Source organism: Talpa europaea, assembly GCF_964194135.1.
Source record: "Talpa europaea genome assembly, chromosome: 10".
Classification (NCBI taxonomy): domain Eukaryota; kingdom Metazoa; phylum Chordata; class Mammalia; order Eulipotyphla; family Talpidae; genus Talpa; species Talpa europaea.
The window spans coordinates 102798406-102942584 of record NC_140077.1 but is presented as its reverse complement, the minus strand read 5'-3'; the positions used below and the strand labels follow the sequence as shown (position 1 = coordinate 102942584).

The 144179-nt window shown below is 38.8% G+C and overlaps 2 protein-coding genes across 5 annotated transcripts; both read left to right on the top strand.

The window, feature by feature from the left end:
• Positions 1-68358: 68358 nt before the first annotated feature.
• On the top strand, positions 68359-90758 carry GUCY1A1 (guanylate cyclase 1 soluble subunit alpha 1; the record flags this gene model as incomplete). Of its 3 annotated transcripts, none has more annotated exons than XM_084245153.1 (8): positions 68359-68613; positions 69341-69402; positions 73400-73458; positions 75255-75457; positions 77096-77581; positions 81412-81555; positions 86672-86826; positions 90448-90758. In XM_084245153.1, the coding sequence occupies 8 exons, from the start codon at positions 68359-68361 to the stop codon at positions 90647-90649; spliced, it is 1566 nt and encodes a 521-aa protein (XP_084101279.1). In that variant the 3' UTR covers positions 90650-90758. The 3 variants fall into 3 exon arrangements, with proteins under 3 accessions (XP_084101279.1, XP_084101277.1, XP_084101278.1); XM_084245151.1 differs by having other exon boundaries at positions 74748-75457; XM_084245152.1 differs by lacking the exon at positions 86672-86826 and having other exon boundaries at positions 74748-75457; positions 90448-90712.
• A 16224-nt stretch (positions 90759-106982) lies between these two features.
• GUCY1B1 (guanylate cyclase 1 soluble subunit beta 1) lies at positions 106983-140099 on the top strand (the record flags this gene model as incomplete). 2 transcript variants are annotated; one of them, XM_084245059.1, is made up of 13 exons in its annotated part: positions 106983-107050; positions 116169-116269; positions 117775-117893; positions 127915-128112; positions 131279-131509; positions 132985-133101; positions 133969-134102; positions 134657-134854; positions 136062-136200; positions 137552-137692; positions 138207-138361; positions 138692-138818; positions 140076-140099. In XM_084245059.1, 11 exons carry the CDS (start codon positions 117801-117803, stop codon positions 140097-140099), a joined length of 1557 nt encoding a protein of 518 aa, XP_084101185.1. The 2 variants fall into 2 exon arrangements, with proteins under 2 accessions (XP_084101185.1, XP_084101184.1); XM_084245058.1 differs by lacking the exons at positions 106983-107050; positions 116169-116269 and having other exon boundaries at positions 117801-117893; positions 135963-136200.
• Positions 140100-144179: the final 4080 nt, after the last annotated feature.

The window sequence follows — 144179 nt, the reverse complement described above, 5'->3', positions numbered from 1 at the left end:
ACCTACACTAACCTTTGGTTTCCTTTGGGATTAAAAAAAAGAGTGACTAATGCTCCTGTTGGGGAGCCATCCTGCAAACTGATGTCACTTTCAGCTCAAGAGCACCGTGGAATGCTTAGCACTGTCCTTTTTCCTGCAGGAGAAAGAGGGAACAGCCTGTGTGAAGTCCAAGGCAGGGGGTGCAGTTGTGCCTATGGAGCAGAGTGGGCAAGGGGAGGGACTATGGTGAAGAGTCAGGTTAAATGTCACTGAAAGTACATCAGTGTTTTTCTAGAAGGAAATGCAATGTTTGATTACAGTAGTGGTGTGATATAAATTGCTTTTTTTTTTCTTTTAATGCATGTTATGTGTGGAAATGATCACAGGACCATCTTGCCTGCCTGTTGAGAAGGCATCAGGAAGACCAAAGGTAAGTCAGAGGCTGGTTAAGAGGCGCTTATCCAGGTGAGAGATGCTGGTGGCCCCAAGGGGCATTTAACTCATTCAACATGGGGGTGATCAGAGTGGTTGGATTTGGGATGTTTTCTGTAGGAAGACTCATCCAGGATTTCTGGCAGATTTATATAGGATATGAGAGGAGACAAATACTTCAGTTTCATGGGAAAGTAGTCTGAGGGGAAACAAAAGGTTTTACATTGAAAATCTTATATAGTTTTGTTGGTGCAAAGTATATTCTTTCAAGCAAACTGAACATAAAGAAATGACATGAGAAATAAATGAAAGTGTTGCCACACTGGGGCCGGGAGTATTAGGAAGGCAAGTCTCCACAGGAAGCCGGTATTACCAGGAGCTGCGTTCCCCTAGCCCTGAACTTGGCAGGATACCCCATTGTGGGCGCTGTCAGTTCAGCTCATTCCCACCAACCAATGTTGAAGTGGCATTTATGATTTCTTTAATTGAGATCTGCTGGCTTTTGACCTTGGGATTTCCAAATTTGTGACTTATTCTTCCTCGCAATCTTCGCCAGCCTATCCTAAAGAAGAATTTCATATTGCTGTCAAGAGAAAATTACTGCCAGTTCTTTCATCTGTCAAAATCCTGTCATTTCTGCCGTGTGACCCATTGTGACTCAGGAGATGGAGAGAGGCTTTGATTTTATTGTCACTTTCTTTTCTTTTAACTCTCTGGAGCAACCTCCTCTCTGCTTCTCTGCATGTCACACGGGTATTGTTACATAATTGCTTGAGTGCCGAATGTGAGCTGTTTTATCCTCTTCAGGTCCCATTTGTCAAAAAGGGAATTCTGCAACAAAACTTTCTGAATCCCTGAAGGTTTTGTTTGGCATGCTGATAAATGATGGGCTATTCTAAATGCTTATTTAAAGTACACAGTACATACTTACAAATATACATAAACACAAGCAAATAAATAAATGTTGATTGAGTGATGAATGGCAAACTGTATTCTCTGGGACAGTAACAAAACTGCTTGACCAAGGCAAGGGGATGGAATATAAATCCCCAGACTTTGGTGAATATACTCTTTTGCAGTATCTTTGTATTTGACACTTTTTGATTTTTTTTATAAAGTCAATGTCTTGTGCCTCCTTTGAGAACCAAGAAGCTCATTCTCAAATCTATCAAGAAAGGATCATTGGCTTATTTTCACCCGTGTTAGTTATCTCATTCACTTCACATGTGTTAAAATATTGTAATTATCAGGGTTTAACATCATCCCAATAGTATCAGGAAAAGAAAGGCTAATTTCCTTTACCCCAGGCAAAGTCATTTATCTTTACACCTGAGTATGACACTATTGCCCTGCACACAAAATGCTATTTCATTAGTGTGTAAATCCTGCTTCACCTGTCATTTGGTGTTTGCCTTTCTCCATCCCACTTCAGAGAGCTTTTTCTTACATAAATTAATAGAACACATTCTAATTTGTGACCAAATATGCTTATAACAATGCATAAGCTGCTGTTCCTTAATATTCTTCCTTTCTTTTTTATATGTATATTAATTCAATATTTATCCAGTAAATAAAGAAAAAAGAATGTCCAGTTATTATAAAGTACACTGGTTCCAGAGCCAGGGCAGCTGAGTCTGAGTCCTGGCTGTCTCCTTATTTGCTGTAAAGCATTCTATTAGATATAATCTCCTTGCATCAGTTTTCTCCTCTGAAAATGTGGATGAAGTGATATAGCTTAGTGATTTTTATATGATGATGAAATCAACACATATCCAATGCTTGGAACAATGCTTCACATATAGTATTAGTTCTTTATAATTCAGCAGCATATCATCTATATGACGAATAATGTTAAATTGCTCAGAAGCTCTATTGAAGAGTTATCTTGTGCTCTTGAAATTTTATTTGCAAATTTATGCTTTGTAAGTCAGAGCAAAAAGATCTAGCCTCCTAATTTGCTGTTAATTTGACAGAAAATGCTTTGTAGTGAAGAGTTTAAATTAGATTGAATACTAGTTCTTTGGTGCAAATTTAATGAGCATCCATTTCCTACTTTATAAAATGAGATTTTATATCTGACTCAAAGAATTGACGATGGGACTCCCCAGCCTTCTTAGTCAGGACAAATGTAGAAAATAACAATGTTAAGCAACTCCCTTGGGTCTGAAGGCCAGGTCACCTCAACCGTAGCCCTGTAAGTTTCTCCACTTGCCACATTGGGGCTCCCTCCTCAGCACCCCAGGGAGCAATTCCTTCCTTGGAACACACACATGGAGTCCATGTTTGCCAGAGCGCCTGGCACAAGGAAAACACCATGTTAGTTGCGCTTGGCTCGCTCACATTAACGAGACTTGGCTATGTCTGGGTGAAACGACTCTTCCAAAGTCTGAAGGGTGTTTGCTGTGTGTAACTTTGGTCATTCTTGTGTGGCTTTATCACACCCTCATCCATTTTTCATTTTCTGCGGGCTAGGAAACTCAGTACAATGTAAACACAAATGATATTGAATACAAATAATCTTTCAAGTGTTTGAAATGATGTTCACAATGCTGATAAAGCGAACTGTGGAGCTCTTCCCTCAGGAAAATATAGGAAACCAGTGACAATAAGAAGCAGCAATCACAAGGAACAAAGGAAACCTTCTTGCTATTTCCCCCTTGTTGTTTGAGAATGTCATCTGGGTCTGGTTCTTCTCTCTCATGCTGGAGACCAGCTTCATACTTTCTCTGGACACTGTCTTCATGAAAAGAACTTCAGTCACTTTATTCTCCAGAACAGGCTCCATTTAAGCCATGAAAACCGCTAGCTGGTGCAGCGATGGCCAGCTGAGTGGATTTAGTCGATGGTTTCCTCTCACAGCCTGGCCCCGGCAGGAAGCCTGCAGTGGGAAGGGGCTACTGTTGCTTTGTCTCTTGACTCATCCTGGGACTGGCATTTTCTCTCTTGGAACTCTTCGAGATGTCCCTACCTCCCACGACTAAGAGCTGGTCACTTACAACTTCTTACACAGCTCCCAGATGGATAGATTTTAGCATCTTGGGTATCTTTTCAAGAGGTCGTTCTGACTCTCCAGGTGATCCTTGGACACCCAGCGTCAGACAACTCCTCCCATCCTGCTCAGCAGGGCTCCTAGTTGCACTGAAAACACAATGGTAAAGTTGTTATCAGTGCCAGCGCTGGTTTCCAGCAAAACATAACCCCAACTCTGCTGTAAGAAGGCATTACAGGCAGCTTGTGACCATTGAGATTCCTGGGGTATAAGCCCTCAGTTCACTCTGTCTTTCAAATGCAGGGAACCTATATCAAGTTCCTTGGGGATCAGTTGAACCTTCTCACTAGCAGATACCTTTCAGACTCCTCATTGATTCTTTACTGGGTTTGTGTGTTGTGGAGGCGGGGGTTACATAGCACAGCTCTCCCCAGAGAGCTTCGCCAGCCTTCGACTTTCCTAACACTTCAATTTCAAGCCTTTTATATTTTCTGTGAGTGCCTTAATGTTATGAAAACATTCTGGAACCCTCTTTGCATGTTCTGATGGCTGACTAGTACTGACGACACTAAGACTGGCTAATCTTAAGTCCACTCCTAAAACTAATCAGAATTACTGGCTATATTTAGAAAATTTAATTATCTAGATATGTGACTTCATGCAGGTGAGACATAATTTAATATCAAGAAAACGTCCTTTTTAAAAATCATGGTTCATATAGAAATGCCTAGGGCTGATACTATAATTTAGATGAATTCATCAATTGAATTAAATCATTAGCCAATAGAGTTTCAAATTATGCTGGAGAAGATAATTACACTTTGGATGATGTGAGTTGGAAATGATGTTTACAATTTTAGCAGACAAGACTGGAATTCAAGGCAACTCTGATAGGATATTAGAGCACAGATAAATGATTATTCCTGTTTCCTTAATTCTGGGAGGTTTGCCAGATTCCTACTGATTATGCTGCAACCAGGACATCCTGGTGCCTTGGTTGCCCAGCAACCATTCTCCTCCCATTTTTTTTCTCTCACAGAGGTGCAGAACACAGTGTCGTATGGGATTGAAGTCAGCAGATAAGACATTCAGTCTCATTTTATCAGCCAGGGCTTGCTTGGTATGGACACAGACACAAATTTAATGTCAGACAAATTCAAATTCAAATATGACCTTGGAAAACATAATTAACCTCTCTAAGTTTGCTTTAAAGCTGAATGTTGTATATTAGTCACATATCTAAGTCTTCTAAATGGAATTGCCCCATTCACTGTTCACTGCTTAGGAGGGCAGCTCTTAAGACATTCTTTAAATGGAGATAGCTGCTCATCACACAGAGGTCAGCTGGCATGTTCCCTAGGAGAGAGCAACCAAAGTTTTGCCAACAATCCAGAGAGGTGTTCTGGAAAGCCCTCTGCCAAAGGAAGGCGATGGCAGTTAGCCAGTTAGTTGGTTCATTTTTCATTCAAAAATTAGTTAAGACTTCAATAGTAAAGGTAAACATGATCACAGCAGTCATATAGCTTAGAGTCAAATGGGTGTGTTGTAAATAGGAAATAGACAAGATGTTTACAGGCTGTGATTATTGCTAGGATAGAAGCAGAAAGGGACAAAGGTGATTGATTAAAAAATAATAATAACAAGAGGAGACCTAACATAGGTTGAAGGAATCCTCTTGAAAATGGGGCAGTTGCAAGATGAGACTCCAAGAGGTCAGCAAAGAAGAAATCTTAGGCTGGGAAAGAAAGTGGAATGGATCAAAGGCATTAAAGCATGAGGTAGGGATGGGGTTTCCTTTAGGGACTCAAATTGAGCAGAGCATGGGAGGGAAATTTGAGGCATAGAGGTGTTAGCTGGGTGAAGGGTCCCCAAATCCCTTTTTAGGGTGGTGCTCAGGCATCTCAGATTTATAAAGGCCTGATCTGAGATCTTCCAGTGACAGTACTATGCAAATCAGGGGAAATTCTCTACTATTCTTTTTCTTTCCAAGGCAATTCACATTAAATGTGCTAAGAAGCAAGGATGTCAGCTTGAAATGCAAAGCACATGAACACAAAAAGGAATCCTCAATTTCTAAGAGCAGAGACCGTTCATGGTTAAGTCTCAGCACAGCATGGGGCATGTACAGCAAGTGCCCCATAAATATATGTACAGATCATAGGACATGGATTAAGGAATGGTCCGGTCACAAAAGAAAGGTAGAACAATGAGCCCTTCATTAAATCCACTCCCAAAGCATAATTAATTATTGTTTAAAATATTCCCCAAAAGCCAGGACAAAAGGTACTGTGAAAATCATAACTACGTTGTTATAAAGTCTACAGACTCCTTCCATAAATACGTATCTGGTCGCTTCATTTTCATGTCTTCATTCGCGTCGTTAAAATATTTATTTTTTCATTGTTATTGTCAAACTTATTTATAATAAGCAAAATATGAGAGTTTATCATTGTTTGTAAAAGGGAAGAAGAACTGCCTGTGAACCAGGACTCTATCATTAATGCTGTGACCTCTAAAACACAGAGGATTTTCTCATGACAAATTAGAATGCGTATCATTTGGAGAAGGCAAATAAAATTGTGCTGTTACAGATTACAGTATAAAGAGTCCATTAGCTTCTAGAGAAGGATGGATTTTTTTCCCCAGTAGTTGCAGGTAGAGAATATTTTCCAAGCTTTTTTCTTTTGACCTAGAGCCCCACCACACATCCCTACCACCAGTTCTAATTGAGTTCACAACCATAATTAATGTACTGAGTGTGTAGATTGTTTTGAAATTCTCCTGACAACAACATATGTTAACACTCATATTTTAAATTTAAAATCATGGCCAATTTTAATTTTTTCCAAAGCAAAAGATCATAATCACTGAATAAAAGAAAAGAAAAACATTTATCACCCCACTTACCAAGTGATAAGTACAGTATCATTTTTGTGTGTTTCAGATCTTCTATTTATTACTATGAATACATATTTCATATTTTTACATAAAGCCAAACAATCAGAAATGAAATGACTATATCATCACTAATTTTACTAGGCTCCCTTGATTGGAATCGGATGTGATTCCATTAGGTAAGTGCAGAACATTCTGTGGAAAGATTTGTTAGGACAGGATTGTAAAGTCCATTGACTCTGGGATAAGATATTCCACTTTAACTTATAAAAGGGAGTCATTTGAAGGTTTCTGTGTGAGGAAATAAAATGAAAATCATGACATCTGCTATGCACATATACATGGTCTATATTTATTAAAAATCTAAGAACTACAATTAGAAAAGAGAATTAGATTCTTTTGTAAAATCCTCCTACACATAAAACCTATGGTGTGAACAGAATTGTTCACTGAGACACCAATTTTACTTGGTTCTTGCTGCTGTAGACAAATCAGAGGGTGAGTTCCTATTGGAAAGTTCCTTTTCTCTTGTCATATGCCCCATATTTAGGGACTCATGTGATAGAAATGTATTTGACTTCTTCTATTTCAGAACTCACCATGCCAAAGTCATTCTGTGTGTGAGATTGGAGTCCCTTCTAAGCTCTGTCTTTTGGAAACAGTGTCACATCCTCTCCTCTCTCGAGCTGTGACCTTTCTGAGTGGGCTCTGCCCCTGCTGAGGAGACCTGAAGTTGTCCAGCTGTTTCAGTGAGTAAGTTTGTCTAATTCTCAAGAGGTAAAGTATTTATAAGACCACTTGGCCTTGCATCTAAAACCACATTCTCCAGTCAACTGTGTCAGTCACGAAGCTGACCTTTCACTCTCTGTGCTGATAATTTCCGCCTACCTCTCAAATGGTCTTGAAATAATGAGGCGAAAATAAGAGTGATTTGCCTCTTCCCACAATAGAGCGTAAAGGTGATATGAGACAAAAAGTAAACAATACCTAGATTTTTAAAAATTAATTAATTTTTTTTATACAAGCACTGGGTACAGTCGGAAGTGCGGGAGGGTGAAAGAATTCACCAGAGCCAGAGCAGGGAGCAGAACAGGACGACTGATGAAATACACTGCTGAGGGGAGCAGCGGGCACAGCAGAAGACGTCTGCAAGCCTTGTGGGACCCTTGCCAGGGGCTGGGGATCGAACCAGCACTGCAGAGGCTGCTGGCAGCTTCGCAGCCCCGCGCTCAACCGCTGCACCACCAGGGAGGCCCTAGATGGTTTTTTTTTCTAATTTTTGTTTCAAAAAGTCTGACCTCTGGAGGACATTGCACAAGTACAGGGGAGGGAATCCCACCACTTTGAAGAAGGTACGTGAAGTTCCCTAAGTCTGAGGTAGAATCGCCGTCTGTCAGGCTTTTGGTGTCCTAGTCTGTGCCCGGCTCTCTTGCCACATCTGGTATTGGTAGTTTAATTAGCGAGACCTGGAGGAAGGAGTGTAGGTGCATCTCATAAAGCAAACATGCGGTTGAGTCCTAGCTCCGCAGAATCCAATGCCCAGAGCTGGTGGGAAAGATGCTGAGGGCCTGGATTTAGTGTGGAAGGACAAGTCATGTCAGTTTTCCTGGTATGGTCCTGGTTTACTTGATGTTAATCTGTAATACTTTTTAAGTGCACTCCCTTTCATAACCAAGGGTAATATTTTGGAAACTTAATTATATAGTCACTCTTAAAACCTTTAAGACACCAGTCAGGGTTGTGTAGTAGGATTCTAGTAGTGAACAGCCTGGGCAATGGTGAATGGGTTAGAATCTGTCAACTGCATCACTGAAGTGCGAATCTTCATCTTTCCAGCCTGGCAGGTAGGTCATATTTTAAATTCTTCCACAATATCATGGAGAGATTTCCCATGAGCACCCACAAGTTCAATAAAACCCAGGAATGCCTAGTGTTTAGGACTAAATGTTTGTGTCCCTCCAAATTCATGTGTTGAAATTCTTTTTTTAAAAAAAGATTTATTTATTTATGCATACAAGAACTGGGGTGTCAGCCAGAGGTGGTGAGGAGTGAGAGGATTTGCCAGAGAGAGCAGAACAGGCAGATCTATGGGAATATACTGCTGCGGGGAGCAGCAGGAGGAGACAGGAGAGGTCTGCTGTGCCTTGTGGGTCAGTTCCCTGGCTGACCTGGGATTGAGCTCATGCTGCAGTGCCTGGGGATAGCCTGATAGCACTCTGTCTTTAACCCCTGCACCACCAGGGAGGCCCTCATGTGTTGAAATTCTAACAACAATTATTGATGCTAAGAGATGGGGTCTTTTGTGGAGTGCTTAAATCATAAAGTTGGCTCCCTCATGAGTGAGATTAATTCCCTTAACAGAAGAGACACAGAGCTGGCTACCTCTCTCCTCTCTTCATTATGAGGAAATAAGAACATGGCGGCTGTAAAGCAGGACAAAGATTCTCATCAGAATCAGCCTTGTGCACTGATTTGGACTCCCAGGCTCCAGAACTGTGAGAAATGCTTGTTAGTTAAACCATCCAGTCTGCTGTATTTTGTTACAGTGACCAGAACTGATCAAGGTACCTAGGCATTTTATATGGAAGAAATCACGTTCAACTCCTTAATCATCGCTGGTTCCTTAAGTGCTACTCTCCCTGTTCCTTGCTCTTTCGCCACACTGCTCTCCTTGATGTTCCTTGTTCCTTGAACTTGTCAGTCAGGCCCCTATGTTGGACTTCCCTGTTGATGTTTTCTCTTCTTGGCATGGTCTTTCCTTACACATTTGCCTCATTGCTTTCTCACCTAAGACACTTTTCCGCTCAGATATCACCTTGATACTGAGTTTCCCAGAGTAACTCCAGGAAGAAGCATCCCACCGCCCCTTCCCTTGTCTTTGTATGACCTTGTCCCTTACTGTGTTTTATTTTTCTCTGCATCATTTTTAATAATTATTGGTATACACTATCTTTGCTTGTCTAGCTGATTTTTCACTATTTTCTCTCCCTATAAGGTAAGCTCCAAGAGGTTAGGGACTTGTTTTCCTGGATATAGCCCCAGCTTCTTCAACAACATTTGGCACATAGTTGGCACTTGATAAATATATGATCGGTTAAAGAAAAAAAAATAGCCAAGAATGGAAATTATTGGCTAAACATGGAAACTTGATTGTTAAATAGAATGGGAAATGGGGCGTTGATTTTCATATTTAATTGCCCAGAACATATATATACATATATATATATTTAATCTAAATTCATAGAGTTCCAAATGAAGCAGGCAATTGTCTAGTTGGATGTTTCTTTGAAAAATGTAGTTGGATTATTTAAATCTTACATGAAAATTTTAAGATCGTGATTGCCCGATTTGGCTATTTCCATACATTCTGTTAATAAAAAATTTTCCAAAGTTCTTCCATAATTTCTGATGTCGAATGGTGAGAAGAGAAAGAATTAACAGCAAATGAACAATTGTATTTATTGCATACTTCCTATAGGCTATTATACAGGCAGAACACTCTGTTCTAACTATATATCTGTCTAATCATCTATCTACCTATCTATTCGATCACACACCATATACCACGCATGTAAAAATTCATCTAAAAATTTAGAGAACTGAGAAAAGATATTCTTACATGAATTATTCAGTTTTGCCTCAGGTTGACTATACTTTCTGGTAAGATAAGATTTTTGAATTCAATTAAGAGTGGTTTAAAATAGCACCTAAATGCAGTCCCTTAAAAGTACTAATATCATATGTTTTGCTAAGCATAATGCTAAATCTGTCATCTTAATCTGCCTTTCTCTATCATTAATTATAATGCAGCTATTAGGTTAACAATGATGTTGCTAAATAAGGTACACTAATTTTACATTAGGATTAAATGTTAAGGAAAATTACATCTTCCTTGAAGAAAATTATTGAAGTATAAATATAGTATAATAGTGTCTGACAATACTTTTCAGAGAACATCAGGGAACTCTTTTTTAAATAGAAAGAGGGGACTGAGGACATATGTACTGAATAATCCAGTACATTATAATATGTAAATAAAATAAAAAATAGCATTATGGAATATAGAGAACTTGGAGTAATAAAATAGTTACCATGGGACCTCGAGAGGTCACACAGTTAAGAATTCTGGCATATTAAAATTTCCATTTAAGTCCATAAATCACTGGAGAATTCAAACACTTAAGATATGTCAGACAGAGACAGCAGAGTGTAAAAGCAATGACACTTTAAGCAGTCTCTCTCGTTTAGATCCCCTCTACTGCCTTAACATAGAAGTGAAAATATTTATTTGGATAACTGCTGGAATTTGGAAATGAATTTGTTTGCAAAATGTCAGTAACTTTGATCTAAATCAAGGGTCAGCAAACTAAGGGGCCAGATAAATTTAGGCTCCTTTTGACAGATGGTTTCTGTCACAACTTCTCATCTCTCCTATTACAGAGAAAAAGCAGTCTCACACACTGTGTAATCAAATGGGTGCTGCTGTGTTCCAATAAACTCTGATTATAAAAAAAATGGTGGCTGGCCACATCTGGCCCACACCATAGTTTGCTGAACACAGAGTTGGGTAAAAGGAGGCAGTTGTATGGTGGACTTTTTGTGCTAAATCTAATGTGGTCTGTACAGATGTTGATTTATAATGATGCACATCTAAATCTTATATAATGTTGTAATGCAACATTACCTCAATGAAAAGGTATTGTAAAGAAAGAGTGACTAGTGCCTTTAAAGACTTGCAGTTAATTCTTAGGTGATACTCTTTCTTGGTAGTGTTCATGTGAGCTATTCTTGTTTTTGATTCTTGAAATGAATTTTGAATAAGTTGAATAAGGTAATCTCTTCCTTAATTCATATGTTCTTGTTTTGATGTGCAGCCTGTGAAATTAGACAGATATTTATCTGTTACTTACTGCAGGTCAGCCACTGCTCTAAGTGCTGTAACACCCCCTCATGATAAAAGAATCAGTGACAATTAGTCTTTTGGTGGGGATCATAACATAGCATATGCAGATGTGGAATTATGATGCTATATATACACTTGAGACTTACATAATGATATAAACCAACACATTTCAATATTTTTAAGGAAAAGAATTGATTAAATAGAAAAAAATCTTAGTTTTCTAAAGGTGATTTTTCAATCAAAAAATAAATCATGTAATTAAAAACAAAATCAAAGATTTCTGATTCATGCTACTTATATCCCAGTGGGGAAGGGAGGTGAAGAGAAGGATAATAAAAATAAGCATAATAAACAAATTGCATATAACTTTAGTAGGTGATACTTTGGAAACATAAATTTGGGACAAGGTAAAGATGATAAAATGGACTAGAACATGAGTGGTATTTTATTATATTACCTGGAGAGAACAAGATAGCTGTCTTTGTGGGTAAATTTTAGCAGAAGATCAAGGTGATGGCCAGGTAGCTATCTGGAAAGAGCATCCTGGTTCAGGAAAGGCTAGAGCAAAGGCCTGTGACTACCTGAACTGGGAAGACACGGGGACTAATGTGGCTGGACAGGGTGATCAGTGAGAGAGGACAGTGGAGGACGTGAATGAGGAATTAGATCCTGGAGTAAAAGCAGGAGGAGGGTGTAGAAAGACATTGTAAGGCCTCTCCTTTGGCTTTGAAAGGAATGAGGCCCTCTGCAGAATTCTAAGTGATGATTGACATCACTACTTTATATCATTAAAGGGGTTTTTATGGTATAAGATCTTAAACTGGAAGAAAATATGATAGAGGGTAAAGGTTGAGAATGATGAGCAGTGTCACTGAACTGAAGTATCACAACATATTTATTTTCTACTCTTTGGGTTGAAGAAGTTCACACTAGCTTTTCCCCAGAAATAGGACTCTCCATTTCTCAGAAACTACCGGGAAAGAACTCCCCACCTTTTCATGGGAATAGACTTTACTGCAAAAAAAATCAAATGTTCTCCTTATCTTGTCATAGCAGATCTGAGTGTGACCAAAAGCTTGTCTGATGATTTACCACCTCTCAGCCTCAGTCATCACAGGCGCACATTTTTAGACCATACAAAACACTATCTTTGTGAAATGTATTCAGTAGCAGGTTCCAGGATCCACATTCCTCATTTATGTATATCATTTTATTTAATTTGTGCTTCCTGGTAATATTAAGTAATCAGAGTTCATAGTCGTGAGAAAATTCTCCCTTGAAGGCCAATTCATTTGTAATGAAAACCACATTTTGAGCAGTGAAAGAGTACAGCTGGTTAGATTGGTAAGGCATTTCCATCTTCTTGAGTGCATTTCAGCCTTCTCAATATTGCATATTCATATTCATTTCATCTAAAAATATTACATATTCATATGAGACAATGCTTTCTGAATTCATGCTTAATGAAACATGAAGTCAATGATATGCAAATATCCACTTACTCCTTTGCTTCTATCTGGGAAGTTGTTAGCAAGAAAACTCTTCTGTTCATTAGAGAGTTGATCAGATGCACTGGTTAGTTATTAACATTTCTCTGATCAGATGAAGCTCTTCAGATGAAAGAATTGCAAAACTAACATATTGGAAGAACTAAGTCTAGAAATTCCAGAAAAAGAACACTGTAAAATACAGGAAAAAACTAATTTTAAGCAGATCCAAATTACCTGATCATTGTTAGTTTTCATATCACCAGTACATACTGGAGACCTGCCTGTAGGCTTGTTTGATGGTGGCATTTAGGAATCTTTACTTTGTGTAACTTCCTTAATCAACATGGTATTCATGTGTTTTTATAGAAAATCTACACTTCTCTTACTTTGATGTACTCTCTCAATAAATGTACTCTGGGACAGAACTAACTTAATTCTATATAGAATTATCAAAAGGCATTTTGTTAGGGCTTTCTTTTTGCTAGAAGTTTCAGCAAAATCATGTTTAGTAAGAAAGCCATAGGCAATCTGTAACTTCATAACTAATTAAAACTTAGCTCTTTTTCCCAGGATCCTATTTTCCCCCCATATTTACTCATAGTTTTACTTTTATCTGGTGATTCTTTATTACTATATTGAAAAATATAAATGATAAGGCATTTAAACTAAGATTTATTTTATTATTATTATTATTATTATTATTTTTAAAGATTTATTTATGAATACGAGAACTGGAGTACAGGCCAGAGGTGCGGGCCAGGGGCAGGGGGAGCTGTGTGTGTGAAAGGATTCACCAGAGACAGAGTGGGGAGCAGAACAGACATGCTGACTGAAATACACTGCTGAGGGGAACAGCGGGTGAGACAGGAAAGGTCTGCTGCACCATGTGGGTCAGCTCCCTGGCCAGGAATCGAACTCATGCTGCAGTGGTTGGCAATACCTTGATAGCACTGAGACTGTAACCCCTGTGCCATCAGGGAGGCCCCCTATTGCTCTCTTCTTGGTCATGTATCTAATCAAATGCTTCTATCCTCACTCTGCAATTGTATTAGCTGGGCTCAGCAGGAATTAGCTAGCACATGCAAGCAGGGGAAGATTTAATAAAGATAATTTTAAAAGCTGTGATCAGGGATGAGGAAAAGCACTAGGGAAGATGTCCACTCCAGAGCTGGTCACAGTAAGAGTCATTATTAGTGACTCTTGAAGGGGCAAATAGAGGGAGCCATTACTGGGGAAGGGTGGTCTGTACTTCCTACTCTGTAGGAAAAGTGGTCTCTCAATGGGAGCTATGTCCTTTGGTTTACAGAGTCAACCCACTCTAGAGAGCCCTCCCACTAGAGGGAACCAAGGAAGTAAATGCCAGGACTTCATGACTCTTGAGCTCTTTCCAGAGTCATTACTTGTTGAATTCCTCCAGAAACTAGGAAACATGAGAGACTGTTGACTTATTCTTTTCAGTTCTACCTCCTAGGACACAGAAGAAAGTGGAGAGCAGTGAATGGGTCTCAAGAGGGTAGAGGGCATGTTCAACATAGTCCCCAAAATGGAGTCCAATGTCTAATTGGACAAGGACAGAAGCATTCAAGAAAGCTTGATGGTTCACTGAAGGTGGCTTGAAGGTATTTCTATTGAGGAATACTATGGAATTCTATGAGGAATACTATGGGGAAAAGGCCATTCTTTATATCTTTTCTTTTTTTTTTTTTTTTTTTGGTAAGAGAAAGCATATTTTTTCTCTTACTGAAGTTACTTTGCATTAGAACATTCTATGTCTCAGGTGTGCAGCATACAAATCAATAATCTGTATATCCTATATTAAGTTCACCACTCAAAGTCTAATTTCATCCTTCACCATACAGTGGACTCCTATTGTTTGCTTTAACCCTCCCAAGTTACTCTAGTGACTTGTATAAATTAATTTGCTGCAATGATGGGAGTCATATGTCTTGCGTCATCATCCAGTGATTCATGCCATTTCTTAGAAAACCATTCTCACCCATCCCTTACCTTCTGGGAACCATTAATTGGTCTTGTAGTCTAAAAATTAGTTTTATTTAGTTCATCCATTTATTTGCTTTCTCCATGTACCACCTGTGAGTGAAATTATATGGTGTTTGTCTTTATCTATCTGACTTATTTCAGATGGAAACCCTCTAGGTCCATCCATGTTGTTTCAAATGTGAGATTTCATTATTTTATAGCTGAGGAGTGTTGTACTATATATCTAGACCATATTTCTTTGTCTAATCGGTGGCCAATGGGCACTTAGGTAGGAAAAACACTTTCCTATGTTTTCTTATTTTCTACCTTTTTTCTACACTTGTTTTCTACTCCTGCTATTCTCATTCCTTGGTAAATCTGATTACAGTACTTTGTTAAGGAGTTTAAGATTAAGCTTCAGCAAATAATGTGGTTCTAAATAATGTGAATGCATTTGTTTCTCTGATTCAGTAAAGTCAAAAGTCATTTCATAATCTTGCTGGGCCCTCTGAGCAACATTAAAAACACACATTGTAGAAACTGTTGGGAGGAGTTTTGTGAGTTTTGTGTTATGTGATTTTTTCCCATAATAAGAAAAAAAAATACATGTTGGATTCATGTATATCAGATAGAGTGTCCTGTTCAACAGATTGCTTTTAATAGAAAACTGTGTATATGGTTGATCTCACTTGTTTTCAGGCTGTTCTGAAGCATTCACACTCAACATGTTGATTGGCACCAGACACAATTGTTTAAAAACTCTGGTAACTTGTATAAATTAATTTGCAGCAATGATGGGAATCGTGTATCTTGCTTCATCATCCAATGATTCATGCCATTTCTTATAAAACCGCTCATTACTTTTCTGCTAACTTGGGCCAAGCTCCTTCAAGGAAAAGCCAATTTCTCTACCAAAGAAATAAACTCTTTAACAGAGTATTGTAATCCGATTTGCCCAAGAGATGAAGAGAAAAGGAAGTAGTTGCTAATAGGATTTCCCAACAATTTCAGAGAAAGGCAAGAAAAACCTCCTGTGATGGGCCATCTAAGTGAGACCGATGCTCAGAATAGTGGACATGTAAAGCCAGAGGTTGGGGGGAAAGTTCTCTTTTATGAGAAATTTGTCTTCTTCTAGGTTCTCAAGTGGTGGCCTGGGAATAGCGTGCACTCGTGGCCATAAATTTCAACCAGCTTGTTGCTATTTTGCCTGGTTACTAACAATTTAGACAAGTGCAGGAATCACTGATAGCAATTCAGTACTTTTCCTGTTTGGATTTTCTTTTGTTCTTTGATAACCTGACTCATTCCTACATTTTAGCACTTACATAAGATCATTTTCCACTCTGATCCTTTTAATAATTCCATGTTAATATGTGATATGGAAGTAAGTAGGTGATTAGTGCCTATTGAACTTTGCCCCTGCTTATCTTTAAGAGTGTATTTTCTAGTATAATACTAAAAAAGAAGAGCATAATAGTCTGTGAAGCCTGTTTTGCTCCCATTAAGGAAGTAGTCATGGACAATAGCATCTGTGGTAGCTGAGCAGAGTACAGTCTGTGTAATGCAAAATGAGTTCCCAAATTTGGGGTCACATGATTCAAGCATCTGTACCTTTGGCTTTCCTTCCTCTAATCAGTCTACTAAATATGAGCAAGCTGCATATATTTTCCTTAAGGTAAGGTACTTGTTTTGAAATATGCAAAAGAACAAGGAAGACAAATTCAGGGTATGCTCTTGCTTTCAGTCTGGCACACAGATGATAAGATTTCGCTGTTTTCATGAATGTAAAGCATCAGTCCTTTTCTTGATTATGGGAATAGATAGGCATGTAATTCTTATTTCTACAAAACTATTCTGTAATAATACCTACCATAAATCACTATAATAAATAGCTCATCAAACTCAAATGAAAGTAACCACATTGTTGGAATATATCATTCCTGCTATGCCTTAGATAAAGGGCGACTTATGGTTGGGATGGAGGTGCTGGTAGGTAGCAAAGACATACGAGAGATATAGAATACCCAACTCTTCTATTGTGAGCGTTCAAAGACATTGAAGATTTCAAGGGTTACAGAGATCTTGCAGTATCAGGGTGGAAAGATGGAAGAATGAAGGGGTTGGGATCAAGAGAGGTAAGAATGTTTCTGTTTTTTTTTTTTTTCAGTGATCTATCAAATATTATTTTTGGTGAATTGATTAGGTCATGGAAGGAAATGTATTACACAAATGCATTACACTTACAGATGTATACTATATAGCATAATTAGAGCTATCATTTTAGTGTTTCATGCAAATAAGAAAATGAAACTCAGAAATTATGAATTTACATCCTATCATTCAATATTTGTCTGGCTAATTAGGCTAAATTAGAATAGTTGATCTTTTCAATTGCTCTTTGGCTGTCATCAATTAGTGTTTATGCTTAGAGTGAACAGAGAGATGATTTAAGGGGCTCTAGGTGATTACAAAGAATGGCCAAAGCAGAGGGATGGCAGAGATGTCCAGATCCCAGGTCGAAGCAGAGCAGAAGGGACCAGACTGGAGAAGGGAACACATGTTGAAGCCCCCCTGTTCTCACTCAAGGTTGTGCGGGGCAGAGTGGCTGGAAAGGTCATGAACTTACTCTCTCAAGTTCTTGTTATGGGCTCTTATATTAGATCCTTTATAACTCTATCTCATCCATCCACCTAATAGCTGAGAAGTGAAAAACCCAAGCTCAAAATGTTTAAGTAATAGGCATGAAATCCTGCAGCTTGAACATCATGAGAGTGGTACTGACATTTTGTTGGGTCTGGCCCTGATGCTTCCTTCTACTTAATAATGTCTGTTCAAGACAAAACAAAGAATGGATGTTAGGTTTTTACGTCCTCAATGTCAGTTCCAACAGGGTCAATAGCAGTTTGCTAGAGGAGGGAAAGAAGAAGTGGGGAAAGAGACAGCGGGGCAGGGAGAAGGACATGTGATAGAGAGAATTCAGAAGAGAGGAAGAAATGCTTGCGGTACCCATAACCAACGGTGGGGCCATCAGTGTCCACTCAGGTTAGACCTGCTTTCTCAAGATGGATTTTCTCCTTGGGCCTTAGCGTGGCAGTTTCTTGTTATTGCCTGTGTCATACATTTCATTAGAAATGGCAAAGTGGTTATTTTCTACTTATCACTTTCCCCTTACAATCATTAGTTGCAATACTTAAAAAACCTTCTATCATCAATAAGAACATACTATAAAATACTTAAATACATACTATAAAGTACAACTTACTATAAAATCCTTTTGGAAGGGAGAAACAGAATTATTATGCCTTGAAGGGAACTGGACTCAGAAAACCTTGTTCTTCCCAGATCTTTTAACTAGCTGACCACCCTGACCCCCTGCACTTCAAGTCAGTGTCCATGGCCTCCTGACAAGCCTACGTGGGGCTGATGTCTCCAATTTTGTACTCTTAGAACATGAACCACAGAGTCCTGCACATTTCCATAAATAGGTCAAGTTTGGAAGCATTGCCAGATACACTAAATTATTGTATGAAATTTATATTGAGCATGTAATTATGAACTTGGCAAAGGCTTACAGAGGAGAAAAGTAAACAGAGTATTTAATTCCTGATAGCGAGTCTCCTTACATTCCGTGATATATTTATACAAAGGAATCCCCCACTTCAGTGATCACTTCCCACCACGTAGCACCCAACATTTTCCCCTTTGCAGTCTAACCTTGAAAGCCACAAATAAGAGTTGGTAATCAAATGTGATTTCTCAACTCTGTTGGAGTCTCCTAAGTTCCAGAAATAGGAATCGCAATATACAGAAAATAGGGGAGACCCATTGAAGCGTCTTTTCTGATTTTCTATCAAGCAATGTGCTTGTTCACTCAACTTGTCAGATTGTTTTCCTTAATCAGTGTTTCTATTTGTGGCAAAAGCAAATCAGTGTCAGCACATTGTCAATGGAGCTGTGTTTTTGAATAATTTACTAAGAGCTGCTTGATGAAAGCGGAATCAGTGTCCTCTTTGAAATATATGTGCTAGAAATCCATTTTGTCATGTAAATTTTTTTCTAGTTTTACATATAGCTGATAGTTTTTCTATTAGACACAACTATAATATTTTTGATACCATGTATTTTTTGATATATTGACAAGGTGGGATGGATATTGTTCAACCATTGCTAATGACAATAATAATATTTAAGTACTGAGCCTCCCTGATGGTACAGGAGTTAAAGTCTCAGTGCTATCAAGCTATTGCCAGTCACTGAAACAGGGTTTGATCCCCAGGCAGGGAGCTGACCTCCAGGATACAGCAGATCTCTCCTGTCTCACCCGCTGCTCCCCTCAGCAGTGTATTTCAGTGGATCTGCCTGTTCTGCTCCCCACTCAGTCTCTGGTGAAACCTCTCACCCTCCATACCTCTGGCTTGTACCCCAGCTCTTGTATGTATATATAAATAAAATAAATCTTAAGTATTATAAGAATAACAAAATAGACAATAATTTTCTCTCTCGACTTCTATAATTTGCTAACTAATTGTGTGGAAGGGTTCAGTGTGGTGACCATCTTTCTTCATCCCTCTGGCTTTCATCAGATGCCTTGGCCTTTGCACTTCTCTGTCCATGTGTCATTTCTCCCCTTATCATTTGTTTCCTGGCCTTCCTCTAGCAGTTACCAAGTTTTCACCCCCTATCATGTCAAAGGAAATTTCTCAGTTTCCAAAGCTATGTAATCCAATATACTAGCCCTTTACCTCTATGGATATTTCAAACTCAATCAATTTAATGAAAAGGTCAGTCCCTCAATCACATAAACCACATTTCAGATGTTCCACAGACCCAGATCACTAGCAGGTGTCATCATGGACAGGGCTGCTCTGGCCTTACAGGGGATTATCACTACCCCTTTCCTCTCCAACTTGCACTAGCTAGTTGCAGAAAGTGAATTTTCTTGGAGTCACAGATTTCCTTCATTTTTATATTGTTTTTCTTTAGTCTTCCCAAGCATCTAGAAATAGATCTTCCACTGTAAAAGATAATCTCTTGCCAATGGTCCATATGGGATTTACAGATGAAATTTTCATTCTCTTGCAAGCAAAATTTCTGGCATTTGTTGTGTTGAAACATCATATGTCTCCCCCTCAGCTTGGAAGCACAGAGCACTAGTCACTTAAACCTTGGAGAAACCAGCCCAATCCTGTTAAGGAGACAGCCCCCATGTTTCTGACTTGGGCAACTGGAAGGTTTTAGTGCCTTGGCTCCTGAAGCACCCTGGCATATTAAAGTTAAGAAATCCAGATGGCCACTGTGGCGAGAGTAGTGGTATTATTTTAGGATGCATCAAGTTATTCTTAGGAATGGAGACTAAGTGGGAGGACACTTAGTAAGTGGGAGAACACCTGCCTTTTGTGGGCTTTGTAGAACAGAACTGACATGATGGGTTCGATTGTATACCTAGTCCATGTTTTAAAAGTGGTCATAGAGGGCCTCCCTGGTGGTGCAGCGGTTGAGCACTGGGTTGCGAAGCTGCCCGCAGCCTCTGCAGTGCCGGTTCGATACCTGGCTGCTCCCCGGCCACCGGAGGAGGGTCCCACATGGCGCGCAGACCTCTCCTGCCACCCGCTGCTCCCCTCAGCGGTGTACCTCGGTCCCTCTGCCTGCTCTGCTCCCCGCTCTGACTGGTGAATTCTCTCACCCTCCCGCGCGTCTGACTGTGCCCAGTGCTTGTATAAATAAATAAAAATAAATCTTAAAAAAAAAGAATTAAAGCAGTGACATAGAATTAAAAAAAAAAAGTGGTCATAGAAAGTTAATCCCCAATTTGGTAAAGAATTGCGTTCAATTCAACAGCTAATGACAAAGAGAAATGCTGGTTCTAACATTTTCTGTTTAGGAATTTCCACTTCAGCATTATCACTTGCCCCCTGATAACACCTACTTTGTGTTACTCTAAAGGTTTTTGATTAATGCTAAGTGTTTATTAACTTTCTCATGGTAAGGATTTAATGAGGAAATGATGCTAACTCAGGTGGCAAAGAGAAGTTTTTACATTTACTTCTAAATGAAATATATTTTTCACAAGAAGGAAGTAAAAATTCAAACTATGTAACTCATTTTATTTTCTTTTGCTGTCATCCAAAATACATTTTGTCTTTTGGGGTTTACATCCCTATAATGACTAAGATTATTTTCTATTTTAAAATTGACATTATTAGAAGTCAATTGTCTTTTATCTGCAACATATATGAAGTATATGTAAATGAATTATACAAAATCAACATGGAAAAAATTATCAAATTCTTTTGTGAGTTTGTAACCTCTAGAAGAGGCAAATGTCTATTGTAAAAATAGAAATAGTTTCAAATTCTCTGATAACATAAAAAACTGAGTCTATTTGATAACAGGAAAATCGAGTCTAGTCATTTAACTATAGAATTCACTACTTATGAATTCTGTCCAGCTAACTAAACTTTTAATTTTCTTCTATTTCTCCTAGCTATTACTAATGTCATTTAATAAACGTCTTTATAGCAGATGCAATATGCCAATCCTGATGGCATCATTTCAGTGAAGTTAAAACATGTTATAAAAGAGCAGATCCCTTCATACCTTTTGAGAGCTATGATGTATGGAGACTAAATAAAAAATATTGAAGAAGGAATTTTTAGTTAGAAAATATGTATGGTCTGTTCAGTCTCATTAAATTGTTGACTTTGAATCTGATCTTAAAAAGACATTCACTGGTGTTTCTGTTTGCTTACTGTCAGAGGACAAATAGCAGCAATCCTTGCTTAGAAGGGAAAGAAAACATTGGATATGTTCAGAAACATTCTGAACTTTCTAAAGTAAGGTGAATGGACTCTAGGGAAAAATTATTAACTCTTGGTCAACGGAACAATTAATTCAATACATTTAAAATCAAGGCAGCCATGAGGAGTTGGGTTAGGAAGAGAAAAAATGTTTTGTGTTTTAAGAGAGTTTAGGAGATTTCTTTCGAGCCTAAAAATTACAACCAAGAGAACATAAAGCTTAACTAAAAATAATGGCACTATGATTCTTGGAAAGAACCAATTTTTTTAAAATAAAATAATCAGCACATATGAGGGTTCTACTATACCAACAAAGCTACAATGTTTAGATTGGTGTTGCAAAACAAAGATGGTATATATTGGACCACAGTCCTGCTAAAAACAAGGCAAGCCAGCACAGAACTGACCACAGAAAAACTATTTTGCAGTGCAAACTTTCACTGATAACAATATAGATACATATCATCAAACTAACACTTGACCTAGGATGAAGAAATTTTTCCCACAGTTTGGTTTCAATACTTTACATGATTAAGTGATGCCATTTTAAGTCAATCTCCTAATACACAAGAATGGCAAGTTAATGTAGTTTCATATTTCAAGTAAAAAATGCTACATAATTTTATGTGACATGATCTAGCTCATTAAGATTCTTCTGTAATGATTCAATGAAATGATGATATTGTGCATGCATTAAAATGCATTGGGATAAAAGTGTTATGAACAGTGAACATATTATATCGTGTCTGAAAAATATGATGTCTGTAAAACCATAAAAACCTCTATGCAGAAATATATTAGCTTCTTGTTTAGTTTGCTATTATAAAAACCCAAACCACTTTTTTGGGTTTGATAAAAATCTATATCAAAATTTCCAAATTAATGGAATAAAATAGGAAAAAAAAAGTACTTGAAACCTTAAGTTATATTTAGGTATTTGTCAAGAAGCCAGATTCCATGGTTTTGAATATCTGACCCTTTGGCATATTCCCACATAATCAACCCTTTAACCCAGACTTGGAGTAAAGGGAATAACAGTATTTTTTCCTTTCTCTGTTTAACTTGGCTTAACTTCCTGTAGAAACTCCTCTTTCCCACAGCCTAATTCCAAACAAATTGTAATGTTAACAATAGCCTTGCTGTGCTTAATTCAGTCATTTTGCCAATTAACCTGATGAAAGGCCAACTTTCAATATTATTTCCCTTTTAGGTGAGAAGGTAATTAGGAAATTCATCCTGAATTAACTTTCATTCCTATTAGTGAGTTTTCTTTTTCCACTCTCACTGCTCTTCTGTAAAAATTCCGTGTCATGGAGAGAGTCTAACAAAAGCCATGAGAGAGGTAACATCACATGATTTAGAAAAATACAACTTTTCTCTTCAGTGGTAACTAATAATCGGTAGAATGCTGGACCACACACAAACGCTTGAAACTAATTTTCAGGGTAAATTTGAAAGAGTCAAATGTCTTGTTGCTATTTTTGAAGGCCTTTAAGAAAAACATGAGAATTTAAGAAATAATTAGGTGGAAATAGAGAAAGAAAAGAGTGAGAAACTTATCCAAGATGTTCTGGAAATTAGAGACTAGCTTGCGACTGGAAAAGCAGGACAGTCTAATCCTGCATTGGGGAATTGAAGGTGACACTATCAGGGGAGAGATAACTTCAGCCTTGTTCTGCAATTGCTTCCTGGGACAGAATAACAGACAATTAACAGTTAATGGGATAAGGGGAGTTCTGGGGTGTCAGAATGACTATACATAAAACTGAGCAAGCTGTTAGCCAGTCTCTGAGACAGCATTTTACATGGTGTCCACAGTGGTGAGTGGAACTGGGTTACAGAGGCAGTTAAGTGATTTAGAAATGTTATTAGTTTATTAATGGCTTGCATATACTGTGCCAAACAAATGCATTAAGTATGTTTAGTAAATTGTTCCCCAAATTTACTTTAGCAAAGAACCTTTTTAGCAAAGAACACACACACACACACACACACACACTCACATTATCCTTAATAATCCAGAACACATAGGCATCCTGTGAAAATATATTTTATAGAAAATATATTTTATAAATGATAATTGATGATCATCATTGCCAGTTATCTAAACCAAGGATTGGGAGTATTGGTAAAGATGGAGCAAAGTGCTAAGGACTCTGGAAATTCCAAGATATATTCAGTGTTCTAACATAATTGATGAAGGCTAAGAAAAGGCTCAAACGTTAGTTCCCATTTTTAGGGACCTGTGAGTCATACAGGTGAGTGAATCACACAGATGTAAGCATTTACAGTACTCTAACCTGAGTGGTATAAAAATACAAAAAAGTCATCTTTTTTTTTTTTTAATCCAAAGCAGGTATCTGACAAGTGTACTCAATATTGAGTCATCAAAGGACACTGACTTTTCTTTCTTTCTTCGTTTAATTGACTTCATGATCTTCTCTAGGCCCTTGGGTATTTTCTGTAACTGTAATTCCTCTTCTTTCCCATAGGAAATTGATTTTTCCAAGTTAGATAGGATCACTAGAGCAAAGTCTGAGCTTTATTTCAGTCATGAAAATGCTTAAATGCAATTGAGGGAGGGGCAATTCTGTTGAAGACAGCCCATAAACATGAAAACCAAATCCTGGAAAGATTTATGTGATAAACCTTGCCTCTTCCTACACACTGCAGGAGGGAATAAATGTCTGGAGAGGGCAGAGTTGGATTTTGAAGATACTACGCCATAGGACAGAGTGTAACCCCTGAAATCTTTTGAAGGATGCCTCTGAGCCAGTCCTGAAGTACTTTATCACGCTCCCCCGTGGCTTCCAAAAGAGTCATAAAATAGTCTAATTTGAAGCCACTGTTTCGGGTCATTTTATTTCCTATATTTTCCCTCTGCTCTGAAGAGTCATGTTGTGGTTGGGAAAAGGGTAATCTGGATAGGAGTAACCGAAAATATCCTGACTTTATTGCTGCTGGAGGAGGCCACAAGACCGTATTTAAATAATGTCTTTCTATCTTTAACATCATGACCTGAACATCTCAGGCATTTAATGATGCTGTTAAAATGTTATTCATGTCAGAGTATGTCACCATACTCTGGCAACTATGTCACCATGGTCCTTACTGCCTTCCTCCTTGCAGTGGCATTCCTGGCAGGCAGTGGCAGCAGATCTTGTCTTGCCTGGCGGAGCGTGTGCTGATGTCACCTGGAGGCAGAGGCAGGGACCCTTCCTGCCTGGGCACGCAGCACCCACGGCCAAGCAGGTGTGCGGCCACAACAGGTCCGCAGAGCAGGGGCCTTCGAGGTCATCAGCGTGGCCAGCACTGGAACTTTCCTAGTTCTCTTCCCACCTCATGTTTGTTGGGGACCAGTTTAACCATCCCAATGTCACTGAGAAGTGGTTCTAACCCCCAGCCACACCCCAAACCCCTTCAATTTCATAGATCTCAGGGCTGGCTTCTTTACCTGATCTGAAACTGAAAAACTAACCTTTAGAAAAATATGAGCCTCTGGACTAGAGTCTTACTAAACAAACAGCTATGTGAGCAGAACATCTCCAGAGAAAGTATCTGGGGCTCCAAACTCCAGCACTCTAACACCTGTCATGTTGTGGGTTTTTTTCCCCTTTTCCTAGGAGAGAGATATGAGGGAGATACTGGGTCATGGAAGATCTATTTTTTGGGTGAAATATATATTTTGGCTGCAATTAAACTACACACTGTAGGTTGGAAACTATATACATGTATTCTTGTCAAATTTAGGAGAGTTCTCACCCTATTACTGGCAGATACTACTAGCTACATGGTAAAAGGAGGAAAATAAGTTACATGTAAGAGCATTCATTTATTAGAAGGTGTCTAATTTGTTTCTTCATTAGCTTGATGTATCCCTATATGTGTAGTGTCCTAAGTCATTAAATGATAATCGTCATGCACAAAAACAATTTTCTATGATAAAAATTAGATTATTTGTAAGCTACAAAATATGGCTAGTTTTGGGCCTCCCCAGTGGCACAGCTGTTGAGCTCTGGGTTGCGAAGCTGCCTACAGCCTCTGCAACACCAGTTCATCCCCGGCTGCTCCCCGGCCACCAGAGGAGGGTCCTGCATGGCGCCCAGACCTCTCCTGCTGCCCGCTGCTCCCCTCAGCAGTGTAGTTCGGTCCTTCTGCCTGTTCTGCTCCCCACTCTGGCTCTGGTAAATTCTCTCACCCTCCCACGCTTCTGACTGTACCCAGTGCTTGTATAAGTAAATAAAAAAATCTTTTTTTAAAAAAAAACAAAAAACAAAATATGGCTAGTTTTATTAACTTATTACATCCAGAGCCTGTATAAGATCCTTGAACAAGTTTCTTTAGCTTCAAATACATTTTAAAATGTGTGTGATTGCACATTATCTATATATTAAAGCTAATACATGTATGCATGTTTATGTATACATATACATAATACATTAAAATTAATCTAATGCCCAAAATACCCTATATCACATCTCCTGTGCCAAATCTCCTTGCTTCCTCTAGATATAGTCCCAACTATTGCAAAGACTCTCTTTATTCTAGATTCCAGGAAACTATTTTACTATTTTTCAGAAAAGACAACACCTCTGGCTACATCTTTCTTGCCCCCTTACTAGAAATGCTAATTGTGGCAAAGCTTCCTATCTCTTCTGTATCTCTAAATTTTCACTTCAGAACCAACAGCTCTATCCAACAGCTACACTGATAGGCTTTATTTAAAATATCAGTAATAGTCCAATGGGGTTCAGAAACTGAGGTGATGTGGAAAAGTATAAGTAGGACCAAGAGGAGGGTGTAGAATGAAAGGAAATATTTTTGAAAACCTATTGTATTTATGAGTAGATTCTAGGGAGTCAGCGACATATAACACAAAAATGAAGCCAAAACTATACTGTGATTTAATCTAAAACTAGAATTTTCATAATTCTAGATTAAAATTTTACTAGCTGATGTCTTATATCAAAACACATAATAAAGAAGAGAACAGTACATCAGTCAATTTAAGGAAGATACCGATTCACCAAATCTCCTTCTAAAACTTTCATAGATCTGCCTGAAATTGGATGATTGCCTTACTATTTCAATTTGTGATTCAGTGACAAATTGTCCTTCATGGTAGTGGTGTCATTATGGAGCATGACTACTACAATGAAACTGAACACATTCAAGGGACTCATATGACAAAAATGTAGTTTTGGCTACAATTTATAACTCAAATTTTTCAAATAATTCTGTAGTGTGCAAATATATGATAAAAGAAGGAGATTGCTGCATGTTAAAGGTAGTGAAAACAAGTCTTCCTTTTATTACTCCATCAGTCATCAATGCAAAAAGAATTTCCTAGTATGGTTGTTACTTATGCAACTCCGAGTTTGAAAACATTCTGCCATATTTGGTGATAGAAGAACAGATTTGATTGATTTTTCTTCATTTTTTATTCATTCATACAACATAGCTGTTGCATAGTGTTTATAGGCTGGATATGAAGAGATAGAAAAAAAATGATGACAAAAAAAAAAAAAAAGAAATGAGCCTTGTCCCTGTAGAATTGACCATCTTGTTGGGGACACAGACAATACACAAATAATTGCAATGCAATGCAATGAGTGCTATTATGATGGGAAGTACAGAGTGCTATGGAAACATAAGAATTACACACAGACAAGGAATTAGAAATAAGTTATAAAGAGAAAGAAGTTTCAGTGGATACAATGGATGAGAGTTAGCTGAGCAGAGAGGAATAATAATTCCAGGCAGATGTGTCCATGAAAGTAAGTTAAGATAATAAAAATAAATCTCCAAGACTCAGTGGTTCATACCTACAAATGCTCATTTTGTCTTTACTGTATGTGTTATCATAGATTGACTAGAGTTATGTACCATGTCTTCTTTCCTCCAGAACACAGGTTGATGAGTCATCCTCCACCTTGGACATGGCCTGGCTCTTGGCAGAAGACAGATATCATGTTGAAGCACACTTTTGGCAATCATCCAAAAGTGACACTGGTTACTTCTGCTTACATTTCAGTTGGCAAAGAAAATTATGGCCCAGTCGTCAGAGAAAATATTTGTAATCTCCCAGTGCGGGACGGGGAGGGGAGTGTGTGTGTGGGAGAGAGAGAGAGAGAGATCACATTAAGAACTGGACTTTATACCAGAAGAGTGATACCATCTACCAATGGCAAAAACAAAGGGATAGACCCAGCATTGAGCTTCTATAGCCTGACATCCAAATTGCTTTTAAAATAGCTGAAACTTAGATGTTGGAGCAGAAAGAAATAAGGCAGAAAGTTGATCTGTAAACATGAACCAGATTAGGTAGACTCTATAAGCCATATTATAGGGTGAGAACTTTATCATAAATATTTTGGGTTGCTTTTCATGACTGACTGTGTCATAGATTGGAGAGGGGTCAGATTACAGGAAGCAGGCCAGTTGGAAAGTGAGAACCTTAGTCTAGATGAAAAAATTCACAAGAGGTTGACCTGAATAAAGGTAGTAGGAACATAGAAAGAATAGTATTTAAGAAGGATTTGCAAAATCGAATACGAAGGATTAGACAAGAAAGAATAAATATGCAGCCTAACTCATGTTTGGTATGGAAGAGAATGGTGTCAATCTCAACATAGAAAACACAAAGGATAAGTTTTGGAAACAAGATGGCTTATTTTATCTGGGGCATTTTGTGTCTGGCTTTTTTGGAAGGTATTCCAGTAGGTAGCCAGTATGTAATATACATTTTGATCTAATGCTATAGAAGAAGGGAAATCTGAAGTAGGACTAGAAATATGGAAGTCATCAGAATATAATTTGTAAAGTAAGGAGCGAGATGTATGAAAGGAGAAAGAGATAATATAGCACAATATAAGAATTTTTTTTGCTGTGAATGGGGACATTTTCTGTGGCTTTTATTAAAAGCATATGTTCCTAAACCATTATTGCTCTGTCAGTAGTGGAAGGACATTCATTCCTCAGGAAGACATAGGTTGTTCCTCCTTGGGCTTTCCCACAGTACTCAACATCGTGGTCAGAACTATGAAGTAGTGAATCAGACGTTTTAGGTTTCAGCTCCCAGCTCTGCTCATAGAAACCATGTGTCCTTGGAAAACCCTTTAATCAGCCAAGTTTTAATTTTCCCATTTGCAAAACAACAGGGGTGTTCACACCTCTACTCTGTACTGCTGAGGTTGTCAGGACTAGCAAAGCAGGCGTAATGTGGGTGAAAGTTCTTTGGAAAATGAAAACTCATTTACATACAAGTTGATATTAAGATGTTCACTCTAGGAGGGGGAATTCCTAAATCTATTTTGAGGTTACATAAAATATGGAGAAAATAGAAAGTCCTTTGCCAAGTCTCGTAAAAGCAAAATTGACAATATTTCTGGCATGACTCATTCTTCCTTTGAAAACCAATTTTCAACTAAGGTCAGCTCCTTTTAAATAGAAACTTTAGAAAAATAAAATGTTTAAAAAGTCTTTTCAAAGTAAGACTGTCTTTTAAAAATCTTTTAAAAAGACTTTTCAAAGTCTTTTCTTTTTGATATTGCTCATGTCTGAGGCATCTAGTAGCTTCCTCATGAGCTAGCCTGTGACCCAAGCCCAAACCCTAATCTTTGTATTTTTCCTTTAAGCAGATACATTTGAATGGTGGCAAACTAGTTTTCTATTATTGTCACCAAATCTTCAGTGATCTTTGTTGTAGAGTTCTCAGTGTCAACCAAAAACTTTGAGTATCTTTTATACTTATAAAACACTAGTTCCAGAAGTCTTGTGTTGAGACGAGGGAGCAGGAGTTGGGTCATTCACCCTGTCAATGGCCCAGGAATGTGTTTTCTATAATTTACATTTTTAAACAGTAATTATGATCTCCTTTTCAACAATTTTTATTTATTTAGGTTAGAGTCAGCCTTCATTCCCATTGTTTATATGTTTTGTTCCTGTAAATTCCAATTTAAAAACAATTTAGTACCCACTATCCAAGCAGTTTATAGAAATTTTGAGCTCTTGGTTGTATGTCAAGTGGTATTTTAAATACTCTGTCAAGGGTGGGATTTCTGCTTTCAGTTTACTAGAATTCTCACTTTATTTTTACAACCAAAGCCCAAATATTGAAACATTATGAGGGGCATGATATGCCACAGAAAGTACTGTAATTTAGAGAGAAAAACAAAGTATAATCTTTACTACAACTTAATGAAAATTTTAAAAGATATTTTAGGGTAAAATGTTAAATATATAGAGGTCTATATACATAATATAATTGTTTTATCTTTGCAGTTAATTTCTAAGCTATATTAATTCCTATATTAACTCTAGGGATAATAGATACTAGTTATACAGGCCATCACTCATCACCCCCAGCCCAAATATCTCACCTATCTATATATACTTTCTCAACTGGTCCTCAGAATCCTTCTCAACATAATGCCTCAGGTAACCACTTCCAATCTCTTAGAGGTTACAAAGATGAAATCAGTTTACCACCCTGAATCCAAGAATGTAGATAGGTGATAAATAACTATGACCAATTACATTTCATCTTAATTTATCTGTAGTAAATACATCTTGTATGTAAATTTTATTTTTTAATACATAATAATCTTTCTTGTAACTTTTTTTAAGGTTTATTTATTTATGCATACAAGAACTGGGGTACAGGCCAGAGGGCTGGGGGTGAGAAGATTCATCAGAGACAGAGCAGGCAACAGAACAGACAGATTAACTGAAATACACTACTGAGGGGAGCAGTGGGCGAGACAGGAGAGGTCTGCAGCACCATGGGGGTTGCTGCCTGGCCGGTCAGGGTTCAAACTTGTGCTGTGCTGCAGTAGCTTCGAATAGCTTCACAGTGCTGCAACTTAATCCCTTGCACCACCAGGGAGGTCCCCTTTCTTGTAACTTAATGATACCAACAGTAAACACATAAACAACTTTTTAATGCAGATATTAACATTACTTACTTTAATTCAGATATAGCACTAATAATTGATGGAATAATAAATTATTACTGACCCATCAGTACTCTGTCATCCTCCACTACAATCCCAAAATAATGAAATATTTGATAAGCGTTAATCACTAAATACCCATTTAATAGTTATCACCACATTCATTCTAAATGAGTTTTTAATTTAGGAGGGGAAGAGTATGTTGATTTTAAATCTAATGCAAACTTTGTTTTATCACTTCCATGACTGCAGACTATTTTGTAATATTGCAGCTAATCTTCTCATTACTGTTTTAAAGCAATAACAAAATGGACATTTATTATGCACTAATGTGGAAAGTTATCATTATTCTTCTAGAGTACATCCTTTTGCCTCTTATTAAAAGGCATTTTCCTCTTTTTTTCCACATTCTTATGTACTCTTCCAAATGAAACTCTACTAATTGCATGGAAAAGTCACACCATGTAGCTTTTGAGATCATGCAGATGTATGTTGACAAAATAGCTATTTCAAACTTAGTACATGGCCTTGAAAAAGTGTTTTAATGACTGGGAAAGGAGACTGGTTAAAGAAAACAAGTTGACTATCCACAGCTGTTTCTGTTTTAAATACTCCATCTGTTGGACCACATTTTATATCTGTTCCCTTTTCAAGTCAGATCTTCAACAGTTTCATTTTGTCATTATTCATTCAATACTAAATGTCTAGTGGGGTAAGTTTCGCTATTTGTAATAAGCTGGTTGGTGAGAATTATGCTGTGCCCCCTGGCTGGGGAACTTTGGCAACTTTATTGGAGTGTGCAGTGCATGAAATAGTTTTCCAACTGCTTTGGAAAAAGCAACGCTATCTCATCCACTTTAGCCTCACACTGTGATATCTTAAAATTGCTGCTTCTGTAAAATCACATTTGAAAATATCGGCTTCAGACCCATAATTTGTATCTTCATAGAGAGTCCCATTTAAAACTCACTTGAAACAACTAAGTTCTTACTCTGAAAATCTTCTATGGTTACTCATAAAGAGATCATTATGTTAGCAATAATAATTGACATAAATTGTTAATTGTTGATTCTTTAATCATACAGATGGTATGACTATGATAGTATAGTCATTAGAATATATTTAGGCTATTTACACAAATCACTACTTAAACATCTTACATACATGAACTGATACATTAATTCATTCAATATTAAGAGATTTCTATTAGCAATCATTCTTGATAATATTCATGCTTGTTTTCACAAATACTTAGCACTTCAGACTACTTCATCTACCAGATTCAGAGATTCAAAATGAATAATGCTACCCCTGCTTTCAAGGAGTTTATAGCATGGTGGAGTGTAAAGTTAAAAAAAAAATGTCTTTCAAAAGAACGTATTTTGAACATGATTTTCCTCATCCACTTTTGTTGACAAAATAAATTGAACAAATCAACCTGTTGCAGAGCAACTGAGCAGAGAAAACCTTACGGATTCTGGCATAAAAAATATTCTGCCAACACAAACAGGCTCACAATTCAGGACTCAATAACAGCACTTTTAGTCTCTCTTGACCAAACACATTTTTAAGCGAGAATTAAAAATGATTATTTTTTAAAGATTTATTTTATTTATGCAAGAGCCAGGGTACAAGCCAGATGCCCGGGAAGGTTAGAGGATTCACCAGAGACAGAGCGGGGAACAGAACAGGCAGACTGACGAAATACACTGCGAGGGGAGCAGCGGACAAGACAGGAGAGGTCTGCTCACCATATGGGTTGCTCCGAGGCTGGTGAGGGTCGAACTGGCAAGGCAGAGGCTGCAGACAGCTTCACAGTGCTGCGCTCAAATGCCTGCGCCACCAGGGAGGCCCTAAAAATTATTTATTCTATATTTGTGTGACAGTGATGAGGACCAGAGAGCTTTAGGAAACCTAATTTCCAAGGTTTGTGCATATTGCTCAGGGAAAACATAGGTCAAATAGTTTAATATGTTCACAGATATATAGGTCTTGACCATAGTCAATAACTTTATTTCTTCTCAAATGGTATTCTCATCAAGAAATCATAGAAAACTGGGCCTCCCTTGTGGCGCAGGTTGTTGAACACCGCGCTATGAAGCTTTCTGCAGCTTCTGCAGCGCGGGTTCGATCCCGGCCAGCCGGCTGGCAAGAATCCCACATGGCGAGGCAGACTTCTCCTGTCTCACCTGCTGCTCCCCTCAGCAATGTATTTCATCAGTCTTCCTGTTCTGTTCCCCACTCTGTCTCTGGTGAATCCTCTCACCCTCCTGTGCATCTAGCCTGTACCCCAGTTCTTGTATAAATAAATAAATTAAAAAAAAAATCTTGGAAAACGAATCTAATGAATATACTTAGTACTGTCTGGAACACAATACTGGTAAATCAATGATGAGAAATTTGGTATCAACATATCACATAATACCCACAGAAATTCTATGTAGAATTATGAATTAAGCTTCACAACAATTAAGTAATGCATGTGCCTGTTACTCCTGGAGCTGAGCAGTGTGCAACAATACTTGGCAGCCCCAAGAGTCTATAATAGCTTGCTATTAATGTGTTGATCATAATTTTAAAGATAGAAATGGAATAATCTAACATGATAAAACTTTTATGTCAAGATTGGCCCTAATATTCATAGGCCCCATTCAAAGTAACTAAATGAGATAAAAGTTTTAAATAGTGATTTGTCAAGATCAATTGTGACATATATTCATTTTAGCAAAAGACTCAAGTATGTGCAAGATTTTCTGGATAATAAGCTGGAATAAATTCAAGATTATCCCTACAATAACGTCACTTTCATTTGCATTTCAGTGTTTTGTAGAGTAGGAGGGAAGGGATACCAGAGTGAGCACCCTTAGTTCTACTTAGCTTCTGCCCTCTCTTGTCTTATCCCAGTCCTTAAGAGAGGTGGATCCATGAAAATGCATTGCACAGTACACATATTTTCTGTGTTGAGGCAGATTAACAAAAAATGACAGTAATCTGAAGAATGGATTGAACTCTTCAATATAGACTAGCCAAGTTAATAGTCTGAGATGGGAGAGTGAAAAAAAAAAAAAAAAAAACAGACAACTTAGATAGCCAGGGTCTATAATTGCACTGGCTGCTGTTCCTAGTCTGACTCATGCTGCCTACAGTCACCTTTTCATGACTATTGCTAGACAGCCTGATACTTGGGCTACTCACTTCAGTAACAACCTAAATACAATTAATTCAATACCAAAGTTCTATTTCTTGAGTAATTACATAGCTTTGTTTAATGCATCCGTTCAATATATATTTATTCCTAATGAATAAGGCTTATAACCCTTATCCTCAGATAGCTCATGGCCAAGCACTACAGACAGAATAGCAAAATATTTCAATATAGAATCTGTTTTATGTGTGTGTGTATGTGTATATATATATATATATGCAAAATAAACAATAAGTTTTGCTCAACTTTTGTTCAAGATTTGAGCATTGAAAGGGAAAACCTCACTGGTGAGAGGCAGCTAGAGCAGGCAAGGATAATGAGAACCCAGATAAATCCCTATTGTAGGGATAACAGTAAGAACCTGGATATCATTCTTGACCTTAGAGAAGTCAATCTCTAAAGTATACGAAGAAGAAATTTCCACAGATTGGTCTTCAAAGAGGTGGGGTTGAGGCTTCCTCACAACAGAGTCAACTTTATCTGCACCCTAGAGATGCCTTTGGGAAGAGGTACAGATATATAAAATAGTAGAGTATGACAGAGGTCCAAGTGGATTTGGAAATAACAAAATAGGACTTCTGAATGCCCTCCAAACCATGGGCTCCAAAGCCACCATTTCTCTGCAATCTCCACACCAACTTCACTCATCTTTTTTCAGTGCTTCCAGCATGTCTTTCCTGTGCTCAGTGCTCTCACACACACTACTCCTTTCCTCAAAAGCCTTCCGTTCTACCTTCTCCAACATTCCCTTCTAATACCATGGACACATCACATCTCAGCTTTGATATCGCTTTATCTGGGAGGTTCCCTGACCACAACTTAACCTCCCACCAGCAGAGAAAAGGACCCCTTTATAAGGTCTCATACCTCGCTTTCTTAGCACTTTGACTATTTTCAATTTTATACATGGCTGTTGCATCTGCTTTCACTAACTATGGAAGAAATATTAAACTGTCTTGCTCACCAATGTAATTTGTTACTGTATATTTAGTCTCGATTTTATATAATGAAGAAACATATGGTTAAATCAATTTGCAAAGTTATTTTTGACATAATCCCTTAGTGTATCTTCTATGCAATATCCTCTATTTCTGAATCTCAACGTGGATTACTCAAACCAGATGTTTTCATTTTTTTTCCATTGCATTTTCTATTCTATAAACTCAAATACCCAAAGGAAATTGATCTTTGCTTTTTCAAGAGCAAAACGGGAAAACCCTTTGTGTACACTTTTTCATCTTTGCTCTTCTTTTGATATATTTAATTTGGAAGTTAAAAAAATTTCTTCTGAGAAAGAGAAGACCTCTGAGCCACAAGTCCTTCTACTGTATGACATTGGAAATTTCTGTTATAAACAGAGGAAGTAGGATGTTTCCTTTTCCATAACTTCTAAGAAAATTATTGCTAACATCTATTTCCACCTAGGAATAAAAGAAATTTCATACAAATCAAAAAAAAATTCCTCATCACAGAAATTGATTTGCTACATCTTAAAAAACATGTTAAACAACATTCTCATCAAATTGATGGGAAAACTTGCTGTTTGAAGATAATATACATAAGTGTACTTTAGTTACTGATGATTCTATACATTTGCTGCTAATGCAAGAATGTGATTTTATGCTTGTTAAATATTTGGATCTTGTAATAGTAACTAGATAGTGAATCTTCATAGATGGAGTAGAAGGCATTAAATTCAAAGACTTGTACTCAAGTAGGTACTTGGGTCTTCCCATATCATTTATAGCCCAAACCACGTACTTCTGATTGTACAAGATACTAAAAGTAATCTAAGTTTGCAAGGACAGATGAGTGGATCAAGAAGAAATACTATAGATACACATTATACCCAATTTTAAAATGTTGAAAGTGATGGAAGTGGAGGGGATGACTATCACTTAAATTCTTTTTTTTTTTAATATATAGTTACTTTTTTTTAAAGACTTATTTTTATTTATATAAGAGCCGGGGTACAGGCCAGATGCACAGGTGGGTGAGAGGATTCACCAGAGACAGAGCGGGGAACAGAACAGGCCAACTGACTGAAATACACTGCTGAGGGGAGCAGCGGGTGAGACAGGAGAGGTCTGCTGCGCCATGTGGGATTCTTGCTGGCTGGCCGGGATCGAACCCACACTTCAGAGACTGCGAACAGCTTCACAGCGCGGCACTCAACCACCTGCGCCACCAGGGAGGTCCCTATCACTTAAATTCTTGAAAATGTTATCTGTTATCACCTTTAATTTTATCTTTCCACCAAATCGTTTCTCTCTTTTGGTAGTATGCTACATACGTATTAACCTAACCTTTATATTTTCAATCCAACTTTTTGCTAAATTCTGGTTATTTCTTTAGGGCTATTTTCTAATTCATTAAATTTATCTTTGGTTTTATCTATACTGCTCTTTAACTCTGCCATGAGATTTTATTTTAAATGATGACATTTTTCATTTCTGAAAGTTCTCTCTGGTTCCAGGTTCAAAGAGGTCAAGGTTTATAATCTAGTTCCCTTTTAAAGTATGAATATTTTATTTAAAATATATTAAGCATATTTATTTGATACGCTGTTGTGAATATATTTTACTTTTGTAACCCTTATAGGTCTGACTTTTCATTTACTAAGCTCTTCATTCTATCATTTACAGTACAATTTTTCTTCATGTATTTGATTTCTTTATTCCTGGCTCATGTTTCCCAACCTTAATCTGTGGAAATTATTTAAAACCTTCTTTAAAGTAGATTCCCTCAGTGGGGACTAGTGTTTGTTTCTGCCCATCCCCTACAGTATTCCCAAAACATAAGTGCTTTAAAATATATGTTGTGTTTGAGATTTTAAAGCCACTGAATTTGTATGATTCCCAGTCCAAAAATGTGGAAGAGCAAGGTTGGTGGGATCAGGAATTCCCAGGATAGACTTGTTTATTCCCTGCTCCAATCTAAGTTCAAAGGGGAAATGAAAACATGCTTAGAAATCTTGGGGGGGGGGTGTATTTTCATACAAGGTGCTTTTTTTTTTTTCCTTTTTCATTTGATTTTGTTTCATTTCTCTCTCCTCTGCATATGTTGCTCAGACCCCCGCCTCTTGCTCACCAGTTATAAGCAAATAACAACGCAATTATTAGCTTCAGTGCTTGTTCGCCTGTGAAGTCTTTTCTCATATCCTGGTCACACCTATCACCTGTTTTTGACAACCAGTCTGCTAAACCTTAGAGTAGGTCTTACATTTTATCCAGCATTGTGAGATGTTCTGCACTGGGAAAGACTTGTCCAAATATCTGCCATCTGTTCAAAAGGAAATCTCCTTTTATTTCTTCCATTACTTTTATCATCAGACCAGAAATAGCAAACTCCAAAAAAGTAAGAAGTGATTTGGTAAAACATTATTTCCCTTAGGTAATATTGTCGACTGTTTAAACAAAGTATTTTATAAATATAAGAGCAGCAGCCATAACTGTCATTTTCATAAAATGAGACTTCAACAAGTCTGCCTCTGCATAATTTGCCTTTTCTTTATGTCAAAACAAGAGTTCTCTCTACTTTGAAACTTAAATGAGCTTCTTTTTTTAAACCATGGCTCAGGATGTGCCTTTTGGCCCCATCTGGCAAGATGATCATTTAAGGGCGCCTCGGATGCCTTGGCTGCACTGCCAGCTTTGAGACCTGCGTGCTTTGCTTTTCTAGGAGAAACATGACTGAGACACAGTTAGGAGTGAAGCTCCGAGACAGCATCTTAACTTCTGCAGTAAAGTAAAAAAACAAAAGCAAAATTGGGTCCATTCCTTAGATGTTTCTGGCACATACTCACTCATGGAGCAACACATCATGGTTGGTGAGTGTCCTGTGTTAAACCATGAAAATCACCAGGCCTTTCTCCAGGGAACTTCTTAGTGAGACGTTGTTATTTCCTATCATATTTTAGAGATTTCAGATATAAAAAGCATGACATAAGGAGCAGATAAAGTTTTCACTGTGATAATATGCACATGGAGCGAGGGCATTTTGCTGACTAAAGCACACTTTACATTGTTATACTGTTAACTGAAACGTTAAGAGCATTTTTCTCACACACATGGCTCTCCTCTTATAGGTCAGAAAGCCATATTGCCTGGCAATGTTTCTCTTAAAATCTAAAGGCCCTGTAGATCTCCCTATACATATGTTCACATAAACATGTGCATGTAAAGTAGCAGATTAAATGTTTTCTTCTAAAAGTGAGATTGTAGTAAAATTGAGTTCTAGATACTGTTTCAACTCAGCTTTGCAGGAGTCCCCTGAAGCAATAGGCTGTCATTCCGCTGAGCAAGAGGCTTGAGAGTTTCATCTACAGTAGCTCTGGCTTGTTCATATGCCTATTTCTACAGTAGCTCTGGCTTGTTCATATGCCTTTTTCTAGAAGTGGAAGGTGCTGAAGATTTTTTAGCCTTCTGTAAAAGGCATTCATTTGATCAGTGGTTATTTTTTTAATACCCCTTGCCATGAAAGGAAGCAGGAACAAGTACACCTTATGGCATTTGAACAATAGGGAGAAAATGATCTGAGTGGAGCCTTTTTCTGAATATTTTCTTCTATAGAAGTAACATTATTGAATGTACTTCCAATACTGTAGTATCTGCTTCAGTAATCTCCTCACCTCCTCCTTCCCCTCTCTTTCCCCACATACATAGTTAAAGGGAAACACACTGCACTTGGTTAATCATTCCATTAGGAAATAAAGCTGTTGAATTTCAAGTTCTCCCCTGTTCACTTGGCAGCTTAAACTAATATCCAGCAAGAAAATAAGTGAATCATAAACAATCTGAAGTGCAAGTGTTGAGAACTCGAGCCCATGGCGGTGTCGCCCACGTGCACCTATCCCAGAGCTTCTTCAATGAGACAATTTTGCTCCCTTGAAATATTTTGTGATTCCGAGTGTGATCCTCAACCACCAGAATGATCTACGGATGCTTGTTAAAATGCAGGTTTCTAGGGCTTCTCAGCACTCAAAGGATCTGGTTTAATAAGTATCTTTATTTTGTATAATTAATATGCCCTAGTCAGAATGACCAGAGTGATTCAGATGAGCCAGATGGCCTGAGACTGAGTCCTGCTTTTGTCACTTGCTAGCTGTGAATTTTCTCATATGTGAAGCAGATTTAATAATAGCTCAATTTTCGCAGTGTTAGAATAGTCTTCTTATATGTTAAAGCAGATATAGTAGTGTTTACCTGGATGGCTCGCTAGGGAACCAATGACCTGGTGCATATAGTGTTGAGAACTGTGTCTGACTCATAGTTTATATCCTACATTGTTAACTGTTATGATTTGCTCTGGACAATTAAAATGTTAGAACGCCAGAAATGAATTCACTCATCTTTCTTTTAATAACTTTGTTTTGCTTTGAGCTCTTATTTTATTAAAATTTATTATTTTATTAAAAACTATTAAAATAAATGCACCCATTTTAGTTTGATGACATTTGATGAATGTGTGATAAATGTACTCTCTTAACCACCACCACAATCATGAGATAAAACATTTCCATTAACCAACCAAAAAAATCCTCCGTGCTCCTATGCTGGCAATTCCCTGCCCTGGCTCAGTGCAGACCATCATTAATCTGACCTCTGTCATTATGATTAGTTTTGCCTTTTCAAGAATTTCATGTAAATGGAATCATGCATAGCATCATCTACGAGTCACCGTGCTGTTGGGTGTATTATTGGTTCTTCTTTTCAGTCGCTGAGTAGTATTCTGTTACATGGATGCACAAAAATTTGTTCCTCCACTCATCTGTGACTGAACATTTGAGTTGCTTCCAATTTGAGGCCATTATAAATAGCCTAAATAATTTCTGGGTTGGCAGCTGGCATTAGTTTTTCTATTGGAAAAAAAATAGTAAAGTCAAAGATACAGAAAACAGAATCCACCTTTATATGGGCAATTACTTTGGGAAAAGTTAGAAATCTTACAAAAGTAAGGTAGAGTATGAGAGCATGCTGGAAAAGAAAATGCAAAATTGAAAATACGTGTGTTTTGAGCTAAGTTATATTGAGAGCTGAACTATAGCTCTGGAATTTTATTTTTATATGCAGCCTATCTTTGGGTGGTTGAACTATTTTTTTAAAACTTTTTAATTTTTACTCATGTGAAATATCTTTAGATAGAATTACCATAGTTACACTCAGTAATAACATTGAACAGTTTCTCAAATCTGTTCTTCAGTATTTATTCTTTCATCTATTCATTTTAGGGACCAACACTTGTTTCTGGTAGGTGTCGTTCTCACAGGCATAGAGATGGTATCTCATTGTAGTTTCAATTTGCATTTCCCTAACAAAGGGGATGATGAGCATTTTTTTTTTTCATTTTGTGCCTATTGGCCATCTGTACGCCTTCTTTAGTGGTGTCTAGCTCTTTTGCCCACTTTTGATTGTCATCATTGGGTTATTTGATTTTGTTTTTGTTATTGTTGACTTGCATGAGATTTACATAGACCTTGGATATTAACCCCTTGTCAGATGTATTATGTGCAAGTATTTTCTCCATTCAGTAGGGTGTCTTTTCATTTTAATGATAGTTTCTTTTGTTGTGCAGATGATTTTTTAATTTGATGCTGGTCCATTCTTTATTTTTGCTTTTGTTTCCATTGTCTTTGGCGTTGAATTTGCAAAGACATCACTGAAGCCAGTTGTGGTCAGAGAATCTTTTGTCTATGTTTCCTTCTATATATTTTATAGTTTCAGGTATTATATCCATGTTTTAATCCACTAATCTTTGAATTAGTTTTTGTATGTGGTGTGGGATAGCAGTCTAGTTCATTCTTTTCCACGTGGCTGTCCAGTTTTCCCAGTCTCCCCTTGTTGAAGAGATTTTTTTTCCTCTCCACTGTATACATTTGGCCCCTTTGTTGTAAATTAATTGTCCCAGTAAGTGTAGGTTTACTTCTGGACTCTCGGATCCATTCCAATGTTCTATATGTCTACTTTTATTCCAATAACATACTGTTTGATTTACTATCACCTTATAGTAAAGGCTGAAGACTGGGAGAGTATAACTTTGTTTTTTTTTTTCCTGATAATTATTTAGGTTATTCTGTGATCCCATATGAATTTCAGTAGTTTTTGTTTATTTCTTTGAAGAATGCCATTGAAACTTTCATAGGGATTGCAATAAATCTGCCTATTACTTTGGGAAAGATCACTATTTTAACAATATTAATTCTTTTAATACATGAAGATGTCTGATTACTAGACATTGTTAAAATAAATAAAAGAAGAGAACAGACACTGAAAAATGGAAAGATATTCCTTCTTGACAGCATTGGATCCACACAGATAATCCAGGCTAATCTTCCCATCTCAAAGTCAGTCATTAGCATTCTTTATTCTACATGCAACCTTAACAGCCTCTCTATGTGGAATCTTGAGTCTCCCTTTCCATGTGCTATGCAATGATGCTTTCACAGGTTTTGAGGATTAGGACATGGACATCTTTGGGCAGGGGGAATGGTAAGCAGAGGCTAACCATTCTATTTCCCGCTGACAAACATATCTGTTTTGAAAAATGAGCGTGAACAACATTTCTGTTATCAATGAAATCTCTTAAAGTCCAAGCTACTTCATGAATGTCTTTGCCAGGATTGGAAAATCAGGGCCTCCACCATCACATAATCCGTTTTTCCTAATCAAAACTTTACGTTCCCAATGAGACATTTTGAGGGAATGCCAATAAATAAAATTTATCTAAGTAGGTATGTTGAAAACAAATTGAATGTATGTAATCTTAAAAGAAAAAATATATAGTGAAAAAATGGATAATAATGTTCTTCTTATCTTTCTTGTGTTGTACAAGTTTTTGTGATTTGGTACATAGTGTAACCAATGGCCACTCTTAAGTCTAGATTAATTGCTTTCCCCACTTACCCCACTGCCTGGTGCTCTTAAAGGATAGCAGAAGGGGAACACCAAACACCCTCTAGCCTGGATACTAGATAAGACTGAGTAACCCATGGTAGAATTAACTAAGGTTAAATACAGTACTTATTAAGGAGTTTGATGTGCTGTAGTTTGAAGATGATAAAGGCAGAAATTAATGGGTTTTGTTCCAAGAGGAAAGCAATATCGACAAGAGTCCCAGTAGAGGACAACAAAACCATTTTTATACAAATTTATGATGCATAACAGCTAGAGGACAGACCAGTGAGGCCCTGTGGACCCAGCTGATCTTCCCACTTTATCTTCCTTTGCTTTTTATTTATGCATTTCACATTTCCGCCTAATGCGCTATCCCCTGTTTCTCCAGTGCTGGTGTCATGCTGCTCCCCCCTTCTGTGTCTATGTTTATAAGTTTTCTTCTCCTTGGAAAAAACAATAATAAACAAAGCTCTTATCTCATCTTTTTCCAAATAGGACTAGTCTTATAAGGCTTAATTCTATAATGCTGCTCCATGATCAAGTATTTCTCCAGGAAGAACACAACTCTTTTACCTCTGAGCTTTCATAGTATGACATGTAACTTTTTCGTAGTATGAGGTCCCATTTAATTATGCATTATTAGGTATTTCTTTTTATTTTTTCTTCTAGGTGTTAAATTCTAGGCACCAAGGTCAAAAGCCCTAATGCCCTAAGAGATTATCGTGGGTTGGTAGTCAAGGAAGACAAAATTTCAGAGATGGCAGAGGCACAGAAGTTCATGTGCTTGTACCTCTGAACTTCCCCCATTCAAGGCAAAGTTTATTAAAATGCCCCTTTTACCTTATTTAAATTTTTTTTTGGGTGTGCTTACTCTGACATGTTTGTCATGAGGAGAGCACCCATAGCAGGCAAGAATGGGAGAAAATTGTGCAATTGTGATGAGTCCACAATGGGACCAGAGTATTTGGTGGGTTTGGGGAGAAAAGTGGAGATGTTCGGGAAAATTTTGTCTCCCAATTGCTGGGTTTGAAGAAGTCACAATAATCATGCTTAATTGTGATTTCACCTTGAAACAGAATAATGAGACTATTTTTTAAGTCATAAAGGTGGGTCAAAATCATGAATAGGAGAACTGGATTTTCTGTTCTGGTAGACACATGCACGCACGTGCACACATCCACACGCAACAAAACGGAACCACAAAACAGACCTAAATGCACCAAGCAGAAGCATGACCTCACTGGAAAGATATACATGCTCTGTAGCCATAGGATCGATTTTGTAAAGGAACAGATTGACTTAAAACTTGAAGACCACCCGTGCCAGTATCAGCCCTCCAGTCTCAATGCTGCGGTTTTGGACTATGGAACGCTAGGGTTTTCCCCAACAGTGCATAGTGGAGACGTTTCTCTCCATTTTTTTTTTTTTTTTTTTTTTTTAATTTGCCAAATCTTCCTTGAGCGCGTTCGCCCTTTTCCTATCTCTTCCCCGTCCCGGGTGTCTGCTCCACTCGGGAACTGCTGGGGTGGCGATTGGGCGGCTGGAGGGGCCAGGACTCAGTTCCCTCGCCCTGGCGGAGTGGGTGGGACTCCCCAGAGCCAGCTCTGCACCAGCAGGTCTCTGAGCGGTCGCCCTGCACTTTCCCTGCGCCAGACCCAACGAAGAAAGAGCCGCGGGGAGCCGCCCCGGGCGACCGGTACCTGCCTGGGAGGGAGCGCCTGGGCCAATGGAGGACCGGGGACCCTAGCGCCCTCGCCATGGTGCGTGTTACCCGCTACTTTCTGTTCAGTCTTTGGGTGCTGGGAGGGGGAGGGACTCTGAACAGAAGTCGTTGCAATAGGAAAAGGGACGGCGAGGGATCCTGTGGGGTCATCGGAGAGGAGACGCGAGACCCAGGGCGGGACGGGAGCGGACTGTCTGCTTCGCGGCGGCGCGGGGAGCCGGGCGCGCGAGGCGGTCCCGCCTGTTGAGCAGGTAGACGCGAGCCGGTCCAAGTTCCGGAGCCGCGGCCGCGCGCGCACCGGCGCCCGGACCCACAGGTGCCACTGCGGGGCCCCTCGGCCGCCCACGGCCTCCCGCCCCCTACGCCCACTCTTTCTGCCTTCGCAGTGCGACTTGGAGAGGCGCGCCCCGGAGCTGCTGCAGAGCCGGAAACGCAGCGCCGAGGTCTGGGAAGCCGCCGGGTGAGTGGTCGCCGCGAACCCACGCGGGGCGCGCCTCCCCGGAGGGGCGCCCCCTCCCCGGGGCCCGGGTCTGCGCTCACCCTTCGCCCCCAGCCCCCACTCCCCGGCCGCCTGCCTGCCAGCGGCTCCCAGATGCCCAACCGCGGGGGGCCGGGACCCGGTTCCCACGCTGGGGAGGAGCGAGGGGGCAAAGGAGACGATGCGCAGGGGCAGGCGCAGGGCCCGGGGGACCTGCGGCGCCCGCGGGAAGGGACTGGCGGGGGTGGGCGAGCGGCCGCGCGGCGCCGGCGGCTGTGCTGGCGCAGCCCGGCCGTGAGAACCCGCGGGGTGCGCCGGGGCCGCTGATCTCCCACGGAGGAGCCAGCCTGCGGGGTGCACGGCCGCGGCCCCGCGCGCAGAGGGCCGATGGAGCGGCGCGGGGCGCGGGGCGCGGGGCGCGGGGCGCGGGGCGCGGGGCGCGGGGCGCGGGGCGCGGGGCGCGGGGCGCGGGGCGCGGGGCGCGGGGCGCGGGGCGCGGGGCGCGGGGCGCGGGGCGCGGGGCTGTTTGGCCAGCCCCGGCTTGACGCGGCCCGGGGCTGCGAGGCAACTGCGTCCCGCCGGCGGCTGCGCGGGTGAGCGAGCCCTTGCCGGGGAGCGCGGCCGCGGAACTGGGGGGTCCTGGAGGGCGCAGCCAGAGAACTTCCAGGGAAGCTCGACTGAGTGTGTCTGAGTGTGCGTGCGCGTGCGTGCGTGTGACTTTTTGCTTGGCAGCCTAATTCCTGTTTTCATTTTGACTGTGGCACTTTGGGGATCAGCGACCAGGGGGTTCCCACCGTCCCCCGAGTCGGGTCGATGCCTGCAGCCCGGACTGGGAGGCTGAGCAGCCTCGGGTCACCCTGGGGGAGGGCTGCGTGGCAGAGCGGTCATGTGATTTCAGGTTGTGGATTTCGTGCCTCCTTTTGCTGATTTCTCTTCATTTTGCAGTGGAAGAGTTTACATCTTCCGAAGGAAATCAGGTTGTACCTCACTTAATAGTGGCTGGTCGAAGGCCTCTTGATTTTGACGTATGGAAACCCCTATTAGTTTTAAAGTGAACACATCATATATATGTATATGTGGATTATTATTATTATTATTATTATTATTATTAGTGCTTCATTAATAACATAGCAGTAGAGATTTTTCAGGTCAGCCCTCTGATAGTGATTTCACTACATGCCTGCCCCCTTGCTAGAAGGAGTCTTTGGGGGAACATCGCTAACCCTCCGGATATACGTGGATAAACAATGATAGAGTCTTGGTTCATAGTGTAGAAGTAATCTGCTGCTTTTCCTAAAATGACTATTGTTTTCTTCGGGAGTGGTTATTTCAAGCACTGCATTATGAAGAATGTAAAAAAAATCAGTAGAACAATATTACAATGTGTCTGAAATTCCAAAGGAAACGTGGATTTGCCAATAAGCCATATAAGCCTTACTACTCTTGAAGGGAAGGTTGTCTGTGTCGTCTACACTCTGGGCTGTTATTAAACAAAGAGGTCAGGATCCTTCATATCCTGTGAAGTCCCTGATATCGTATCTAAACATTTGACCTTCTGCATTTTTAGACAGATAGCCTTGCTAAATAGCCAAAGGAGACCCAACAGGTTATGTGACCCACTGGAAAAATAAGAACCAGGGAATTGAAACATATAAGCTACACTTTTTCTTATCAGAACAACTGGCTCTTCACATAAAGCCTGGAGACATAGAATACTAGGGAAAATCTAGAATAACTAGCGTTACAGTAATTAACATTTCATTTAAACTAGATCCACTTGTATGTTTTTAAATGTATTAATTAGAAAACTTAGGTGAAGTTTATTTAGTAGAAATTGCAATGTATGGACAGGTACATTCTGTATATTACTGTACTTCATCTAGTAATGTAAACAAAATAAAAATTATGTTTTCCTCTCTTTGAAACTCAGCAGAAATATGCAGTATGTGTTGTAGTGTTTGTTCTATAGTGTGTGACTACCATTTACCCCTCAAAGGCCCTGTTTCTGGATTTCAGGTATAAAATAACATGTCTGAGATAGATTTCTGTCATTTAGAGAATGCAGAAGGGAATAAAAGATATTTTATTTATTTTTACCTGGTGACACTGAAAGACAAAGAAATGTAGAAAGCATCGCAATGTTTACTTAATGTTTCATAACTATAGCTTAAGTCATCTAGTTTCAATGGTTCATTTTGAAATCCTTTAATTGCTATTTTGTACTAAATACTAAAGAAGTGATAATTAAAATTATTTCCAGTAGGCCTGCATCAAAATATTTTTGTGACCAAATGTTAACAATTTTGTCATGAAAATTTTTTAAAAATGAAATCTTTAGTTAATATCATTTTTGATAAATTAGGATATTGTATGACTTTTTCAGAAACTATAGAAGGGAAATTAAATCCTGTATTTACATATGTAGATTGCATTTACTAATAATTAATATAAATTTAGGTGGGGGAGTAGAGTTTTTTTTTACAGGTTGATTTAAAACAACATATGCATCAAAAAAAAACTCTAATAAAACTTTTTTTTCAAAAATAGATAAAAATCAAATGATCATGATGAGTGGATCTCTCCAAGTAAAAAGAAATGGAAACATAAAGTGATAAACCAAGCCAAAAAGTATTATTGATGGAAAAAATACTTGGAGGAAAGTAGTCTTTCAGAATGATTTCTGTATGTCAGATTTGCCAGGAAGTTGCTTAGGTTCTACTTGCTAGGATATACAACAGATTTTTTTTAAATCACCTAATTACCCAACCAACTTTTCTTAAATATCCATTACTTTTCTAGTTTTTGGCATATTTGTATAAGCAGATATTTTTCTTTCTAAAATTTATATAATCAATGGTTTTCAGTCTCTAGGTGATCTAGAGCAAATATTTATTGGGTGCCTGTGTGGTAGTTGTTTTTTGTATTTCCGTTTTGACTTGATACAAGAAGAGCTTTTGGAAATCCTTAGGTCTCTTGATGATCAAGTGCTTAGGGTGGGAGTAACATTTTGTCAATCTTGAGTCGTAGCTGCATCTCTTATTTCTGTTTAACAGTTTCAAAATACCTGAACTATTTGATATTATTTCATCTCTCTCCTGGGTTCAGGTCTACAGGCTTCATCTTCCTATGAAGTGTGAGCCTTATAAAGTATGAATAAAATTATTTCTGAGGGCTGAAGAGTTTTGTGCCAGCTCACCCCTCCAACTCCAGCTGGGGGGAAGGGATGAGAAGTTCTGGGCAAGAGTCCCCTTACCACAAATATGTGAGGTACTAACTTTGCTTACCTGGAATGCTTTCTGGCCATTAATAATCTTTTAATGAGCCCCCCCTTTCAGAAAATCAGTGGCAATTTAAATTAATTAGCTCACATACCACCTCCTCCTCACTAGAGTAAGAATTAGCAGGAAGCCAATACAAGACAATGGCTTGGAAGTGAACTCTTAGAAAAGGAGTTGGGCAGACCTAGTAAAATGCAATCCTAAAGCCTTTTCCAGACCTAACCTATGTTCTCATCACCTTTTGCTATGCACGCAACAGTGAAAGTACATGTCTAGAAGTCTGTAAACTCATATGGCCCTCAGGATTTATTTTTGTTGGATTCACAGTATTTGGCACATATTAGTTGTCTGTTAAGCTTAGTTTTTGTCATCTTTGTTTGATTGCATTACAGTGTGTGGGTGTTTGTGTGTGTGTGACTTGTTTTTGTGAGTTATTCTATTCAAGAATGGAAGTTAATGAACAGTATTTGATCTGCAAAGGTCAGGAATGGAATGTTAATATTTGGTCCTATGGAGACACTCTGTGCTCTTCTCTGCTGTGGCTCACAGCCTGTTCAGAACTGCTTGTAAACTGTTATCCTTTCACCATTGCCAACTTTCTAAGTGTACATCCCTCATTTGTGTTACCTCTCCCCATTGCTGGTGCTTATTAACTTCCTGAACATTCTGCTCTCCTTGGGAGTCTGAAGTAATGAAGGCTTTTCTCTCTACAAGTAAATCAGCTGTCATCATTCAGGGCTTCATTCTACATCTCCACGTTTGACTTTCACATGACCCCAACCTGTTCTTCTTCCCTTTGGGAGTCCATTGGTCCACCCACTGGGCTTTCTCCTCACTAAGAATTGCTCCCAAAGAAAAAGCTGAGAGTTTCACATTCTCCTTTTTTCAACCATGGCATCTTGTCCTCCCAATAATTCCAGACATTCACCACCACCCACAGTGGTTCCTTTGCCATCTCATTTTTCCCACGTTCTCTTCTCTTTACTGACACCTCATCTTGGGCAGCAAAGCCCCTATCCCAGTGCCCAAATCTCTCATCCTTGGACCAACCAGACCCCAGTCTGCACTTCACCTTTGATATCCTCTTGCCTTTCTCACTGTGGAATTTAGCTGGACCAAATGATGTAACTGTGTCTTTTCTTCGTCAACCCCAAATTGGTTCATTTTAACTCCTGTTTAAGGGATGTTACAAGGTGAGGAAGTTATTCTTTTTTGGTTAAATCCATATTAGATTTTCCAGAGTTTATGTCCACATATTTCCAGATTCTTCAATCAACCCAGATTGTCCTTACTCTTCATTATAAGCAGATGATCTTTCTAAATTCACAGAGACAATTAAGATAAGTTTAGGTAAATTATTTAGCAAGATTTATCCTGAATGTGGGAAACATTTTGTTTTTAGACCTGTTCTGGGAATGGGGACACTTCTTTTATTCAACTATACTGTTGGTCTCTATAATATTCATATCCTTATTCTGACTTTTTAGAGGACTAACAATAAATGTTTCTATATATGATGCTTGTGCAGTCTCTATGGTAATACTCAGTTTCTTCCATTCATCCTTTTTTTTTTAAGATTTATTTATACAAACACTGGGTACAGTCAGAAGCGCGGGAGCATGAGAGGATTCACCAGAGCCAGAGCAGGGAACAGAACAGGCAGACTCACAAAGTACACTGCTGAGGGGAGCAGTGGGCGAAACAGGAGAGGTCTGCTGCACCATGTGGGACCCTCGCCGGCGGCCGGGGATGGAATCAGTGCTGCAGATGCTGAAGGCAGCTTCGCAACCCAGCGCTCAACCACTGCGCCACCGGGGAGGACCCCCTACATCCTTAATTGACACAGTTTGGGTGTCTCATTTTCTTCAGGGAATTCTTCCTTTGGATCCTCTCCTGCTTTTCTTACATATGGCCCCCAGATCTGAACATTGAGGAGTGGAGTAATAGCGTTGACTATATCACACTATCTCCTCCAGACACCTTATAGTAAATCACCCTAACATCTAATCTACTCTACCCCCCACCTTTCTATTTAATCAGTGCTACACTTTTTACTTATGCATCTTTTTGCATATTCTTTCGCAAGTCTATTTTTCCCCAATTTTACATTTGAACACTTGATCACTGTAAATTAATGAATTAGAAGTACATTTTGCATGACCCTAGAAATTGCCTAGTTTGTAGGAGTCTATGGATTAATCCTCTTTGAAATTCTGTTCAACCAGTCATAGTGTCTAGTGAGTGTCTTTCCTTGGAGTGTCCAGTCCTTTGTATGGCCCTGGAGTCTACTGAGACAGAGTTGGTCAGACTCCTTACTGAAATGCATTTCCATGTGCTGAACAGGTATCAGGTAACCCTATAAAAAACAAAAAGGATTAACACTAGGTTAGTTAATGATGTTAAGTTCTTTGTGACCTCAAGATAGCTTGTACTCACTCCGACCCCACTTTAAGGGTCACTTTGGAACGGTGCCTCGCACTAATATGTAACTCGCCAAGCAAGAGTTGGAATCCACCCCTTCTATTTTGGAAATTGAGACAGTTTGTTCTCTATCAACCCTTCTCTTCATCATAATATTTTTAAAGCTGATTTTAACTAATGCCTTTAGTACTTTGTTGTACTTTCTCAAAATTCATTAGAACATTTGTCATACTATATCTTGGCTCTTAAATTTGCTATTTTTGATTTTCTTCTTACTTTTGGCAGTATGATCATTACATCCTTCAGGAATGGAGATGAAACAAAATAAGAATAGGGTAGTCCTGCCTACCTATAAATTTCTTCATTTCCCCAAAGTCAGTATTCTCTTCCTCTATCTAATAAAAATACCGTTATCACCACTTTATCTGGGAAAAATAACAAGGATTCAAAGGACTCCTTGGAATTTGTAATTTTTGGAAGCTTCAAGCCACTTTATATTTAATGAAACTCTTCTCAGAGGTTCAGTCACATTTTTATAGTTTTCACAATAAAGTTTATTACAGATTATGTTTGTCATGGAGGGACAAGTAAAGTTTATGACACTGACTTGAGGGAATTTAGAGTCTGCATGTGGAGATAACAGAATCGAGAAAGGGCTCAGCATTATAGATGTCAGTGATTAACAATGATTTTAATGTTTATGGTGAAGTTTTAATAAGTTCTCAAGAACTTCAAAGAGGCACAGCAGTACTATAAGATGGAAATATTGATTAAAGTATGACTGAGAAGATCTAGGACTTACTGGAGATTCAAAAACAGGGTCAGGATGATTTTAAAGAGATTTAGGAACAGGGTCAGGATCACAGGTCCTGCATGGTTTACAAGTTGGAAATTGTGGGAAGAATATTCTAGACAGTGGAGAAAAGACACTGAAGGAAGTAGATGACTCTGTGTGTATGTGTGTGTGTGCGCGCGCACATGCACATGTAGATTAACCAAGGCATGGAGGGAGAAAGGGCCACGATTTCTCAAACCACACCGTTGAAGTGTTCCTTAATGGAAAATACTACTACTTTTTCTTCTTTTCCTAGATTTCTGCCTTACCCTTCTTTCTTCTAGATTTCCCTTGCTGGATTCTTGAGAGACTGTATCTTCTCATCCTGAAAATCTCACACCAGGCTTTATGACTCAGAAATTTTACCCGATCTTAGTCAAGCTTAGCATCGTCTGTATTCCTCCAACTTGTTAATCTTTTCCTCTCATATTATATTAGCCTGAACTGTTGATTGCACTTCTAGACCGATCCTCTGTGGGAGAAGGTCCCATTTCGTTTAGCTCCTATGCTGGACAGACACCCAGTAGAGTGCTCCACGGATCAGAAGCTCTCAGTAAAAGCATATGATATGACCTGGGCCCTCTTGGAATCCTGAGGTCCTGCTGGGGAAGAGTCACAAAAATGGTTTAAGGAAAAGAAGGGTTAGATTACAAAAGCCCAGGACTCAGGCTGGGTCTATGCTTTTATTAAGTAATGGAACCATTTTGGTTTTTTTTCAGCGTCCTAGATCAACTGAAGTTGTTCAGTCTGGTAAGCATTTTTAGATTTAACCAGGGAGTTATCTGGCTCCTACCGTGCACTGGTGTTTCCATCACTGAGGTTGTGAAACCCTGTGACTTTAATACTATGATTTTTTATTTGAGAAGTTTTTTATTTCACTAGTGTAATTTTATATGCATGCACTGAACTTGGTAGGTGCTCATTGTTCTCAATTTCCATTTATTTTGTACCTTCAGATATGCTCTAAGTAGGCAAATAATAGTCAGTTTATATTATTGATTTAATAAAAGGTGGGACAGGAACATCAATGTGTCGTTAGTACAATATGAACTTTGCTTGTGTACTCGTGAGCATAAAATTTAATCCCCGTAGCACATGAGTAAATTATATAGAAGATTACAAATGTAACATGGAAGAGGTTTAAATAAACACAGAACAGGGCCTCCCCTGTGGCGCAGCGGTTGAGTGCTGGGCTGCAAAGCTGCCCGCAGCCCTTGCAGTGCCGGTTCGATCCCCGCCTGGCCAGCGAGGGTCCCACATGGAGCAACAGACCTCTCCTGCTGTGCCTGCTTCTCCCCTCAGCAATGTATTTTGTCAGTCTGCCTGTTCTGCTCCCGGCTCTGTCTCTGGTGAATTCTCTCACCCTCCATGCTTCTGACTGTACCCAGTGCTTGTATAAATAAATAAATAAATAAATAAATAAATAAATAAATCTTTAAAAAAAAAAAAGAAAAAGAAAAGACATAAGTCAAATAATCCTACTTCTCCACTATACCCCACCATGCAAATGGACCCAAATTGAGAAGACAAAACAAAATAAAGGAGAAAACTTAAAAAAATAAAAAAATAATAAACACGTAACATTGTCAGGACTTGATATGTGAAGATTTAAAACAAGATATTCTTCATGGGAATAGCCCCATACGTTTTTCAGTGCAATTTGCAAAAACAGTTCCTCCCATGAAAACCCTTTGGATGAAATTCCATTTTTACATATTTGTACAATATACGGTTTACAATATTTGCAGCAGCTAATTGTAAGTTCCATTCCTTTTTATCCACTGAAACCCCAAATAACAATGGAATACTATGCCACAACATCTATTTCTGGTTCTTTTCTGTGGTGACTGATCACGTGAATATTCCTAAACCCTTGTATTGTCTTAAGCTAGAAAAATGCAGCCATGGTGTGTAGGAGAGCTGTGTTATATCTTTTTATTCATTTTTTTTATTTTATTTTATTTTTTGTTGGATCCTCGCCGGTGGCCGGGGATTGAACTGGCGCTGCAGAGGCTGCGGGCAGCCTCGCAACCCAGCGCTCAACCACTGCGCCACCAGGGGAGGCCCTGTGTTATATCTTGCTAGAGTTTATATCTTGGTCGCATAGCAAAAAGTTGCTTCTTTCCCCCTACCCTCTCCCCTGCCTCACCCCCAAGCCCCCAGTGATGAGTATTAATCCTAATTTAGACTGTGTTACCTCTTAATATTGAGTTTAACCTGAAGGTGTGGCCAGAAGAATGAAGGTTGCATATGAGGGGACCAGCCCTGCACTAGAGCTTCTATCCTGGCCCATGATCTCCAGCTCCTTTGGGTTAATGCAGTCCTTTGGCATGTTTCTCTCCAAGGCCACAGAGAACTGTTTGCCCCTAAGTACAGCACAACCTAGTTTTCCCTGCGGCAAAATTACTAAGTTGCTTTTGTTTCCATCAAGAGCTGGTGCTTGGAGATAGACTTTTAAGGTTAAGAGAAAAGGGAAACCGAAAGACCCAGAATGTGGGGCATCAATAAAAAGAGAGGTGCAGGTGGGATCCATTGGGCAACAAGATGGGATGTGAACAGGAGGGAAGTCCAGAACGACATGTGAAGGTCCTCAAGAGAGTGGTTTCTTCACACTTTTGTTCTGTCTTGGTTGTCTTCTGGGGACAGTTAGGGCATTCTTCCTCACCAGCACATTGTGGCCCTGGTTATCTGTCTCAGTCAAACCAGAGTAAAACTGGGTTAGTTATTTTTATCTTAATATGGGTTCCATGCATAGCAATTGATAGCTTTGTTGTTGTCAGAGTCTGTTTCACACACAGTGAATTGATGTTTGATTTTGGTTCCATTTCGAATACCCTCTTGTTTCAACATCCCTTATTTAAAAAAATTTCTTTCCCCATCGAATTGCTCTGATATTCTAATTGAGTTATGGAACCTATAAATGTAAATGTTTTTGAACTGTATTCCATTCAATTCTATGTTTCTCTTTTCAAACCAAACTCTTTTGATTACTGTATCTTTATAATCAGTTTCAAATTACACGTGTAAGTCCTAAAGTCTTGTTTATGTTCTTTAATATTGAAATGGTTATTCTATGTCTTCCGTTAAATCTTAGCTTTATTTGGTTAACATCTGCTAAACAACTGGTTGAGATTTACATTGGGGCTGCAATGAATCTATAGAATAATTAGGGAAAATTGATACCTTAACAATATTGAACATGAGACTTCTTTTCATTTATTTAGGTCTTTTTTTAAGATTTATTTATTTATGCATACAAGAGCTGGGGTACAGGCCAGAGATGCAGGGGGTGAGAGGATCCACCAGAGACAGAGTGGGGAAGAGAACAGGCAGATTGACTGAAACACACTGCTGAGGGGAGCAGCAGGGGAGACAGGAGAGGTCTACCTCGCCATGTGGGTTGCTCCCTGGCTGGCCGGGGATTGAACTCATGATGGAGAGGCTGCAGATTGCTTCATAGTGCAGTGCTTAATCCCTTGCTCCACCATTTTAGGTCTTTTGTAATTTGTCATACCATTGTTTATAATTTTCAGGAAGAGGTGTTAGAAACTTTGGCATGATTTATTTTTGTGTATTTTATATTTATTGATGTTATTATCAATGATGTTTGGGAAGTTATCATTTCTCACTTGCTTACTTTTAGTATAGAAATTAAATGGACATTTGTATATTAGCCCTGCATCCTCTTAACTTGCTGAAATTATTTCTTATTCCATTTGTTTTTTTGTAGGTCCTTTGGAAATTACTACTTGGACAATTATGTATACTTACAAAAAATAAGGATATGTTTGCTCTTCTCTTTCTACCTTTTTGCTTTTTGTTTCTTCTTAACTTTGCAACAAGGAGGAGCTCACTTCAGTATGATGCTAATTAGCTGTGGTGGGAGGAGGCAGCCTTACCTTGATCCTAATCTCGCAGGAAAGTGTTCAGTGTTTTACCTTTAAGTGTGACTTTAACTGTAGTATTTTTATTGATGCTCTCTGAGAGATTATTTTGAAACTATCCTTATGTCCCTTACGGATCTCGTTCTTATTATTAGAATTGTAGTACAAATCTCTTGTGATTTTGTACAAACCAATCCAAGAGTGGAAGACTATGTACTTTGACCTTGTTTGAGCTATCTTTGTACACTGCGTAGTATTTCTAATTACAGAAAGTTACCAATATACATAAATAAAGAACAAGATGTTTTCTAGCCTCAGAATCCTTCTATTATCATTCCATTGGCCTTAATGTAATCTGTACTCAATGACAAGATAGTGTTTCCTCATCATAACTCCATATTTCCTTTCACCTTTACCCTTCTGTTATCAAAAGTTTTCTCATCAAAGTCATAAATGCCTTTTTTTTAAAGATTTGTTTTTCTTTTTATTTATTTATACAAGCACTGGGTACAGTCAGAAGCGCGGGAGGGTGAGAGAATTCACCAGAGCCAGAGCAGAAAGCAGAGCAGGCAGAAGGACTGAAGTACACTGCTGAGGGGAGCAGCGGGCGGCAGGAGAGGTCTGCGCACCTTGTGGGACCCTCCTCCGGTGGCCGGGGAGCAGCCGGGGATCGAACCGGTGCTTAGAGGCTGCGGGCAACTTCGCAACCCAGCGCTCAACCACTGCGCCACCGGGGAGGGCCCATAAATGCCTTTTGAATCTAAAAGTCAAATGATATTTTCTCATTCTTCTTGTGTCCCTCCACAAAATTCGTATGTTGAAGTCCTAATCCCCGATATGATGGTATTTTGAGGGGGGAGTTTTTGAAAGATAGTTGGGTTTAGATGAGGTAGAAGCCTCATGATGTGATTAGTACCCCAATAAGACAAGACACTAGAGAGCTCGTCTCACTTTCGCTCTCCCACGAGAAGCAATAGTGAGAAGGTTGTCATTGGCCACCCAGGAAGAGAGTCCTCACCAGACCCTGGTCCCGACATTAAATTTCCAGTCTCTAGAACTGTGAGAAGATGGATTTCTGTGTTTTGAACCATCCAGTCTGTGTAATTTGTTATGGCAGCCAAAGTAATAGACTTCCCTACTCTTTTCAGGCTCCCAGCACACGCTTCTCTTGAACATATGTCCTCTTTTCATTATCATATTTTTCTTGCCAGCTGCTTCTGCTTGGAAACCAGGCTATTCTCCATTTCTTAAACATAAATATCCCCCAGTGTACAGACCTAGCCATTGCTCTCTGCATGCGGTCTTTAACACTGAACAATTTGAATTAAAACTGATTTTAATGCCCTCCTCTTGTGGGGAGGACCACTGTTTCATACCTCTAGTCTGTGATAGGATCCTTAGTTAAGGCTTCAATTTTCAAATGCAGAGATGTCCCATTAACAGTTTTAGAAACATGTATGCAAAACAAAATGCAATATTCCCTCTCTCAAGCCTATTTTTTGTTCCCACTTTCTGCTAATGACACCATTGTCCATCTACACAAAACCTGAGTCATCTTGCTCCTCAGATGTAGGCAGCTGCAACATGGTGGTAACTTTAATTTTATAATATCTCTATCACCCAACTTTTCCTGCCCTTTCCCTCAACTTCCTTCCTTGCATTTGCTGGCTGGTCTCTCTCTATGGTGTGCCCTTTCCTTATGGCTAATGTCCAACCCCTAATCATGTTCAAAAAGCTCATGTTCCATACATTTCAAGAAGCTCTGTCTGCCTTAGCCTGAAAGTCAAATTTCTTAGAAACACTATTAATCTTCTCTCTCTTCTCCACTTAGAGTCAATTAAGACAATTTTATATGACAGATATGATATATATATATATATATATGCACACAATAGAGTTGGCAGAATATTAAAGAAATAGTTTTACTCTTAGAAGGTCAGTAAATTTTGTTTAGATTATAAATGTATTTTCTAATAGCCAATTATATGCAAATCTTTCCATAGGCTCCAATTTAACCTCATTTTATTTGCATTTTGTAGGGGTGTTTTTTAATCTGTTTTGCCCTATATTTTAATTATGGCTAATAACCTAATATTAACATATTTTGCTGGCATTAGGCTCTATTTATTGGATGTCCAGTAATATATGGTACTGAGGTAAGTGCTTCTGATAGCAAGGCACCTTAGGAAGTATGTATGGTTTTCATTTAGCTAATTTCATAGTGAAGTGAGAAAGGTGAATTGAGAATGGCACAAGCATTGTTGGTTTTGTCAGCTGACCTTAGTGAGAGTCATACATTTCTATGAATAGTGAGATTTCTCTTTTCCCAAAAAGATAAAAAAAATAAAATAGAAAAGGTAAATAAAATAATAAAAATTAGTAAAATAGCTAATAAAAGTAAGGAAACAGAAAAGGAAAACTTTCTGAAAAGTGTATTTGCTTGTCTGTAATTTACATATGCTTGTTTGTGTTTGTACATACAGAAGATCTAGGGGGAATCAAGAAGAAAGTATTGAGTGAATTTGACAGTAAAGATTTAAGCTAGCTGTACCCTTTTCATGTTTATACCTGATGATCTCAAGTCAGTAGTTCTTTTTTAATTTCAGTGTAAAATAGTTCTCTGGATATCCAAAGTTGGATAGACTGTGATCTGTCCTGGCTAGTTAGATTAAGATTAGAAACATAACCTAACTTTCAATTATGTGGCAAAGACAGGGGAATGAATAACATTATTTACAAAATGTTTAGAGAATTGAAAAAGGACTGAAGATATATTGTTGAGAAATTTAAAAAGGTGATGAGAAAATCATGGAAAAGAATGTGGAGGAATATTCTCGGAAACCAAGATAGCCAACCTTATAGTTTATATTATTGTTAATGTGACATGTCAATGAAATAGTAACCTCTAATTAGACTAAGTTGACGTATTTATGATGATTCTCAAATGATTTAAGAGTGGAGCTTGAATTAAACATACTAAAAGTCATATTTTCTCAAGGAAGTCCCTGCCATTGTTAGGAATCCACAGGAGGAGATTACTCTACCTTTCCATTGAGGAAGCAATCAGAGTCCATTGCAGTGAGCTCTGGGCAAATGGTCAACCTGGGTGAGTTCCTGTCTCACCTCTATAGCTCAGGAACTTTAGGGTTTAGACCAAGTCACTAAAATCTGGATTTCTGTCCCCTGAAAGTGGAAAGAATTTCAATAGATAATTCTCGAACAACTCTTGTAGTCTCTCTCTCCTTTCCAGGTAATATGCAGACCTCTTAAAAAAAAAGTTAAAAAAATAAACAAACAAACAAACAAACAAACAAACAAATAAATAAATGAAATATGCCAGCAGGGAAGAATTGTAATAATCTCTTTAACAATTCTTCTCATTCTAAAATTCTGTTATATAAATGCCTATGTCTTTATGTTGACTTTTATGTAAGAGATACTAACATGAAAAAGAAAAAAAAAATGTTTGAGGTTTGTGGTGAAGGGGTTGGCTTCTTTATACTCTCCTAGGAATTTTGAATCAATTGGAGGTGAGAAGGCTTTCAAAGTGTATGGTTGTGCTTTGGGATCCAATGGGAAAGAGCTCGACCTCGTTCTACATGGACTTGGTTGGTATCCAGACATACCTGTGAAGCACATGTTCAGGAATCCAAATTCATTTCTGCTAGTGATTTCTTCTGAGTTAATCATTATGTAATAACTTCAGAATAAATTGAATTTGAGTTGGATTTTGCTGCTTTTTTTTTTTTTTTTTTTTTTTTTTTTGCTGACCTGCTTCCAGCATCAGCTTTAAGGATCTCTGTCCTACTGTCAGTGACGCATGGATATTTTCTCTCTCAAGAAATAGACAGAGCTGAGCCCCTGATACTCCCTGGACCTCCAACCAATCAGGGTCTGTGGCCCCAGGACCCTGTAGAAAACCTCTTCCTCTTCAATCTCCAGGACTGAAGTGTTGGGTTAATTGTAGAAGAGGAAGGTCGGATTTGAAATACAACTTTTTTCTGTGTCAACATTAATATAGCCTTTTTCTTTCACTTTAATTAGACTTTTCCCTAGAATTTTAAAAGAAAATCAAGAAAACATACTTTCTTATAAGTTATTTTTCTGCTTTATCATCAAAGGCCTTTAAATGTGTTAGACATACCCATGATATTCCTAGTCGTCTTCAAATCCTACTTGGATTCCTAAAATCAGAGAAGGTCAAAGTGAAGCTTTGCAAAAGGGTGTCTCTTCCAAGGTCACTGGGACTCTAGAAGGGTGTCTCACATCTGTTTCAGGAAGATGTCCACCTCATTCCCTCACTGACATGCCTCAGCCTTAGCTTTCGTTTTCTCTTGTCTTCTATATTTAGCAGGCTACATTTTTTGGTAGAAGAACTTGAATAATAATCACTATGTTACCTGTGGCTAAGAAGGTCCTCATATCTCAAGATCACCCTAAAGCACTGATTCTAATCAGAAAAGCCTTTCCACTCTCTGACAATGGCAAGTTACTAAATCTGTGTTTCACATTCTTCTTATGTAACTAATCCTAAAACTCCCCCTGCCTCCCTCCCTGCTTGGCTCCCTCCCTCCCCCCCTCCCTTCACCCCTACTTTCTCTCACTCTCCCCAACCTCTTCCCCAAAGGAGGGGAAGCAGAGGTCAGCAAATTGATTCCATGAAGGACAAGATAATGAGTATTTCTGGCTTTGCTGGCCGTGTGGTTTTGTTATAGGGCAACCCCGATATAAAACGGGGTGCCTGCTGTGGGTCCTCACCCACGCGCTTACAAGGGACTTATTAATACTCCACTACAGGCACACACAAAAGGTTAATAAAAGGTTTATTTACAAGGGAAAGGGAATTAAGGAAATGTACAACTCAGGGAGAAAATGGGGAAATAAAGTCTTTAATGCGTCCTACCCGATCCGCCGACCTGGAAACCCAAAGGCACTCTCCGAGCTGGTCGGAAGCTCCAAGCTGGTGGAGAGCCAAAATGGGGGACCCCTCCAAAGCCCACATGTCTGGCTTTATACCAACCTGGCTGCTTAACCCCACCCTCAGGTCCCAGCAACCTTCCCTTTGGTGGTGATGGGAGTTGGAGTTCCCAGTGTCTTTGGCTTTGGTCTGGAGTGGGGGTGGAGTCCACAAAGCCTGTATGGAATTAGCTTTAGGACAGCCTTTTCCCCCTAACAGTTTCTCTCCTAATTACTCAACTCGACAGAGTTTTAAAGTAGCAGCCATGGACAGTATGTACATGAAGAAATGTGTGAAATTAAAGACTTCTGTTTTCCTCTAGCCTCAGCACCTCATTTCTGACACCAAATGTGTGGGTTTCCCTCACCAAGCATGTATCTAACACCAGCTGGGTGTTTTATATATATAATTTGTTTCAATTCTGGCACTGTTCACCTGGAGTTATTGTCAAGAGTCCAGTAAATTGAGGGCTCAGCCCCACAAGACTATCCCAGCTTGAGATGCCAATCACAAATCTGTGCCTCTGGGACTTCTGAACAACTGACTATAAGTTGTAAGTTCTCACACCCAGTCTCAGGTTCAATAAATGCTAGAATAATTCACAGAATTCAGAAAAAAAACTGTTTACTTACCAAATTGTTGGTTTATGTCTTAATGAACTCAACTAGTAGGACTAGGGCTGTGGAACGGTCTTGGTCAGCACGTGCCCTTGCCAGGCATGCCAACCTACCACCTACCAGCACTTCATCTGTTCACCAACCCAGAAGTTAGGTTAGGGGTTCCATTGTGGCTTCTTTATGTGGGCATGGCTGCCTAAACTATTGCCCATCAGTAATTAACTCAAACTCCAGCCCCACCTACTCTCAGAGTGCTCTGGTATAGCAAGTTCTAGCCTTCTAACTAAGTGGCTGGTGTCCTGGTGCCCAGAGCCACCCCCAGGCTGTACTGAAGCCCACAGCACCAGTTTCCTCATTAACACACAAAGGACATTTATCACTTTGGAGATTCCAAGGATATTTAAGAGCCTAATACCAGGAAATGGGCAAAAACTAATATATTCTGTATTATGTCATAGCCTGGCTTTGTTCCTATGAAACTTTATTTATGGACATTGAAATCTGAACCTTATATAATGCTCATGTATTATGAAACCTTCTTTTGATTTTTACCCAATCATTTTATAAATAAAGGTCATTTCTAGCTTGCAGGCTGGACAAAAACTTAGCAAACTGGATTTTGCCCACACACCATGATTTGCCACCCCCTGCTTTAACAGGTCCTGATTGCTGGTGTTTCCAGTGTGGTGGAGGGGGGGGTGCAGTGGAGGAGGGTGGGGGAGAGCTTTGTCTCACCTTTAGCCCTGGCTTCTAGCAGAGGTATCACCACTGCTCACCTCTGTCATTTTCTCCCGTTCTTGGTTTTCTCTCTTTGTTTCTTTTTGTGTGGCCTACATTTCATGAACAATTTGTTTTAGGTTGGATTGGGACAGGTGCCACCTCCAGCAGTGTTTTTAAGTCTTAATTTTTCAAGGCTCTATTAGTTGTAGACCCTTTTCTTAAGGAGCTTAAGAAAAGTTCCAAGGACAGGATTAGAGTATGTGGTCACTGTAATGATATCTTCCAGAATCTTTTTTTCCCCAAATCTAACAGATTGAAGCCCAGATAATTTGACTTTCCTCTACTGGAGGGTCTATTCTTTCCTTGCTTCCCATCAGGGAAGAAGGAACCTTGATATCTATTCAGTTAGCTGTTCATTATGTTAATTCAAGTTTCCTCTGTACTTACTGTTAATCCCAGAATTTACTTTTGTCAGAAACCCCTATATTTCCTATTTAATGGGAGCCTGGGTGTCTTACCTTGATTTCACATATATCTTAAAATTAACATGGTTAGTAAGTGCCTTGCTTTCCTCGTCTTTCACCTAAACCACTCTATAAAATAGGCAAGCCTTGAGAAGATTAGCAGATAAGAAGGTTAAACTGAATAACGAGAAAAACATTAAACATTTAGTTTATAAAAGCTATGATTGGACACAACATTGTTTGTGTAAAAAAAAAAAAATTACTCATTTGTCAATCTAGCATTCCAGGAAAGGAAAATCAGATACCACAGAATTGCTATTTCAGCTTGATTGTTATGAGTTTATTTTGTTTAAAATATTTTCCACAGTGGAAACAACTAGATTTACAGAAGACAGTATGTATATCAATGACACAAGCGTGTTTGAGATTAAAAAAATTGAGCTAAATCACAGGTTTGGTTTCAGCCTGAGTAGAAAAAGAGTTTTAAAATCTAGCATAGTCCCCAGTTTTTATATTCTAATTTTTTGCTGAAGAAATTTGGCATGCAGCATATGAGAAAATGGAATTAGACAAACAAAAATAGGATCTTACTGCTCTGAGCTGTGCCGTAAACTTTATTCTTTTATAATCCTGTAAAGAGAATCCCGCTATTAACATAGCTATAGCTTTCTGGTATGTTCTTTAACTGGAGAATTCTTCTGTGTCTGTAGGGTACCAAAATCTCACTGCATATCAGAGTTTTCTCAAGCAAGTCTTAAAAAGTGATAAGGTACATAGCTATAAAATATTACTGGATATTTCTGAGAAAATAAAATAAGTTTGTCACTTCTCTAGTGATTTTTGTTGGCCTGATTCTCCTGTACAATGCTCTTTGAGTATAGATTTTCTCCAATTCTTCATACATCCCCAATCCATCACCATTCTGTCACTTTATGGGTGAAGTGACAAGCTCAGTGATGGAGTGTCTTTAACCCCTATGCCACCAGGGAGGCCCTCATAATAATTGTTAAATGAAGTTTTTGCTTCATACTTTAACTGCTGTAAAGCAGTCAAGCCAGAGGGTTTTGTTTTTTTTTTTTTTTAAAGATTTATTTATTGATACAATAACTGGGGTACAGGCCAGATGCATGGGAGGGTGAGAGGATTCACCGGAGACACAGTGGGGAACAGAACAGGCAGACTGATGAAAATACACCGCTGAGGGGAGCAGCGGGCGAGACAGGAGAGATCTGCCCCGCCATGTGGGACCCTTGTAAACTGGCCAGGGTCAAACCTGCACTGCAGAGGCTGCGGACAGCTTCACAGAGCTGCGCTCAACCGCCTGCACCACCAGGGGAGGCCCAGAGGGTTTCTTCTGACTTGTTTGCTCCCTAGAAGTGAGGTGGCGATGTCTTTCGAGTTGATCTTGTTGCTTTTGGAGGGCCACTAGTATGAGCTTTAGTACAAAAAGTTGAGATAAGAACCTTCCACCCTATAAAAATATCCAGAGATACCTTGTCCTTGCTTGCAGATACAGCTGTTAGGAGATTGAATGCACTGTTCTGTAATCCCAGTTGGAGTCAGCTTCCCCACGGTTGGACTTTGGGAGAAGGAGATTCTAACAAGAGAGCTGGAGCATTTCAACTCCCACAAGATGTTATGTATTGCAAACCCCAAATCTGGGCTCAGCTATGATTGAATAACTCAAATAATATATTAGGGACCATTCTGATTGGTCTCTAGGGGCCCTAGAGTCTTTCGTTGGCTGTGGTACTGAGACTTACAGGCAGAAGAATAATTCCTCCCTTTTCTCCCACCCCTGTATTCAGTCAGTAGCCAAGGCCTGTGGACTGTCTTTCTGAAATAATTCTGGAATGGATCCACTTTTTCATTCTCAGAGTCACTGTTTAAGTCAGCCCAGATTAGCCACCTGTCTAACTCTGACCTATTTCTCATTTTACAGTCCAAATAATCTCTCAACATACAATCTGGCCTATCCACATTCTTACCTCTTAGTCATTCAGTTGATAGCTTTTTAAATAGAGCTTTCACTGGTTTCACATTCTGGACAGAGTCCTCCAACAGCCTCATCTCTCCCTGTCTCATCTCTCATCACCATCACCTTCCTCTCTCTGAGCCCATGTTTGACCAGACTGGAAGTATTTCAGTTCCTAGACCCTGACAAGGTCTGCCTTAGCCTCCTAGCATACTGTTCTCTTTGGAACTCTTTCCTCTGGTTCAAGGTGACAGTTTGGCTCATCTGTCTTTCCGCTGCATGGGGCTTCCATCCCTGGTTTGTGTTCCAAGAGCACCATATGCCTCCCCTTTCATAGCACATGTCCCCCTGGAACTGTGTGTCAGACAGAGTTTCCCGGCCGGACTGTCAACTCCACAAGGGCAGGCAATGTCCTTCATTCATTGACCTGCTTCCAGAGCCTATAAGAGTGACTGATATATAGTAGCCCTCTACAAACACCTGTCAAATAGAATGAGAGGTAAACAATGGATTAATGAAGTAGAAGGCAATCCCGGGTATCAAAGAATCTGTGGGAGTACGCATTACATTGTGAAAAAGGTGCCAATGGGGAAATTCAAGTTTGTTAAAATCCAGAAAATTCTTCAGTTGTAATTTCTAAGAGCTCATCATTGAACCTAGCTAGGGCTTCCAGTTAACAAAGATGGTGGAGACAAAACACAGAGAATTAGACTTAGGATTTAACGAAATGCCCACAACACATGCGGCCTGATCTTGTGAGAAGTGTAACTATAAGGGGAAGCAGAAATCTTGCCAAAACTAGGGAGGAGTGATAACATGCGGGAGGCTGCCACTTGTTTGCTTTTTATAAACTTAATACTTGGACTGAGAGTTGGACATTCTCACCAGTTTTCTTATCACTTTTTCTTGCTTTACTGATATATCATCTGGGAAAGGTCTATAAATATTTCCTACAGCAAAGGGAAAAGAAACATTTTTTAAAGGCTGATTTATGGGATTCAATTTTTTTTTTCAATTTTTGGAGAATGAAAACTTTCCAGATTTTTATTTTACCTGAAATTAAACCGTTTTCTTGACATTTGTTTATGGAAATGGTTGTTAACGTTTCTTTTGGAGTACTCAGACTCCGCCCTTACTAAGACAGTTTGTTATGAAGTCATCTCCTCCTTTCAGCTACTATTAAAAATACGGATTTTGAAATTTGGTCTTAGACTGCTCATACCTCTTTAGTCACAGATCTGGGCATAGCTAGGCCCTAGATCTAATTTTGGACATTGGTTAGAACTATGTCCTTTTAATATGAGACTTAATTCTTCATTCCTTCCACCCATTTCCAAATAAAAATCTGCTTTTTAAGTTTGAATCAGAATCCAAATAAGATTGCCATATTACAACAGTTTGATATATGTCAAGGAATTTACCTTTTTCAGGTATCTCCTCCATCTTTCTTTTTCTCCTTTGCAATTTATTTGTTGAAAAATAAACTCAGGGCCTCCCTGGTGGCACAGCGGGTTGAGTGCCGTGCCGTGAAGCTGTCTCCAGCCTCTGCAGCCGTGGGTTCGATTCCCAGCCGGCCAGGGAGAAACCCATGTGGCGGGGCAGACCTTTCCTGCCTCACCTGCTGCTCCCCTCAGCAGTGTCTTCCATCCGTCTGACTGTTGTGCTCCCCGCTTTGGCTCTGGTGAATTCTCTCACCCTCCCGCGCCTCTAACTGTACCCCCATACTTGTATAAATAAAAATAAATCTTAAAAAAAAGAAAGAAAAATAAACTCAGCAATTTGTCCTGGGGAAAAAAAAAACTTGCTTTTGTAAAAACATCAGAGTACCTGTGGGGTCTTTTCCTCAGTGTACTTTGCATGGAAAAACAGAATTTCCTTGCTTAATGAACTTCGAGAGTTGAAGTGTTGGATGACTCTTTTACCTAAACAGTAATGCATCCTGCTTATTAATATGAAGCCAAAGCTGAATCATTATTCTCACCATAGCAGAGTTAATCACTTACTAGTAATAGGTAGAGAACATTTAATATATTTGGAAGCTGTTTAATCATCAACTTAGGGGATGACAGGACCCTCTCTGGATTTCTGAGAACATGTATTCCATGCTTGCCAAGGTCTTGTCACCAAACTTGTTACTTTAATTAATCTGTTTTTCCCTTGCCATGTTACTTTGATTTCTGCCACCAGTCCTGCTGTACTAAGTGCAGTGACTGAGTGAAGCAATTTGCTGAAATTGCTGCTAAGGTTATACCTAAAAACCCTCAGTACTCAGTTGAGGAACATATTCTCTATTCCAGGCAGGCAAACACAGGTTTCCAAGGTATCAGCCCTGTGTGCATCTGTTTTGTAGTGTAATCTCATCAGTTGAACAGATGAAGAATGCTAATTAGCTTGTTTATGCATATGTGATTTAATGAGACTAAACACTTAACTGATCTTGAAGCACAACTTGTTTCCTGTTGCTGTTTTTACTTTCATAAAAAACTGTTAAACACATTTGCTGGGAATTATGGTACTGTGCAATACAGGAGAAGAAAGAATTTCAAAGCAGGTTGACTGCGAGTCAATCAGAGCTTACTGCAACCAGACTGAATCTAGGAAGAGGACAATAAAAGTATTGGGTTTTGGGATAAAGGTTGAAATCCAATGTTAATGAAATAAAGCTTAATGGAAGAATTTATCATAACCTGTATTATGCCAGACTCCTAAATCTATTATTAAAAGTCTGCTATGTACCAAAATAGTTTATTTTAGGAAATAGTTCTATACCTTTATCATGTCCAAGCTAAGATCTTCTGTTTTTATTTCAGTATCCTCTTCTTCTAGTTATTGTAGCTATATTTTGATGTAATAAAAACCATGACATTTAGTTAATCCAAGTCTTCTTCCTGAAAGTTAATATAAAAGAATATTATAATTTTTAAAATAAACATTTCATATTACCTATTATGCTCTCTTTTATTACTTTAAAGCTATGCAAAACTGGATCCACATAGGATGTTGTGTTTTGGGAATGGGATGGGTAAGGACATGAAGTAACGCTGGTCCTACAATCAAAATTATATTTTGACCGAAATGTTTCATTTAATTTGCCCAGCTTTGTACAACCAGGGGTCAGCAACTGTAGCCCATGGGCCAAATCCACAGCCTGTTTTTGCTAAGATGACTTTTTAGGACACATCCATGACTGTGCTTTTTTAGATCAGCCATGACCACTTTCCGGCTGCAGTGGCAAAGCTGCACGGCTGATAAGGACCTCCAAAGCTACATGTATCTACTCTCTGGTCCTTTCCAGAAAATTTGCTGGTCACTGCAAACAGATATTTGTGAATTTGAGCCTTATAAGAAATGTGATTAAGAGCCTTAGGTTTTTAGGTCTTTAGAATCCAAGGAACCATTGATAACCTGTAGCATTAAACAGCAACCTTTCTATTCTGGCAAAACATGTTCTGCTCATGAATACATAGGATCCTACTTAGACCTTCTTAAAGATTCATAAGTTACATTTGCTCCTAGGCTTGGGGTGCAAGTTGAGTGATGGAAAGTGCTGCCGCTTCTTCCGTGACACCCATGTCTCCGATGCCCTACAGGCTGGCACATCTTGAGTTGAGCTTCCTTATTTGTCCCAGTGCAGAAAATGAATTGTCCATTGTTCTAAACTTATGTGATGACTTGTCTGTGAGAAATTACAGGTTGTTGCTTGTTTGTGTTAGGAACCTATTAAGACCATGGTGACACCCATAAAAAAAAAAGGAAAAAACAAAAAGTTTGAGCTCCATTTGTTTTTTTTTAAAGATTTATTTATTTATGCTTACAAGAACTGGGGTACAGGCCAGAGGTGTGGATGGTGAGAGGACTCATCAGAGACAGAGTGGGGAACAGAACAGGCAGACTGACTGAAATACACTGCTGAGGGGAGCAGTGGGCGAGTCAGGAGAGGTCTGCTGCAACATGTGGGTAGCTCCCTGGCCTGCCAGGGTATTGAACTCATGCTGCAGTGGCTGCAGATCACTTCATAGGTTGTGTCTTAACCCCTTGCGCCACCAGGGAGGCCCCTGAGCTCCATTTCCATTCTTTTCCATTCATTTTTGTGTTTTTGGATTTTCTAAGAAAGGAAGTGGTTGGGGGACCCATTTAAAGAAGACCATCAGGGCCTCCCCAGTGGCGCAGTGGTTGAGCGCTGGGTTGCGTAGCTGCCCGCGGCCTCTGCAGTGCAGGTTCTATCCCCAGCTGCTCCCCGGCCACCAGAGGAGGGTCCTGCATGGCGCGCAGACCTCTCCTGCCTCACCTGCTGCTCCCCTCAGCAGTGTGCTTTGGTCCTTTTGCCTGTTCTGCTCCCCACTCTGGCTCTGATGAATTCTCTCACCCTCCCACACTTCTGACTACCCAGTGCTTGTATAAATAAACAAACAAACAAACAAACAAATAAATAAATAAATAAATAAATAAATAACTCTTTGAAAAAAAAAAAATAAAGAAGACCATCAGTATTGTTGATAAATTGAATTCACACCCAGACAGTTCAGGTGACAAATGACTGATGATCAGTGAGTTTTACAGTGTCGGTGAATTCATGACTACAAGGTCAGCAAAAATAAAAGTATACGAGAGACTGTGCCAGAATGGCCCAGTGGGTCCCTGGGAAGACCTTTGGGTTTACTCCAGTGTCATCAGGATTCATATGCAGAATCCTTTGTAAATTCACTGGCATGTTCTTGGAGACCAGAGATTCTTTGAAAGAAAAAGTATTTTTTTTTTCCTTTTCATGATACTTTAAAATTGTATTTTTGTTTATAGAGAAGAATCCTTTTTTATGGTTATCAGTTCAATTTAATTTTTTTATCTGAAAGCCAATGCTTCAGGTCTGAAAAAATAGACTTGAACATCGTATGCACACACGTGCATCATATATATATCCTGTAAGTATGTTTGGGAGACATTGGTCTATGCTCTTCTGTTGTTTTTTTTTTTTTTTTCAGGAAAAAAAATCAGAATGAGAATGTAGTCATAGTAACACTGATACAACATAGCTTTAAACTTAGCTTCTGTCATAAAACCATAGTGTTCTACTATGAGGACTCAAGTCAGACCAAATGGGTTATAAAAATGAAAATCAATATTTTAGATTAAAGATATTTTGGACAAAACTATAGTCCATTTGAAAAATGCTAAAAGCAAGCATTTTGCCAGTCTACCAAAATAATACATATTAAATAAAGATCTTTTCGAAAGTGCCATCCATTTTATAATTGACCTTTGCTCCAGAATTGTTTTCTTCCTTGAAAATGACATGGCTTCTCTTTCCTTTCTCTCGCCTGTCTTTTCCTGTTGTCATAGGCATATAAAATCACACCTCTTCCTGTTCTTCCCACTGTTCAGGGTCAACCTACGTCTGCAGTGTCCTTGATCTGAGGGTGCCTTCCACTTGTCAGTCCCACATAAGATCAGCTCCCCAGGAGGATACCTGCTTCAGGAGATACCACTGCCACCATGTTCTGCACGAAGCTAAAGGATCTCAAGATTACTGGAGACTGCCCGTTTTCCTTAATGGCACCAGGGCAGGTCCCTAAGGAGTCCTCAGAAGAAGTAGCAGGAAGCTTGGAGAGCTGTGAAGCAACTGTCCCCATCTGTCAGGACCTGCCTGAGAAGAATGCCCAAGGAAGCCTTCCTCAGAGGAAGACCAGTCGGAGCCGAGTCTATCTCCACACTTTGGCAGAGAGTATTTGCAAATTGATTTTCCCAGAGGTGAGTGCTTGCCCTTTGGAGTTTTTACTGATATTTGGAAAACTGTAAAAGAAGGTTTTGCTCTCACTTTCAAGATTATTGTAAGTGTGGACTATTCCTGGAAACATAAAGACAGGTCTTTTTTTTTTTTTTTTTTAAGAATCATTGTATTTAATCTTAAAATGCTCAAGATTCTGAATTCTTTCCAGAAGGATCCTCCATGTTAATGGACTTTATGACTTTGGGCAACTATTTAACTCCTCTTAGCCTCAGCTTCCTTATCTTAAAATGGAAAGAATAGCAGCATCTTTTCCCTAGAGTTTTAGTGAGTAATCCAGAGCCCTTGCTTGTGCCACACTGAAATGGAAATATTGGCAGAGCATCCAAAGGGACTTCTTGACCCAGAGGAAGTGAATGCTCATGATTCTGTCATGGATGACCCGACATTGCCAAAACGGAGTCTTCTATTTGGGATCCAGCTCAGCCTGACCTTGTTTCACAGCTGTCAGAGAGACCACCCAGTTGTGGCCATAACCCACATGCAAACTCAGATGACTCTCAGCTCACTATTTCTTCCCATGTTTGAAAAAATCCATAGAAAACCAGACCTTGTTTCCAAAGTGTGAATTTACCACACTTATCATTAACATTTCTGCTGCTTCTTAAGAAGCTTTCAGGATGAATCTTAAATATATATCTCGAATTAACTTTTCAGGGAATATTTACAACTTTTCTTTTCAATTTTCAGTTTGAGCGGTTGAACCTCGCTCTTCAAAGAACATTGGCAAGACATAAAATAAAAGAAAACAGGTAAATTGATCCATTTCAGTTATGTAGACCTCCTGTAAGCCTCACTAATACTGTTACTAATAGCCAACATTTACTCAAAGTATCAGTGCTTTTTGATTCATTGTGGTATGCCAGATGCTGGTCTCGTGTTTTAGCCACTACTAAACTGGAAGAAAGTGTACTTCTTTTTCACATTTTATACATCCCTTAACCTGGGTTTATATAAATGTTAAGCATCTTATAGCACATCAGGGAAAGGCAGAACTGAATATCAAGCTCCAATTTTTCATTCCATGATTTTAATGTGTTGCCATGTATGAGACTTTTAACACGCTCCCATAAGAAATAATCTCTACTCAGGGAAAATTTCTAAAATATTTAGCAACAGATAAGGCATGCTTGTTACTCCTTAGGGAAATATTTTAGTATTTTCATAACCAACTTGGTTATGCTGGTATGCTCCAACTGAATTTCAGTTCCTTTTATTCTTTTTACTTGTGTTTTGTCTTTAAAATGTTCTTTAAAAGAGCTTTCAACAGACGCTTAATAAATAAGGAAATTTCTTGAAAATTTGATTATGTAGTTCATTTTTTCAGATAGATGTTTGCACACTTACTGCTGATGGATAACTTGAGCAACATTGTTTTTGATTTACTGAAAGCTCATGAATCAATTCACTTGTAAATGATAGAATAAATAACTGAGATCAAATTGAAGTTTGACAAACCAATAATAGCATTGTCCGCAATATTTTATAAATCCATTCTTCTGTCTGTTACTTTTGAGTGAACAATCGGCTCTGTGGATTGTCTGTGCTTAATTTTCCTGGCTGACTAAGTGGCCCAGAAAGCAGGCAGCAGGCAAGGCAAGAAAGGGTCATGGATGGATCCAGAAAGAGAGAGTGTGAATCTATGATTCTGACAGAAGCTTTGTTTACAGGAGTGATATGAAGAGCATTCCAGAAAGCCTCTGACCTGAATACTCAGTCAGCTGATAAGACACCCACGAATCCCAGTAGCCTGGCTGCTATGTCTATCTGCTGAGTCCTTGGCAGCCCTGCCTACTCACAATCTCCTCTCAGGGCTTTGCGCTCTGAAATGTTTCTAAGTCAGATGCAGACATTTAGTTGGGATGTGATCCCAACAGAATATCACTTCTAAAAATCTGGAAATTAAAAAAAAATAAGCAACTCTCATTTTATTTGGAAATCTTGAAAAATCTATTACCCTACTTGCCTGATTTCCCCAAGAGCTGTTCATTCCTTTTATTTGTCTTGGTGATAATCATTCAGTTGTTGAAATAAGATAGGGATTCCTGTTTTCCATAGACCCCCTGCTGATATCCTAAAAGGTATTTCTCTGCTTTGCATTTTTTAGTTCTTGGATAAACTATTTCTGGGACTTTTTTTACCTCCATCTTCCTGTATGCAAGTCAACTGTCCTGTCTACTGCTCTCAGTGTGCCAACTGATGAACAGATCTTAACTACTTTTTGCAAAAATGAATATACTAAACAACAAACTGTCTGTAAATGAAGTTCTCGAGCCTCTCCTTTTTTTAAGTGCATGAGTTTTAGTATCATCATTATGGTATATTCTTTGAGTCGGTTGTTGGGCGCCAAATCTGTTACAGGGCAGGGAGTGGGGCACCCCAGAGCCGGCAAACCTGCCTGCTCTAAATAGATTCTGCCATCTGCCTCATCAACACAAAACATATGAGACTTTAGTGAGAAGGAACTTTAATACAATTAGTAAACAATACAGGAAAGGCAAAGGATATAGTTTCTAAATCAGACACCCAAAGTTACCCGTCCCCTTGTGGGTAAAATTCCACTCAAGCAGGATTGGCCCAGAGCAAGGCCCCAAAGCCTGCCACAAGCCTAAAGCACCTTTCAGTGGGGACCCACAGAAAAGGATCAGAAACAACCAGACAAGTCTGGAAGGAAAAGTGCAAAATCAAGATCAAGACAAAATCTGCCATTGTCACCTCCCCATGGGTCTCTCACCCACAGCTGTGTCACCCAGTCCACGACCAAAAGGCAAGCACAGTTTCTTCACATGTCTCTCAGCTCCATGTGCCTCCTCCAGATCTCCTGGCTCTCCATCCTATTTCCTTCCTTTCCAGTCTCCTCTGCAGCTTCTTCTCTCCCTGGTCAGCTCCACCCTCATTTTGGGTGGGACAAGAAGCCTGTAACCTCCCCTTTTCTGGGGGACCACCCTCTTACAATTATGGTATATTCTCTGAGTTGGTTGGAAAAAGTTTTTGCTTTATTTCATTCTATAGGATCTTTTGATTACATCATAGTGTGTGTGAATGTGTGTGTGTGTAGTGTGTGCATGTATACACATTCACTGGTGAACATGCAAGCGTTCACCTTTTTTTTTTAGTTTTGATAGTGAGCTTAGTTTGAATTGTTCTATGTTCTTTTTGGAGCAGCTAAGCTTTCTTACATCCTTATCATGGGTGCTGGGAATTGGCAGAATTAGAGCTCTCTGACCACATTTGTGCTCTTTTGTTAGAAACAAAAATAGAACTTGCACTAATGAGGGAAAAAGAGGCAAATCTGAAGATGAATTAATATAAAATACATAACAAAGAGTTTGGGGATATCTAGAGTCAAACTGTAATACCATATAATGATCCTCAACCAATTTAAATAAGAACATTATTGTACCCAGCATTTTATTTTTTTTATTTCTCCTTTATGTTTATTTTTTTTAATTTAAATAATAAATTTTATTTTTATATTCCCCATATAATTGCAAAAGCCCCATTCTGACCCCAATCCCTCCCCTCCCGCTCCCCAGCCCCCCAAAAGTGTCTCTGGTTCATAGTTTTTCGTTGATTTTGATTTTCACTTTCTTATATTCATTTTAAATAAGTATAAGCAATATACCTTAATGTGATAAAGTAGTGGATTGGGCAATTTTCCTTATTTTCTCTTTGAAACAGATATCATACTTTATGAGATCTGTTGAAAATTTTAGACTTATGCCTGTTTGTAAACTTGGCTTGTGTAATGGCAGATTGAACCACAAATAAACCTTGGATATCTTCTAATATGCTTTAGTAGTTTGGCAAATTGAATCATAATTAGTCATCATCATCAGAAATCACCAAGAAACAGTTAAGTTGCCCAACTGAAATGACCAAAACCTTCATAATTTAACATGTTCTATTGTGTTGTTTTCAACTTCTGCTCTATAGATACCAGTAGAGAAATGGAATAAAGAATATTTTTTTTCTAGGGGCCTCCCTGGTGGCGCAAGGGGTTGAGCACAGCACTTTGAAGCTGTCCTCAGCCTTTGCAGTTTGAGTTCGATCCCTGACCAGGGAGCTACCCACATGGTGCAGCAGATACTGACTCTCCCGCTGCTCCCCTCAGCAGTATATTTTGGTCTATCTGCCCATTCTGTTCCCCCCTCTGTCTCTGGTGAATCCTCTCACCTCCCAAAACTCTGGCCTGTACCCCAGCTCTTGTAATCATAAATAAATAAATGTATCTTTAAAAAAAAGATTTTTTAATACAAGGTCAAGAATAAAATTTTAATGTAATGATGTCTGAAAGTTAAATATATAGAATGAAAATTCAAAGGCAAAATATATATTTGCTTTAGGAAAAACTCGTGAATCTTAAAAGTGAAATCCATCAGTATATAGTTTTTTTTCTTTGTTGGGTTATCAGAAAATTAATTCTGAGACGATTTATTTCCAGTCCCTCTTGGCCATTTCATACTCTTGGTTCCTTGCCAGTATGAACCTTTTAGTGTAAGCCTCAGTAAAGTTAATTTAAAAGGTAATGGCTCATAAATGATGATGAGACACTCTATCTCTCATGTTGTGGGATTTTCTAACTTGGTTCTGGGTTGTGCTTGTGACTGCTTTTTTCTTATGAATGTGAACGTCAAGTGTTGCCTGTATAGAAAAGGCAATTTAAATTATTTTCCATGATTTCTGTATGTTGTAATCTGAAGTGATAACATCCCATTGCCAGTTTATAATGTATTGCAATATTTTCAGGAACTCTTTGGAAAGAGAAGACTTTGAAAAAATAATTGTTGACCAAGCAGTTGCAGCAGGTAACAAATTGCTATAGTATATGTACATTAAGAAGTAATTATATTTGTAGAACTAATATTTATCTATAAACTAATATTTTTATTTGTAGAAAATATTTACCGTAGAACTAAAATAGTTATCAATATTTCTTCTAAAATATTTATATTTATACTCTTGTCTCTTCCAATGTAAAGTGTTCAATATCATGGGTTGTTACCATAAAAGATGACTTTTTTTCCTTCCTTTCCTATATTTTATTTGCCCTAAAACATCTCCTCTCCTATTTGCTGAGAAGCAGAAAAGGCTGTATGGGGAACTGACTAATAGACATTTACGTGCTATGTTGTTGACTTTAACTGTTTCTTGATGCACAAAAAGTCTACTCAAAGTGAAATAGAGAATTTTTTTATTTGGTAATAAGAGAGGAGAGAGAATAAAAATAAGAATTTTTTTCAAAAACTGCAAGCTATTCTAGCAAAAGGATTAATAGTGTTCTCATATTAATAACTAATTCAGCAGAGAAAGTAGATGAATAACTTTGTTACATTATCTTTTTCAAATTTTGAGTATATGGACCAACAAGTTAGATCTTTGGTTGCTGCTGCTGATGGTGGCAGTGATGATAACTTATACTGAGCCCCTTCCTAGGAGTCAGGCTCTATCTAAATACCATCCCCACACATTGGAAGTGCACAGTGAAGGGGGCACTGATTTTTTTTCCTATGACCCAAGTGAGAAAATTTGGAACAAAGTTTCAAGAATAAAGGAAGGGAAGGAGAAGTTGGAGAAGGTAAATAAAATACTCCACACAAATATTCGTTCGGGTAACATTAAACAACGAAATTATTTTGCTTAAAAATGATGTCATGCACTGTCTACAAAAAAGTGACAAAATCGAATTTCACAGCCAATGGTTTTAAATTAATTTGTGTGTCTGATGCTTATATTGCAGGAGGTCCTGGAGGGGAGAGGGTAGTCTTTTGTCAATGTACTACACCAAAGCTTTTTTGAAAACAGACTTGATCCTGGAAGTCCAATTGTTCTTGTAAAGTTAAGTTTAAGGGAGATAAAAACTTCTGCTTTTTTTTTAATTAACTGAGTTGGGATTTTTATGTGGAGTCGTCAGAACTTAAGACACTAATCTTTGTAGCTCATTTGAATATAGGTGGCTAATTTGGTTGGTACTTTTTGTACCAGCTATAGAGGAAACTGAATAATCAAATTAAACAATGTTAAAAATAGCAGTAACAGAACAACATGAGCAGGATGGTGCATTTGATGTGGCAGAAGATCTATTTTGTGCTTTCAGGAGTTCCAGTGGAGAACGTCAAAGAATCTCTCGGTGAAGAGCTTTTTAAAATATGTTATGAGGAAGATGAACACATCCTAGGGGTGGTTGGAGGAACCCTCAAAGATTTTTTAAACAGCTTCAGCACCCTTCTGAAGCAGAGTAGCCACTGCCAAGAAGCAGAAAAGAGAGGCCGGCTTGAGGATGCATCCATTTTGTGTCTGGATAAGGATCAGGATTTCTTAAACGTTTATTATTTCTTTCCTAAGAAAATCACGTCCCTGATTCTCCCAGGCATCATTAAGGCAGCTGCTCACATATTGTATGAAACTGAAGTGCAAGTGTCAATAATACCCTCCTGCTTCCCTAGCGACTGCAGTGAGTTTGTTAATGAGCCTTGTTTGTTGTACTCCGTTCACATCAAAAGCACCAAGCCCTCGCTGTCCCCTGGCAAGCCCCAGTCCTCACTGGTGATCCCTGCTTCTCTCTTCTGTAAGACCTTTCCATTCCACTTCATGTTTGACAAAGATATGATAATCTTGCAATTTGGCAATGGCATTCGAAGGCTCATGAGCAGGAGAGACCTTCAAGGAAAGCCTCATTTTGAAGAGTACTTTGAAATTCTGACCCCCAAGATCAGCCAAACCTTTAGTGGCATCATGACGATGTTGAATATGCAATTTGTGGTCCGAGTGAGAAGATGGGACAACTCGGTGAAGAAATCTTCACGGGTAAGGAATGTGTAGTATTTGGAATATGAGATAGAGTCTATCATACTTTGGGTTTAGAAACATAAAAACAAAAATATATGCGTACCACTTCAAATATTTAGGGAAACATGTTTAAAATTCTAATATAATTTTAATGTTGAATAAATGTAAAAATATAATTTTCTGTGATATACTTCCACTTGCTTATTTACTTCACAAATAGTCATTGAATATAGTCGATCATTAAAAATCCTTTTAGAGTATTTTGTAACTGAATTAGGTAAATTATATAAAGATATGTAGTCAGTCATCAAATAGCTGACTTAATTAGAATAATAGGTAGTATTGTTCTACAATGAAGAAAGAATAACTACTTGTTTCTTTAAGGAGACCATTATAATGGATTTCTCATCAATATCTAATAGACATGGAAAATCAATAACTTGTTGGATTAACCGTGACAGAATGTGTTTGGGGGAATATTCTGTCATTTCAGGGTAGAGAACTTTGGTGATTATTTAGCCTTTGGAAAGTTTACTAAATCATAGTTGATAGTACAAACAAAGCTAATATAGAAGCTGTGATGCACTGAATGTTTAGACACATTATTGTCAGACCCACTGTTTGTTCCCCAAAATGAAACCAGCTTTATTATTCCTTGGGATAAAGATAATCTAGCTAGATGTTTTTAAAGTAGATAATACTTAAAACTTTCAAAATGCAAATAATCAGGGCCTCCCCTGGTGACACAGCGGTTGAGCACTGGGCTGCGAAGCTGCCTATAGCCTCTGCAGCGCCCGTTTGATCCCTGGCCGCTGGCAAGGGTCCCACATGGTGCACAGACCTTTTCTGCCGCGCCCACTGCTCCCCTCAGCTGTGTATTTCGTCGGTCTGCCTGCTCTGCTCCCCGCTCTGGCTCTGGTGAATTCTCTCACCCTCCCTTCTGACTGTACCCAGTGCTTGTATAAATAAATAAATAAATCTTTAAAAAAAATCTTTTAAAAATATGCAAATAATCAAAACCACTAGTTACACACTTTTTTAAATAGCAGTGAAATTACTATCAATAATTTTATTTTAAATACTCTGGGCATCCTTCTGTGACACTAGCTACAGGTCTGTTTCACTTTTCAAAGGCTTGTGGTGTCCCATTATGTGTTTGTCCTCTGCTTTATTTAATCAGACCCTTTTTGAAGGATGTGTGCTTTTGAGGTTGTGCTGTAGTGAACATGAGGACACATCTGTCCTCTTCCTGCAAGTGAATCTTGTGATTCCAGATAATCACGTAAGGTCTCACTTCTCCTGAGTCTTCCTTGGTACAGTCATTCCTGGCAGCTGCTGTTATAGAAGCAGCACAGTAACAAACTCATCAGCTTGCCATGTAGGAAGAAAGCACTGAAGCAAGGGTTTGGGGCACTGTTCATTGAAAATCATGATTTCCGTGTAGACTGTAGTCCACTATATTCTTCAGATCTCTATGGGTTTTAGAACTCAAACTGGAACTGTAAGAGAGCACATTGCTCTTTGTCAGCAGGTAGAGAAAATTGAGCTCAAATACAAAGGGATTATCTCTATATCTACCTCCTCTTCCCTTCTTATGGCTCAAAAAGATATTGGCAACTTAATGAACGGCAACACTTGTTTGTCTTTGCTCCACAGGTTATGGACCTCAAAGGCCAAATGATCTACATTGTGGAATCCAGCGCCATCTTGTTCTTAGGATCACCCTGTGTGGACAGATTGGAAGATTTCACAGGGCGAGGGCTCTATCTCTCAGACATCCCGATCCACAATGCCCTGAGGGATGTGGTCTTAATAGGGGAACAAGCCAGGGCCCAAGATGGCCTGAAGAAGAGGTTGGGCAAGCTGAAGGCCACCCTCGAGCAAGCCCACCAAGCCCTGGAGGAGGAGAAGAAGAAGACCGTTGATCTCCTGTGCTCTATCTTCCCCTGCGAGGTCGCGCAGCAGCTGTGGCAAGGGCAAGCTGTGCAAGCCAAGAAGTTCAGCAATGTCACCATGCTTTTCTCAGACATCGTTGGGTTCACAGCTATCTGCTCGCAGTGCTCACCCCTGCAGGTCATCACCATGCTCAATGCGCTCTACACGCGCTTTGACCAGCAGTGCGGAGAGCTGGATGTCTACAAGGTAGGGATGGAGCAGGGCCGTGGCCCTCCCCAAGCAAAAGGCATGGACCACTAGGACCTGAGTAATAGCATGAAGGAAAGGCTTTCTCTAGGGCCCTGCAAGGCTCATCTTGGAGCAGGCAAGACGTTAGCCATGGCAGGGGGAGGGACGGTGTCTCCAGAAATAGCTCTGGATCTGCTCAGAGGCAAAGATTGTCATTCCTTGAAAGAATGTCCACAGTGTCTTATAGAATGGGGTGGAGGGGTGATGGGCTACATGGAGGGTGGGGTTTAGCAACCATGGAAAGGCAAAAGTCAAAAGTCAATGAACTGGGGACATCTGACCATGAAAATCGACGTGAATTATGAAGCATGAAATACTTCAAAATGTAACATATACAGGGCAAGTTTGCCCTTGGTGTCGTAGGTAAAAGTAACAGAACATGAGTGTTATATAAATTGTCTTTACATAGATTAATTCAGTATAGAGATAGCCTGATAGTTTTCATAGCTGGTTAACAGAAATCCTAGCCACTACTTAAGGCTTTACTATGGAGAGCAAGGGCAGAGGCATCTGAATCATGGGGGCCTGTCTTCAATTCTTGCTCTCTACCTTACTTTTCAAGCTGAGGAAGTTAAATAATCATCCTCATTTCTAAAACAGGGAGCAGTACCCATCTGCAGAGTTCATAGCATGAATAATTATATCCCATAATTTTCATAAACAGTGCTATGTTAAATATTATGGTAAATAATATCTGTTCTTTATTAGACAATAGTGCCCATGATGTAGCAGGTGACATTTCAGACCCTGGGGATGCACAGTGGTTGTACCATATAAAAAGTTATTTATTTTGTTTATTGAAGTAATGTTGATATATAACTTTGTATAATTTAGGATTATAGGTTCACACCTCCACACATGTAATTTATCACAACACACCACAACCAAAGCACCCACAATCCACTTGAACCTCCTCCCTCCTTTTTGTGCTCCTCCATCCTCCACTCCCCCAGCCCTTTCACCCCCCACCCCCAACCTCCACCTCTTCCCTACCCTCTGGTAGCCTCAGTTCTAGTCCAGTTTCTAGGGTTTGTTTTGTTTTGGTTTTGTCTGCTCCTTTGTAATCAACTATTTTAAGAAATATTATCAATAATATTTTATATAATGAACAATAACTTATCAATAAGAGAACTAATGAAGTGATTTCACATTCTGCCTATTACTTTAAAATTTCAAACATTTTTGTTTGCCTTTTTTCAGATATTCACATTAAGGAAAAAAACATGTTTCTCATTGATAGGGCTTGAATCATCTCTTAATCTGCCACACAGCAATCTGGTATTTTAGAGCTTAATCCGACATGAAATAAATCAGCTACTAAGTAGGAAACCATCATTACTTATGGGAATGCGTAAGCCCCTGCTTTGTTCCAATCTAGATGCCTGAAGTAAAACCTTCCTTTTTAAATTTTCTAACAGGAAATTCCAGACAGAGCTAAGATTCCCTTGGGAAAAAAGAGGGCCATGTAATATGACAGATAAAATAATTGGCTTCAGTTAAACTTGATGGCCTCTTGTGGAATTTACTATATTTACTTGTAGATAGTTTCCATCCTGAGCGTGTCTCCTCTTTCAGAATTATGAGCGGGAAGTCCTGCGTGTCTTTGCCAGCCACTGTGACTGCTTTGAAGAGACAGGAGTCACGTACTCACAATCTCTGCTTCTCCCCAAGAATGGATGCCCCAGAGGCCCTGGTTAATCCAATGCATTTCCAGCCAGACCCTTCCATACCACCCTTACTTCCGCTTTCTCTTCACTTCTGACTGTGCTTGAAAATACCTGAGGAAGCTGTAAATAATCAGGAAGGGGCATAACCATGGGATACACTGGAAATAGAGGGAAGGTATAAGCATTGCTGCTGGAGTGTGACACCTTCCAAGGCAGGGTCAAGCTTATTTACTCCAAGCCTATTTATTAGCTCCTGAGCACACCGGGGATTTCATTTCACCTTCTGTCTTTGAGTCTCTTACTTATTTTTCCATTTGTTTCCATTTTCATTTATTCATACTTTTGGCAGATCTTTACTGGTCATCCAACATTTGCCAACATGGGTGGGCAAAATCCTATGATAATTATGTGTTCATATGTAGGGGGAGAAAATGCCAGATTTGCCTAGGACATGACAGATGGCTGACTGCACTCCCACCCAGCCAGGTGCCATTGCAGGCCAGAGAATAGGCACTGGCACCAACTGGGAGTGAGGGCACCACCTCCCAGGGGGAGTGACAGTCCAGGTAGTAACATTTATTGAACACCTGTGATGCATTAGCTACCAGGTGAAGCACGTCATGCACTCATTGCTGAGGGAAACTTCTAGAAGCACTGCCACCTCGTTTCTTCATTGTCGAATAATGATGGAATATATTGAACACACATCCCAGGCACTGGCGATATAAGCGTTAGTGAAATAAACTTAGAGGACTTGTATTCTACTGGGGGGAAAAAGGACCATAAACCAATAAGTAAATGTATAGTGCTCCAGTTGGTGCAGTATTCTGGAGGAAAGGAAAACCTTTTATTTATTATTTATTTTATTTATTATAAAACAGGTAGAGGGTAAAGGGCAAGGCATGATTGCTATTTTATGGATAGTGGTCAGGACTAGCTTCTTAGAAGGTGACATTTTAGCAGATCCCCAAGGATACAAAGGACAGGCCAAGTGATTATTTGCAGGAAGATTCGAAGTATGACTTTGAGTAGAAAGCGTGAGCATATCTGTGGGATTGGAACAAAGCAAACAAGAGAGAAAGCAAGGAAATAATGTCAGGAATTAGTAGACAGGTCAAGAACACTGAGGGCATTGAAGGCTTCAGCATTCAGCCTGTGTGAAATGGGGAATCCCTGCAAGGTTGTCTTCTTTTCTTCCATGCTTTCTCCTCACCCTCCCGCCACATCTGAGGCTTTGCATTGGAAGGGTGATGTGATCTGACAAGTCACAGTAAATATTTAGAGGAGAAAAGTGCAACTAACTATTAACATTTCATGGATTTAAAGTAACTATTAGTGGGGCCTCCCTGCTGGCATGAGGGGTTAAGACACAACCTGTGAAGCTGTCCCCAACCTCTGCAGCCATGAGTTCGATACCCTTCAGGCCACGGAGCAATCCACATGGTGCAGCAGACCTATCCTGACTCGCCTGCTGCTCCCCTCAGCAGTGTATTTCAGTCAGTCTGCCTGTTCTGCTCCCCACTCTGTCTCTGGTGAATCCTCTCATCCCCCACACCTCTGACCTATATCGCAGCTCTTGTATGCATAAATAAATCTTTTTTAAAAAAAAGTAACTGTTAGCTTTCTACAGTCAGCATCACAGACAGATACACTCACCTGTGGCCACAGCAATAACCATGACATGATACGTGGAATCTGTATAGCTTGATTTGTGGTAGCCTCCAGGCACCACTGTCCCATTGTCCCTCCTGAGCTGACATCCTGGGTTCTACACTATGTGGTTAACACCCATGTAGACACTCAGAGTAGCCATGAGGATCCCCAAAGTCCTTCTGAAAATCGTAATATCTTAGTTTTTCCATTTCATGTTCTCACATAAAATTCATACCATATTGGTTGATTGGTGAATGTGCTAAACACTAAATTTTATGCTGAGAGAATGTAAAATCACTAAGCCCTGATGTAAGGTCTCCAAACTTGTGCTATTCCTGAAAGGGAAAGCCATTTATGAGAGGATCAGGTTTACTCTGGCTCCCCACAGAGCATGAACACTGCTATACATTGTGTGCTGTGAGTATTCCTGAGCTTTCACTTTTAATATAGAGGGTGTATTGTGTGCAGGTGGAGACCATAGGTGATGCATACTGTGTGGCAGGGGGACTGCACAGAGAAAGTGACACCCACGCTGTCCAGATAGCGCTGATGGCCCTGAAGATGATGGAGCTCTCTGGTGAAGTCATGTCTCCCCATGGAGAACCTATCAAGGTAAGGCAGCTGTATGTCGCCCAGGAGATCTCAGGAGAGGATGTGCTTACTACCTGTTATCCAAAGAATGGTATATTATTGGGGTTTCATTGCAGAGAGAAAAATCTCTAACTTGTTTAGCAGGACGTCGGAGTATTAAAAGTCTTACACTGAGAGGATTGAAGAAGCCATCTAGTAGTTGAGCTCCAGAAAATGGCTCCCAAAACTACACTTCAGAACTGTTGCTTTTTCTATATCTAGAGGCTGACACCACAAGAAGTCGGGAAATGCTTTGCCCAAAAGCTGCTGTCTCTGTCACTGACTACAGTGCAGAGCAGCGCCTACTGTAATTTGAATCTGCAACATGGTGATCCCATTTCAGGACGCTCGCAAAATGAGCGACTGGAACTGAGCTCCCTGTTCAGGTTAACATAGAAGACCCAGAGGCCTCTGCGGTTGTTTTGCCCTTGGAGGCACCAGAAGTGCAATCATGGCAGGAATCCTGACTTCCAAAGCTCATGCAAATGTGTGTGATTCACCAAAACTAAATGCATCTAGAAATGCCAAGAGAGAATGAAATATGTAATTTTTTGTTTCCCAGAGACTGCAGGGGAGGACATTGCACTAGGGTGAATGTTGACTACTAACCCACTAATGTTTTCCAAGGCACATCACGTTCCAAAACTTCGAGATGAGCCAGATACCAGAATAATGCCTTGCAGAAGAGAAAATAAATTAACATATTAGGCATTGGTTTTTGAGACAGAACATGAATAGACACTTGAATCATCCCACTTGTAGTGAATCTACTGTTTAATTTTTCTAAAGCAGTCCTCAATAGGTCTTCAGAAATCGACCTTTGAATAAATACAAAATCCTATTTGGTATGTTATAAAACATACCAAAAGAAAAAATATGTAAAAAAGCAAAACTATAACATCTCAAAATTATCCTTGGTTCTTTTCAATCTTAATAGAAGCCATATGTCTAAGTCTTCTCAGCTATTTTCTAAGTCAACTATTGTTCCAGTTACAAATTGTTGTTGACACACTTCCCTAATTTTAGTGGCATAAAACCACAAACCTTTTATTATGCCAGTGTTCTGTGCTTCAGGAATTTGGGTGAAGCATAACAAGGATGCATTATCTTTGTTCTACACTATCTGGGACATGAGCTGGAATTGTTGAATGACTGAGGGCATTGTAATGGTTGGGATTGCACCACTGGGAGCAAGAGGACCATTCCAAGATGGCTGCCTCTCATATGTGCCTGGATCCTTGTGGGGTACTACTGGAAGGTTGGGCTCCACTGGGGCTGCCATAGTGTTCCTGCACAGTAGCCTCTCGGCAGTGACACTTCTCACATAGAAGCCCATGTGCCAGTGGCCCATGTCCTTTTTGGACCCAACCTTAGAAGTCACACAGGGACATTTCCATTCTATTTATTGGTCAAAACAATCATAAGCCTGTACAGGGGAAGGCCGCTTTAGACCCCATGTCTCCACAGGAAGGGTGTGAAATAATTAGTGATTATATTTTAAAAGCACCACAGCATCTAACTTTTCCAAACTTAATTTCTATTATTACTTCTTCTTGAATAGGAGAATTATGCCTCTCTCACTCTCTATAGTACTTATAGCATCAAATTAAATCCTCAAAATACATGAAGTAACAATAGAACTAGTTATTTCCAAATAAGTGAATTTTGTAATTAAGATGCTGATGTTTGTGGCAGGGGGATTGAGTGGGATGACTCCTTCATTTGTAGAAATGTAGATTGGTTTCATAAATGGAAGAATTATTTATAGGTAGTTTCAGAGATAATCACCTGGGTAGTACCATTTTAGCTTTAATGACCTGTAAAGTGAGAATTAACCACCTTTTTATTTGTACTAACTTACGGTCCTGGAAAAGACCCAATGACCTTCAGACCCACCCATGAAGTATCACAGATGTAGGAGTGAGGAGTATTTTTATAGAGAGAGAATATGAATGTATTAGAAGGAGCGTATTGGGACTTAAACATTGTCTCACTTCATCTGTGAAACAGCATTATGAAGAGGAACCACATTCACTGATGGATGAGGGGCTGTCATGGGTCACAAGTCAGAGTCAAGTCTATCTGGCTTCAAAAACTTTTACCACTTCTTACCCTGCTATCCCAATCCCATGGAATCAAAATGAAAAAACAGGAAATATTCCCTTATTTTTCTTTATATGCTTTTTTTATACTCTTTTTTATACTTTTTTTATACCTTTTTTTATACTCTTTTCCTCCAAATTGTCATGTATACCAGTCATGTAGTCCCTTATTCTGACTGATTTCCTCACTAACATGTACCAACCCAGACTTAGAAGCTGCAGGCAGCTAATGGCAGAAACCAGAGCACTGAAAGCAGAAAGGAAAGTCAGTGACCGTGGGCAAACTTCTGGTGTCCCTCCTTTCCTGGCTCCGGGAGTTTGTGATGAAAAATGCTCTCTGGGCCTCCCCTGGTGGCGCAGGCGGTTGAACGCAGCGCTGTGAGGCTATCCGCAGCCTCTGCAGCGCGGGTTCGATCCCGGCCAGTGAGAATCCCACATGATGAAGCAGACTTCTGCTGTCTCGCCCGCTGCTCCCCTCAGCAGTGTATTTCAGTCAACCTGCCTGTTCTGTCCCCTGCTGTCTCTGGTGAACCCTCTCACCCTCTCATGCATCTGGACTGTACCCCAGTTCTTGTATAAATAAAATTAATTAATTAATTAATTAAAAAAAATGTCCTCTGTGACAGTGATCACCAAACAGAGGAGTCTCCAGCAGGTTTCTGTTCAGAGCACTATAGGAATCTTAAACTTTGGATCATTTTATTGCTCATGAAGATGTAAATTCTATCCATCATCACATAATCATCTCTTTTACACAGTTACCATTCATCCCTTCACTGGTGATCTGGTGATCACTAGTTGGTCATAGAGTCTAAAAGTTTTTGTTTTATTTAGTTTATTCTCAGGCTTGTGTTTGAAAAGACCCCTGGTGAGAAAGTTTCTGAGAATGAGCTCCAAGAGCTGGAGAAGGGAGAGCAGGCAGGGTGATGTTCCCTTACCTGCCTTGCTTGAACTTTTTTCAGGAGGCTGCATTTATATATTGACTATGAACTTGGAAAGTAAAAACTCTGTGTTAGATTTACCATAGAAAAAGCTGGAATGGCTGAGTGCACAGAAACTGGTTGAACCAGAAGAGTGTCGGAAGAGAGCCAATACCTTCTCAGCATTAACGCTACAGTAGTTGCTGGCATTTACAGGCAGCAATAGTCTTTTCTCAGCATTTCTTGTTTGTTTACATTGTTCATTTGTGATATGTGCAAAACCATATTCTAAAGGAGGATAATCACATATGATTTTCGTTGATACAAGTGAAACTGTGACAAAGAAGGGACTTTAAAATTAACCCAATCCTGCATTTTACAGATGAAGAAATAAGGGAAATAAAGAGACTGGCAGAAAGACTGCCACTTATCAGAAGAGTTCGGTTCAGAATGCAAACCTCCTGACTTATAATACTGTGCTTTTGCTGGAAAATTTTGCAAAATGCATGGTTTGACATTGTATGAGCAAATGATTCTGGAAAGTTATTGGCTGATAACTGAAATGACTTATAAAATGAGGCAGAATCAAAGTCTTCTGAATTCTAAGTTGCATCTAAGTTGCTGAGTACTGGCCTTTGTTTAAAATGCATTATTTAATATTTTTTAAATCATCAGTTGTATATAGAACTTGAAAATAATGAACTTGATGTCTGATTTCCATTGACAGTGTCCCTACTTTAACTTCTTGTTGCAGCAGTAATTTAAAAATCTGTGTACCTCTAAGGTCCTTAAGTTTTCATATCTTCTGGAAGACCCCAGTTTAAAATATTGTCTCAGTGGCTCTCCAGATCATTGATTCCTTTCTGAATGACTAAACTCTTCCCCAGTGGCTCTCCAGATCATTGATTCCTTTCTGAATGACTAAACTCTTCCCCAAAATACCCCAAACTGCCTCTTCTATCTGTGGTCCAACACGGTTCCGCACTGGTCCATGTGCTCTCCACTGAAGTGTGTGCACTGTAGCCCCTGTTACCCAGGGCTAAGCTACTCCAGCTTTCAGCTTCCTTTGTCATTTTCTGCTTAAATATTACAACTTTCTTCCTCTAATTGTTAGTCATTTGAATAGCAGAGGCAGTATTTGGCATAAAGGTCTTTCAAAGCAACATACCTAGAAGCCCACATTCCTTTTCCTGAGGGTTCTCTTTGCTCCTCTCTGACAGCTTTTTGGGAAAAAGCTCCTGAAAATTCTGTCTGTCTCATTTGATGGATAGAACAGGTTCACATAAACAGCCCACAGACTGTTTCAGATATTGAAGATAAGCAAAATAAAGATGATTTATGTCATACACTATGGCGGAGTAGGGGACATCTCTCCCTACTCCCCTGGGTTCATCTCTGGTTGGTCGAATTATCCAATTAACATCAGGCTGATTTGTAGAAGGAAAAAAATCAAAATTAAATTTTGTGCAGACAGAGAGTCCACCTCCACCAGGCACAGAGAACAAGACATAAAATCAGAGTATATATTCTGAGTTTAAAAACTGGACAGGGACCTGGAGCATCACAGATAAGGTGGGAAGAAAGTAATTCACATGACAAGGAGCAGATGCTCTGTCATTAGATGTTGACCTGCCATATAAATATAAATAGACTATTCAAAGAGAAAGATTACTTCTGTAATAACCCTAATTCTGAGTTGGGTCTCCAAGTTACATTCTCTCAGGTAGTTGAGCGTTGTCAAATTTCCTACAGGGCCTTGCTTGATTGATTTCATCTGGAGGGAGTCTGCATGCCAGAATGATAGAGCTGGGGAGGCCTGCTCAGACATACTGGGGAGGTCTGTCTTTCCACACAGAAGCCAGTCAGTGGAGAGCAGTTCCGAGGTGGGACTGATCCTGGCTCGTCATTTCCAATTGAATGTGAGGAGCAGCAGGACATTGGCTGGAGGGCTTGAGGCAGGAGGAGTGCTGAGTGCAGAGTGGGGGAGAAATAATTTAGACTGGGCATTCCCGCCACGCTGACAAGTGGGAGGTGTGTTACCAGGGACTAGGGACATTATGTCACTTTGTGTTTCAGATGCGAATCGGGTTGCATTCGGGCTCTGTTTTTGCTGGAGTAGTCGGTGTTAAAATGCCCCGTTACTGCCTTTTTGGGAACAACGTCACCTTGGCTAACAAATTTGAGTCCTGCAGTGTCCCACGGAAAATCAATGTCAGCCCAACAACGTACAGGTACCGACTGCATGTACCAATTATTTTTATGTATGTGCAATTGTCATTTTTCTCCCATTGTTGTGTCATTCTCCATGACTTTTCGGTTTTTGGTTAAGATAACCATAAAAGAAAAAGAAAAAGCAATAACTTTTATTACCCCCACTTTAACCTATTTAAGCTACTCATTAGCTTCATGAGAATGGTTCTTCTGAGATTTGTAGCACAGCTATAATTTGACTCCTTGATGCATATCCCGTCTTCTCAAAGCATGTATTAATGTTCTGCACGCCTTGACAGGTATTTTGATATTACCAGTATACTGCAGTGCATCCTGGCACTAACTACCCAGGATTAGCACAGAATCCACACATTTTCAGGGTACTGTCCCCAGCAAAGACTTCCCTTAACTTAGATGCCAGCTGTGTATAAATGTTACCTCGTTTCAAAAATCAAACTGTGACTTCCCAGACTCTAGAACTATGAGAAATAAATGTCTGTTGTCTATAACCTAAAAATAAGTAAAAGTCAAATTGTGATGGATGCCCTTAAATAACAACAAAAAAGTTTTCCAGTACTATATGGTAGCTACCGTCCACCAAGCAAGTTAACTCTTTACTCTAAGAGACAGCTATTTCATAGCACTTCTTTCTCCTTGAAGCTCCAACAACTTTTCCTTTCCCTTCATCACTTGATATTTCCCAGCATAAAGGGCTGAGCCTGTCTCTACACCACCTTCGTGCTGCAGATCTGTTGGCATAGCTACCCCAGGGCACTTGCCTCCCCTCTGTCTCTGGGAAGAGCTGCCCTGCTCATTTGATATCATCCCTTCCAGTTTTGCTCTCAGCACTTTTTCCTCTCACTTTCTCAAAAATGTTTATTCTGAAAATGATCACATTCTCTCTATGCTCAATTTCTGTGATGGAATGATTTTTTTGCTTCCAACTCTGTTTCAGCAACCTGCCCCTATCTCTGCTGCCCCTTCCAGAAAAAATTCCTTCCCAGGGATGTGCATTCTCACTGTCTCTACTGTTTTGCCTCCTTCTCAAGTTTAGCTCACTCAGCAGTATTGTCCCATGCATCCCCCTGAGGTGGGTTTTATAAGGGTCATTCTTATTCCATTGAAGACATGGCTAGTTCCTTCTTCTTCCATAGAACAGCTTGAACACTTCTTCCTTCAAACATGTTCTTTAGGTTTGAGGGGCCACGTACTCACCTGGTATGCTCATTTCCCCCGGCTACACTTTCTCATTGTCTTTCCTCGGTGCTCTTTCCCTGCTAAGCCTTTGAACATTCTAGAGCCCAAAGCTCTACCCCTTAGTCTCATCTGTGTCTGAACCTTTTTGACTCACCTTCTTTGCCTCCGACCTGTCCTCTCATTCTTCAATCAGCTACAGACTCACATCCCACTTTGCATTTCCAGTAGGTGATTAAATTAGGTGACATATTGAAATCAAATAATCCTATTAGAAGTGATTCTTCTCCTCACCCACACTCCCCACTACTCTGTTCCATTTCCCATGCGGAAAACTTGCTGAATCTCCTTAAAATGCCGCTGCCATCTGCACATCATCACATTATAAACCTCAGCACCATCATCCCTTTCTCCCCTCATGGCCATCTCATCTGCCTACAAATTATGTTCTGAATATAGCTTTTCTCACCTCCTTCGATACCACACCCCAAGTGGAGCCTCCTTTCTCACACCTCACCCTAGTACCGTCCTCACTTTTTTCTCCTCTTCCTTGCTCCCCTGCACACTTCCTCCCCACCAGCCCTCCTCCATGCAAGAGCCAGATTGTCTTTCTAAAGCATAAATCACATCGTGTCCTTCCTGCATTAAACCTCCTCCACTGGTTTCCCAGAGAAACCAGAATAAAGTTTAAACTTGTTATCCAGACTAAAATGTCCCCTCTGATCCGTGTCCTGCCAGTGTCTGCCATCCCCTTTTCTGCTACTTTCTCCTTCATTCACTGTCTCCTGCCAGCCTAAGCTTGCTTTGGACAGAGAGCCAAGGAAGCAAATGACATTGAGAGTTAAATGAGTTCAGCACAATTGGAAAAGTAGTAACAAAATATAAAATTTGATAGAACAGATGAACTTAAGAAGAAAATCTATTTTAAGTACTAGCATACTAAGTAGAGTGTCCCCATGTCTAATTAAATTTCATTTTAGTCCTGCTAACCTAGAATTCATAAAATTTTTATTGAGAGAGCTAAATGTAATCTCATCTTATTAGAACTTTTTTCATTTATATAAAACTTCACATATATACTATTTTCACTTCCATAGAAATTCTCTTTCATCATTTCTTACCATCGTCGTTTCACAATAATATTTACAAAATTGATGAATTGATAAATGGACTTGTTTTATTTCTTTCAACATAGGAAACCTTATTCTGTAACATTTTTATGCATTGTTTTGGCTATAGTTAAACTTTGGACTATTTTGCTTTCCTTACATTGCTGAAGTTGCACTACTATATAGATTATATAGCTTATATCATTGCAAAAATATTTCACAGTCATTTTCCCTAATGAAGAAAATACATTATTTGGTAGAATTTTCTTATTATTGTGAATTGATTTTTATGCAAAGACATTGTTAACATCATCAGACACATTTTGCTAAGCATACCAAAAATAGCTGTTTTTTAAATATTCTTTTTTTTAATTAATAAATTTTATTTTTATATTCCCCATACAATTGCAATCCCCCCATTCTGACCCCAATCCCTCCCCTCCCGCCCCCCACCCCCTAAAAAGTGTCTCTGGTTCATAGTTTTTGTTGATTTTGATTTTCACTTTCTTATAGTTATTCATTTTCCTGGTCCCTTATTTAAGTTTTCTAGATCCCTGCTATGAGTGAGACCATCCGGTATTTTTCTTTTTCTTTTTGGCTTATTTCACTGAGCATGATCCCTTCCAGCGTCATCCATGTTGCTGCAAATTGCATGTGTTTATCTTTTTTGAATGCTGAGTAATATTCCATGGTATATATGTACCACATCTTCTTGATCCAGTCATCTATTTTTGGGCATTTGGGCTGTTTCCAAAGCTTAGCTATTGTAAACAGTGCTGCTATAAACATAGGGGTGCAGGTGTTCTTTGGAATTGATGTTTCTGTGTTCTTTGGGTAAATACCTAGGAGTGGAATTGCTGGATCCTGTGGAAGCTCTATGTTTAGTAGGTCCAGAAATCTCCACACAGCTCTCCATAGTGGTTGGACCAGTTTGCACTCCCACCAACAGTGCAGAAGAGTTCCTTTTTCTCCACAACCTCGCCAACATTTGTTGTTGCTAGTTTTTTTAATATGTGCCATTCTCACTGGTGTAAGATGGTATCTCATGGTAGTTTTGATTTGCATTTCCCTAATTGCAAGTGATGTTGAACATTTTTTCATATGCCTGTTGGCCATTCGCATTTCCTCTTCAGAGAAGTTTCTTTTTAGTTCCTCTGTCCATTTTTTGACTGGATTATTTTCTTTGTTGTTGTTGAGTCTCATCAGCTCTTTGCAGATTTTTGTGATCAGTCCTTATCATTAGAACATTTATTTAACTATGTTTCCTTTTCTTGAGTAGAGAAACATTTGTGTCATTATTAAATTTTAATATTAACATTCTTATTTTAATTTCCCCAGATTACTCAAAGACTGCCCTGGCTTTGTGTTCACCCCTCGCTCCAGGGAGGAACTTCCACCCAACTTCCCCAGCGAAATTCCTGGAATCTGTCATTTTCTGGAAGCTTATCACCAAGGAACAACATCAAAACCGTGTTTCCAGAAGAAAGATGTTGAAGATGGCAATGCCGATTTTTTAGGCAAAGCTTCAGGAATAGATTAGCAGAACATTTAGCTGATTATTAGTTTTTGGGGTTTGACTCCTTTGAGCTTGTGTGGAACTTCCAAAAGCACTTTAGGCTTGCAGACAGCTAAAGAGCAGTATTAAAATTTCAGGAGCTCAGTCACAATCTACTTTTCTTCCACTTAACATGACAAAATGTGTTCACTTCAGTACTTAGGTGAAAAAAAATGAAAGAAACCTCAAAATGTGACTTTTGGGGACCACTTTTGTTAAATAATGATCACTCACTCCCTATTGCAAAGTTTAGCACCTGTATATAGACCAGGAATTGTAGCCTGATGGAGTCACCTGCCTTCTCGTGCCCTGGTAGAATGCCTTGGCTATGAAAGTGTATTTGTGATAGTCTTGCCTTAAAAAAGCTTTTGAGTAGAAATTACTGTCTTTGATACCATCAGCTCTTTTAACCTTTCCACTCTTCGGTTTATTACATTTCTTCATTAAACTGTTAGCATACGACCATAAAATAGAATAAGTTTTTCTGTTGCACTTTTTAAGAGAAAATAAGCAGTTATGGGTTAGATGCAATATAAGTATGAAATAATTCTGTAAATATCGAAGATTATTTTATAAAAATATTCTACTGAACGTAACATGTCATGACAATAAATATACTACTTTTTGTTTGACATTGTTTTATTCTACACATGGTAAAAACTATTTTCATTCATATTAGCAATTGAATTCTTATCCATTCATTTTCATGTCATAATATTTAGGATAAAAGAGGCTTTTAGCCTGTATTAAAATGTAGTAATATCATTACAATTTCATTTAACTAGAAGCAATGTGTGAATAAAGTAAGGTCCAGGGAACACACCATGAAGTACAGAAGTCAAACATTTACATGCACACAGCCACACACCCACATACACATGCTCATGTGTACTCACACTCACATACACAGTGAGATCCATTTTTGTCAGCAGACATCCTCTTTGCCATGCTCAACCATGTAAAGTTCCTATCAGAACGTCTTCATTCAGAAGCGGAAAATAAGACTTTCTTTTCGCTGATACTTCTTTTTAAAAATATTTGTGTTGAACAATTTGATGAGTGTATGTAGGCTAAGTTTTTTGTCTTTAGTACACATCTGTGGTTTTTTTTTTTAATTCTAGTTCAAACATTTCAATGGCATTTTTAAAATGGAATGTTAGTATTGATGAAGAAAATTGTAATTTCATTATGTAAATTCCCAAGCATTATTCTGGAGCTTGTACTTTTATTTTTAATGATACTTTAAGATCTCTGGTGAACAAAATAATGTACAGAATTTTGTTTGGGATAAGGATTTGCCTTTAAAAATTAGAGCTCAACTTCAAAGTAAGAAAAAAGAGGACTTGATAGTTTTTAAATCAGTATTAGCAGATCCCTAGAGGCACCTAAATTTCATTGGGGTTATAAGAAGTAACTCAGTTTAAATTTCTTAACTTTTACGTTAAGTCCCTAGCTAAACTCATGGTAACCTCAGGAATAAAAAAATCATAATTAATCGATCTCTAATCTCCACAGGCTTCTACTGTAGATATTATAATAATTCTCCTTACTAAATGATACTCCACTGTAAAGACTGAATATATCTCAGTCATTACTAGTGTTAGTTTTGGGGTATAACATAGGCCCGGGAAAGTATAGTTATAGTCTCACAATTATATGAGGTTAATAAAAGCATTTGAAAGGAAAATAAAAACACATTTTTTCTTTCAGGAAGGGAACCCTTATTATAAGGAAAATAATAGAAATTTTAAAAATGTAAACAGTATAAAATAATATTTCTTTATCAAATAATAAGTAGACCCCAAATTTGTAGTAATTTCTGTTCTAAAGGTTTGTAAATTAAAATTTGAGGTATATTTGTCTGCATACATGCACACACACACACACACACACACAGAACCACTGGAGAAAAATAAAAGCATTCTGAGTAAAAGTTATACTACTCCTGCAACTTTTCCATAAATTTTACATTTTATATAAATGAAAAGTTAGTTAAAAAGTATATTTTCTCAGAAAAATTAAATTATCTGTTGTAGATTCCCAGACCAGCCTACTAAGATTCATCAAGTAAGTTATGGAATAACTTGTGAACCTGATGCAAGAAAAACATACACCATGGTAGGGTGCATTCAAAACCCACAAACCTGATGCTAAAAATGTTGAGGAAACCTTTTTCATTCCTTCTCTTACCCACCGTGGATGGTAGCAATTAGGGAGACATTTTCAGATCCAAGCCACTGATGGCAGCCAGGGTAGAGATCCTAGAGAGTAAGTTGTCAAAGAAAGTTAAGGGCCAAAGCAGGAACTGAGGATGAAGAAAAGAATGGACGCAGTTGTGTGACAAGGTGGGGGCTCTTGTTGCCAGTCTAAGTATCCTGCATATAACGTGCATTTCATGTCTGCTTCTCAATTAGCATGTTTCTCCTGAGAATTCTGGAACTGATCCTTCTGTTCAGGTTTAATTGTTGCCATTCATGCCTCTTGTCCCCTTGTTTTATGTGTAGTAAATAAATTTTCTCTCTATGCGGTTTTCTCAAGCAAACCTAGAGTTCCACTGAAGCTTTTTGAAGATGTTTGCATCAAAAAGCAAAGGGAAATAGAGAGCTAAAATGTATCTTCCCATTTTGCCTTATCTTTGTTTCCCTCCAGACTTTGCAAGAAAATGCAGTGTGAATTTAGATACCAATAGAGTCATTTACCCATTTTCATTTATTTATTCATCAACTATTTACTGATTTCAATGTGCCATGAATAATGCTGTTTTTAGAATTCAAAGATAAAGAATTGTTTTAGGATTCAAAGAAAGGAAAATGAAAGGTGAACATAAGAAATAATTACAAAATTCTATGGAAGCACAAAGTAAGATACTCCGTGCTTGGAGACATGGAGAAGTTGGAGTCTTAGAGGAGTCCATCAAGCTGGGAGGGGCTCAGGGTGGTGGCGGGGGGTGGGGGACATGTCCAGGAAAATAAAGTACACACACAAAGAAGTGGAGTCTTAGAGTCACAGAATACATCCTGGACAGTGAGCTTCCTGGAATGAGTTAGGGATGAGAAGGACAGAAAAACCACTTGAACATAAATCATAAAGGGGACTGTCATGTTAATGTGTGTGATGATGATGATGGTGATGATCATAGATGATGATGTAATTATTATTAATTGCTATGGAGTCCTTTGTTCAAAATAAATCTCACACAAGAAAAGAAGCAGCAAAATGGGGAAAAAAGCACAACCACCCACCAACAAGTACAACAACCCACCTTCCCCAACAGTTTAAGATCTACTAGGCAAGGTAGACCTCAAGTGTTAAAGGAAGAGAATGGGATGATCAGATGTGTAATTTCCAGGGCAACATCAGAGACAACATGGGTAAGGGTGCATGTCTACTCGCACAGATGATTTAATGGGCATTGTCCTGTATCTCAGAAGAATGATATTGGGTGTGTGACTGCAAGCGTGATCATACAGCTGGGATGTCTGACTTTGGAATTTCCTATCACTCTCAAGACCACTAGTCTTCAGATCCTTTCAGGTCCTTTGGTGGGATGGAAGGAAGGAGGAGTGGCTTCAGCATTTTAGTAACCTTATCAATTCTCTTTGATATTGTCAGTCTCACCGAGGCAAACCATGCCTAAGCCTGTCCTATGATTAGATCAGAAAGTCACAGGACAGAGCAGGGTGTTCTGGGGTGAGCCTAGCAAGAGAAAGAGATGGATGAAGTGGGAAGTATGCTCCACATAGTCTCTGGACCTGGGGATACACATGAACCCTGACATTGCCCAGCCTGGGAAATGCTCCAAATGACTTCTAGGGTCATGTATGCTTTAAACCAATATTCAAGTTTAAGCAGCAGTTAAAGAATGGGTTAATGAATTATTTCAGTAGTTTTCAGTCCATAGATTGTATCTGGATAAATCATTAATAAGTGAAAAGGAATTTCTGGTGCATATTTGGGGGGTGATTTGATAGATCGCTACCCTTCACCCAACAATAAGGCATTATTTTGCCTCATTGTGTACCTCGGTATTATTTCACTCTTTAGATAACTGCTCTTAAGGATGGGGGGACATGGCACAGGTGAGTTGGTGGGTGCTCACCAGAGGGGTGAGGCCAGCGGGGTCGCAATTCCTGTGACAGTTTCCCCTCCTTTCTCTTCCACACGCTCAGTGCTGCAGGCACTGTGGGGAAGTGCACCCCCTGGCCTCTCACTAGCTCCAAGCCCCAGAGAACAGCAAATGAAACTTTCAACCAGTTTCCAGAATTTCCGGGGTCATTTTTTGTTGCGATTCTTCTTAGGCACTGGGGATATCTACATTTTCTAGTGACAAGGGGGAAGACTCTCTCCTGCTGTGAAAGCCATGAGCTCATGGAAGTCAATAGCCCTTTGTCCTCTGTTGTGTTCCATTTCCTTCTGTTCTTAGATGTTAGCTTCCAGATTTTAGATAAAGTGTGGTCGCCTCTTAAATGCTGCTTTTACTCTGCTAATGTGCATTCACTTGGTATTCTGAGTTTAAGCCACTTCAAACATTTTGCATAGCCTTGCCATCTGTATCTCTGGAAGCACCCTGCTCTTAGCCTGTCTGTCAGCCTAGGCTTGTCTGACCAGCTCAGACAACCCACATGCCTTTTAATCCCAGGGTCTTCCACTGTCTTCTCAGGCCCCGGCTTTCTACATTCAGTACTTGCAAAATAAAACTAAACAACATGCCAACATCTTCATAAATGCATAGATTCCAATATTTTGAAGGAAGCTAAAGAAAAAGAAAGGGATCCTCTAAAAACCAGGCTTCCTTTATCATCAGTACAGATTCTTTTCCATCACAATAAACTAAGTTTCAGGAAAATGTTAATATTTTAAATTTAAACTTCAGGAAAGATATCAAAATATTTAAACAGAAAACCTAGAACGTAGTCTCACATTTGCTGGTAGAAGATTTCGGCCAAGATCGTGCTGTCTTTCCCTTTTTTTTTTTTAGGTATTTAAGGTCAAAATATCAAATTGCAAATTAACTTTACACACTGTCAAAAAAGTTTCTAGGCAGAAAATGACATTGTATAATACCCAGATCTTTAAGTATCTGCTAAGATGTGCGTTTATTCCAAAAGGTTTCCAGAGAACCATCTGTACTGAGGGAAGAACTATCAGGGACTCTGAGCAAAGGAAAACAAAGCGAAGAGACTCACACACTGTTAACGGAAGTTGGATAATGCAGTTATTACACACCTAAACGTGGGGGAAACTGCAGACTTTTACAAAGTGATGCTGACAGTGGTCATGGAAGTCTGTGTCTTTAGAAGCAGGATGCCCAGTGACAGGGGAGGTACAATGTCCAACACCATTCAGTAACAAGGGGTTGGCTTCTTCCCCAGAGAAACTGCACCTTGCAAAATTGAAGTGAATAAAAATTTGTTCACCTTTGAGAATGTACTGATCCGTCACCTCCTCCCACATGTCAATTGAAGATGCCCTGCAAATTCTTAGAACTTGATATTCACTCTTCTGCAGGAGTGTTTGTCAATCTTTGGGATTTTGCTACAGTATTAGTAAAACATTTTAGTACATCAACATTATTATAAATGTATAAAAAGTATTTCTGTAAAAATTAATGCTTCTGATTATAAATATAATAGGATGCTCTCAAGTTAATAAACTATAAAAGCTTATTTTACCTTTTAAAGTGAGCATGATTATAACTTCTAATAATTTCTTCACTATCCCAGTAAATTTTCTGTATATTACTGCTACAATTAATTGGCCAGTGGGTTTTCACTTTCATGTATCACCTTGGGGACTGGATAAAAGATGTAGACCATCACCCCTCTAAAAACGTTTATGTGTACATATATCCCAAGATTTATGTTTGGGGTATATTTCCAGAGGTTTGGGAATTCCCTGGAATTACTTCTAGACACCCCTTTGAAGTACCACCTGTTCTCAAACTAAGAAGTTCTTATCTGCCTGGGGATGTAATAGTAAATAATTTTTGAAATGAGCAGAGAATGAATAACTGGAAGAAACCTATGGCTTTGGTTTAGCTGGCACTACTTTTGATTTTTAAAAATTAAAGGAATTAGGTCTTTTTTGATCGTCTATAGAATTACTTATGGGGCCTCACAAAGAAGATTTGCTTATTTTAGCAAATATTTACCCTATCTTTCAACCTAATTTTATCTAGCTTTTGGTAAATATGTACTGCTATTGGTATTTCATTTTTTTCCCCTAATGCAAGTACTCTGCATTTTTCCCCCATGTGAAAAAAAAAGATAGCTATTGGAATTGGAGTTGAAAATCTCTTGATACAAGCAACAGTCCTTTTATTATTACTTCATAGTTGTTTTAAATAACTTGTTTATTTTGAGTTCTACTGCTGGCCAAATAGCAAAGCCTATCAAAAAGTTATCATGTGTTTCAGAAGTTTTGTTAGATATTACTGTCACATAAATATTGTAATGAAGTTTGAAATAAAAGCCTTCTTAAAATTTAAAGTGATGTCTGCTTAAAAAGCAAAAGGAACCCCTGAGTTAGGTAGAAACAGTATTGCTTGAAGCAGCACAAATACTTTCACGCTGATGTTATTCTTGCTGCTACAAATGAAGAACTCCAAGTAACAGTGCAGAAAAACAGGACCCACAACCATTATTCCAGATTTTTGCTGTGTAGAGGTCAATGTATCCAAAATCCCTTTTCAGTTAATAATTCAAATTATTACTAAGCATATATCAAAATGCAAATGCCTATTTCCAACAAAACTTATATTCCAGTTTTTCAAATTGCACATGAAATAAAAAATTTTCCACTATTAAAAGTAAGACTGAATGTGGACTCAGCTTACCCAAATGTGGTTGCCTAGGCATTTGGTCAGTTTTGGTTTGTTACCAAACATGTTTTTCCCAGAGTATCAACCACCTTTTGGCAGCACTGCCTTTTCAAGGATGTCTAGCTAGGAGGTAGCCTTAGAAAACAGAGACAATTTCCCTCTGTAGGATAAATGGTTTTCTGGCTTTTCTGCCCTCTGCATTAGGATTGCCCTGCCTTATGGGGCACCTGCATTTGTCACATTGTTGTAAGTTGTGTTGTTTACATCTGTGGGCCATGGCAGCAGTATTGAGATATTCACCAAGAGATGCAGAGGCGCAGAGAGAGGCAGGAGAGGGAAGGGGAGAAAGAAAGCCAGAGAATCCCAGAGTGAAGACTTGCTGGGGGCTAGGAGTCTTGCCTGCCTCCTGGCCCTCTGGCACCTCTGCCTGCTGTGTGCCTGGTTGCTGTACTACATGTAAAAGCTCAAGAAAAGCCAGAGAAAGCCACCGAGGGCTCAAGGACTCTCCTTTACCCACCCAGTCTGCTTGGATCCTAGATATCCTGCTCTGTGGCCTTCCTGCCCCTACACCCTCCAAGGTCAATATCTATGACAAGGGCCTGCTCTCTGATTACACTGACTGGAACCAGGGGCTGAATTACCCTGCCCCACCCAGATTCCCACCATCACTGTATGGATACATTTTTATATGAAACAGAGCAACACATTCACCATCACAAGCAATGCACAGTATGTTTCAGACTCAGAGGTTACCGCTGCTGACCTGGCTTGCCACTCCTTCCTGAGAAGGGTTGTCTCATGGTGTGAGTCGCCAGACCATTACTGGAAACATTGCCTCTCTCAATTCTGGCAGACAGAAATTAGATCTTTGACCTCTTCTTGAAGCAGTCTGTGGTGTGTTGCGAATGTTGGCACTTCTTGCTGGTCAAGGTGTTGAAATTCTAACCTGATCAACTCATTAGAGTCTCATTATTGTAGCCCTCGAAAATAAGCTGTGTATTGTTTGAAGCTTTCTGGAACAGGCACGATCTAACAATGGTGTACTTTCTATTGTATAAACTACTCAATAATGTGTACATAGCCCAGTTAAGCAGCTGACCTTCCATGCTTCCTGCCATCAATAAGCACTGGGTTTTATTGATTACAGGAATGGGCTCCTCAAAATTTGAATCAAAAATTTGGTTCTGTGCTTATCACCCCCTCCTGGTTTACACACATTAATTAGGAAGTTTGATTGCAGAATGCAGTCATCTCATTGGGGTAATGAACAGGGTGAAGGAGAAGGAGATAAATAGATCTCATTTGAAAATTTAGGATCATGCTTTGACCTTTCCTGGGCTTGATGCATCTTGCTGTTTCCTAACAGAAACCCCAGGTCTGCATGTCCTGTACAGCCTCGGGTTGGTAGTCTAGAAACGGGACCTAGAAAACAGTCTTTTTTCTAGTTTAGCTCCCTGGAGTCTCTGGCTGCGTTGGACATGGGCCTAGTGGGTAAAAATAATGACCTCTCGGTTGAGTGTGGCTCACATGGGCTAAAGTGGGGGATTCAATTAATTTACCTAAGTTTTTAATAAAATGCCCTTGGCTTTCATTTCTGAATGAAAGGTCAGGGCGCAATTAGGGGAAGATTGGGAAAAAATGTGAAGCCAGAGTTACTGAATTGTGATACAGATTCATGGTAGGGGAAGAACAATAACCCTGTGGTGGGAACATTTTGAACCCCAGGGGATATGGCAGAGCAAAGAGTGTTAATGATCTTTATCTTTCAGAGTCACCCAGGGAGACTTTCTCATAAAGAAAAATGCTCTGGTATGACTCCCAAATTGTTTTAAATGCCTTAAATTTTACTGAACACTAGACCTGCCTTTTCCTGCCAGACTATTCTGAACATAATTTAATTTTCCTTAATCTCACTGAATCTATCCAAAATAGCAGGGGGGCTCCAATTCCTGCATCTCCTCCATAAACCACCTGTCTTTTTCACCCCATCCTGATAGCTGTTGCTCAATCATTCGTGGGGCCAATGGATACAATTATTGGTTGGTGGCCAGGCTCTATAGGATAGGTTAGGCCATCTGCACACAGGCAATGCCTCCACAAATAAAAATAGACTCATTATTCAAATTGAATTGGGAACCTGGATGTCTACCAGCTTGCCCGGAAGCCATAAAGGAGATACAACTAACCATGCACCCTGACTTAAGTAAGTTCCACCTGGAAACTCCCAAGAACGGTAAACACTTTCTTTCCAGGGTACCATGGGCAGTCTGGGACTGTACTTCTTGGACATAAATTTTCCGTCATTCTGAAAACACAGTGACTCATCCTCTAAGATTAAGTAGGACTAAAGAAAGAATACGCATATTCCAAGTGTTTAATGGACATGGAGCTTGCCGACAGCTATGGAGATCTTGATTACTTAATAAATAAAGCTTCCTGGAAGAAGAGCTGATTATTTTTGGACATAGTACTACCAGTTGTCCCTGTGATGGAAGTTAGAGAGTTTAAGCACAGTTGCAAAATTTTCCTTGACTTTATAGTAAAGATACTGCCAAGAGCCCTTGAAGGCAGCCAGGTCAGCCTGAATTGACCAGCAATTGTGGCTATGGATGATGACAAAATTGCCCCCAGTTTTCTCCTTGTGGATTAAGTCAGAATCTATACTATCTCTAATAGACTATGCTGTATCTGGAACAATGTTTCTGGCCAAATTGCAAAATGAAATGTGAGTAGAAAGCCAATTCACCTTCTAAAAGACACCTGGTTGTTTATAGGAATTATTCAGGTGGTTGGACCCAAAAATTGGTGACAGGGCAAAGTTTAGGATAGTGCTACATATTGGCCTCAGCTTGCAGCTTGGGATCATGTTGACAATAATTACAATTAAATGCCTGTATGTGGCAAACTGAACAGATTCGGGCCCAGCTCTTTGATCGGATTAATCAGAGTGCTTGTAAAGTAATGGACACTTATGAACATTTTCCAGAAGCCATTAGGGGTGAATATTCTCAGAAGGAGCCCTCACATTTAGGAAAGTCTTATGAACACAGGTTCTGACTGCTTGATCCACACTATCTAGTATCTGTGTACATATTTGTATAGCAAGAATATTTGTCCAGCAAACACTGCTTTGGTAGATGGAGATAGTATCTCCCTCCAGAGCAAAGAGGGGTGAGCTGACTCACCAGTGTAAAAGACACAGGTGCTCTAGTCCATGCTACCTGTCTTGCACTGTAGCCCACTGCATGCACAGGGTTCCAGTGACCCTCTGCATCACCCTATGGGACTCAGGACTCTGAAAACTGGCTACTCTAGCTACTGCTATTGCTGTGGAATCTCAGCAGGCTATCTTGTTAGTTTGCAACTACTATAAGGTTAGTGTAGGATGATTTAAGAGAGAAATCTGGATCACAGATCTCACTAAGGAATTTCAGTGTCTGTGTACCACTGGGCCTGGGATCTGTCCTACTGAGGATCTGTCCTGTCTCTGAGGAGCAGCTGCCTCATTTGGGTGGGGTAAATATTCAATAGTTCACTGATTTCCTCAACACTCCCTTGTATTTGAAACCTACCCAACTGCCTTATCATTTTATCTGACCTGCCTGGGGTACCTGAGTTTCTAAGGTATGGTTCTCACATGACTCACCACTACAGCAAAGCTGCTCTATAATGAAAATTATAATAAAATGGAATGTTCGCTGTGTCAAAGGTCTTTGCTGTACAGATTCCCACAGTTCCTGTTAGAATTCCATTAGATTCCTTTCCTTGATAATATAAATGTGATTTGAGTTATGGTTGAAGAATTTTATGGAGTTGAGCAGAATAGTTTCTTAGCTTGAGGTTTGCTTCAATACTGGTCACCCATAGTATGACTATGAGGCAGCTGTGTATGTTACTTTTATTATTTTATATATAACTCAAGATGTATACATTTTATCACATATATCACACATAGATACCATAATATCTACCAAAAATCAAAATGAAAGGGTAGCCTTGTTTTTGGATATGCTAAAATTTTTATTTCTCAGTATACTATCACTACATCTACTACAATTTATTAGAGTTTCCAAAAGTTATTGCAACATTTAATATTTTTTAATTTTTATATATGTTTTTAAATTTTTATTGCGATAACATTGGCATACAACACTGTATGAGGGTCAGAGGTAAGGAGTCACATCTCTTCAGATGTATGTAACCACACCACACCCACAGCCAAGGTACCCATAATCTTCCACCACAATGCATTGCGGCCCCCTCTACATTTCGCTACCCACTCTGCTAGCCTCAATTCTACAGTTAGATTTCTAAGTTTTGGTTTGGTTTGGTCTTTTATGATCCCTTGTTTTGCTTCTCTCTAGTCCACATATAAGTGGCTTGGAAGTGATGTAGCACTGACAGTAGTTGACAATGAAGGAAAAATCTTTTTTTCTTTTCCTTTCCTTATTTTTTTCTTTCTACGTAACCAACAGAACTTTATTTCTCCCAATTCTGGATGCCTAGTGGTCTTTGGCTAAGGTGCAAATAGCTTTTTAAACAAATATATGTGTGTATTATATTTCATTTTTCAGGTGTACAGGCATATATTTTAATATCTGTATATGACCCCAACCAAAAGTCTAGTTCCATGCATCACCATAAAATTGAACCCTCTTCCTCATTTTACCTGCCACCCTGAAGGAAGAATCTTGAAGCAGCAACCCCGTTAAGCCTCTGATCTGTGGGTTTACTGCCCCCTTTCCTTTCCCGACAAGAGACAAGCACCAACAGAACTCTCTGGATGTGTCCATCATTTGTTGAGTGAACTTCACCAGGACCCAGAAGTTCTTATCTCCAGACAAAGAAAAACACATGTGAGTTATAAACAAAAATGTCCTCCCTATTACCAGCCTGGTTGGTTCCCAGGTGGGGGAGGGAGAGCACCCCCTAAGACTGCACCCAAACAAAGAGGTATGTTGTCTCCCTGCAAAAGAAGGGATACTGACAGGATCTTAAAATGTGGAGAGAGGAGACCACTCTTTTTGGCTGCAGTAGGGACTGTGAAGAGATCCTGGAGGGGTTTGTCTTCTTTTACTCTGAGTCTCTAGACAATCCTTTCCTGCAGACCGGCACCTCCACCCAGTCAAAGGAAGATGAGGGCAGCTTCTGTTCAGGATGAGTTTTGCATTATGAGTAGGATCCCTGCCAAACAGTTGCTAACAGAAACTCACCATTGCCAGAGCTGGAAATAGCCTGTACAGAGTTTTCCTGGAGCTGCTGCAAACAGCTTAAGGTTTGCTTGCGTTTTATTACAGGGAGCTCCCGAAATACTGGGTTCTTCTCCATTTTCAATGATGGGATCAGGGGAGAGAACAGGAGAAACTAGCTTCACCTGGAACCAGACAACAGTCCTTTAGAATCATTGGAGGAAGAAGCTACTTGTTAAAGTTGTAGATTCCAGGAAACAACCACAGACCCATCAATTAGAATCACAAGCCCAGGACCCAGAAATGTGCATTTTAAAACCTCCTCAAGAGATTTTTTTAATCAGAATTTTTAATCTTGAGAACCTGTATCAGTCCCTCAAAGTGGGGGGTAATTCTATTAGGTGGCATGGAGTGCCAACAGAGATCATTTCTCCAACGTGAATGGATTGCCAGGTAAACATTTCAACCCACATTTCCCTGATTTTCCGAGCTATACCCATATTTCGAAAGGGAGAGGAACATTAAGTTTCTTTGAATTCCTTCCATGTTGTTTTGTTATAGCTTTCCTAGGCTTTCGTTAGGGGGATAATATGCAGGGTCCAGTGCACTGAATTTATTTATTTATTTTTATAAATTAACATTAATTTGTTTTCTGTTTTACATAGTTATCAAGTTGCACATGTTCTCTTTTTTGATTTTCCCTACTCTATTTGGCATTGTAATAAACACCACCTTTTGATTCTCCAGACATATGAAGGAAAAGAATGATATAAGGAAAGAACTCAAGGTTTGAAGTCAATGATTTGTGGTAGGGTCAGTATATCAATTGATAAGCCTTAGCAGGCAGAGTCTCTCACTCCTCCTAGCCTCAGGGCCTCAGATGCAAAATGACCCATATGCTATTTCCTTCAGGGACAATGAAATAATGGAAAAGGAGAAAAAAGTGTGTGAAGGCACTTGGTGAACTACAGAGGTTATTTAGAGGTAAGGCTTTTTTTTTTTTTTTTAAACTAAATAGCACTAGAATCATTCCAGTGGAGCAAATATTTTTCACATTCCAATCTCTTCAATCAGGATTGGGGATCCTCAAGTGCAGCATCTCTACTGGCTCTTAAATCCGGTTAAAATTCTTTGGTTTGGTTGTTTTTGCTGAGTTTGATGTTCTTTGCCAGGTGGGGGGAATAGCCTGTGGAGACACTGGAAATTGTGGTTGAAGATCCCTCAAAAGACAGGCTAAATGACATTTTCTCCAACATGTCTGTTTTATAAACACACAAGGGTGTACATAACACAGTTTTTTTGCTGCCAATGTCAATGAAAATAAGATTTCAACATATCATCACAGGCTTATTTATACTCTTATGTGGCTGATAAAACACCCATCCAGGCAAAAGTTTATGCTTTATATAAGTGAGTTAATGGACAATTTACTGCTTTTCGATGGTTTTACTATGTTAGAAAATTCGTAACAGTTGTATCATCTGTTAGGCTTAGATTTTATTTGATAAGAAAGGAAAGGTTAGTAAGCTAAGTGTGAAAAGTGGACACAGCTAAGAGATTGTCAAACTGCCACTTGTCCTCCAAGCTTCATAGGTGACTCCTTGGCTTATTCAGTTACTCATTCCATGTAATCGGCACAACGGCACTGTTGCTCTTTAAAGTTTATGAGAAACTTTTAAGCATGTGGTTCATTTGTCACCCACCCCTTGGAATCTGGTCTTCATTTGATTCTTGTTCGTTACCTTCCTGTTGTTGAAAACCAAATCAGTTGGGTTGTGCCTGCCCTCCTAGTTTCCTTCTGTTACATATATAAGTGAAACTGTCCAATATTTGTCTTTATCTTTCTGAGTAACTTCATTTTGCATGATTCCTTTGAGCTCTTCCATTTGCTGCAGTAGGAAAATTTCATCTTTCCTTATAGTTGGAAAATATTCCCTGGTGTATATATACTACATCTTTTTCTAATTTTCTGTCAGTGGGCATTTAGGTTATGGATGTCCTTGGGTATGTTGTTTTGCTTTAAAAAATAAAAAGTAGTTAATATTAAATAATGGTTTGATTTTTTAAAAAGATTTATTTATTTATTTATTTATTTATTTATTTATTTATTTATTTATTTATATATACAAGCACTGGGTACAGTCAGAATTGTGGGAGGATGAGAGAATTCACCAGAGCGGGGAACAGAACCGACAGACTGAGGAAATACACTGCTGAGGGGAGCAGCGGGCCTGCAGGAGAGGTCTGTGCCCCATGTGGGACCCAAGCCAGTGGCCGGGGATCAAACTGGTGCTCCAAAGGCTGCAGGCCGCTTCGCAGCCCAGCGCTCAACCGCTATGCCACCAGGGGAGGCCTGCCTGGTTTGATATTTTAATAATTATATAAAGTGTGCGTTTGTATAAAAGAGCCCAGGTTATTTAATCATTCCTCCACTGATAGAAATTAGAATTTGTTTAAGTTATTTGTTGTTTTGTTTGTTTGCTACATAATTATTTCTGCACCAATAATTCTTAACATAGGTCTGGGGTGGGGGTACCGATGGCATACAGGTATGTTGTTGACATTTTCTTTAAACTATTCACAACATCGTATATCAGTTTCTCAGACCCATTTGAGGCTGGTGACCCTGAAGTTGTATTTGCTTTACCTTCCTCACTTTTGACTCAACCCTCCTACCCATATGCGTGCACTGCCAGCACAGAGTTTTATCTGAGGGGGTTCTTGTTTCTCTCATCCTTGAAATGGGGCTCCTGACATTAACCAACTTGCGCACCTGCTAGAAAGCACCGTGAATGAACTCAGTCTTCTCTTTTGTTCTTGACCTTTTCCAGTTTCTTAGTTATGACAGAAGGTGCCAACAGAAGCCAATTCCGGACAATCAAAAACTCTCCAGAGTCGCAGCTCCCGCCATGGGGCAGGGCCAGATGCCCACCAGCATCAATCACGGACATTACTGCCTCTTCTAATGACGTCTAGTGATAGAGCTGGTTTTGACAGAACGCTTAGCAAACCACATTACCGCAAATTTTAGCTGTTTCATTCAACTAGTGTCCTTGACTAAAAATAATGTGTTAAGCTTAGTATTATTAGCTTTCAATTTGCCAAAAGCTGTTGAGGGACCAAGCCACAAAGGAAATATTTATCCAAAAGACAACGATAAACATGAGGATGCTGACCACGAGGACATGCTCCTTTTAAGGCTTGTCCACTTCAAAACACACACACACACACACACACACACACACCCTTAGTTTTGGCTCCCCTTGAGGACAGACCTCTGGATCAGAACATGCTTTAGTGGAACCACAACATCTGCATTCTCCCGCCCCAGAACCGATGCCAGGCGCACGGCTGGTGCGTCTTCGTCGCCATAGCCTTGGCCTCGAGCGCCAGCCCTGTCACCCGGGCGGGGGCGGGAAGGCCCCAGAGCGCAGCAGCGTCGAGCGCATCCGAATTCCCTCCTCTGCCGCTGACTGGCTGAAAACTGGAGCCCGCGGCCGGCCCCCCGCGGCTCGCCTGGCCATTGGCTGCGGAGCGGTGGCAATCAGGGCGGGCCCCGGCGGCTGCTCTGGTTCCAGCTCCCGCAGCCGCCGCGGTCCTGTTGCGCTGTCGCCGCCGCCGCCTGGGTGCCTCCGGCCGTGCCTCTAGTTGGGGGCTGCCTCCCCGGCCCCGGGCGCAGACACCATGGTGAGTGCTGCTGCGGGGAGAGAGCGCGATCTCACGCCTGGGCCACCCCGGGGGACCCCCCAGGCCCCCGGAACTTGTCGCGGGGGCGCCGGAGCTGCCTGGTCCGTGGCCTGAGGCCGGGGCCGGGGCGCTGGGATCTCCGGGCGCGCGGCGCGAGCGCTCGGTGCCAGGGCTCCCTGGGCCCGCCGGCCGCCCTGCGCTGCGCTGCGCTTCCCGAGCGCAGGGAGGGGACGCGCCGCCGAGGGCCTGGGGCTTCCAGACTCGGGCCGGCCCTGCAGGGTGGGAGGCTGAGCGCCGGCGGCTGGGGAGACGCCTGGCCCCTGCCTCTGCGCCAGGGTTTTCTGTGTCGGAGCGGTGATCGGCGAGCAGGGGTAAGAAGGTGACATGGATATGGATAATCGGGCGAAGACGGGGTGGGGGGATCTGGCTCAGAATGGGGAGCAGGCTGCACCCTCACAGTGGCCCTCGTTGGCACCCAGTGCCCGATATACAGCAGAGCCAGAGGGCGGGGCGCAAGGTTAAACCAGCGCCGTGATAGCACCTGCAGCAGCCTCGTCCTCAGGTCTCTTCCCACCTCCAGCTCGTCTTGACGCTCGGGTCCCCCCTGTTTCCGCAGTACGGGTTTGTGAATCACGCGCTGGAGCTGCTGGTGATCCGCAATTACGGCCCGGAGGTGTGGGAAGACGTCAAGTAAGTGACTGACAGCTCTGGCACCCGCCCTCCGCGCGGGCGCCGCCTGGGGGGGTGTGGGGGTGTGGGGGTGTGGGGGGTGTCCTGGGGTGGCCCCAGGAGCGGTTCCCGTGCCTGGCTTCAACCTCAGCTCCCTGCCCAGGTCGCTCAGGCATCCTCCGAGATGCCTCCGCCCGCCGCTCGCGGCTGCAGCTGCGCTCCCACGCTCCTGAGCTGGGACCCAAAAAGGAGGGGTGTCGGGGCGGGGCTGGGAAGGCGAGAGCTTGGAGAAGGAGCCCCTGGGGTCACTGCGGCCTCCCGACCCGGCCTGAGCGTGGGAATGTGCTGCAGCGCGGGGCTGGCGGGCGCTCCCAGGCCCTGGCGGCCCCCAGACTCCCACGCGGAGGGGCCCTGGGGACCTTGGAGCCTCCGAGACATTCTTGCTCACTTTGGTCTTAGAAATGAGTAGAAGACCTTGGCTGCCTTATAACTGACAGAGGCAGGCACATAAAGGAGTTAAGCCTTTTTGATATGTAAAATCTCACTTCTCTTGGCACTCAATCACAACGTGAACCAAGTGTATTTATTTATTCTGAAATAAAGTGAATTTTTGCTTTCATTTTCCCAAAAGCACCCCTCCGCACACTTGTCCCAACCTCCCCACTGTGATGGAAACCAGGAGACCATCCTAGTTTCAGTGTCTTAGTTTCGAGTCTCCAGCTGTGCGCCCAATATTATGCACGTGACCGAAAATACCAGTTACCTGAGTTCAAACCTGTTGGAATGTTGGCTCTCCTGTGTGGGCATTGCAATGTAACGAAGTTCTCTTTCTTTTTCTGTCTTACTCTGGTGAAACGTGCATCTAACATACTATATTATATATAGGTGACCACAACCAGCTAGATATGCTGAAACCATTATTTATGGATTTTCACATTAGAACAACCATCTGTCACATTCAAAGGCAGGGAGAGGGAGTGGTTGCTTGGGCAGAAAAGAACATATTGTCTTTATTAACAATGTTCACTTTATTTTGTTGTATCACATAGGTGATGTGACGTTGTGTTCCCCCCCCCCCAATACATAATTGTTGGCAATCAGTTCTAATAGGACATAGTATACAGTTACATGCTAGTGATTTTTTTATAACTCTCTTTTCATGGGAATCACTAGAATTAAGCAGCAAGCACTAGAAATGTCTCCTTCTCCTGGATCTGCGTCAGTGAACGTTCCTTCATGTTCTGTAACCACTTTGTTACCCACAGCACACATACTCTAAAGAGATGTAGAGGTTTGGAGATTTGGAGTTGAATCAAATGAGAATTTAGACAATAAAGGTTACTCTGGGACTTGAATTTTCTGTTCATCTTTTTTACTACCTTCATAATTTTAATTTTGCTTGGGAAGACAAAATTATGGAGAAGGCAGACATTAAAAGCTAGATTTTAAACAGCATGACCTTAGAATAGAATTATTTTTAAGCCAAGTTGTGAATTTATAAAAGCAACATACATATCCCCAAGCACATGATGTTCTCTGCAAGGCAAAAATTCTCATGAATTAAACCTACAATGAGTAAATTTAAAATTTTGAGAGCACAATAAAAGATTGCTATTACAGTTAAATAGTCATTATGTATTTAAACCAGATTTAGATCATATCTTATCAATTTAGATTGCTCTTCAATACAGAGATGAGAAATTACACTCCATAGAAAAATGTATCAGAAATTTCAAAAATTAAATATCAAGTTACTTGTTTTTATTGGCTACATTTTCCCCAGAGAAGGTCAAAATATCTAAAAATATACAAATTCCACTGATGTGAGAAATTAACGTTGGCGAGTCATGCTAAAAATATTGTTACATTCTATTTTTTTTTAATATTAATTAATTTTAATTAAATTTTTAATCATTTTAAAATTAAGTAAAATTAAAATTTTATTAAGTTATTAGTTTTTAATTAAACATCAATTTCTTTTAGCCACTAATTTATCTTTAAGACACTTCAAAGAGTATTTTTAATCTGTTTAAATACTAATAATTTAAATCATTGAAATTTTTTCCAACAGAATAAAATCATAAGAGTCTTTTCTTATAGAATTACCTCTTCACAGATTATATGAGCTGCAAGGCAATATTACTAATTAAACTAGCATTTGTCATCAGGTGTTAATTTGGAGTCTTTTTTTGTCAAACATCTCTTTTGGTGGAACCATCTTGCCTTGGGTACAGGTGGATATCTAGACTAGAGAATGTACTTCAGCTTTCTGCATTGAGAGGACTCAAGTAGCTCCCAGGCTCCCAGCCTACCACAATCTTCTTAGGAGATTTTGCTCCCTCCCCCAGACCTCTTATCTGCTGCAGAAGGATTACTGCAGCTAATGGTCCAGGATACTTTCAATTTTAACTTTTTATGAAAAACAATACAGGCAAAAAATTATTTTGGTCTCAGTAAGTACAAAATCACAAACTGTTGTTTATAAAATTTTATATAATGCTTTTTTGGGCTAGTAAGAAATGGCCAGCCATCCTTTGTGAGAAAGGATGCCAAACATTTAATGACAAATAAACTCCATTTAATGACAAATAAACCTGTTACTAACAGGTTCCAGACAGAAAATTCTAAGTGGATATGAGCCAACCAACAATATGATCATTTCACAAGAGCTTTAAATTTCTTTAAGGAAAAGAATAATTGTCTAGACCAAGGTTAATCAGTTTCTCTTAAATGGCCAGATTGAAAATATTTACATGTTTCAGATCAAGAATCAATATAGAAGATGTTACTATTAAAATGAAAAATCGGTACTTCTAAATCATACACAATGGTGAAAATAAATGTTACCTCAATAAAAAATGTAAAAATCATTCTTTGGTCCTGAACCAAACAAAAACAGGTGGTAAGATGGCTTTGATCCACATGCAGACCTCTGACTTAGGTCACATGAAAAAGCAAAAGAGATCTCTAAAGCTATTTCAAATCTTGTGTAATATGTTGGTTTCTTTTCAGTTTCAGACTATTGTTTCAAAAATCCATGGTTCCTAAGTGATGAGAAAAAGAGAGAGAGAGAGAGAGAGAGAGAGAGAGAGAGAGAGAGAGAGCTAGTACCTTATTAAATCATCCCTGCTACCCTCCCGTTTGCCCTGGCTAAACTAATTATTACATCAAATTAACTTACTGGGTTCAATTTTAGATTATCTAACTTCATTGGAACATAAAGATGAATTAAAAAAAAGAAACAAAACAGAAATCTAAGATGCCTAAAAGTAAAAACAAATAAACAAAAACACCTTCCTGAAAACTATTTTGCCTACAGTGGAAAAAGCCAAGAAATGTTAAAAATAGATTTTAATAGATTTTAAACTCTAAAGTGCTACATACATGGTGTATTTATTAGCCCTTCCAAATTTTACTGGAAGATCTGAGATGAAAATTTTGGTGTGATATTTGAAAATAATGTACTGACGTTATTCGTTGACAATACCTGGAATAATTTCCCTGGAAGACTCTCAGGCATGGTCTCTGTATAAAAAATACATATTGGTTTCAGTATGACTATCTGATTGCCCTATATCAGGGCAGATATTTATTCATTCTTTTCTTTGATTTTTTAATTCATGCTTTCATGAAGTTTAATTTTTAATGACCATAGTGAAGTTTAATTTTTAATGATCATAGTCCTAGTGTTCAGGCATTGAGGCTAGGAAAATGAATGATAGAACTCTTGCCTCCAAATAAAGTCTAGAGATGTCAGAATATTTTTATTCTACTATTTCTTGATTTTTCTGCCTGTAACTCAAAACATAGAAACATTTGACTGAGAAATATATGCTGATCTTCACTTTAGATTTAATGTATCTCCCTGAATTCATCATCATGGTTCACATAAACAAATGCTTTGTTTGCTATAAGCTAGTTATGTGATTTCTCAGATTGCCTAAATGTTCCAAGGCTCAACTACAAGGAAGAAGTAACAACTACTTTACTTTATAGAATGGTTGTAATATGCTGAGAAATAGCTATAAAGTATTCAACACAATTCTTGAAAAATAACTGTTCAATAAATAAGAGATATTATTTTTAATTTTATGCTAGGATCAAAGTTTTTCAACTTTTCAGCAAACCTGAAAGATATGATGTCTTCTTTAAATACCAGTAGCTCTCTGATGTCGTCACTACACCAGGCTATGTGGCCCTTCATCACACTAGACCAAAGAGTAACCTCATTGCCATTTTCACTCTTTTTTTTTTTTTTAAGATTTATTTACTTTTTTATACAAGCACTGGGTACAGTCAGAAGCGCGGGAGGGTGAGAGAATTCACCAGAGCCAGAGCAGGGAGCAGAACAGGCAGACTGACGAAGTACACTGCTGAGGGGAGCAGAAGTCCTATAGCAGTCATTTGAAAGAGGAAGGACCTTTCTGACTCAATGTTTGCTTTTTTTTTTCTTTAAATGATAAAGCTGAGTTTTCAAGAGGTTAAAAGACAGACCAAGACAATTGTATGCAGGAAGCTGAAGAGTCTGGCCCTAATTTTCTAGTGCCAAGTTTACTTCTTTTCAGAGAGAACAAGAGTTAATGTAACATACATGCAAAAAGGAACCCATGTTAATATTCATACTCAGAAACTTCCTGAGTATAAACAAGCAAATTAACATGCAGATCAAAAAAATAGGTAAACCTGATCATTGTTAAAATCAGAGCCTTTCTCTGTAGAAAAAATCTGCCAGTTAGCCTAAAAGATAGAGAAAGGTACAGTGTGTTAGGAGATAAACTCACTAACATTTGAAGTTATGTTTCCAGAAAGAACTAGATGCACAAACCTAAAATGCTGCCCCTTCATGCCAGTGCACTCTCTGATCAGGCTCTACCAGAACCTGCACCTTCTCTGCTGAGCAGCATGGTGCCTAGGGAGTAAGTCAGGCCATAACCTTATCGCAGGGATTTTCTTTGATGATCTGAAAGATCCTCCAGAAATCGAAATGGGTCTTTATTTTCCCTGAATTCTGTAATTTTTAAGACTTAAAAAAAATCACAGAACTATAGGATTACCTTGATGTGTCAGACAAGGATATTAATATTTGGATATTAAAATAAGCACCAGAGGAGAAATTTAAAAAACATTGTATTCTCCTTAAAATTACCAAGACCTGGTCATGGAAAACAGTAGCTAAACAATGTTGGTACTTGCTAGGAACAATGTCCTTTCCATTTTCTCACCTCTTTGCAGAATGAGGGGCTTTAGCAAATGTTTGTTAGCATTGTGCTGGAAAGTGATAGTTATGGGTCACTCAGTGCAGACATCGATAGGAGAACCATGTGAGGAAATGAACACTACAAAGACATCTATATAACTGGCCCAGTTCAGAGGTGACCGCTCAGAAGGTGTGAGTACTTGTGGCATTTCTATTCATTACTCTGCCTCGTTCACTAAGGAGGAAACTGTGTGCTGGTGGGGGGTGTCTTTGGTTCTAGCAAAAGGGAGCCTCTCTTTCTGTATCAAAAGCTATTCAGGTGAAAGAGGTTTCTATTCAAGGCAGAGAAGAAATGTTCTGAAGTATTTGTTTCTCTTTGTTACTGAGGCTTTGGTCCTATTGCATATTCCCATCTATTGCTGTTTGTTGTTGAATCCTGACATATTAAACTGTTGCTTTACTGAAGTTCAGTGTGATCGTTCTTCAAATGAGTCCCAGTTGGAGCCCTTGCCGTCCGCATGGCCCATTGCCCTCACACCCTGACTTCATAGGCCAGTTTGCATTCTTCTCACCCCCTCCCATAAACTTAAGTATGTCTCCACTTTGACAGGGAGATGCCAAATGTCACTTAAGGGAAGGGTCTTCTTGTCTCCAAAACTGTGCTTGTGCTTCACAGTACATGTCCATGTTACAGAGCAGGGAGAGGGGCACCTCAGAACCCTCAAACCTGCCTGCTCTAAACAGGTCCTGCCATCCACTGCATCAAGACAAAACATATAGACCTTTAATGGAAAGGAACTTAAATACAATTAGTGTGCCATGCAGAAAGACGAAGAATATAGTTTCCAAATCAAGCACCCAAAGTTACCCATCCCCTTTTGGGTCAATGTCCTGCCAAACAAGGTTGGCCCAAAGCAAGGCCTGAAAGCCTGCCCCAAGTCTAAAGCACCTTCTGGTGGGGGCCAATAGAAAAGGGTCAGAAACAGCCAGACAAGTCTGGGAGGAAAAGAGCAAAATCAAAATCAGGACAAAAGCTGCCACTGTTAACCTCCCCCTGGGTCTCTCACCCACATCTTTGTCATCCAGTCCACGACCAAAAGGCAAGCATGGTTTCTTCACGTGTCTCCCTGCTCCATGTGCCTCTTCTAGGCCTCCTTCTGGCTCCCCATCCTGCTTCCTTCCTTCTCACTCTCTTCTCCAGCTTTTTCTCCTCCCTGCTCAGCTCCAGCCTTCTTTGGAACCTCCCCTTTTCCTGGGGAGCACCCTGTTACAATCAGAGTTTATAATCATGTATTTGTACTGGTATTTGATGAGTGTCTGTCTTGTATCACTAGATTCTAGATTTGATAGCTTCTCTTTCTCTCTCTGTATATATATAGATATGAACACACACATACATATATATATATATATATACACATATGCATATAAATGAAATTTGGTAGGTAGATATTCTATGTATTATCTTTCATTTTTAATTTCTGAGAATGGAGCTTATGCATTCTCATAGCAATTTTTTTTTTGGAAAGAAGAATTTATGATGTTGGAATGATGAAATCTTCAGCTATGATTTAATAATACAAGTTGCATTGAAGTGAACATTTCCTTCTGGAAGGGTCAGAGTTCTTTTATTTCCTCTCCCTTCATACTTGGATATAATGACAAGATTAAAAACATCACTGTCATGTTGCCAATTTCATATATCAAAAGACAATTACAGGACTGGGTTCAGGACAAGGCTAACTCCTTTAGCAAGTGTCTGTGGGCGGATATGTTGTTATTTAACTGATCAGTGTTGTAGATTGTAGAGAAACATTCATAATGTTAAAATTAAATTTAAAAACCAGATGAGAAATATTCCATTGTGTATATGTATCACATCTTCTTGATACAGTCATCTATTTTTAGGTATTTGGATTGTTTCTATTGCTTAGCTGTATGGGGAATATAACTAAGATGAAAATGAATACATTGTGCAAAAATGAAAAATGATGGAAAAAATATATAAAATAAAATAAAATATGAAAAAAAAAACAGATGGGAACACACACCATGTCATTCAGTTTTGTTTTTTAGGTTTTTTTTTATACTGTATCATTGTTATTGAGGTAACATTGCTTTACAACACTGTGTATGATTCAGGGGTATGGGGGCAAAATTCACTAGGTGTATGTTCCCATGCCACACTCACCACCAAGGCACCCATAGGCTCCACCACAGTCCATTGGAGCTTTTCCCCCTTTACCTTACCCCTCTGGTAGCCTAAGTCCTACAGTCAGATTTCTAGGATTTATTTTGGTTTGGTATTGCCTGTTCCTTTGTCAGGTTTCTCTCACGACACATATGAGTGAAATCATCTAGTATTTGTCTTTCTCCTCCTGACTTATTTTGCATAGCATATTTTGGACACTTACCATGTTTCTGCAGTTACAGTCTTTAATACTTTGTACTTATTATCTCGTATAATCTTCATACCCACTGTAGAAAATATTTGCTCTTTCTTCTTATTTTATAAATAAGGAAATTGAGACTTCAAGACTTTAAAACACTGCCTCAGGCCACTCAGTTATTGTCAGAGAAGGGATTTATACACAATAGGCTTGTAATAGTCATACTATGTGGTTTACCCCAAGGGCATATGATTGTCTTTCTGAAAGACTGCCAATGGCCTGGACATGGACAATATGTGTGTGTGTGTGTGTGTGTGTATAACATGATACATATAATGTTAGAACTGCCCATTTTTGGTTGTGTTCTCCTAAAATATTCAAACACTTGGACAGGTGACTTTGGCTCATATTTTGAAAGGTCTCACCAACCAACACATCTACTTAAAAAAAAATCAGAACCTCAGAAATTTTGAGTACCTTATTTATTTTTTGAATAAATAAAAAGAAGATATGCACACACAGGGTCTAATTGAATTTGTTTGTGTGATGAAGCTACCCCAAATGGTTCAGTTGAAATATTTGTGGATGTGTTTTTCTGAATCCAGCAATTACTGATGAGAATTTCTTGGGGCAGGCTGGACACAGGAAAATATGCAATTATGGATCAAGTGCAGTATGACTTGCTTTAGTGCCTGTCACTCATGAGAGCATTTAATGTCACTGTTTCTAGCACGTGGATGACTTGAAAGGAGTGACCTTTAACAACTGCAAAAGGGGCCGAGTAAGAAGCCTTCACTGCATTTACAGGGCCTCTCTTTTTTCCTCGGCTCCCTCAAACTCAAGTTTCTTCTTGTGGGTGTTCAGATTTATTAAGAATCATTAGGTTGGGTTATCTGAAATTCAGAGGCCATTAATGCTTCTTCACCACTCAGAGAAAAGCAAAAATATATTTAATTTTTCACATTAATTGAATATGTTTAATTTTTAGACATGATGTAAAATTATCTATTTGATAATAGGAGATTTCAATTTTAATAATGATTGAACACAACCCAGCACTTATGATGTGTTTAAGCTCATTAAAAGAAACCATTCCAAGGTTTATTTCCAGCTGACATCTATACATCATGTGCTTTCCTGGGGTCTTTAAAGGATTAGCATCCACTCCTAGATATTTTCTTTTCACTCCTAGATACCTGTGTTCCAAATGGTCTGGCTTTTTTGTTTATCTTATTAAAGACTATCCCTAGTGCCTAGAACACACCTAGCATATTTGCGGACTCAACAGTTATTTGCAGACGTTAAGCCCAAAGTCATTTATTGACTATATATATAAATGTTAATCTTGTTAAAATATGCTTAAAGATATCATTTAATTCGAACATGGGGTGTGAAATAATTTCTTCTTAATTACGGACCTTTAGATGTAAAGAAATTTACCAAAACAACTCCATTTCAGATATAAAACCATTGTTTATATACTCATTGTAGCTGTAGTAAATATCATTTTATTGCAACTCTTCCCCATCTTTCTCTTGTTTTTGTTTTTCAGAAAAGAGGCACAGTTAGATGAAGAAGGACAGTTTCTTGTTAGAATAATATATGATGATTCTAAAACTTATGATTTGGTGGCTGCTGCAAGCAAAGTCCTCAGTAAGTTGACATGACTTTTCTTCTTTGACTAAGTTACACATCAAAGCCCAAAGAAATGCGTTGTCCGAGAGCACACTGTCGGGTTGTTCAGGTTGTACACTGCACCAGCCTGGGGGGGGGGTGGCATTCACACACATGTTAGGTTCAGACTACGTTGAGTTCTTTTTCCCTTTTATAAGCTAACTAGAGATGGAGGAGCTCTCTGTCCCTGTTGACAGAAAGTCACATGTTCAGAAAGAAAAAAAATATTGATAATTAGTATAATAAGTTAATATTATAATAATAACAGTGTTATGGAGACAGCAACATAGTAAATGTACTAGTGTAATGCAGAAAATATCTCCAAAACTCCTTTGCAATCACTAGTTCTGTTAGCTCTTGGTAATAGAACAGAGAAACTAAGATCTGCCTCAGACAGAACTCATGAAAAGAAGGCAAATCTTAAAAAAGAAAAGCTTCATGGAAAAAAGTTCTCAAAGCAGTCTCTCTTATTCTCAGAGTACTTAACTTGTAACTAGGCTACAGTTTGGATAAAATAGAATGAGACATTTTAGTTTTGTCAAATATAGCTAGGAGAATAAATACTATGAACTGGAGAACATAACTAGCTCAAAAAAAGAAAGGTAAATTGTTAATACAAAAAATATTCAGCCTCATGGTAATGAAAATTGAAACAAATATGCAATAGTTTTTTATATAAATTAGGCAATTAAAAAAATTAAATCGCTAGTGTAGTTAAGGGGCAGATGAAGGAGAAATTATATATATATTTATCAATCTGATAGTAAATCAAGATGAACTTTTTTGGAGAATAATTATATATCATTAGTCAAAATCTGTTTAAAAAGTGTCCAAACATTTTAGGAATTTTTTTCTAAAAAATTTATTAGATTTATTTGCATTAAGACTTAGGTGTGCTTTTATTATGAAAATTGGGAAAGCCTGTATGTTCAATACATGGAATTAGTTAAATAAATGGTTGCATTACTATGTTGAATATGATAGTGATTAAAATTGATGTTACAGAAAGAAAATAATTTGTACAATGATAAGATGTTAATAAAAAGCAGGACATTAGAGTACATGCTATATGCAACCAATTTGCCAAATACACACATTAATACAAAGAAAACCATTTTTCACTAAGATATGGTCTTATTCATTTGATAGTTTTTAAGATTTTTCTGTAATTTTCAGGAAAAATAAGTATGAATTATGTTTGTAAAAATCAAAAATAAGTAGTTTGTTGTAGAAGTTGAGAAACTGATCATTTTTAAGTACAAATTTATACTGTTAACATGTTAATATGTTTTATTTGTAGATTTAATTATAACTAAATTTTTAAAATTATAATTAAGTTTTCATGTGATTTATATTCACTCTGCACAATAACAGAGACTATTTAATATACTTTTATGTACATTTATCTTTTTTCTTCCAATTAACAATTTTCTACCTATAGTACACTTTTTGTTTGTTGTTTTCCTCTCAAACCTATAAACCAGATCTCAATGCTGGAGAAATCCTTCAAATGTTTGGGAAGATGTTTTTTGTCTTTTGTCAAGAATCTGGCTATGATACCATCTTGCGTGTCCTGGGCTCTAATGTCAGAGAGTTTCTACAGGTAAGCAATTTGATGTCTGCTAATCAAAAGTTTTGAGTTCCTGATTCTTAAACACAAGTTCTAAAATTCACGTGTTATCTCAGTTGGATGGGAATGTGGTGTTGCTGAAATGGAATTTACAGTGACTTCCTAATGCCTGTAAAACAATAGTTACTGGATGGTCTTGAATACATTTAGCATCATATTTTTCTTTAACTTTGTATTGCTGATTCTGACTATGCAAGGTGTAAATGAATGTTCTCGAAAATACAATATAACCTTTTAAAATCTGTTGACCTGCCTCTTTGAAACGATCTAAGTGCTAGTGACGGTGGTTTTATGTGTAGATATATAGCATGGTCTGATTTTCTATTTGGTGGCTCTTCCCAGCTTGTACAGGCAGTTACTAGGATTTAAGCAGTGATGACATTCACCGCCAGCTTGTTGTTGAGCAGGAAGCCCCTGGCTTTCTGGGCTCTGCTGTCAAAACAGATTTGAGAACCATTGCTCTAAGTTACGTATTAGGAAAATAGGAAAACTTCCAAAGTCAGCTTCAGGTAAAGCGAAAGATAAACAATGTCCACCTAGGCCTCGGTCTTCTATTGGTGTTAAAATAACCTTGCAAGTTTTTCTTAGTAAATGACATATTAGTTGAGAGACTATTTTTGGAATGACTGCCCTATTTTAAGCACAGGCATGTGTGAGACCCTCTTCTAGAATGAGTTTACTTTGAAAATGATGTGGTTGTTTGTGCAGGATATTTCCCAACTGGCGGCTGCAAGTTGCCATATCTTGCTGGAAAATGATGTCAGGGTGACACTCGCTGAAGCAAAGCCCAGCCACGAGGGAATGTAAACTACGTTCGGACAGGCTGCATTATTGATTTAACAGCCCAAATAAGAACTTTAGTGTTTAATCAGAATGTCTGTTGTTTACATAGTGACATTTTTCTTATAAACTTAAAGCAGATTTAAATCACGGAAACTGCTTTGCTGCCCTCGGCGGTGGGTTTACCAATTACTGGTGTCAGAAAAGCTGTCGCTGGGAAATGAAGGTGCTGCCAGGAGATGCTTAAACTTCAGCTGGTTGCATTTAAATGTTTTATTTTCAAGCTTGTTATTTTTAAAGGATGAAAGTTTGATAGTATTTGATGAAAGTATTTGAGCATTTGGGATTTTTGAGAATGTATCTCATGATTTAGTACTTTTGTTTACCACCTTATTAGCAAAGTTTCACCTTGAAGTTTCTCTGTCTTCATTTTAGCTTTCTCAGTGAGCATGTCTACCTACAAAGCAAATATTCACATGGTGTTATTATTACTTGCTTACATTTGTTCCTTATGACTATCTGCCGGTCTTGTAATGGCGCAGCAGGTGACTCCCCACTAGGAGAGTCTCCGTATTCTAGAGCCCTCTGCTGTTCAACAGGAGAGCCATTAACCAGAGTGGCCATCAGCACTTGAAGTGTGATGTGTTGGGTGTGAAATGGACACCAGATGCCAAAGACAGTACAAAATGAATGCAAAGTAGCTCATCAATATTTTTCCTTGACTACAAGCGGGAATGATAATGTTTGGGATACGTTGAGTTGAGTTACATAAAATATATTATGAACATTAATATCACCTGTTCCTTTTTTGCTTTTTTTTTTTAAACATGCTACCAGAAAATTTCTCATTTCATATGGGATGAGTCTTAATTGTGGCTTGTTTAGAGGCTTGTATTTCCACTAGACAGCATTATTTTAAATAGTTCTAAATCCTTTCTCTTCAAAGTCAGTTGGAAGCTATAGTTGATAATCATTAAGTTACAAACATTTTTCTCTTTCTTTCTGTGTGAGTGTGGACAATGAAGAAACTAGAAAGTTAGAATACTGTTAAGTTTTCAATATTGTACAGTCAATATTATACAATTCATTTTTTTCTGAGTCTGGCATTATATATCTTAATGGCAAAATGAATGTATTCAACTACTGCTTTTCTTAAATTAGAGATTTGTGTTATAGTTAGAGTAATTAAAAAGAAATTCAGTGGGCTTTTTTTTGTATAAGTGACTATAAAATTTAAAGCAACTGACTTTCGTAGGTTGTTTTAACCTTTGAAATTAAAATTGACATTTTTGATTACATAAATTAATACATAAAAACATTCTTTAGGATAGACTTCAAGCCTTAACAAAAAGAATAAAATAAATTTAGGCCCCATTTGAAGAAGATTTTAAAGATTTTTCTTTTTCACCCCTCTAATTTTAACCTGTCACCAAATCCTTATCTGTTTCCTAAATGAGGACTTTTCAGGATTCTGCTACTTTTCCTATTGCTCTTACACTTCCAGGGAGGCACCTACCATTATCTTCCTGTCTCTCTTGATGAGCCCTCCAATATTTTCATTCTGTAACTCCAGTGAATTTTTCTAACACAAAGTGATATCTGAGCACTTCATTTATTTGCCAAAACCTTTCAATTATTTCCATTGCTTTTTGGAAAATGCCAAAGACAATTAAAATGGTTGAAGCTATTTATATCCTCTGTTATTTCTTCCTCTTCTTCCCAAACCAGCCAAACAGCTTTTTTTAGAAAGGTTTTCCCTATTTTGCTCTTTCCATCATCGGGGTTTTTGTACCTGCTCTTCCCTCTGTCTGAGACACTGTTCCTGTTCTTTTCCACCTAGACAAATCCTATTCATCCAACTAGTCAAATTCTTCCAGAAAATCTCCACTTCTCTCTCTCCAATATCTACCCTGTCAGAGTCAGGGTAATTGGTATTTCTCATGTTTCCATAGTACATTCTGTTTCTCTAACCACAGTTGTTGTCACACTGTATTATCATTTCCTGTTTATTGGACTGGAATGTAAACTTCATGAGATGACAGATTCAGTATAATCTTTTACTGATGGTTTCTCCATAGATGCAATCTGTGTATCTGGGAATGAATGAATATATATATATATATATATATATATGTTTTTAATGAACATTTACTGTTTGTACAAAAATAGGAAGCAAATATGCCAGTGGCTCATGAGAATTATTTGATCAAGAATAGCAAAATCCCATATTGAGTGAGACTATGTAACACAATTTAGAAATGAATCATGGATTCATATATAAAAGACTAAACACACATTAACCAATTTCCCTTTCATGTGGACACGACAAATAATTGTTCATTAATTAATTAGTGAGATGCATTATAACTGTTCGAACCTTTAAAATTTTCATCCCGCCATTTCCATTTCAAGCTCTATGGGAACAATAAAATAATAGCTACTGAAATGATGACACAAGAGAACTTGAACTTAGGTTGGGCAGCTCTGCCCACTCATTATTGTTGCAAGGATGACTTCCCAGGAGTGGTTCTTCCCAGCCTTTATTATTATTAAGAATGGCTGTCTACCACATATAAACATTTTTTTCGCTCTTTCAGTAATTTTAAAAGATTTTGAATACCAGACACAGTGTTTCATCAGCAATCAGTAAAGAGTCTTTGAATGATAGAACTAGTTAATTCTGAATTGCATGCATATAATTTTTTTATTTGGCCCCGACTTTTTTTGAGGTAATACTGCAGTTCATTTATAGAAATTTTATATTCAAAGACACACTCTCTAGATATGTCTGTAGTTTAGCTCCAGAAAAGCATTTGTTTTTCACAGTGAATTTTAACTTCTTTTTTTTCTTTTTGGTTTGTCGATTTAAATAGTTTGGCAATTTAAAATGTCTAGTTTCCACTAGACATTAGACAGGTGGAATTGGTTTTACTTAATATCTTACAAAATCATTAACTTGTGGAATATTGGCTAAAAGTAGGTGATACTTGGGATTTATTAGATTTTGGTTGATTTATTAGATGGAAATATGACTTATCAAAAAGATTTAAAAAAGATGTTATTTTTAATTTTGTGTTTTATATATTTTGCCTGAATATAATGTTTTAAAGATAAGACCATATTTCAGCAAAAATATGTTTTCTATTTTGCCACTTTATTTTAGGGATGAATGTGTGATGCCATGATACTGCCCTAGATTTCGACTTGAAACTTCTAGTGTACTGATAAAAAAAAAAGTGGTGAGAATATGTAGATTTGAAAGCTTCATAAGAAAACAACTAGTAAGCATTGTCAAATTTGACAATATTTTAATATTTCTACCTTAGCCCATGCTGATCCCTACTTTCTAATGTCCTATTGCATTATTGCAGTTGCATTTTCCAAAATTCCCTGCACTGATATCTCCCATCTCACATGGTCCTGCAATGTAATTTTGCCCTGGCCCCATCACACATGGGTCCCCCTTCCTTTTTTCCCCTGAATCTAGGAAATCTAGCCAATAAATCTTGAAACTTTCCAGGCTAGTTCATAAGAAGTCTGAGTATCTAGGAACGGATACTCCTAGGATGCTCTCTTTAGGAACACAGTCTCATGAAATGAGAAGCCCAGGCCATATGGACAGGCCATGTACGGGCTCTCCCTTACTTGGAGCTGTTCCCCACAAAGAAGCAGCAACATCCACCTGAGTAATTCATCTTGGGAAGCCAGCCTGGGGGAGCATCATGATAACCCTGAGTCAGATAATCCACAGACCAATGACAGATAATAATAAATTACTCTTTTAAGCCAATGCACTTTGGGGTGCTTTGATCTGAAGTAATAGATATTTGGAACAGCACTCTATTGGTTTTCTTCTTATTCTTGCTTGTCTGTGCTAGTATGTATGTGTACCTAGTACACATGTTTGCAGATGAGCAAGAAGCTTTTCAATGCTTATGCAAATTATTTGGGGGAAATGTGAGGATTTTCCTGAATAGCTATGAAATTCTAATCTTTCCCTAAATATTTATAATATTTCTTAGAAATATTGCACCATTCATTTTATTTTTAACTTTTGAATCAAAATAATTATTGTCTCAACATCCAAAATGTCAATTTTTAAAACTTGCAATTTTAAAATTGACAAGTGAGCACTTATAGAAGAAGAAAAGTGTTTTAGAACTATAATAAGACTGTTTTCACTTGAGTAACTGGTATATCTCTTCATGTTCCACAAAATAATAACTGTCAAATATTGTATCATATAAGCTGGGGTTTTTTTGTTGTCACTATAAAGCAGAAAAATAGGTGAAATATATGCTACAGCATATTCTGACTACTTGTCTTTTTGTGTTTAATTAAAATAATACCTTTGGAAGGATGCTAATGATAACTGTTATGTAGCTTAAAAATTTCCATTTAAATAATTGTGGTGACTCGGGTATAGCTTCTTTTGAAATTGGGCCCTATATTTAAAAAAAAAAAATTCTCTCTTTTTAACCGGAAGATTATTTCTCATGAAGCAGCTCCAAGATAAAAAGGCAGGAAACATGTCATTAAAGCATTAACTTCTACTACTTACACCCTGACCTTGGTGTTTATATGAGATTGAGCTTTCCACTTTATTTAGGTCTTGCTTATTTAAATTTTTCACGTTCAAATTCTAAAGTGACTTCTTGCTTATAAAACTTAACAAAATATTTTTCAAGTTACATGGTTTTCATAAATAGATGTTTCTTGTTTTTCGGAGGTATGAGAAATAAAAAGAAAGGAAATGCTGTGTCTTATCTTTCTTCCTTAAAAAAAAGATTCATAATGACTGGTTTTTAATATTTCATCCAGATGTGAGCATCAGTTATTTTCTCAAATAACATACATGACACCCTTCTGCTCATGAACTAGGATAAGGATTCTTGGAGACTAAGAAATATCTCTCAGCATTTTCAAGACAAGGCCTTACTCTATCTTTTTAGGTGGGTTATTTTGCCATTTTTAATTAGAAGCCCTGGAAACAGGGAAACAGGTAGTGAATTCCTGAAAAGTTTACCTTTGTAATTATGTATGCATTTATTTTTGCCATGTATATTACGAAGAGGAAATCTGAATTTTTTGAAACATTCCAAGATTTTTGAAAATTAAGAACTTTACACCACATCTCAAAGGAATAATAAATTCTCTTTTTTGTTGCACAAATCTGTGTTGCATACTAAATCTAGAACCCAACTAGAGTGTGCTAGGGCGCCAGCAAGAATTTTTCTTCTGCAAATGATAAATGCTATGTGACAAGATGAAATGGACTTTTGGAAAGCAGAATTCCTAAGTAGAAAAAGTACATTTATTTTGCTTGTAGAAAAAGCCTTAAAATGATATCTGAACACTGAAAATCTCAGAGTAACCTTTTGGCATCGTGAGGCAGAATAAATAGAATGACCAGCTCTCTATCTGTTCCTGTCTTCTAATTTTATAAAGCTAAGACAAATAAAATAAGAGCACATTTGAAGTTTGTTTTATTTCCTGGGTATCTGCTGTGCTGAGATACATGTGTTTACATTTTTTCTATGTCTCTTTTATGTATATATTTCTTTGTAATGTGTCATTTAGCTCTTTTTTCTCTATTCCCACTTGGATATATTTAGAGATAAAACAATGCACGCTTTAATAGGAAACCCCCTCAGTACACATCCCTACAGAAACACGGCTGCATAATTAACTTCCTGTGGATTGTAATGTATAATACGGGGCATGGTTTTCTCTTAGATATTTTGAGAATCTTATTTGGGACCTCCTCAATTGCTGCAAACAAATTTAGTCTTACTCTGCAATATAAATATACTCAAGTTAGAATAATTTAATTTTTAATCCTGAATTCCATTTCCCATAATAGCCAGGCTGTAGTAATCACTTTAGTTTTTGAGGGAATAAAACCAAGCAAAGGAAGCTGTAACTAAAGAAATCCCAAGGGTATTTTTTGTGTTATATACTATCTAAAGAAAATCAATACTACAGTAAGTGATATTAAATCTTTTACACTCCAGGAAAGCACTTTCCTTGTCCATTTAATTAATAATATGTTCAATAAAGTAACAAATCTTGGGGGAGTTGGTTCCTGCAGAGACTTAAGAGATGAACATTCTGACTTAGTCTGTTTAGGTTTTCCACTTTCGTTCAGGTGATCTGTTTCAGCAACATCTTATTATCGATGTTAATGCCTTAATGTTATCAATACCTTTATTTAAATTAAAATGAACTCTTATGTAAGTGCAGTTCCTATTTCTGACTTGTGGTGTAACAGTCTTGGGTCATCCTGGCTAGTTTCTGGCCTTCAGTCCCATCACTCTGCAGCTCATGTACACGTCTCTGTGGCCACCGCTTCATCCTATCTGTTCAACTGTATTAGTTTCCTGCATTAGTGCTGATAACACCATAAGTCACAAGATGAAAATAGATGACAATGAAAATATCTGTGTATGGACTGACAATATATTTTGTAGGGAAGAAATAACAAAATATTTCAATTTTTTGTTTGACTCAAGATTTTTCTTTTAAAATAAGTTATAACAGTGCATTAGGAAGTTTCCACAATGCAGCAAAATTTGATTTTGACTCTGTGGGAAATGCAGAAATATAAAGCTCTTTAGATGATTTTTTTCCCCCACCAAATTTTCTCCCAACTTTTGCACCATCATTAGAAGTGTAAGAGATCTGGGAGGATTATGGAGAGCAACCTCACGTCTCCCTTCTCAGGGAAGAATTTCCAGAAGAACTTATATTAGGAAGAACCTTTGTATACAACAAAGTTAAAAAAGGTTTTAGTTTTGCTGGGGCTTGTAGTTTATTATATAAACTGCCCAACACTTCGCCTCTGCCATATTGGATACTTTCACAAGGCAACAGCAACCTCTAGAGGTGATCAGGGTGAACTGAAGATTTAAGAACTGGCCTTACTTGATTATATTTTAACAAGGATCATTTGAGGACCAAAGCAAGGACCATTATGCATGAAGGCAATTCAAAAAGAAACCAGTCACCCAACTGAGGTGATTATCGAAACGTTTATCTAGATCAGAATGTCAACCTTCCCCACCTAACTCTTGTCTCATTTTCACTTTCTTTGGATTCCATTCTTTCAATATGAGTTGCTGGCTCATTTATTTATGTGTCAGAAGTCACGTTGCCCATTCATTGGTGCCATAAGTCACGAGCTGCTGAAAATCTGGGTCTGTGTATCTGGATTTGTAGCCTCCTGTCTAGTCTCTAGTCTGAGTGCATAGTGGGTGATGGAGGAAGCTCTCATGCAATGTTTATAAAATGAATGACTGATTGAATGGAGGGAACAGACAATTAAAGCACAGCGCCGCAGGAGCCTTGGTAGAGTATTTCTCAAATTTGGGTTTGCTGAGAGTCACCTCATACTTCAGTTTCTTCCTGATATCTCACGGGTTACTTTTGTTTCCCTAAATTGGCTTCTTGGAGATATTTGAAAAGAGAACCATAGTTCAGTGTTGGCCTTTCTCCAACCCCCTCTCAGATGCTTTCTTCTATGCTCATGGTGTTCTGAGACTGTTTAGTTTTTCCCATTCTGTTTAACAATCAATAATTACCAGTTATTGAGAAATTACTCCTACCAAATGAATACATACCAACACATACAAGTGTTGAAAACAAATCAAATTTATTATCCTATACTTTAGTAGTTTGGAAGTCCCAAGTCTAACTGAGCTGTATACAGGTGCCAACAGGCTGTGGTGGTTTGTTTTTTGTTTTTGGCTTTTTTAAGCTCGAGGAGGTTAAGCGTGGCCTCACTCACCCAAGTGTTGACAATTCATTCCACGGGGTTTCAGGACTGGGGTCGGGGTACCGTGCTGCCTGCAGCTGGGGGCTGGCTAAGGTCCTCAGGCCTCCCAGCAGCCCTTGCAGGGAGGCTCGGACATCTTGGGGCCAGCAACTGACCGCCATTTCCTTCTCATGCTGCTATTTCACAGTCCTCTGCATCGCGATCTCTATAGCCAGAGAAGAATCTTGGCTTTTAAGGACCCAGTTGCTCCTGGTATTAGGATGGGCCCTCCCAGGTAATCTAGGGTAATTTTCCTGACTCAAGCAAGATCCATCCAAAAACTTCATCCCCACTGCAAAGTCCCTTGTCATTTGAGGTCCCATTCAAAGGGGTTAGGGCTGGACATATTTGAGGCACCTGTTTTGCCTTTTACATCGGGAATGTGCTGTGTTTTATACATTACTTTAGTTATCTCCATTCTCTCAGAAGGAATCAAGTCCTAGGAAAGCTGGGTGCATTCGAGACTATAAAATGACAGCATCATTATTTTAATCCAAGTCTACTTGATTCTAAAGCCACCTTGCTCTTAACCCCTATACCATGCTTCCTGTGAGTGTTCCCTACCACATACCAATACTCACACACAAACTATGAGCTAAGTGCAATTTGAAAAATCACGGTGGACCCAGGAAATGGTGTAGCTTGCACCTTTTCTCCTGGTGACCTTTATACATATCACTTTTGTGTAGAGTGAGGAATATGGTATTCTAGAGAATTTGGCATGTTTGAAATTAATGGCAAGCAAACAGAATAGAAAATATTTATCGGTGAATTTATTCAAATTCACAATTCAAAATTAATTCCAAGACTTCACTTCTGGAAAGCCATGGTCTCACGAATATACCTTGATTGGAGACCACAAATGAACATGAAGAAATTACACTGCTTTATTTTTTTTGAATGTTTTAAATTTATAAAATGTTATGGCACAAAATAATATGCTTATATCTTCATGTGTTTGTGACTCTGATTTTTTTTAACGTTAATAACTGAGTGTAGGATTGTAGTGTAAATAGCAGGTAAAGTGTGATCCCTTTGCTAATTACATGTTGCTTATCCTAGTATGTGTGTGTGTGTGTGTGTGTTTGCTTCAGACTCCAGTAAATATGCTTATTTATGTCCTTTATGTTTCTTTCTCTCTTACTGCATTATTTATATTTATTTATCATTCATGTATTAAGTGTTTAGCACCACAGATGTTTTCTTACTCACACTATATTAGTTGCAAGTTCTCCATGATTCTTTCCTCACAGACGTCTTGGTGAAGCAAGGCGAGGATGAGGTTTGTGAATATTTACTCAACCCATCTGCCCACTAAGTGCAGGTTTGAGCCTTGTGTTTTAATCTTGCTTTCTCAACATGGGGTGCCATATTTATGCCTCCCCTCCCCCTTCATTGCAGAACCTGGATGCTCTGCATGACCACCTGGCCACTATCTACCCAGGCATGCGGGCACCTTCCTTTAGGTGCACAGATGCAGAAAAGGGCAAAGGACTCATTCTGCATTACTACTCAGAGAGAGAAGGACTTCAGGATATTGTCATCGGAATCATCAAAACAGTAGCTCAGCAAATACATGGCACTGAAATCGACATGAAGGTAATGATCTGCAGCAGAATCTTCTGAACACACACGTCATGTGCAATATTACCCAGGACACTGTTTTAATGTATATTTGGATTTTGCTGCTAGTAGACCTCTCCAGAGGTAGCTATAAGCTGGAGCAGTGGTAGCACCAGGAACCTTCTATATTTGGCCTTGGAATGCATTACATGAATTTTTTTTTCCCCCCTGTGGCAGCAGATTTTTCTTTCTAATTATACACTGCTTAAGGCAACATGAAATTTAGTTTGCCTTCCTGGGGAGCACATAGCAGCTGGGAAGCAAGAGGATATGTCACTGACTAAGCTGTGGCCTTGAGAATACAGAAATCCCATAACCTGTATTGTGGATAATCAAGTTCTAAGATACTATAAAAAATTAAATATTATTTTATTGATTACTGTTTCTTTTTCTGTCTCTGAAATATAGTTGGGATGGCCTGTTTTGTCAACACAAAGCTTTGCTTTTGTTTGTTTGTTTAATTGGGTGACTAGTAAAAGACACCCAGCCTCATACTTTAAAAATTGTGTTGCTGCTGATATGCACATTATTAGTTTTGAGTGATTATTTTGATGTATTGTTAGAGTAACCGGAAAGTAAAGAGAACCATTGTTTTTAATATTCCTGACCGAAGCAGTCCCTCCTGGTCAGCTACTTTATGTGCCCGCAGCATATTCAGCTTCAAGAGCCATTATCAGTGGCCCTGAATTTGGGAAGAGGGAGGAGCAAGGGACTTATTTAAGTTTTCTTTAGGGGAAAGTTTTTTAAAAGATTTATTTATGTATGCATTACAAGAACTGGGGTACAGGCCAGAGGTGCGGGAGGTAAAAGGATTCACCAGAGACAGAGTGGGGAACAGAACAGGCAGATCTACTGAAATACGCTGCTGAGGGGAGCAGCAGACAAGACAGGAGAGGTCTGCTGTGCCATGTGGGTTGCTCCGTGGCTGGGGATCGAACTCGTGCTGCAGTGGCTGCAGATAGCTCCATAGTGCTGGGACTTAACCCCTTGCGCCACCAGGGGGCCCCCTCTTTAAGAGAAATTTGTGAGGCAATTCTTTATTATTACTGGTATGTTCTAAATGTATGAGAGTTCCAGACTTTACCCACAGTATTATCCAAAATAAAAATTATAACATTTAAGCAGGTTATATCAGAAAGTCTCCCATGTATTTAATCCATGCCTTGTTAGGAGGAGTTGGTGTCAATTTTTATTTATTTATTTTTGTACTTGTTGCTTACACCAAGGTGCATCTAGTTACTATCACTAGAAAATGAGGCTCCACATAACTTGACATTTTCCAATCCAGAGACATTTAAAAATGAAAACTTTGGGTCAAGAGTTGAAATTCATGTATGATTGTGAATCTCACCAGAATGTTATCAAAATACCCTGTCTCTCTCATGTCTACACTGAACAAACATGACACCTGTTCTGAATGAGCCTTGTCAAGGGCTTTATGTATACTGTGTTTGTTCTTGGTTTCCTTTTTTTATTTTACCAAGCTGATCAAAAAGAGTTACATAAAACCTTTAAGAAAGAAATGCAAATTAGGGTACAACTGGAAACTGCAGTTGCTATGGTTATTAGTCACATGGTTATGGGGGGTGAGGGCATAAGCACATTCTATTAATATATGAAATTCAAGTTTTTACTCAGTTACATGGCTCACTTTATACAATATTTACCTTGTCTTGTGGTCTTCATTTATTCAAGTGCTCTAGTACAGATTTTTGAAATCTGTATTTAATTTTTTCCAAAGCTAGTTGTAATTTCCTAAAATATTTTGATGTCAAATCTACGAGTGTAGCAGGCCCAGAGTTAACAATTTAACTACATTGAGAAATATTATACCATATTATGAAATGATGCACAAAGGACAAGTTAAAATTATGACCAAAAAAAGCAGTTTATTTTGTTAATTTAATAATAGCAAACGAGTTAAATTGAAGAATTAATTAATAAATTTAGGATGCATATAATTCACTTCATCTAGCTACGGCAGGAATGGAACAAAACCTCAAAATTTTAAGGTTGACTGTTTTGTTTTTTTTTCCTATGAGACTATAGCAGAATTAGCCCAAGAGGGCAAAGTTTTCTAATTAAAAATAAGGACAATAACATTTAAACAGTGTTGTGTGTTACTATGACCAGTAGGTGTGCCCTGATCTCTCTGTGAAAGCAGATCTGAAAGAATACAGCATCCATGTTCATTGTTTTCTTCTGTAGTCTCAGATGATGCTACAGTGAACTCCTGGAAAAAGCGGGGGAATGAGCAACATTTTGCTTCCCTTTTGAAGTAACTGAAGCAATGACTGCCCCAACTGCTTCCCATTTGGATCAGACTGCACCTGAGCTAGTGTTTCCACAGCCAAGAGGACATGTTGCTAGCAGTTTCTGGAACTGTAGCCTAATAATGTTTTTGTCCATGAATCATATTTTAGAAACATGGCTATTTCTTCAATTATAGCACTGTGCTCACAATGGTTACTTCTTTAGAATGAATTTCTGGATTTAGAATTAAGTCAAAGATTATATACATTTTTAGGACTTTTTATGCATAATTTTCATCTATCCTTCAGAAGGATTAATTTAAAATACCTCTACTAGTGGTATCTGACATGATGTTTTTGTTTTCATTAAAATTTTAGATACCTGCCAGTTGATAGGTAGAAAATGACATTGCATGCATTATTAAATACATAATTCTACCAATTCACCCTCCATAGTGCCATTTTACACGGTTTGTAGGTCACTAGTAAGTGTGCAAGTATGCTGATGGGTAGGCTGAGCCCACCAGGACAGTTTTATCTCTTTCAACCAAAGAGGCCTTAAACTGGTCACTGGTGCCAGATTTGCAGTGTTACCATAAAAGATTATTCCTCAAATTTCATAAGTCAACATCTTGAAATAATTTTCTAATTCAGACATGTATAACATTTGTGTGTGTGTTAAAATTTTGTAGTTGACCCTCTATACTTTTTCACTTTTAGGGGGACAGGTTTTATTAGGAAAAGGAGAAAGAAAAAGAGAGGCCCCTGCCCGGTCCTGGGGGTAGGGGCTGCAGTGGACCCACTGATTCATTCTCTGAGCTAGTTTCTTAGGTCCATAAGTATTTTCAGTAAGTTGAAATGGAGCCTTTTTTCCCCCTTTCAACACTCAGGTCATTCAGCAAAGAAATGAGGAGTGTGATCATACTCAATTTTTAATTGAAGAAAAAGAGTCAAAAGAGGAGGATTTTTATGAAGATCTTGACAGGTTTGAAGAAAATGGTACCCAGGAGTCACGCATCAGCCCGTACACTTTCTGCAAAGCTTTTCCTTTCCACATCATATTTGACCGGGACCTCGTGGTCACCCAGTGTGGCAATGCCATATACAGGGTGCTCCCCCAGGTAAATGTGCCTCACTCCCAGGGAGCTGTTTTTCCATGTAACCCTTGACTATGTATCAGTCACAGACCCCACCAATCACTCTGGTTGTTTATTTTATTTAAAGATTTATTTATTTATACAAGCACTGGGTACAGTCAGAAGCGCAGGAGGGTGAGAGAATTCACCAGAGCCAGAGCAGGGAACAGAACAGGCAGGCTGACGAATCACACTGCTGAGGGGAGTAGCGGGCACGACAGGAGAGGTCTGTCGCGCCATGTGGGACCCTTGCCAGTGGCCGGGGATTGAACCGGCTCTGCAGAGGCTGCGGGCAGCTTCACAGCCCAGCGCTCAACTGCTGCGCCACCAGGGGAGGCCCACAGGCTGGTTGTTTAAATGTGAGCTAAGTGCATTGAACATACCACAACTTTCCTGCGGGCGCCTATTTATATATTAATCACTTAAGGGGATGGGAAAATGATATGGAAATGATGTTTATTTTCATGAGAAAATATGTAGTTTCCTAGTAACCATCAGCTTACACTTCTGTATTCATTCTTTGAGCAATCTCATTCATTGGATATCTACAGAGAATAACTTTAAAATCAGTCTTTGACATCTTTAGAGAAAGGAAATAAATTTAAGAAACACGAGAGGAAAATCATGAAGATTATCATGTGATTTAATAGAGAAAGCATCAAAAGACACAGGTGATGAGAGCCAACAGATGATTTGTTTTATTTAAACCCATTTGTAAAATCTTTGCATGTTACATATTTTTTTCCCCTCTCATCTACTAACTGTTGGAGTTCTACATGACATGTGTCTAGATACTTTCACTTACAATTAAAGACATTCGATAATTCAGGGTTAACCCCAGTGGGATCCGGTGTAAACCTATAATACAGAAGCAGAATAGTCTAGGGCCTGAGCTGCTATGCTGGCCCTGCGTCTCCCTCATTGTGTGACCTTCAGTTCATGGTATGACCCTCAATATGCTCCTTCACCTCTCTGCTTATTTTCCCTTTGTTATATATGAGGATGGGGAGCAGGTGAAGAGCATTTAGTCCGTTGTTCATTGTAAGCAATCAACAGCTGTTATAAATTATTATTAACCATCTCTTGATAAACTTCAAATGCTTGCTAGTAGTTCTGATATTTAAATTTCATTTTAAACATAAGAATTTGACACCTTGCAATATTTTAAAGGATAAATCTGCATTCTTTCTTCTTTAAAAATTCTCATTTGTAAGTAGTATATATGAATGTTAGTCACTTGAATCCATATTAGGATTTATGTTTATGGAACAATTTTATGTTCGTTTAATCACTGAGTTGTTTACATCACGTTTGAGATATTTTATGTACATAGTTTGAGATATTTTATGAAATAATTATGATCTACTTTTAAACATTATTGAACTCTTAACATAAAAGTACCAAATAATAAAATTTATTTGGAGTGATTAAGTGTTCATTTATTTTTTTCTACATTTCAGCTCCAGCCTGGAAATTGCAGCCTTTTGTCTGTTTTCTCTCTGGTTCGTCCTCACATTGACATTAGTTTCCATGGCATTCTTTCACATATCAATACAGTTTTTGTATTGAGAAGCAAGGTAATCAAGACATTATTTCATTAAATGCGAGTAAGGTGTGTTGCAAATCAGAAGTGTTTCCGAGAGGAAATTAGCTATTATAACATTCTATGAGATGGGGAATTTAGAGATCAAAACTAGATGTCAAAGGGAGTTTCCATGACCAAGGCAATGTTACTGAGTTTTGGTTTGTCTGAGGGATAGTGGAACTTTATCAACTGATCAGAATTAAGAAAAGTAATTGTTAAGACTGCCTGTGCTGGGACAGCCCATTTTCTTATAACACCAACGACGTCTACTCCCTGGAGGGCTACAGTGTTCTATTTTAGAAATCAGATGAACTGATAAAGTTTTGTTTTTAATACTTAATCCAAAGCTACTGATATATTCTTTCTTTTGATTGTGCTATTTTGTGGGACAGTATCTTAGAATACCCATGTCATCCTTCCTAAAATCTTCCCATAGGTCTTACCTACTCTTACTTTATGTGTTTGGAACCAGCTCGTTTAGCTACTCTGTGGGGAGTGGGGAGTGAAGAGATTTGATTTCTACTTTGGTATAACCATATATTGTATGTGGTAGCCATGCTGGAAAATCAGAAATAAGATTCACAGAAGCTTTAGATAAACATATTTAATATTACATGACATTAAAGACAGCATAGCTACCGTCTTTCTAGGTTCTAAGGAGACAGTTCAATTTTCGACTATATTTGTAAGGTAACTTTTACTTACTACCTGCCAGAACTCTTCAGAACTGTGATCGCCTATCCTAATTGGTGCACTTCTCCCTTATGACTTGGTGAAAAATAAAGTCTATGTGTCCTTTTCTGAATTTTTAGGTAGGAAGAAAAGAAATTGGTTAATAGGTTTGTCTTGCCTTTTCAAGGAAGGATTGCTGGATGTTGAGAAGTTAGAATCTGAGGATGAACTGACTGGGACTGAGATCAGTTGCTTACGTCTCAAGGGTCAAATGATCTACTTACCTGAAGCAGATAGCATCCTTTTCCTGTGCTCACCAAGGTAACAATTTTTAGATTAATTATCTGTATGTAAGCACCCTTCTTTAACTAAGAAAGGAATTCAAAAACACTAGTTCACTGTAGACTACATGGTCTGAAGTATAATTAGATCTTATATTCTGTTCTCTCTTTGCAACAAAGATAATTTCGTTCGACATTTGTAATAAACTCAGAAGAAATCATTTATTCTATTTTTAATCCATTTGCTCATTGTTTATGTCATTAGATCACAGAAGCCTAATCTCCCTTTAGTTAATTCTCTATCTTTGTACCTTCCAAGGAGGTATCATGTAGAATAGCTATTCTATAAAACAGCTAATATGATGGCTAAATGCAGTGTGGCAAAAAAGCATTCAGGTTCACTGTTCTTTGATAGATTTTTAAATATTTCAATGAATGAAGTCAGATCCTTCCTTCAATTTTCCATTTTTTTTTCCTGTTCATTCAAATATTTTGAATGGTAGGAAAAGTTTGGTTTACACTTAACAGTAACCAGGGTCACTGCCTTCATGTGGACATGTTGGGACTGATTTTGCCTCATTTTGCCATATACAGTGTGATGAATCTGGATGATCTGACAAGGAGAGGTCTCTATCTAAGTGATATCCCTCTCCACGATGCCACACGTGATCTCGTCCTTTTGGGAGAACAATTCAGAGAGGAATACAAACTCACCCAAGAACTGGAAATCCTCACGGACAGGCTGCAACTCACATTAAGAGCCCTGGAAGATGAAAAGAAAAAGACAGACACGTAAGACTGCATCCTATGGTTAAAGGAAGGCATAGTATATTGAGACTCTACTGTAGTTCAAATGGATAATGAGAGTAAAAAGTTGCAAATGGGATCCATTGCAACTCTGGACAAGTAGGAAAACTCTTCCACATCACTCAAAAAAAATTATGCATTCAAATATAAACCAATCTGAATGGTAGTGGGAGTATGTCTTGAGTTTTTAGCAGCCAAGTTGAGGAATACAAGCCAAAACATCACTATGAAAATTTTAGAATGATTCAAATGCTTATTTAAAGTCCATTCATTCATTCATTCATTCATTCATATAAGAGATTTATTTTGAGTATCCCGTATGTCCCAGGGGTCGGCCAGGTGCCGAGGGTTACACTGAACATAGAACTTAGAATTGGCCAATATATTTAAAAAGACTTCTTTTCTTGAACACTGAATTATTTTAGGGCTTGACAGATCTGACTGTCACAGATTGTAATGTCATCTATAAGTAACAAGAATTAACATCTATAATGATATTCAATAACAAAAAGATCAAAATATAAACTTATTTTTCCAAGAATTGTGCATTAAGTTATGATATATTATATAAATGACCTTACAGGTAACATTTCATTTTTAAGTAATTCACTTAAACAAATGCACACTGTGAGTATTACTTGACCTTACCTGAATATAATGATTAAAAACACTAATCTATGACATTCATAAGAAATTTTCCCAGGTTCTTGTGTATTCATTTATAATATCTAAAAAATATTTAAGAAATAAGATCTCTCTTGAGAATTGAACCGATCTCCCTTACTTTCTTAAAGTGGGAGTTCTGTGGTAACCACCAGAATGGGGGTATCCTGTACTTCCAAAATACAAATAACAACATAAACCAACATTACTTCAATAAAAAATGCACCAAAACAAACAAAAACAGGTTTATGTTTTCTATATCTTTATTTCCAAATATGGCTAATATCTGATACTCATCTTAGTAGGTGTCCTACATAATCTAGGTCTGTACGATGCAAATGACATTGCTGTTCCATGCACTGCACAGTACACACATGACAGCTACTCCCCGAAGCTCTTACCCTGACTTGTTGCTTCCCGTCCTGAACAGGCTGCTGTATTCTGTGCTTCCTCCATCCGTGGCCAATGAGCTGAGGCACAAGCGCCCAGTGCCTGCCAAGAGGTACGACAATGTCACCATCCTCTTTAGCGGCATCGTGGGCTTCAATGCCTTCTGCAGCAAACACGCCTCTGGAGAGGGGGCCATGAAGATCGTGAACCTTCTCAACGACCTCTACACCAGATTTGATACACTCACTGATTCCCGGAAAAATCCCTTTGTTTATAAGGCAAGTCCCCCCTCCTACGCTAGCGCAGTACGCTGCCTTCTGAATGTCCTGATCCTCCTGCCCGCCAGGGGACACTGCAGTCGTAGGCCTGACTACACCTCTGCATTCTTGCCACAGAAAGCTTCCATCCTTGCTATTTACCATCTTTATAAATAATTATCTTTTGTTGTAAAAGTTATTTTAAAACTTTCTCTTCCTTGGAACCCAAATGAATAGAGCAGATGGTTCTGTAGTTAAAATGTAAAGTCCAGCTTTTTTGCACTTTCATTAACAAGTCTGTGCAAGTTGTTTATGAAACATGGTATAAACATGGCTTTGGTCTCAGAGCTCGTTGTGCAGCAGACAGTCCAACTGAAATACAGGGAGCTTTGCCCTGGGAAAGAGTCATGAGCAGGAGAAGGGTACTGGGGCTCAGACTCACTTTTAGTTCACTTTGAAGATAAACATTTATAGGGCATTTCTGCGCTTTGTTTCAACTAGAAACAAATATCATATTGGAAAAATGAAGTCAGTGGAATATTGCTTCGTAAAGCCAAGAATGTTAACTAAACCACCCCCAGGCATCTGGAGTAATATAAGTGCCACAAGAACTATTTATTTTATAGTTGTTTTCCCAGGAATAACTAACACTTGGTGAGCACAGCATAAAAATAAATGGTTAATGGCCATGATAAATCACTGATCTTCAGGCAGTGCCTCTTGTACCATCAAATCATCACTTTTTTAAGGGAAATAAAGTAATAAATTGTTCCACTGAATTATGAGGGTATCTAAAGTGAAAAGTTAGGACTTCGAGAAGGAAAATCAAGCTGTGGCTATGCCTGCCTGTCATCAAAGGGCCTGAGTGCCATGTGTGTAAATGTCAAATAGGGGCAAGGTTCATCTTGTTTGGGTTGTGCATATTAGACTTTTTTTTAAAAAGATTTATGTATTTATTTATTTATTTATACAAGCACTGGGTACAGTAAGAGGCGCAGGAGAGTGAGAGAATTCACCAGAGCCAGAGTGGGGAACAGAACTGGCAGCAGGACCAAAGCACACTGCTGAGGGGAGCAGCGGGCGGCAGGAGAGGTCTGCGCGCCATGTGGGACCCTCGCGGGTGGCCGGGGATCAAACCAGCGCTGCAGAGGCTGTGGGCAGCTTTGCAGCCCAGTGCTCAACCACTGCGCCACCAAAGGAGGTCCTACATATTAGACTTTTAAGAGAATTAAAAGAGAGGAAAGTTCAATATTACTGATAACCTTTGAAAAGTTTTTTTTTTGTTTTTGTTTTTGTTTTTGTTTTTTACTAGGATAGCAAATGAATCTGGTTTATGCTACCAATAAACATCTAAATACATGTGTTGTGCTAGGTAGAGACTGTTGGCGATAAGTATATGACCGTGAGTGGCCTGCCTGAGCCCTGCATCCACCATGCACGATCCATTTGCCACCTGGCCTTGGACATGATGGAAATTGCTGGCCAGGTTCAAGTGGACGGTGAGCCTGTTCAGGTTAGTAAGTAAAATGACTAACGCAATAGTTTCTAGAGACCCTTGTGAGCAACTAATTCATTGTCTTGACCAAGTAATCATTAAAGGTGTGCAAAAAGGGGCATCTTGACAACAAACAGTACTATTTTATTGAACCCAGTGCATTACAGGGACTCGGGAAAAATGTCCATCTATTTTAAATTACCTGGGCTCTCCCATGGACTGAAAGTAATGAGGAGGAGACAAAACTTTCTGTCCCTTCTGGTTTATTTATTTATTTTTTTAATTTCTTTCCTGTGTCTCATGTAAGTGGCCAGATTCATATCTTTGAAAAATATTCAGGCTTTAGAAAAAGAGTGTTTCTCTTGGAAGACAGATTTTGTGAGGGTTTTTGGTATTGTCTGTAATGTACTTGAAGTTCTTCTTAGATTCTTAGAATTTTTATATGATGAGCCTACATTATTCTGGAATATAAAGTAAGCAAAAATTAGTGTTAGCGATTGATATGACGGAGGCAAAACTTTGATTTCTGTAGATAACCATAGGAATCCACACTGGTGAGGTGGTTACAGGGGTCATCGGACAGAGGATGCCTCGATACTGTCTTTTTGGAAATACTGTCAACCTCACAAGCAGAACAGAAACCACTGGAGAAAAGGGAAAAATAAACGTGTCTGAATATACATACAGGTAAGACAACAGGTATTGATTTTAGTGATTTACAAGAAAAATGTCTCTTTGCCTGTGGCTCAAATCCAAGTGATTTTGTTACCTTTAAACAGTTAGCACCTGTGCTTTTAGGATAGTTTGGTTTCAATTTGCAAGGGCTGTGCTATTATTTCTACGTGGAATGTTTTTGCACCATCATAGAAAGTCCTAACATTCAGCATCACCAAAACCTTCAGTTTCCTTTGAACACAAATTTCTGTGTATCCATTTTGTCTTGGTTTGGTGCTGTCACTTGCTCCATTCAGCCATACCCTGTGCTTCTCTCTCAACTGCCTGTCCCTTGCCTCTCAGGTGCCTTATGACACCAGAAAATTCAGATCCTCAATTCCATTTGGAGCACAGAGGCCCGGTGTCTATGAAGGGCAAAAAAGAACCAATGCAAGTTTGGTTTCTTTCCAGAAAAAATACAGGAACAGAGGTATGACTCATCAGAGAGAATTTTTTTTTTTTTTTTTAAGATTTATTTATTTATTTATTTAAACAAGCACTGGGTACAGTCAGAAGTGCGGGAGGGTGAGAGAACTCTCCAGAGCCAGAGCAGAGAGCAGAACAGGCAGAAGGATCAAAGTCTTTTTTTTTTTTTAAGAGAGAGTATAAATATAAGGAACATATTCACAGAAAATATATTTCATTTGAAAAGAATTCTTGCTCACAGAAATGAACTCTTAAGTAAGGCAGCAGAAATATGGAAACATTAATGAGCCAGTTAGGACAATAAAAACTTCTTAGGGGATACTTTATGGTGGTCAGTTTTGTCCTCCATGAAATTAAAGCCAAAAGCATCAGATGGAAAAGTCCTATTTTGTTGTTGTTGTTCTTTATTGATAATATGCTCACACACCACCACTGTGATTGGGATCAGGGTAGGGGGGGTCCCCTGGCCTCTCCCCTTGGCCCCTGCTCCCTCCTTAGATCACCATGAGGGCCAAGTCAGGACCATAGCTCACAAGCGGTTTCTTAACCATGGAAGTTCATATTCTCCAAAGAACAAGCTATCTCGCCGTGGAGTATTCAGGGATCTTTGGAAATCCAGTCCTGCTTGTGTGTTTGTCCTGGAGAGATGAATTATTTCCAGAATTCACATGCTCGTTCTATGATTATACTCCAGCCAAAAGCCCTGTGATCAAGTGACCCTTGAAACACTGGGCCTCCAACTGGAATCCTGGGGTTCTTGTGCAGACTGGGGTCATGCCCTGCCTCCTCCCATCCCCCCACCCCCAGAGCTGGTTGCATCACAAGCAAGTTTTACTCTTTGTTCCCATGTTGATGCATTGGCTTTATAGAGGGGGTGGCATTACAGGAATATATATGCGTTTCCTCTATGTGTACATTCCGTGAAGATGCTTTTAAATGATAACAAATCCTAAAGGCAATGGAATGCCAAGTTAGAAAATATTTATCTGTATCTTCTTTCAGCTGTTTTTACTTTAAATTATTTACTTATGGGGTTGGCACGCTTGCCGCTGCTGATATGATAAATTAAACTGCATCTCAAGGGCGGCTCATTTTAGTTGGGTGGCCTGTTTCACCCAGCATTAAGTTGGGGATGAATGACTTAGCAAAACTGCAGATATGAAAGCACATCACTCTCTAATAGGGAAAATATTTTGGCGAGGGGGTTACTACAAGCTTTACTATCATTGAAAAGTAATCTTGTGTCTCCCATTTGTTTAAGGAAACAAAGCAGGATGATGACTGATCTTGGGTGTTGAGGCGAAAAGGACTGCAGGTTAGTTCCAGCTCCGCACTCGCCCATGCCAAGCCTAAGAGCAGTTATTCTCTGTGGATTGAGATCTTGCTTTGTCCTGTCCCGTTATCCCTAGCCTTTCTCTGGGTGTATATTTCGCTCCTCATTATTCAACTCTAGCTCTGCTTTTGATTATTTTCAAGGTTTAATATGTTATCTGAAATTTGGCTTTAGATGTGATTGATGTAAGCTTCATGTGGCTAAAAAACTGTTACAAGTTTTACCCAAATGGTAACTTGCAAGCAGTAGGCGCCTGCTAACTATTTGTCGAATTTAATGACATGAAACTGAACAGTATTTGGCCGTGTGTACATAGACCATGGTTTACCAAGTCTGTTTAGTGCTTCATATATATGTATATGTATATTTTCATGACTATAACATATAACAAAGTTTATATCGTGTTGCTGTATATCATTGTAGAAATCATTTTCTAAAGGAGGAAAATTCTAAGTTTTAGGAAAAAAATGTAATTTATTTTCAGACTTCCAAAATAAGAGTTAATATACCATGCGAAGAAAATAGTGACTATTTTGAAGTATACTGATTTCCCTGCAGAAATATAGAACACATTTCTGTTATTAAAATATTTTGTGTTCATTCAAATCATGTGGCAACTGTAATTGCTTAGATGCTATTATTTGTATTTTATCCTTTATATTAAATTTCATTAGTCACATGCAGCTATTATGGGAAACAGCCCTGTTTCATATCAAGCTTTTGCACTAACTGGAGTTACTGAGAGAGGATCTAGCCACATCCAAGGTTAGGATCTGGAAGTAACACTGGGATGCTCCTCTTGATCTTAATTCCAGTCTTTTATTCCCAGAAATGAGCTTCTCTTGCTTAGCTCAAAGGGATGTGATTATATTTAGGGCATCATGTTGAGAAAAGTTAATTTTGACAAAGAATGCATTCCTCTTGGAATAATTGGCCTGCTGTTCTTTAATGCCTCTGATAATTTATTAATCTCTATCTTTATAAAATATAATACAACTAATTTGTGTAAAATATGTTTGTCTCTATATTTAGTATTCATATCAGCACATCAATGTCTGTATAAACGTTTCATGTTAATGTGTAAAAGAATCTGCAATAAATTATTTTTTCCACTTGTCTCTAGATAGTTTTTATTTAAATAAAAATAATGTTATTGTCATTTTACTCATGCCATTATTGTAACTACATTTTATAGTTCTATGTATTATAAACTTTACCAGAAATGTACAAAGGTTGCTAATCCTCCACATTCTCACCAACACTTATTTTTTTTTTTTTTTAAAGAGGCATGTATTTTTTATTTATTTATTTGTTTGTTTGTTTGTTTACACAAGCACTGGGTACAGTCAGAAGCGCGGGAGGGTGAGAGAATTCACCAGAGCCAGAGCGGGGAGCAGAGCAGGCAGAAGGACCGAAGGACACTGCTGAGGGGAGCAGCGGGCGGCAGGAGAGGTCTGCGCGCCATGTGGGACCCTCCTCCGGTGGCCGGGGAGCAGCCGGGGATCGAACTGGCGCCGCAGAGGCTGTGGGCAGCTTCGCAACCCAGCGCTCAACCGCTGCGCCACTGGGGAGGCCCCTCACCAACACTTATTATTGTCCACCTTTTTTACTATGGCCACCCTGATGAGTGTTGTAGATTTGATTTGTATTTTCCTAATTACTAATGATGTCAAACACCATTTTCATGGCCATTTTGTGTATCTTCTTTGGACAAATGCTGATTCAAACTATTTACCCATTTTAAATTGGTTTATCTGCTCTTCAATCGTTGAGTTATAGAGTTCTGGGTAGTAGGCTCTCATCAGATATATAATCTGCCAATGTTTGCAGGCATTCATGAATTGTTTTTACATTTTCTTGGTACTGTACTTAAGCTCAAAGGTTTTTCCATTTTGCTGAAGTTCCAATTTCTCAATTTTTTTTGCTTGTTTATGTTTTAGATAACATATTTCAGAAACTATTGTCTAATCCAAATTCACAAGATTTACACCTATGCTTTCTATTAAGAGTTCTCTAATTTGAGCTCTTAAATGTGTGTATTTGATCCACATTGCTAGTTTTTATACGGGATAACTCTAGGGATCTAAATTCCTCTTGTGCCTTGTGGAGGTCAAGTTGTCCAACCATCATTTGTTGAAAAGACTGTTCTTTACTCTTTGAATTTTCTTGGCACCCTCTTGAAATTCAATTAACTGTGAATGCAAAGGTTTATTTTTGGATTCTCAATACTCTTTCTCCCTTATGTCTCTTTCTGTGCCAATCTTACAAATCTTGTTTATTGTAACTTTGCAGTAAGTTTTAAAATTTGAAATGCTGAGTCCTGTCAATATGTTCCCTACCAAGCACAGATATTCCTCAAGATTGCGTCCTTACCTCCTTTGATTTTCTCAGTTGTCATGTCTGTGACTACTCAGTCATGGCTAATAATTGTTGCACATTTCATCTATGCAAGGTTTTATTCTTGTCATTTTCTATGGTTTGTTTCATCAACTGAACAACCAGAAAGTTAAGCCTATTTTACTTTTTTAAAAGTGCTATCACATTCTCAAACATTTCACGTAGTTTTGGTTTTCATTTTAATAAGAAAGGAGAGCCTTCAATTTTGTTTTGATGGTGTCTTTATAAGTTTTGGAAAATCAAGGGCATATTCCTTTATAAAACAAAAGGAAAAATTGCCAAATACTTTTCTGGAATAACTTACCAACATTGTTATTATCTGATCCTTAAAAAGTTGTTGTCTGCCTCTGAAATTATCTGGGTTTAGTGCATTTTTATTTATAAAGGAGCTCTTTCATTGTTCATTCTCTGGTAATTATCTCTGTAGATTTTAGCTTTACTAGACCCAAGTTTCATTTTTTAAGGAAATTATCCATTTAATTCATATCTGAAACTACATTTTAAGAGACACATAAAATAGACTTTATGAACTTGAAAATTTCACTTTGAAAGATTATTTTGCCTCAAAATAGTGTGTGTTTTCTTCATACCCTCCCCCTCCATCTTCAGTCTGTAATTTGTGACTTTTATATGTTCTCATAGAGCCAGTTTGGGGACTAATTTATTTTGCTATTTTTCTGATTTCCAGCTTATTAGCTTCTGGTCTAATCTTTATTAATTTCTTTTTTCTACTACATTTGATTTAGTTTGTCTTTGCCCAACTTTTTATATTATATGTTTAATTTCATTTTAAGAATTAGATGTCATAAAATGACCTTTGATAAAAGCATTTGAACATGTTTGCATCATATTTTGGCTATCATAATTTTCAAAAATTCTCTAGTTTTATATGGTATTATTTTTTTGTCCCAAGGCTTGTTTTATTATGTGTTTTTAATCACTTGATATTTTAACTGTGTCTTCTCTTATCTTTGTCCCAATTGTTCTATACTGATCCATATGGATTCTATTCCTCACAACTTCTTTTCTGTACAAGTATTTGTCTTAGAGAGGAAAATGTGTTGGTTACTTCCAGAAATTATAGCACCCTCTCCATCCCATCATTTCCAGTCCTTGCCCTGGCTTCCTTAAACTCACTTAATAATTGGGGTCTCTGCAAGCAGCCCTGGTCTTACTATGTTCTCAGACTAGGTCCATGAGTGTCCGAGTAAGTATGAATCCGAGATACCTAGTTTCTCAGTTCTCAGCACTGATTCCTTTCTGCTTCCTCCTGCATAGATAAGGACACAACCTGATAGTCATAGCTATCAGTCATTCCCAATTTATGGGCTTGGGAGCTACTTGGGTCACAATTAAGTGATTTAGTTTAGTTTAGGCTTTTGGGGTTTTGACTTTACAATTTTAGTCATTATGCTTATTTTATGGGGTGTCCCAGGAAGGCTAAAAAATGACGGACACTGCCATCTTCTCAGAATCCAACATGCATTTATTGAGCATCTACTTGCGGCAGGCACTGTTCTAGGAGTTTGGCATGCATCAACAAATGGAGCATCCTTGCCTTTGAATAGCGTACACTCCAGTTTTTATATCTTAATTATTTTTAAAAGTGAACTTTTTTTTTTTGACCAGACTATA